This window comes from Nicrophorus vespilloides, unplaced genomic scaffold, assembly GCF_001412225.1.
Source record: "Nicrophorus vespilloides isolate i.1.1-1 unplaced genomic scaffold, Nicve_v1.0, whole genome shotgun sequence".
Lineage (NCBI taxonomy): Eukaryota > Metazoa > Arthropoda > Insecta > Coleoptera > Silphidae > Nicrophorus > Nicrophorus vespilloides.
This window is the reverse complement of record NW_017100093.1, coordinates 51,586-195,764: the sequence shown is the minus strand read 5'-3', so window position 1 is coordinate 195,764 and position 144,179 is coordinate 51,586. Positions and strand designations below refer to the sequence as shown.

General features: G+C 29.6%; 1 long non-coding RNA gene across 1 annotated transcript; it reads left to right on the top strand.

The window, feature by feature from the left end:
- The first annotated feature begins 30,917 nt into the window (after nucleotides 1–30,917).
- On the top strand, nucleotides 30,918–122,655 carry LOC108567648. The gene is made up of 3 exons (XR_001891253.1): nucleotides 30,918–30,971; nucleotides 74,008–74,052; nucleotides 122,598–122,655. It is a non-coding gene; the product is annotated as an uncharacterized LOC108567648 (long non-coding RNA).
- Nucleotides 122,656–144,179: the final 21,524 nt, after the last annotated feature.

Sequence of the window (144,179 nt, the reverse complement as noted above, 5' to 3'; positions counted from 1 at the left end):
AAATCAGCAATTTGTCTTCTTTCGATTTTTGCGAGTCTTTCCGTAATAGCCTGTAGAGTTTCCTGAACTTAATATAAAGTTTTTTGCTTGAATGTGATCTATTCATATCAATCTTCTATATAGGTACATACTCTAAGATATTAAAATTATACATATTACGTTTTGATTGAAATATGTTTTTAACTAACTAGAAATTACATTCTTTATTTAATGGCTGAGTTGATATCAATATTATTTTTGTCAAATTACTGCAATTTGGATTTATTAGGTCATTATGTATGAAATTTGCGATTTCGAACTGAAAGTTAGGTTTATTATATCTCAAGTAAGAAGCAGTATAATTAATCAAAGTATGTGCCTAAACTATCGATACAGTTGTGTCACCCTAAAACCTACCATTAAGTTGGAAAAACTATGCTGAAATGCAATACTATTCCAGAATTGTCTGCTTAATTTTGTATGTATTAAAATGATTAATGTTTTTACAATACATTTTTTCTTTTACAATTGCAAGTTTTGCCAATATCCATACTGTTAAAACCGGAATAAATACATCATTTATGTATAAAAATAATTTGATGTATTTTTTATTTATAATTTATTTTTAATTTGCTTAATTGAAATTTAGTTTGTTTCCAATTTTTTAAGCTATACTGCAGTGAATCCGGACAGAAGTAATCTCAAAAGTAATATTACTTTTCTATATAGTACAGTTTAATATCTGGGTGCGAACGTTTCTTTTGTGTGTGCATATTTGTTCTTATTTTTGAGTTGGAATTATTAATTTTATCACTAAAAACCTCAAGTATTTGTTGTAATTTTTTTACTTTAAGAATACTAATATAATTCTCATTATCTGTTTGTAATTAGGTCATCTTTGCTCATTTCATAATTACTGCTTTTGATCTTCAGCTGCATATTGTGTAGACTTTTTTATTTATCCTATGTAAAACAGAGGATTACAAATGGAAGGTAAAAAAAGATACGTGAGGTTGGCTTTTAAAATGCAAAAGCGCGACAGAGGTGAGTGAACGGAATGAAATATAATTTAAAAAAAAATGTGAGGAAGAGCAGAAAAGCATAAAGCGAGATGTGAAATTAAAATTCATGAAGCACACGCGCATGTTTCTGCATGCCGCGTTTTGTACACACTTTAATAATTTTCGGGAACCTCCGTCTCCAACAAATATTTTGCTCCTGTTTGTTATTCTTCAATTAAAATGCACGCCGCTTTCTAATTACACATTATTAAAGCGTACACCGAATGCGGAATATAAAAGAGAAAGAAATTGCATCTGACAACGCAAATATTGTCTTTCCTCGTTCTTCGCAATCAAATCCCGATTTAATAATGTTGTCAGTGGAAATGAAAAGTGCCGTTTCCAATGATGATGCCAAGGGGCAGTTCGATGCAGTTCGAAATTTAATACAAGGAATGAATATGCAGTGGAGTCGAAACGCTGATTGGGTTTTATGAGGGTTAATTTGCAATTTCGCGATTTTGATCAAGTAAATTCTTGGCCCCGTTCCATCGGCGAATGATTATTTCCTGTGCGCTGTTACAGCTAATTAGCAAGCCGTTTCTGTAAGCGAAGGGAGGAATCGAAAAGGGAAAATGAGAAAGTGAATAAAAAAAGAAGGAATAGTCAACTAACGAGACAATGTGTGACGGTAATGAGTGCGGATTGGACCCGGCGCGTCCACCCGGCCTTTACCGTCCAACTGTCTGCAATTTCAGACCTAATGGGGAGACATATGGATATAAATATAAATAAGGAGAATAAATATTCTATATTGAAATAACTAATAATAGAAAAACAGAAAAAATCAAGTTTATTTTTTAACATTTACAGTCTTTTAGGCAATCCCAATATAATAAGTGAACTTTATTTTTATTGACAAGTTAGTAGCGTATGTGTTTGTGTATTGACAACTATATTCACAATGGATAGATGATAGATTTTATGAAGTTTAACCTTACTTTTTTTAAAAGCTCAACTCGGTCTGTATTCTTTGAATTTTGGCTTCTTCCTTGCATGTATCAATAATGATGTTGTTGATCGTGAGTGGTATGTGTATTCGTTCTATATGTCCAAACAGTGTGATACTTTCTCCGACAATTCTGACATTTTGGCGCCAGTTAGTGGTGTATGTGTACTCATAAAAAAATTGTTGGTTTTTGAACTCAGCTGTTGGGTAGTCTCAGTTGTAGTGGATAGAAGTAATGTTGGTTCTACTTAGCATTGTTGGGTAACTTATATAATCGAAGTAAATACCCAGATAGACCACTGATTTACAGTTTTCATAAATACAATTTGGGCTACTAATAGCCGAATGGTTAAGTCGCCCTACCCATGAGCTAGTGGGCGCAGGCTCAAATCCTGGTCAAGCCAGGCCCTTTGTGAGTGAAATGAATGAAGGTTTAGCATATGGACCTTCAGTCAAGTTGATGGACAATAATAGTGTTAAGGATAGCAGCAGATTCACAGTGAAAGGACATAGTTGAATCTCAGAGCATCAATATACTACTGAAGTTAACCAACAACACGACAGGTTAAATTAAAAAATCATCATAATGGTAACTATCCACCGGAAAAAGATTACCTACCTAATGTCAACCGCGATCTTAAATTTACTCAATGTTCACATTGACGAACAGATTGTGAATAAAATTACAGGACATAAAAAAAATACAATTTAAGTAAAAGTACTTTTTAATCTAGATTAGAGGTTAGAAACCCTGCAGATTCTGAGCCGATTGTGAATGAGTAATTAATTAATATCAATGAATTTAATTTTCAAATTAAAAAATGCTCGTCAAAAGTAAAAAAAAAATGGTTAAGGTTATACGTCATTTGAAAAATGATTTTACAAGATATTATGTTTGCTTTTACATTACAACCATTATTTTATTGATTTACATGCCTTCAAAATGGAATAACAAGTAGAAAAACTGAGCAAAGTTTCGTCACCTCATTTTGTTCGCGTTCTATCAAGGGAATATAGCCTCTAATCTGTTAGCGATATTTACGGTACAGTACCCGTGAAGATGACTACTGACAGACCATGAATAATAAAAATATTTGTTAACTGTAAGAAAGAACTATAAACTGACTGTACTCTTCAAATGCATTCATAGATGTTATGTTGGCTATTATATGGAGAAAATTTCCTGTACAGAAGTAAGAAGTTACGGTAGTATTCCAATCTTGGTGCCGGTAAAATGTTGGCATATATTAATTAATTTTCTTTTGAATTTGTCATTGTTGCTTTATAATTAAAAATATTGATTTCATACCTAACCTTCTACTGTTTCTCATCTATAGAATCAGTAATCCTCGTTATAGAATTTCTAACTGTTGAACCATATGATGCAGCTTTTGCATCCCGACGTATGTATTAAATGAGTGCGGATTGTACCCGGCGCCTGCACCAGACCGTTGCAGTCCAGCTGTCTGCAATTCCCGACCGAATGGGGAGACATACGGACATAAATATAAATAAGAAGGAAAAGTATTGTATATTGAAATAATAAAGTCTCCCTAAATATAACTGGGCTCGTATAACGTGCGATCACGCGATCCGAACGGATTACGATATGAAATATTAAATCAAATATTGTAAAATCCGTTGCGTGTTGGATGGGAAAAAGGGTGTGAGAGAGAGAGAGAGATTGAGGGAAAAAGATAGAGAGAGAAATAGAAAATATGTATCGTCCCTCGTACATATCGCCATCGCCGTAGGAAATTTGACAAACGAATGCAAATATAATTACACGTTTTGCTTAATATATGCAAGCGATTCGTATCGCGGTTTTAACGCTCTAATCGATACATTTGCGAATGCAAAACTGATTTTTCCATTATTATTTTCCCTTCGCCACATCACGGAATGCTTTTTATCCTTCTTCCATTGGCAGCAGTTTTCATAAATTGTTTTACTCTTTTCCATATTTTTTTTTCATTGTGTTATTTTAATGAGTCACTTACAATAAATAGACCAAGGACGTTTTACTAAATATATATATACCGTGTGTGGGAGTCGCATTTTCTCGGAATATTTTATCATAAAAAATGAGTTTAATTAAGGAATTGTATTACAAGGTGTTGGTAGAAAATAACTCCCAGAAATATAAACATGTAATCTTGTTTTTGACGCATTGATGTTATTAGAACCATACATTACACATAAGATAAATAATCGTTATAAAAGTTGCAATCGTAATTCATCTAAAAACCAATGCTTAATCAAACTAATAATTTGGAATCGATATTCAATTCTCTGGTATTGTAGAGCGCAAGAAAGTAGTTGGTTATTTCAGTAATGTGAGTGGGCGCATGATCGTGATGTAAAAAGTAGCGACGAAGTTCCCCTTTTTTTCTGGATTCCCGACAATTTTTAGAAAACTTGTAGTAAGCAAGTTTCTGTGAATTACTTAGCAGTTATCGTCTGACCAGTTTTGCGTGAGATAGCAGCTACCACTTTTACCATGGTAAAATAAATCGACATCATCACATTTTGTTGTCTTGCTTTAACTGGAGGGATTTGCATCTTCTGCGCTCCATACCATAGACTGCTGCTTGGTTTCCAGGTCAAACATATAAAATTAAGATTAATCACATCTTACAATTTTACTAAAAACGGTAGAATCTCATATTCAATTTTTTTTAAGAAATATTGGTCAAAACGAAGACGTGCCTTTATTTGGTCGTCATTTAAAAATCGTGGAACCCATCGATCGAATTTCTTCGTGTAACCCAAGTGATATTCATCAACTACCATTTCCTGTGTCACTCTTGAATGTTTGTCAATTTTTTCCTTTACCAGGGATACATTTGTATCATCCGTTGAAGATTTCGTGCAACGAGGTTCGTCCCCCACAGAAAAATGTCCGGTCTGAAGTCTTTGAAACCACTTGTAAATACTCACAATGGATGATGCATTTACTCAATATGCATTTTGGTATTCCTGGAAAATTTGCATAGGCTTGAGTTGAAGTCGAAATCCGTAGGGAATGACAAAACAAATTTTTGCTGTGTTGGTGGTGGAATTTCTACCAACCTTACATCACAAATCTTGCATTTTATCCTATTCATTCTAAACGATCTTCTTGAAATTTGATATGAAATATTGTTAGCCTTTAATAAATTGAGAAACAACTTTTGTTTTTCAGAATGCCAACTTAGCGAATATATAATTATTTATTGAATTATACAATTTATTTTAATTGATAAAAAAAATATATTATGATATAATAAACATAATTTGTTATATATAAGCTCCTACATAGGTTTTTTTATTGAACAATTAATTGAAGAAATTATCCTTTAATTATATATTAAAGCATAGTTAGTTTAATTGTTGTATCGCGATTATAATGGTATAGTATGTTAGAATAAACAATTTGGATGTCTTCCAAAGCTAATGGAATTATTGTGTCTACGAAATAAAGCGGTTACATTTAATTCGTTTAATTAATATCGTAGTAATACTTAACTTTAAATATTAATTAAATAATATATATATATATATTAATAGATAATATAAATATTTACAATATCCTAGTTTCATTTTCTTAAAATAAAGTTACTCGGTGTTTTCATGGTCGACAACAATCGATCGCGTGGACCATTTTGTTCCATTGCTTTGAAATTCCTCTGAAAGGCAGGGATCGTTCCTTTCATCTATTTTTGGTACATTGCTTTTCTCATATAAACGGACGTCTGATGCGTTATGGAATGGGAGGATGGGGAAGAGCCGGATTATTTCAAAATCGCCAGTAAGCCTACAGTCATCATATATGTCCATTAAATGTGGAGATCAATATCCGATATTTAAACCGCATTATCCTCGAATATGGAAAAAGTCAATAACACAGACAGACCATTGTTTCTTCTAATATTCTAATACTAGCACAAGTTATCCGAAATATTGTTTTCATTTCAATTAACACTATTTCGGATTATACCAAATATTAATTAGTGTTAATTAGCAAATTTCAACTTTAAATTATTTATACTAAATTAGTAAACAAAGAAATATATCACAATATATGTTTTAATACAACAATTTATTAGATTTTGCAATCACATTTTATAAGAAGTATTTTAATTAATGAGATTTTATAATAATACTGATTTTCGATTAAAAATATTTATTTGTAATTATATCTTCGTTTTCGTTTTACTTACATATGCGATGCTTTTGATATATATTTACAACTTCTAACGGTATTTTTTATATGAAGTTGAAGTAATTACAACACGTTTCTATTTGTATATCGATTTTCCATCAAGTTAAAAAATACATGATAATTAGTAAGTTTTAATGGACATGATAAAGCTTCAACTGATGTTTTGGACACCAAACATCTATCATTAAAACTATACTTTTACTTACCTTAACCGCTCATATTTAATAATTCGTTTGATTTCGTTATGATTGTTTCCTTTCCATGATTACAGGCTATTTACCTGTATTTAACCTTTTATCGATCCTAGGAATCATATCCTGTCTGTAATTTAAATAACGATATAATATTTGTTTGAATCCACTTATTGTTTACAGTTAAATAGTACTTTTGTTTAGTTATTTTTTATTAGTTAGTTATGATCTAACCGAGCAACAGTACTAAACATTTAACGTTATGCGTACGCATATATAATTATATTATATAGGAGAAGCCTATGCGTCATTTAACTAAGAACATGACTAAGGAATAAGTATAATAAAATGTATAATAATAAATATAAATGTATGTTAAAAGCCATTTCATTTTCGTCATATTTTGAATATAATGTGAATGGCGACTCTAGTGATATTAAATAACAATTGACCAAGACAAGAAGTATATGATCATATTTCAATACACTTTACGACCTATCTGCTTAACAACCACTTGCACTTACGATCAATCGATTTTCGACTTGCATTATTAATACATTTCTATATATTTTCTATATACCTGACCTCGCTTATAGACCAATTGTTTAACGATGTAGTCGTTGGAAGGAGGATTATCTGTATTTTATTTTCTTAACCTCAAACTTTATTTACATCCAACTCCTGTCATTTATAATATTGGCTAGAATAAATATGTGCTTCGACGTAGCTTCTATACTTGTATTATGGTTGCATCACGGCACTATTCCTTTTAATAATGATTTTTTCATATTTCATATTTCTGCTGACTTCACATGTAAATTTCCATTTAAATATTTATTCATTAAATTCTTATATATTCTGATACCAAATTAGTTTCATTATAAAGTAATAAGAAGTTGTAAGAAAGATGATGATCCATAAAATTATCCCTTTTTGATTATATATTCTATACTTTAAAATTAAGTTCAAATTCAATGAGTTCAATTTGCAACTTATTGTATTTTATCATAATTTTCCATAAGAGTAATATTTAAAATGATACATAATTATCTGTAAAATAACCATTGATAGAAGATTGTAACAGATGTAGGTCAATAACATAATTGCTTATTACAATTTAAGCACTTGACGGTGAAGATAATAATCAATCAATATTGGAATGAAGAACAATCTAGCTATTAGATCTACGACAAAGCATTTAAATTATTATTGAACGTAAACGCCCAGCCTTATGAATTGTGAATGATGGGGTGTAATTAAATATAGGGGAATATGATTTGATGTTGGTTATTTAATAAAGTATAGACTTCGATGAAATTTAATATGATATATTGATGGAACAATTTCGGTGTTTAACGGTGTAACGAGGGGGAGTTGAGGACGGGGAGGGAGGTGTGGTTGGTCTGTAGTTCGGGATCAGTGATGTCGAAGTAGATCAACTGTGTGTGCAGGATAGGGCAGAGCAGTGCAGAGCGTTTGAATAGTTGAAGTGATGGAGTACTTCGAGTCGGGTCCTCATTAAATCAGCAATCACCAAATCGTTATTAATCCCACATAATGTTGACGATTCAGGGTATCGCAACTTATGGCCCCAATAATATGTCATGCTTTGATGTACAGCGCGCAGGAATTGTTGTAATAATGCTGTCGGATGGGTGGGAAATTCAATAACTTTATCTGCATACAATTTACATTATTTTATTGCATAATATATTCATCGTGAAGCGCGTTTGATACATATAATACTTCTATCGTACATGCATGTAATCAAATATACCCATTTTTTTTTCAGTTTTTGTTGTAAACTGTGCAAATGTGATTTGCATACACATTTGGAAAACGAAACGATATTATTCGTTACATTTAAACCATGTAAATTATTGTTGTTTCGGCATATTCACGCATAGAATACAAATTAATAATATTTGCAAATCTGGTACTATACTATTATTCTAATAAATAAGATGTTTCAATGATTTGTACTTTATACGATAACTTTCACATGTAAATTATTCTTGTAGAAATGATGTCAACACATTCGAAGACTAGAATTTCTTGTTATAAATATTTAACTCTACTTTATTATTTACATTAATTATATGTAGATTTTTTTCCTCCTTCTTATTTAATATGAACGTGGAAAGTACTTTTTTTTATTGATGTATGTTTTTGTGATGTCTAAAAATAAAATTATTTTCTCAGTGATTTCAAATTAAATGTTTTAATTTAATGAATGAACAAATTTGAATATTTGGAGCCTAAAAATAAGTAAAAAATCATAGAGTTCTAAACACCAAATCCAAAATGGATGTTTGAGTTTGACATTAAGAATGTCGTGGGTCCTAGACTCCTGATGACGGGATTTTAAGAGTACAGTATACATTTTAAGATTTTAGCATTTGTTTATTTCTTATTTGGAAAAACCCGATTTTCGAATTAGATAACTTTAAAAAAAAAATGGGTTTTAAAAACAGATAAATCTTAGTTAAAAGTATTTTGAAAGAATATTAATAGATCCTTACATTTTCTCACAATAAATAGTGATGAAATGTTAATAATCAATGATATTATGAATAATTATGATCTATAAACTAGTGTAGAGATATCTCTGAGATTGTGAATTAAGGATGATAATTTTCCAGTAATACAATCATATCGAGCATTCCAAGATGTATAAATTATTTGAGATATCTGAATAGTTGGAGGATGCAGGAATTAATTGCACAGATGTGTCAGTATGCATAATACCTAACGTCTGTATTGTATCCACCATTAAATTAAGTGTTAAATATTTAATAATTATATTAATTTATTTATGAAAACATTATTTTCACTTTTAATAATTAAAATTATTCTAATTATAATTTATTTAAAAACCAATGAAATTAGTTCTACATATTACTAAAAAAAACACTAATATATAATATATTCTCATGTATTTTATATGTAAATATATTAGGTAAACCATGTAATTACTGTATGAGGATACGTACTATTATTATAGAATAACTTAGCTCCTAGTTACCTAATCCATGTAATAGTTGAATTAGTCAATGTTGATCTTATAAACTTGTTGCTGGTGTTTGTTATGTGCTTTGAGTAGATACATTATAGGTTTCTATTTTATAGTAGACGTTTTGCTTTTTGGTAAACTGGTTTTTACCATTATATTCTTAATATAAGACCAATCAGCCTCCTGCCGGTCCTGTAAAAACTGTTCGAGAAGCTGTTGCTGCGAAGATTGAAGCCATGGCTGTTGGATAGTCATCTCATCCCGGAACATCAGTTCGGATTTCGTGAGAGACATGGCACTGTGGAACAGGTGCATTATATGGTGGATGTGATTAGCAAAAGACTTGAGGAGAAGAGGTACTGCTCTAACATTCTCGACATCTCACAGGCGTTCGACCTAGTATGGCATGGAGGATTGCTATATAAAATTAAAAAGTGTCTCCCACATGAATATTACGTCATATTCAAATCGTACTTGACTGGGAGTCACTTCCAGGTCAAGCACAAGGACAAAGTGACCTTGCTACGCCTAATCTTCTCTGGTGTTCCTCAGGGAAGTGTTTCTGGACCCTTACTCTATTTGATCTTCACGACTGATCTACCAACTTCTCAGAACAGCAACACTACAGATACACCAAGGAAGTCTGATTTAACCTACAGGACCTCCCTAATCGCTTTTAAGTTAGTGTTAGTGATGCCTAAATTGACAATAACACTTATTTGCGTGTATCTGTTCGTTAGTTTTTCTTTTATAAGCATTCTGTGGAGTTTGGTCGCTGGATCAATCTCTAAGATATATTTTTATTTTTTCATTAATTAATTCTGAACTAGAGTTTGTTTAATGTTTTTCTTGTTTTTATGCTTGTAGATAGATTGCTAAATGTTATTATATTATCCTCATATGATATGTATTTTTTTTAGAATTTTTAGGTTAATATATTTTTCTACTCTTGAATGAAATAAAATAAGTCATACATATAAAATTATAATTTTGTATATGCATATTTATGCTCTAATATATATTAATTATTAACATATATATGAGTACAATAGTAAAAATTAATGTCCGCTAACAAATTAAGCTAGTTTAATTTGAGTTACGCCTGTATACATGGTTTCATATAATGCAAATGCTTTTATAATTATTCATAAAGTCGAGGTATCGTAGTTGCTTTGAAATTAGTTACATGGATTTCATTCAACTAGACTAAATTGAAATTGAAATAGTTTTCGTTGTTCCGTTCGCGTTTCTCTGGATTAATGAGAGGAAGAAACCTTTGGAAAATAGCTGCGCACATAGGAAAACGTATTTAATATTCATACCATGTAAAATTTAATTAGTTATTTGATCCGGTTTTGTTTTTGTTCTCATATAAAACGAATGTTGGAGCTTTAGTTGAAATCCATTTCCTTTAGAACGTTTTTTTAAAAGTTCGCTGTACATGAAAGCTGTTTTTCAGAATTTCAGCCTCATTCATACTTTTCACTTCTGATCTAGTGGATATGCGGGCGTACATCCTTATTATATATGATTATCCTCGGAATGGATCTGCGACGCGTCTGCATGCATGGAAGTAATGTATGTGAGAGGATAAATAAGTTAAGAGTCTGAGGCAAGGTGCATCGCAATTTAACATTCTGCTCCCGTTTCGCTGATTCGGCTCAAGATTTCTACCATGTATTCTCTTATCCGTGCTCTTCTTCTTTACGTTTTTCCCTCCTCTTCTTGTTCACTCTGAAGTGCGGAACATGTGGCTGTCGTCTGCCTCCTATGTTCCTGCTGTTGCTGCTCTCTCGATGCGTGCCGATGTTTCAACTTATTTCAGAGACGCTACGACCCTCATAAAGACCTGGATTTCAGTCCGCCAAATCCCAACCCCTTAATAAAATAAACATTGCCATGTATTGTGTTCTCATCTGACGTTCTTTCGATTGAACTGCATGAATCTTAATGCAGCCAACGGTATAAATAGAAGATACAACTGGAATAAATACACACCTACAATACCTTAGCTTTGATATCACTTAAATAGTAGAAAGCAACATTAAACATACTAATTTAAAATAGTTGTATCCAAATTTCTCATAATATTATTCCGTATAAAAAATATAATAATAATAATATAATATTTTACTTGAGAATATATTTTTCTGATATTTTTTGAAAGAAATGAAGAACATTTGTAACAAAACAACAATTCAGTATTGTAATATTCATTTGTTATAAACTATATATTGAATATTTGTGAATGAGTATGAGCCTATTTCAATAGATACTAAATAATTGTTCAACGTCATATTGATGGCATTTTCAGGAAATTAAAAGTAGCAATTATGATATAAAAGAGATTTATAAACTCTATAGTTATAAAATATAGTACTTCTAGTATCTAAAGATTTTTATCAGTAGTTCCCAACATTAGTGTGTGCTAAGCTCTAACAAGTCTTTCTAAAATTCTTATTCCTCCTATATAACATACACTTAAAACGCCATACGGTTAAACTTTAGACGTGTCCATTTTTGAATTTCCCCCTTAACAATCAACCCTAACATGAGTATCACGTTGGGAAACACTGATATATATATATCGTTATTTACAATGAGTAAGATGTTGATGTCTTGACTTAAAGTTATTGGAAATGATGAAGTTGCGGAGTATCTAGTATATAGTATTTGTACAAACAAACTAGTAAAATATTATACAGCAATATACAGTAGATTCACTATAGTCCGGATTGAAAATTTAAAAACAAACAAAGTCCTCAATTAGTCCGGTTTCAGTGTGTAATATTAGCGGAACCAATAACGCATTTTGTGAGGTAGTTGATTATATTATATAGGATTAGGTAATTGGTTCTAAGATACTAAAGATCATTCATGATATCACTGATAATAAGTATCATTAGATTACGTATTCTAAATTATTTATAGAATATTATATTATGTATAGTTAAAAAAAATCAAATAATAATATAGTAATATATAATAACAAGGCATCGTCAAAACAAAATCTGTAAAATTTGTTCCATATAATTTAATAAAATAAGCTAGAAAGCGTATCGATCGCCAGCATTATGAATGAACACCCTCCGATTTTTTCCACTACTATCGCTTACAAATTGCGAAATTATTTCATCCCCTTCGATTCAGGAGAGGCACGAGAAAAAGAGGAGAAGAAAAAATAGAAGTGGAGAAACGGAAAGCCGAGCCGAATTCTGATCATTCCCCGAAAATATCCTCGAGGGAGGACTGCTGTAATAGCTCATATATAATATCGATCGTGCGCTTTACGATTAGTCAAAAGGTTTATTCTATTTTTTTCGTTTGTTTATATTTCCTACAAAAGAGAATATTCCCATTATATCAGCAAAAAATATAAGAGTATTTTGATCTTCTTTTAGTACCTCTTCAAATAGATATAAATGTTGTATGTTTAAATTAGGAATTGTGTATGGATGAAATATATTGTATCATTTAATTACCAGATATTGTATATATTTCAGCAATACTTTAATATTGTAACTTTCAGTTAAATTGTATAGCTAAAATCACTATCAAATACTTTTTGAGCAATTTTGATTTAATTTAAAAAAAGTAATGTTTTCTTTTTCTCTATTAAAATCAGCATTATGATACATTTGTTTTAATATTATAATGAAATGTTACGTTATTCCTTAAAATGATTATATTAGTTTGTTGATTATATAAATATATAACTTTAGTTTACATCGTTATACATTTTTGTACAGTAATACTTCGTATAGTGCGGATAATCCGTTTTGCCGGACTGTTTGATACCGGTCTAAAAATGTACGGCTCAAAAAGAGATATGACTACATAAAATCATTCGTTTATGTATAGAAAAACAATTTTGTTCAGTATTATTTTATATTTTATTTCTAATAAATATGTTTATTGCATCAGTCGTACAAAAAAAAACATATACAGAAAAAAAAGAACAGAATAAATATATATAATTTCAAAAAAAGTCAACTGATACAAAGGGCTATTGACCATAGGTCTTTCTGTCCCATTTTATTTGTATTATGCTTAATTTAGTTTGTTTTTAAATTTTCAAACCGGATTATAATTAATCTATAGTGGTTGAATCAAAGTATTGTAATTAAAAAACAAGATATTATACAATACTATTTGGAAAGTTATTGTTCATTTTTTAATTGGAAACGTATATAAGCAATGAGACCAATATGTTTGCGATGAATCATTTATTCATTACTGAATAAAAAAGCTTACTACAAAACCAAAAGCTCAATCAGAACAGAAGGGCATTTGCAGCAATTATTCCTGCAGTACGCAAAGCTTTAGATTTTTCGTCGATTTTGCTCTTTGCTTCTATTTTTTTGTCGTTTTCCAGTCTTGATGCAACAAATGAATTGGCAAAACCGGAGCCACCGTTTGTCGATTAACTCTTGTTGAGTGCAGTCGGCTTCCTAATTGCAACTAGTTTATAGCCGTCCAAATGCCCTTTGGCCATACAAATGGCTATGGCCGGTTTTTAATCACAACCCTTTATGTGCTCTCTTTTTTTCACAGTGCAATACAATGCAACCTTATTTTTGCAAAGCTTTTATTAGATTTTACGGTTTTTGGTAACAAAAAAATGTAGTATTAATAAACGATTCCATGTAATATTGAAGAGAAAAAGAGGAAATGTTAAATAAATAAATTGTATAAAACGATGTCAATAAAGGTTGATGTATTAAAAAATGCAATTACATTGAGGTCGCTTGGGTATAGAAAATGGTGTAAATTATTCGTACATAATATTTTTTTTCCAGAAACGTGTCTGGCGTTTGTTTGTATTTTAGTGACGGTTTAATCCCCCGGACGATTGTTCATTACACGTTTTCGTTGCTATTACATTGTTTCTGCATGGAAAGAAAAAGTCCAACGAGAATCGAACGCATTTGAAAATTGTCAGCAACTTTTAGTTACCAAGAATTGACATGCATGTAAACTGTAATGTGTATCGTTGCTGTTGAATAATTTAGTTCATTTGTGACGTGAGACGTTTCAAGAAAATTAAACATAATTTAAATTGATATATCGATTCGTAACGTTTGTTACCAAGAGTATTTCAAATAGATGAGTATGTAAACATTATTGATTATAAATGATTTGCAACATATATTACTCAAAAATAATAACATTGTATATAATATGAATGATATATTTATTGGTCAATTTATAGTCAATCATAATATGTAACATTTTCGTAAATGCCAAGGTTTCATGTGACACGATAATACAGTATATGAACACGTTTTGATTTACACAGATGGCATTAATAGTAATAGACAATTATTAGCCCCATAGCATGCGATTAAGTTACGTGACTTTGGAATTATTAAATGTGATTTACTCATACTGATAATAGTTGGTTTATGAAATTTGTTATATAATAATTGTTTAAAATTATAATATCATTTCATGTACACTTCATTCATTTGGTTGCATAATATACATTTATTTCAATACATTTCTTAAATTGGCAGAACCATCTTTCAAAAAATTCTTCAAAATCGAGCTTTTGGAGGCTTTCAAGTTCAACATTGACTGTATTAATGATCTTCTCATTGGAACTGAAGACTCTTCTCCTCAATTCTTTGTTTCGGAAACAGTCAAAAATCAAAAAGGTTACATGTCTTTTGTCGTCATTTAAAATTTGTGAAACTCATCGAGTGTATTTCTTCGTGTAGTGATGACACAGCTATGGCTTTCAAGCTCAATTCATCACCTACCATTTCCTGTGTCGTTATTAGATTTTAGTCAGGGCTACATTTATAACGTCGGTCGAAGATTTCGGGGGATCTTCAAGAGGTTCATCCTCCACAGAAAAATATCCGATCTGAAATCATTGAAACCACTTGGAAATGGTCACAAGGGATGGTGCATTCACTCCAAATTCATTTTGGCATTCATGGTATGAATTTTTGTGTAAATACCTATTATTAATTCAGAAATAATTCAAAATATAGTTTTTCAAATATTTTAATCAATTTGAAAAATATTCCAATTTATATAATTGAGTATTTCGATGATATATAAAATTAGAGTTATTTCATTTATTGCTTTTATTTTTACGCAATTTGAAAATAACAGTTTTTCCTCTGGTGATGAAACTGCTGCTAAACAAAATATTGTAGATGGTTTATTTGACAATATAGATCATTTGAAATTTGCTAGTTGAGCAACCTTTTGAGGATGATAATACAGGTTGTTTGTATCCCTGATCTGCTGGAAGAAAATCATACAGATGATGACAATTCGCTTACTGCAAGTTTCATTTAGTCAGCGATTTTCTTAAACATTATCCTCTTGTTGAAAAAGTGAAAATGGTCATTCTTTTTAATGTCCAGAACCAATCTTCTGATTTTTCAAATACTTAATTAAACTATTAATTTTCAATATTGAAAATACTGTTTTGTAGCATTTCCCGAGTTTAAATTGTTTGCAAAACAATGAAAACTTGTTTAAACAAAGCTTCTGCGCTGTATGAAATTTGCATAAGAAGCTTAAATAGGACCAAACTTCCGGACCAAAGGCGAATGACGATTAAATTTTAATTAATATTAATTATAATAAAACTCGTGCGATACGAAAGTGAAACTCAGGCGGATTCGTGTTTTTCAGGTGGGCCTCTTTTCGTTTCACGAAAGAAGCAAATAAATCAAGCGCACGTCGCGCTCGTTCCCAACTTATTTATTTTTATTTTCATTTTTATCAGGACCAACATTACATTTCAGTATTGTTTTCTACGCGTTCCTTTATATTTATCCTTATATCCAACCAAAAAAAAACACCCCACTCGCCCACCCTTAATTTTACGGGGGCTCGGCCACGTGATTTGTTACACACTATGACCGTAATAGAATAAATAATGCCCACGGTATAGGCTTCTTCACCTGACCCGCATCGATCCGTCACGACACGCTCTCGTGTTACGTAATTTCGGTCCGGCGTTCGAATTGTTGCTGGATTTACCGCAATAACAATAAATAATTGTGTTTGGGGTAAATTTTCGTAGTTTGCCAAATGTGGCCCAAGTATTATTACAATTACTGTTGACTTCTCCCTAATTCCACACATATGTATTCAAAGTTGTATTATATCGGACGTCGAGGCCGCACAGACATGCACAAACTGAAACGAAAACTTTAGACATTATAACGTGTTTCTCTTGAGTATGGGCTGCTGTGTATGTCGTTGTTGCAACAATTCATCTTGGAATGTCTGTTATTCACTCAAGAACTTCTTTGTACACGGCACGACGGGTAAGCTTCCTTTTCCGTACCCCTCACCGCCAAGCTCATTCTATCCACTTCAATACCACTTTAATTACATCTATATTTCATGCTTCCTATTCGCAAAATACTGTTGTGATTAAAACTATAGAATAACGCAAACCTCTGTCTTTGTACAGGATTCTTTTTAAACCAAAATTAATATCATTAAAGACATTTCACAACATAATATTCATCTTAATATATGTAATATATGTAAAATTGTGTATCTTAAGTAATTATTACATATAAAATAAACGATTTATAAGATCAAGATTAAAAATGCTCGTAATTAGAAGTACTTAATACAAAAACCGCAAGAATTTTAAGGGCCTACGAGAATTTTTAGGCCCACGGATTTTTTTTTGTTCAGTTTTAATGCATTTTGAAGGTAAGATTTCTGATGCCTAGGGTGCAGGGACTAAGGGTGGTTTTGTGCCTAGGATCTATGACAACCTTAATTAGACTCTAATAGATAATAACTTTGAATGAGGATTAATAGTTAAGATAATAATTTAAGAAATATTAATAATATGTACGAGTCTATGTAATTCTGATAAACTTTAAAAATATTCTTGTATTTTATGTATAAATTATTTTATTTTAATACTATAATTATAATTTCAATCTTTGAAAAATTATATTCATAATCCAACTAACTTGTTTACAATTATTAATATTATTATATTTGTATATAATTGAAAATGTAGATCAGTATGTTTTTCTCCTATGAAATGGATTATTGGTTACTATTTATTATTGAAATGCTTTAATATTAAATTAATACATTTATTATAGCAGAACATTATAGAACTTCCATGATTAATTTGTAAAGAAATATAACATTATTAAATTTGAATAAGATTTTTGCCTTAACGTAATATAAAAAAAAACGATTAATCGCGTAATTTAAAATGCACCCTCCCATTTCCATAATGATAAGAAGTAAAATATTCACTACCATGTGTATCTGACAATGAAACATCGCTCAGTATTCGTCTAATACAATTTCATTTCATTTATAATGTTCTCCGCTTTAACATTAACAAAGAATAAATGATTTATTTACATAAAGTAATATATTTACCACATCAAAATTTTTAACACAACACATAATTAATTAAATGAGAAGAATGAAATTTATGCATATTAAAAAAGTACTGAATATTTGAGAAATATACAAATAATAACAATAAAATTAGATTAGATAACAGTAAAATATAACATAAATTCATTTTAATAATTATGTTCAGTAATCAGTGGGTAAAAATAAGAATTTTATACGTTGAAATGTATCTATATTAATAAAAAAGCAAAAAACAATTAAATAGAATTCAATACTATTCGACAATACCTCATATAGTGCGGCTTCGATCAGTTTATATTCTACAATAGTTCAGTTTCAATATTTTAAAACAAAATAAATTAGTTGTGACATCCAAAAAAAATTTACATCACTTAAAATCTTCGTTGATCAAAAAGATGAAAATCGGAGTAAATTCTGATTTGAGTCCGCAGGCATTCTCCCGATTTACCCGTGGTAACGACGCTACTGCTGGTCAATATCAAATAAAGAATAAAAATCCATATTCAGTACTTATAAAAGCATACTCAAGGGACAATGTATAAAGTCTACCATTTCCAATCATGTTGATGTACACAAAGGAAATGCACTTGAACCAAACCTGCAAACAGTTTTAAACGACGTCAAACTTTGTCTCGAAGAATGACTTCTTATATGCAAGCAAAAAAGCCGAATCGATTCATGTAACCTTTATCATCACAACAAAATATGTTACATAGTAATTTTAATGTGTATGAAATAATTATGTAATATATGAAAAATAATTTAATTTTTTCAAAACATGTTACGTAAAATATAAATTCAAGTACCCGTAAAATATATATATATATATATATATACGTTTTCAGAGACATCTTTTTGCAGTTTTCATGCGGAGATTTATGGTTCTTTGCATAATTTCTATTTTATTTTTCTCTTTCTCTTCCTTTACATTTATCGCTCCTTCTTCCTCTTTTCCAGAGAGTGCATCTCTTAGAAATAATGTAGGAAGTAACTATAGCTGTGTGTGTTATTTGCATCGTCGACTGTTATTAAATGGAGGAGTGGGCGTGCGCGTTTTTAAAGTTATGGTGGCAGTAATTAATTTCGTTGTTTCGCATGTCGCATCTGGCGCAGACTCATAATTTATTCAAGGAAATTAGTAAGGAATCAATTCGGTTTCGTGAGTGCGTGCGAAAGAATATAATATCAGGATTTGTATATGGGCATAAATAAATAGTCATTTTCCATGAACCCACTTAATTATCCACCTTAAGTACCCCCGGCCTCTCTTCCTGGCCGCCTCCTCTTCTAACACTCCCAACCCGATCCGACACCCCTTTGGCCATACTGCGGTCGCACCGGCACTACTCCATTATCGACCGCTAAATTTCATGTACTTATTTAAAACGATTTTCCGATTTGATATTTCCTGAAGCCCAGCTAGCAACAGGAACATTATAATCCCAATGTTTGTTTTTATTATACGTATATCCATTGCGAATATTATATTAACATAATTATTTGTATCTATTTACAATATCTAAATTTATAATTCTATATATATTTTATTTATTCTGGAGCGAATACGTGATACCATAATAATCTAAAATAATGTTAATAGATACTTTAATAATTGGATATAAAAATATAAATTAACTATGTTATCATTAATTCTTTATTTATAGTTATGAGGGTGACCTGACAAAAGCGCACAGTAACAATAGCGCGAAAGTACGGTTATGGTATGGTTTTGGATATATTTTAAAAATACACATAATATGTGTACACAAGTTTTAAAAATGTTATAGCAGGTTCACAATCAGGGACTTCTCTTCTCATGGTCAATCGTTATGCGAAACGTCGCTTGTCAATTTTCTTACAATTAATTCCACTTTTCCACTGTAAATAATTTCACGAATATGTATTTCCATATACACTTTAGTTCCGTAGATCAGTGGTTCTTAACCTATTAGTAGTCGCGTCCTCCTTAAAATCCTAAAATATATTCGTGGCTCCTTTTATATTTTAAAATATTTTTGCGGCTAACACAACCAACAACACCAATAATTTTTCTTTATTAGATTATTATGAAATTTTAAATCACCTTGATATTACAAATTTTTGAATCCAGAATTATGAGTATAATTCTGTCCCTTTTTTCACTTTCAACAAGTTTAATATACTCAATATTAATTCATTTATAAATATAATATTTGTTAGAAAGATTTGATTGGTAATTTGTCTTTTTTCTCAATAAGAGGTATTTTTGAACATACATTAAAATAGGAAATTAGTATAAAACATATTGATTATTTTAAAATTAAAAACATACAAGTAAATTCGAAACAAATAATACATTATTGTAACTATCACAAAATCTGGAATTTCATTAAATTACTCATATATATATATATATTAGACACAATTGAATATACGTGTTTTTCAACATTAAATTAAATTTAAAGTTAAATTGTTGTGATTCGTCTTCATAACAACGGTTCCTTCTATATAAAGTTATATACTCATCTAAGGAATCAGAGGGTGAAGAATAATAACCATCTATGGTATATGGGATAAATATATCCCGACTATACCAGTTTAGAAATTATATAAAAAAACAGCATGTCTTGGCGCTGTAGCAAAAGCGCGCAGGACAAAAGAGCGCAGTAACAAATGCGAAAAATAAAAGTCGCCCTACCCACGACCTAGTGGACACAGGTTCAAATCCTGGTCAAGCCAGGCCCTTTGTGAGCCCTCTCGGTGCTTGCAGCAATAGGGCCACAGATGGAAAGTGAAATGAATTAAATTTACTCAATGTTCACATTGATGAACAGATTGTAAATAAAATTATAATAAAAAAGCAGAAATTATAGATAATTATTAATATTTTTATTTAAATATAATTTATATACATTTATATACAAGACAAACCATGCAAATTACTTGTAATTATGCATCCACAAATTTTACAAATTTTATTTTCTTGAATTTGGTTGAAAATGTTCCTCAGATATGATCTTACGTTTCCTGTTATACATTGTTGTAATTTTTCCTCTTGCTTTACTTCAAACCCAATATTTTTACTTTACATCATCCGTTTTTTCGGCACTTGAAATTCCGCATCCATACCCATTTCTTCTGGTTTGTTTTTCAGTACGATTTTACGTTTTCTATTTTCATCCGCTTCCTGTTTCCATCCATTGTTAATGTCATTTTCCACTTGTTTTACTCCGCATCCAATATTTGCCTTTTCTATTTCTTTTATAGTATTTAATATATTTTTAATATTTTCAACATTCATTATTGGCATTAAACTCCTGTTTGATGAATTTTGCATTGGTTCTTCGTTGGTTTCTATCTCCATTTTTTTCACCGAACAAGGAATATCCTTCATTTCCTTCACTGATATATCTTGTCTTTTTCGGTCTGCTTTCGCCTTCCTTTTACAATCTTCCAATTGTTTTTTATTTAATAAAATTTGTCTATTAATTTCTTCAATAGACTTTTGCAGCTCTTCACTTGATGCAGTCCCAAAATTTGAAATATTTCTTTTTAAAACTAAATCATCCACTTCCTCTTTACTTATTCCTGGGTGCAGACTTTTCATACTCGAATTGTATGCTTGGAGACTCTGTCTCGCAATTGCTATTTGACTATTAACCTCTTTTAGCGATTTCTCAATATCTTCAGAGTTCATAGTGTTTTTGAAACCTTTACTATCCATAATCTTGCTGGTATCTTGTCGTCGTGAATTCACTACTTGAAATGTAACTAAATTCCATCAAGAGTGACTATTTATACTATATTCAGGTATGAGGGTTTTATTACACCCCCACCCCTTCCGATCACCAAATTTTCCAAGAATTCAATATATTATATATTCTTAGAATAAACATTTCGTTACGTTTTTGAGGTAATAAAAATATGCAAAAAGGGCTATGGACAATTTCTCTTTGTAGTATTTTACTTTTTGTTTCATTACTAATATTCTATGGAAATGTTAAATTATGTTTTTTTTTCTGCAGAGGTCATAACATTTAAAAAGAAATTGTATACCCTTATAAAGTTTTATTGACCACTATAGTGTCTATTACCAAAATTGAAGATATTTCTTTGAAATAATTAAATGTATTTGTATAATTCTGCTGAATTACTGTATGTATTTAGAGGTACCGAAATGTTTCTTCTAAGAATATATAATATATTGAATTCTTGGAAAATTTGGTGATCGGAAGGGGTGGGGGTGTAATAAAACCCTGATATTGACAATTAAATATTGTATGAAAATTTTAATATTCTTTTGAATAAACAATGAAAATTTTTCTATTTATTTAATTGCATGAAAAATTATCTAGTAGAATTGCTTCGTTGTGCTTTCGAATTGAAAATGATAAATGAGAATATTTTTGATGTATATTTGTATAAGATGCTGATATATAATAGTAAAGAATGAGTACAGATTAAGCAATATTATTATTGCAATCTTTAAGCTCTATCAGAATGTAGTATCTATATGTATATTAGGATTCTAGTAGAGCGGAATGCTATGCATTTTGCATAGTTTCGAACTTTAAATTGTAATGCGGTTCGGAATGGTTGCTCTTGTATTTTTGCATTGGCATTGATTTAAATTAATTGATTGATTTATTGAATAAAATTGTAAAAATCCAACCGATGAAAAAAATAAAAAAATAAACTTCTAATTCTGCATCTACACAAATTTTATTTTCCTTACCCACTTCTTCATGTCTGTTTGTATGTACGATCTTACGTTTCCTATTCTCATCCGATTCCTGTTTTACATTGTTGTTGTTATTTTCCGCTTGTTTAATATTTTCAATATCCATTATCGGCATTAAACTCCTGTATGATGATTTTTGCGCTACTTTGGTGGTTTCTGTCTCTAATTTTATCACCGAACTAGGAATATAATTAATTTCTTTTCTTTTCGGTCTGATTTCGCCTTCCTTAAGAGAGATACTTAAAAATAATATCTAACAAAAAGTATATTTATATTTTTAGCAGTATTAAATGGTTTTATGAAATGTAATCTTTACAGAAATATAATAATACCGAAATACCCTATTTTTTGCACCTTAATTTTTAGACCTTAATTCTTTATAAGAAAAATTACTATGACCATATTTTTTCTATTTAATTGTAAAATAAAAAAATGAAATACTGGCCAAATGGATGATATTTACTTGAAATAAAGTAGTTAAAATTCATTTAATATATTGAAAACGTATATAGATTTTCATAATCAATGTTATTTATCAATAGTTTTTATTTTGCGATATTCCATATCTTTGAATACTAATTTCTGTAACAATATTATCATAAATTCACATAGCAATTAACAGTAAAGCTTACATGCCATTTTTAAAACTATTTAAAGAATGAATTCTAAAAGCGCACTCTTTTACATATTAAAAACCGTTCGTGACTGTAATTTAACGACAGATGAATAACTTTTATTATATTAATAAAACAATTCCCATACGAGTTACTATACAAAGTGCATGCATGTTTATGCAATTCCACTTTGAGCCAATTTCTTATGCGCGACTTAATCCACTTGCAAATTAAGATGCACTATTGTTTCAGTTTGAACTTTAAGCAAATCTCTTTGTAACAATTATTTGTCTTCTGAAATTCACTATGATCAATAATGTGTCAAACATTTCTGAAGATATTTCGATAATTGTACTAAAAATAGTTATTTTACTTTTGTTTTTAGGAATTTCGGTAATAGATTCATATATAACTCATTTATGAAAGAAAATTAACTTTAAGAAAAAAAAATATGTCTTTTAAATAATCGTGTTCATATGCATTAAGAAAATTCAGTATTCAATCAATAATATTGTGTAATGTTTAAATTTTTTCACAGGAAACTATAACAATCTATATATCATATTTATTAGTTCACATTATAAGCCTTCGACCGAAATCTTTACGCACGGAGGATAATAATATATTATGTTAGTTTATGCATTTGTAATATAAAAAGCTGACACTATTAAGTAAGTATTTTAACTTAATATCATAATATTTTATATATACGTCGGCAGGAAAAGGAAAGTACTGATATCTAAAAAGTTATGAACAGGAAATATGAAAATGCTTCGGATGAGAAAAGCACATCATATGTCTTGGACTTCCCGTCGCGTCCTTTGATGAGACTCTCAGTGGGATGGCTAACGAATAACCTATATATTTTTTTCTTTTTAGTGTGTATCTCACTTCCTTTTAATATTATACCGAATACATCAAATGGCAGTCGTTCTGTGTTACGGAAATGAATTGTGCAAAATCAGAATATTTTTCTAAAGAAATGCCGAATGTAACTATTCTATTGATAAAAGAAAAACTTAAAGATCAGCGATTCCTTTGAAAATATAGTATTTAAGAAAATTATTACCATACGTAACGTCAATACTTAAAGTTACGTAAAAATATTATTTTGTAGGAAAAAACCTTTATTTCACTTAATAAAATTGTATTGAAATGTATGTGTTTCTTCCAATTTTATTGAAAATATTATAAAGAGAAATAAAATATATCTACATGAATACCTCGTATAGTGCCAATATTGTTTGAAACTGGACTAATGGAGGATTTTAAAACTGCAAATAAACAATACCATTTTTGTTTTATAAAATAACTACTAATTTGCTTAATTAAAAATTAGTTTGTTTTGAAACTTTCACTGATCGAAGTGCAATATGCAAGAGATTGCTGTTTTTTTTCTTTACAAAATTAATGTAATTGTTAGTATTTTATTAATTTCAGTAAAAATAAAAACATCACAAAATGATAAAATAATTATTTGTTATCAAATCAAATAAATAATAATAACATTTATTGAATCAACTTACCAACAACAAACTCAACAAAATAATATAATAAGAAAATTAAACCAAAATTGATTTGTTACACCATAGACCATAAGTCTTTCTACCCCAAACGTCAATCATTTAACAATATTTGTTTAATACTTCTAGTCTTTTAATTGAATAAACGTAAATCTATTTATTTCGCTTTAAATGTGAATATATGTTTTTACTATTTTACACGAAATATGAACTTTATGTTACAGAATGTACTTGTAAGAAGTATAGTAAGAAGTGAGTAAAAAATTAAGTTAACACGTTAAGGACGACACAAATCGGTTTGCCTGTATAAGGTTTGTATAAGAAATGTATTGGCGTTTACTCTTTGTAATTGACGTAAGATATATTAGTCAAAATCAGTGCATAGCGACAAAACTATTATACATAATGTATGACCCACCGGTGGGCCATGCTGTCGTCAACTTGTTAAGGTGACTTGATTATAACGTTCCTGTTATTTTGGAATATCGTTGACAGTATAATTTATTTTATATTATATTAAAATATATACCAATGAAGTTTTCCGAATATAATTGCCTTGTCACTCACAATTTATAAATAGAATATTGATAGAAATGTTATAACCATAAGTCCAGGTCTTTTCATGACATTGATTGAATAATAATCAGATAGTTAATGAATGTTTATTTTAAATTTTATAATAATTTATAAAAATAAAATTAAAAAAAACTGTTTATCAAAATGTTACCACTAAATGTTGATATCAGCGGTTTTTAATCTTTCGTATTTCCCCTTTTTTACTTGAATAATTATGTGCCCCCTGTATAATATAAGATACCTACCGGCTTGTCGCTAGAAGAAGACGTAGATTAGAAAATTAATTTTTTTTTTATTAAGTCTTTAACGAATGTTTGGTCACTTATAATAGCAAATAGCAAATATATAGCAATAGTGGAAAAGGTATCTTTCCACTTCTTACAATTGCGAAATTGATATTTCTGTTGTAGTCTAAATATAGAAACTTCAAAACAGGCACATATTATTCATTAGATCTATGGCCTAGAAATGTTTTATATCTCTAATGCCTTGATTCTTAAATGCAGCAATACCTTGCATAGTGCGGTTTTAACCAGTACGAATTCATTACCACGCAAGGTTTCAAAATTGAGTGATATAAATAATTAAAATAGTTTGCAACATTATTTTTATACATAAACGATAGATACATTTTTTCAAGCTCAAGTTTATTTCTGTGCTCTTTATTTTTATACGGTTTTAATGTCCACGATTAGTTCTGTTTCAAACAGTATTGGCGGAACTGATTTCCTACACTATTAGATCTTATTTTTCATTGTGTTATTTATTGATTTTAAATTATTAAATTAAAATTTAAATAAATATTTTCGATGTTTATGAATGTGTAACAATTGTTAGATTATAATAATGAGGCAATATATACTTACTAAAATCATTTGTCAATTAGAACAACAGCCCTGTTTGTTTGGTACTAATTAAATTTAATAATTTAATAATAATTAGACATAGTGTATATTTCATTAGTTTCAAATATCTGTTTGTAAATTAAAAAAAAAAAAGATCATATTTATTGCGCAAACATCATCAAATTATAAACTCAATACAATAATATAATAACAAAAATAAAATAAAACTGCTGCAAAGGGCTATTGACCATAGGTATTTCTGCCATTTTTAAATAAATTAAAAATGTTTCAATAAATAATAAAAAATCAATAAAAAAATCAAACTTTAATTATTTTAGAGTTTGAAGGAAATTAAATATTATATTGATTATATTTAGATGTAAAATGATAATACAGTAAGACCTCATTTAGCGCTTTAGATGCGTTCCTGAAGACAGATTACTGAACCAAACAACATTAAAAGAGGTTTTAACATATAGAAAATAGAAAAACGGGAACAAGCGACAAATAAATAAACAAATTTTACTATAATTTGCATTATAATATATGTTTTATGTAATACAAACATTTGCACACAGAAATATTAAGTTTATTTTTGTGATGTCTATCTCTTCTGATATTTTTTACTTTCCGATAAAATCGTCTAGAAATTTGTCGTATTTTGTCACAAATGTTGGTAGCAGGCGATCGCACCCAATACTCTTCTTGCTTTTGCACTTCTGGCAATTTGGATCATTCGCTACAATTTGATCAACGATTTCGGTTATCATTTCTAAAATTTTTCTAAGAAAATCTGTACCAAGTTATTTTGGTTGATCGCCTTCAGAAACAGTATTTTCGCATTCTTCAATTTCTTGTTCTGCCAGTTCTTGAAGGTCGTCATTGGCTCTCACCAGAAACACTCAAACAAGCATAGATTCTGGGGAAGCAGCGCTACGCGTTTGGGAATAATCGTATTATATTTGAATCAATGCCGCCATAATTTGAATCCGGATTTTGAGCTTTTTTAAGGTTTATAGTAAATTAGCGTTAATCGAGGCAGCGCTAAGCGAGTTCTTACTGTATTTTGGATTTTCGTTTTTGATCTGTGTCGGTTGTTTTTCATGGATGTTATCCTCGTATTATTATTTTTTTTTCTTTGTTGAGATCACACTCAGAGTTTGGTTGGAATTTTAAATGCGGAAGCATAAGCAAGTTCCTCTCATTTATCACCCAACTTCCGGTTTATGCCGCCGCCCTCATTCCCATCCTCTTCTTCTCTTCTCTCTGCGGAAATTCGTTGGTGTGCTCACTTTATATTTATTTGGAAGATTTCTTTGGAACTACTTTCACGCGGACTGGCAGCAGGAGGCAGGCCTCGATCCTCGTAGCTCGCGCTGTCCTTATTTATCGTTCTCTCTTAAGAAAATAGAATCCTGCGCAAAAAAAACGAATAGAACAGAATAGACAGATGTTGAAGAGTCTGCGAAATAAAGGTGATCGCTTAGAAGAAAATAATTGGTCTTAAGTTCACCATCGAAACATTTCGACAATTAACGAAATTAATAATTAAATTTTATCGAGAAAGCCACAGGAGACGGACGCTCGTTAATGAGAGCTTGTGAAATTCCACCCGTTATTATTTATCATTAACTAAAGTATCATTAAATTCAGAACGATTTTATGCGAAACGTAATTAAAATAATTGCCACGGGAATATAGCACATAGACACACACATGTACACGCAATCATTGTTGTTGCTGCTGCTGTTGCTGTTGCCGTTGTTCCCGCATCCGAGGTTTCCTTTAATGAATATTTGTCCAATTAAATCATAACATAAATTACAAGCTAATCTGGTTGTATTAAGCCATAATTAATTTATTATTATTTACTAATACGTTCGATGCTGCTCGCAAAATCTGCGAAACATAACCAAATGGTGTAGTAGATGAATACATGAAGAACAATAACGCATTTAAAAAAGGAAAACTTTTTTAACTTCATTTTTAATATATTTGCATTCAATATTGGAGATGCTAATGCTAATGCTAATTTATCCTTTACGTGGATTTGTGGATCGTTCAACTTCGCTGTTTGCAGAGTGGAAACTATTCTCTCTCAGAAACAAATTTAAACTTATTCCATCAATAAAAAGTAAACAAAAGCGACTGGGACAGATGACACTATTTGGATAAAATATTGCGGAAATAATATGAAAAAATAAATATAAATATAGGTACAGTTTTGTAAACAGTTTGATTTATATCATTGTTAGCTGAATTATAAACTTCTCCTATCCCGGAAAGTAATTTTATGAAATACCTAATACTTTAAACTATTATGTAACACATAAGGTACCAAAGTTTAAAATTCATGAAAATAAATAGTTTTAATATGTTAGGAAACAAAGATTTAAGTTGTAAGTAATCTGATTAAAATATTCATAATGCTTAATTTATGCTAAGTTGATGAAGAAATATATTGTGTTTATTGAGATTATACTTTAAGAAGAAAGATTTTTAGCGAATATCGAAGGATGATGAAAAATAGATAATTTAGAGTAACTTCTAAAATGGCTCCGAAGAAAGCGATATGAAGCACTTCCAAAGCCGATCTTTATCCGTAGAAAGTCATTTTCTGTGTCTGGTGGGATTGGCAGGAAATTCCATATTATGAGCAGTTAGGAAATAACCAGAAAGTAAATTCACGTATCTACTGTTGCTGACTGTATAAATTTTAAGCAGAATCGCTTATTTTTACATACAAACAAAATAAATGTATCAATTATTAGATTATTTACTACGATTCCAGTCATACCTTAAGAAATAAGAGGCATTCCACTAAATTTCTTCGTTAAGCGAAACTTCGTTTAAAAAGGGAAAGATGCTATGGCGAGAATGAAAATACGTTCTTTTACAAACAAAATGAAAAGCTTTGAAAACAAGGAAAGTTTCTCTTTCAATTGCCTAAACTGAGTTATTGCATTTAACACTGATTGCTTATCAATAAATGTTCTTCGTAAATCACGATAATTTTCACCATAAAATTAAAACTAGTACTTTAACTTTGTCTTCATTTTATTTGTAATCGTTACTAAAAAGCTTTTCAATTTTTTTTCTGAAAATCCATGTAACACGTCTGCGTGACGATCGTGCACTAATACTAGCAACAAAAAAATCTCCAACTTCCTGCTGGACTTTAGGTCCTTGACGTGGGAAGGTTCTGGGTTCTGGGCGCCACTTCCTTTTGCGGAGACGAAGAACACCTTACTTTCTGCTTTTCTCATAGCACTACGTTTCTTATGCTCTCCTCATAGCATCTCGTTTCTTCTCATTTCTCTCTGAGGCAACAACCGTCTTTCTTCACGGTTGGCTTTCAACTCTACCGGAACTCACATTGTATGGAGGAGCGTAGTTTTTATATTTAATGAACTTTGCAACGTTACAACCATCATTTTGTACATTCGATAAGTTTCTAATATAATAACGTTTTTCATGGTTAATTAATGAGTCACAATTGTTAGACAGTAACAATAAGGTTATAGATAAAATAAAGCCGTATACCAATTAGGAACAAAGGGCTGTTGACCTAATTATAGTACAATAATCCTATTTGTTGGTGAATATAATGTTCAATCACTTCTCCAGGCAGACTGAATATTCATTTTTTTTTAAATAAATATATATAAAATTTACGTATATTGATGAGTACTACTAATCCTTTGGGTAGCAACGTTCTTTAATTATATGGGCACACTACAGACAAATTTATGTAATTCTAAAACGATTTCGTAATGAAATGAGTCTTAATACAATACATATTAAGAAATTGTTTAAAGCTGAAAATCCTGATTATTGGATCTAAATCATAATATATAATGAATATAATACTAATATTATGAAATTGTTTTACAATATACTTTTGAATGTTAATATTGTTAAGTGTTTCGAAAAACAAAGAATTATTTGATAATGTAAGTGCATTGGCTACGCATTGAGCAGGTTGTTTACATAATAAAATATTAATAACGTTCGGTTCTTACATTAAAGAAACACTCGATATTCACTTTACTGTTCTGAATTAATAAGAGACAACTAAATATATTATTTATTACTTGAAAAGAGCATTTTCAGGCAACAAATACTTCTATATTAAATACAGCACAATAGTATTACATATTTATGTTATTATTATATTAGATTGAGTTTTTAGGAATACAAACTTAATTAATTTTTGATATGATTTTCTAAATGCAGTTTGCAACGTATTTTTTGAAAAAAAGTTAATAAATTTGCATTATTAATTTTTAAAAGCAGTTTCAAATAATAAATCATAATTAAATTTACTATTCATACATTCTTCTTAATAATTTAATAAACAATTGTTAATATCAATAGTAAAGGCTCCAAAAAATGACTTTTGGTTGTTGCCCAATTAATTAATAAACCTAAATAATTTAATTTAACGTAAAATTGGACTAGATTTTTTTATATTACAAATACAATTTGAAGGTTTTTGTATATTTGCGAATTACACTTCCATTTTGTATTTGCTATACAAACTGAATCACTTTGTTCTGTGTGATGTATTCTTTTAGGTCATCCAAATGGATGTTCGCTTAACGAGAAAGCCAAATTACAGAGAAACCTAGTTTCACTCTGTGTGGGTGTGCCTCGAGTAGATTGAATAAATCTGTACAGTAACCGCAATCCTTAGTTATTATACAGCTCAAAATAGATAATATGCAAAACATGAATTGAATATACCCTTGCTTTCTATTTTGTTAATTTTGTATATTATTGTTAATTCGATGATCCGCATAAAATAGCTTTCATGCTTGTATATTAATTTAATTTTTGTTTTTTTTTTGCAGATTGTGTCATTCATCGATTATATAATAAGCTTATAATCCTAGCTTTATTTTGGTGAGTCATACATATATAATATATAATATATAATTTAATATTTTATTTTTAATGGATTTAATCGCTATTAAATTGTTAATGGTATAATCTGCTACTTAATATAAAGTTTTAGGTAATGATATTAACTATTATTGATTATAGTTATATAATTTAGAAGTAATAATATTAAATCAACTATTACAATGGTGCTTTAATTAAATTTGTTTGCAATATATATAACAATTTGTTTTTGTCGTACACATTGATATATTCTATCTTGAGTTGAAACTTTATGAGAGGTTTCAGGAAATGATTTTATAATTTATTTTTAACTTATGTTGATGATATTTACATTTACAAGTAAATTAGGCGTAAACTATTGAAATTGTGCTGTATTCAATCTAAGATTTTCTTAAGATATTACATATATATTACATAAGTTTTTTATTTGTTTTGTACGTGCTGAAATAAGCTAAAACTTAGTTCGTTAGTTTGTGCGCTGGCCAATCTAAACACTATGAGAATAGTTATTTTATATGTGGTGAATCTAAGTGTGTTGTTGGAAGATTGGACGAAATTTTCATTCTGTCAGTGTGTATGAGAAGAGGGGGTAAGTTATAGAAGTTATCTTTGTGAGTGGAAAATGTTTATTTTTGTATTATACGTGAAAATGTATTGCGATCCATTAGTCCGGAGTCAAGAGTGTTGTTGGAGGGAAGGCCTTTTCCACCCCAGCGAAAGTCTGGACGGTCATATAAAAGCTCGGACCTAACATAAATCGCCGGAGCTAAATAAAAACAAAAGGCTCTCCACAATAATAATGTTACGTCTCCCATCCGGTAAGAAAATGGCAAAGAGCGGCGGGAATGGATCCCTCAGACTTGGCCCGGAAAAGGCATTTGTTTGGAAATTTAATAACAAGGCATCTTTCAAAAACTGGAAGACTCTTGCAGCCCGATCCATGTAGGTTGTGTGCTATGTTGTGTCTTCTGGTAGCGCATGAACTTGGATTCCCCTGGCGGTTGGCTTGAAATAAAGCTTATTTATAAAAATGGGGAAACCGGTACGATTGTAAATATTGTTTCCATTATGGGAGGGAATTGGAACGCATCGCATTGCCGCTTTATGTAAACGCATGTTATCATGTTCTGTCGGAGATTCAAGTTTGATTGCCAATCCCATATATATATATACATATGCCCATTCAAAAAATCATCCCCCTTGCGTATTGTAGCAATGCAATACAAAATCATACCAACTAAATATCATTGCGTTAGATATACGTATCCAATATGTATGTGATATATTGCATTTACTAATTATTATGTAATAAATATAATCAAACAATCAGCACATTTATTCATTATTCAGAATTAAGTTTTAATTGAGCCTAAATAACTTTTATATCTCAGCAATACTTCCCATATTGCGGTTTCGATCTGTCCGGATTTACTATAACAGTATAATATTTTTTGTATCTGACATAATACGGTTTTAAAGTATCAAAACAAACTAAATTTTAATTGAGTGGTAATAAAAATAAATACTATAAAAATTGTACACAATATTATAAACAATTAACGAAGTATTCCTGTAAATACATAAATAATAATAAAACTTACTCATATTCATTGTTTTGTCGTTAAGATTAAAGACAAATATACGGACAGAAAATTGCGGTTTCAATTTTCTTGATGATTCTTACTGTAACCTCGCTCAAAACAAATTGTTTTCCTACGTTGGACCTTTTTCGCCTGTTGCAAGGAAATTTATAACAAGCATTTTAGTATCCAGTGCCTATAGTGAAAGTTATTATCCTTTCAACTTCATTGAACAATAATTTAATTATATATATTTTAAAATTTGCGACACACCTAGGTCTGTCATACTGATTGAAAATCACTGCTTTAAGATATAGTAATTATGTTATAAAGTAACTTATGTGTAGAATTTATTTAAACATTTTTAATATTTCTTATAATAAATAATTATTATAAATTATCATATGATTATTATGAAAACATATTTTAATTTAAGTTTTTTTTCTTTTCATAATAAAATATTCAAATGCACTTCTTATTAGTATGCCGAGCGCGTCTTTGATAATTAAAAATGTAATTAGCGAATGTTGCATAATAATAAGTAGGCTGTATGGATGTTTTGGTTTCGGAGGATGCGGACGAGAAAGTTGGATATCATATTTAATATTAAATATGATTTAAATTCACTTTTGCATCAAGCTCGTTTGGGTCGGAGAACATTAAAAGCTTATAAACATCAAAACTTAATCTACCAGTAATCTGGAGCCAAGTTTTGCATGTAAATGTGGCACATGAAATGCCGCTAAAGATGTGTAACGGGATAAGAAATTATAGAGAAATATATCAGCACATACACTTAAATGCATATATACACACAAACACACAAATACTTTGAGCGAGTCTCTGTTGCGTTTCTAACTTTGAATCATATAATTGTAACACACTGTTACTAGAAAAAAATATATCAAGTGAGATATTATTATGTGTTTTTGCGGTTTCCTTTTATATGTAAATTAGAATTACATAAATGTATTTTTTTTTAATGAATCAATATAAAGTATAGTGAAAATATTTTCTCCATATACACTAATGTAATATACGATAATGCGTTTCATTTTGCGAGTAATTTTTCTTACAATTTATTTTGCTCATTAAGCGAGGTTCCACAGCACTTTTTAAATTTCTATAAGTATTTAAACATTATTTTTATTTAAGTATATTGAAGAGAAGTATTTACTAGAGTTATTCCTTCGTTAAGTAATACTTCGTTTTCAGAGGTAAATATACTAAGTCCAGAATGGGGATTCGTTTCTTCGTAATATTTTTAAATAAAGTTTTATTCAATAAACAGTCAACTTACACGCAAAGTTAAATTACATTTTAAAAGTATTAACACTAATCGATTAACAATAAAACTTCTTCTGAAATCAGGATCGTTTTTACCAAAAAATTAAAACGTTTTTATTGTCATTTAAGCACCTTTTTAAATCTTTGGTTATTAATATTTTTCTTTTATGTTAATTTCTTCGTTTAGTACAACTTCTGAAAACTGTGGAACCTCGCTTAACGAGCACCTCGTATAACGAGCATTTCGCTTAACGAAATGAATTGTAAGAAAAATGACTCGCTTAACGAACGAAGTTTCGCATAACGAGTGACGATGAGATTTGGATTGCGCGCCTGCTACAGATAATATGTGTATTTTTGAATATGTTTCACTGTACGAGTAAAAATCCGCAAATTTTGGAACGGATTAAAGTCGTTATAAAGGTTCCACTGTATATAAGTTTCACAGATAATTGTCGGTCACTGCTCTTAAAATGTAATATTTTTTAAATAAAATATAACTTGATAAATAAATCTATGCAAATAATGTTTTACAAAAACAGAGAAATAAAATCTCTTTGTTTGGTAATTTTAAATTACATTTAAATTTGCAGTAAACACGGTACATAGAGTTTCCAAATTGCAGAGCGTTTGTTTTAAAACTCTTTCTGTACCCAGTTTGTGTTAATTGGCTAAAACCCGCAAATTTTAAAGAGAACCTGGGAACATTGTAAATTAAAGTTGGAAAGCAGAGCTGCCTTTTTTAGAGATCTTTAATGTATTCAATCAAAGGCGAACGAACAAATTGAACTGAAATAGTCTTTATAATAGTCGAACTATATTTAATTATTGCATCTCTCTATTTTTATATTGAGAATTGTTGTATAATATTTTTGTAAAAATGAATATCAATATAAATGAATCGAGTTTCGTCGTTTTATAAAACAGTATTGTTCGCTTTATAAATTAATTAATTTAGCTCCAATAATTTCAAATATATACATTTTAAAATATTCATACATATAATAGCTTTTATAAAATAAGTATTTTTTTTATACATTTGGTTATATTTGCAATAAGTGAGATTCGTATTAATAAATATGTATAATGAAAATATACATCTTTTTTCAATTCTATAACCGTACAATATCAAATATAATTCGTGTACAATACTTTAGCTTGTATGTAATCATTACAATTTAAATATAAAACCAGGTGTGTTTAACATTTGTAGGTTTTATAATATTTTTGCACAAAAATGATTGTTTTCTTTTTGCTCCTCTTCGATTAGTCCGGTTTAAAAAAGCCAAGATATTGGCGGAAACGCATGCGAAATATTGCTGTATTGATAATAAGGGTATTTTTAGGGTATTTTATTACACATAATTTTATGGTAGTTGTTAATAATAAAGAAACATTCAGTAGATGTATTATCTGTAGTGTTTTGTAATGTTACATTTATAGGACTATAAACAAAGAAAGTACACGAAGCATGCATAAAGTAACAAAGAGCATCTAGCTTTTGTAACTGAAATGTATAACAAACTGCGAAACTTGTTATGGCTACAACCAATTGACCGTGATGCAAAGTTACCAGATTTATGACATTTTACCACACCCGCTGTTGAGCACTCTTGAACTAACTTTGTAGAAAATATTTCTCTAAAGTTTTATCAAAGGATTGATTAATTATTTATATAACTATTCGAAAATTAATATTGATTTTTAACACATATTTATTATAAATTATGTATTTTGTCATACATTTGTTATATTTGAAATAAATAAAAAAATATACTAAAATTTTAAAAATATTTATCATCTATTAAAAAATACTAAGAATAATTTTATATTTTTATTTAATTATCAATGTACAGAAATACCTTACATAGTCCGGATTCACAATAGTCCGGTTTGTAAATTTCAGAAAAAAAACTAAAGTTTAATTAAGTAAAATAAAAATAAATTCTAATAAAATATTACAGTAAATTAGTATTTGTATACTTATTCTACTGAAATTGTCCGGTTTTAAACAGTTTTAAACACAATGCACGGTATTGAATTTAAGTTTGATTTTTTTTTTAGAAAATTCTAATTATCAGAAATATGAATGAATTTGTCTTTCCTGTTACTACCAATTGCGTTTATACAAAACCATTCTTAAACCAAAATTTATCTCTGTAAAGAATTAAATCTGTTTTTTTTTCCGTTCTGGAGTATTTGCTTTTATTCTAATCCGTTTGTGCGTATCTCGAGTTTCCTTGATTTAATTCCGTGAATTAAGCTGGCGCGGTCTGGAGTCGATATTTCGAAAACAATTTTCCAAATTAAGTGTATCCTAATCTGCGGGTAGTCGGTGGAAACCGGAAAGGATGGATCTTCTACGATAGGCGAGATTACGTAACGACTCTAAACTTGGCTGATAACAATCAGCAATCAGGGTTACTGCGCGGACGTGTAATTTGTTGATAACGGCGGATAACTGCAATACTGCCTAGTTTTCAGTGTGAAAAAAGGAAGACGGAAGTGCGAACAGCGAACAGGGCGTGGCTAGGATACAGGATGTTGTTAGATTTAGGTGACTAGTTTCATTTCAAGGGTCGGTTTGGGCACAACCTGGGCTTCGCAAAATAGAGAAAACCTTCATGTGTACATAGAGGTTAATCAAACGATTAATGCAAAAGGCCACTGGACTAGAGCAGACGTGCCCTTCGTTCCTTTTGGGGTTTCGACAAAGCAAATGGAACGTTAGTCCGCAAAGCATTATCGACTTTAAATCTATTTCATTTAAGCTTAGTTTTAATATTAAATTCATCAATTTCTCATTTTCACTATTTACAAACGATTTCATTGTATAATCAATATGACCATATTATATTATTATATATTAAAAAAACATTGTCTTTCATAATTTTAAAGTTTGAATAAACAAAGTATTGGTTCTTGCTCTATCTTATTACTTTTATTTTAGCATTTCTAATATATTAGAATTTGACTTCTTTGTCACTATATTAATTGTAATTAATTGATATAGTTTTCGAAGTTAACAAGTAAAAATGTTCACTACAGTTAATTGAGTTGGTATTAGCGAAATTGGAATGGAATTGAATGAGCCAATTGAATATAAAAATAAAATTGCAGCAAAGCTTAATATGAAATTAGAGGTGTTAAGCGAACGGCGCTTACTGCAGAAGTGTTCCTCCGTTCATTGTAACTGCATTAGAACAGTTTATCACATTCCTCTGCAATAGGTCCTGCAATTGAACGAAATGACTTTGTATTTAAGGAAATTGATAAGATACGTGGATGAACTTAAACAGTGAGAACAAACGGCTTCCAATAAGCGCAGGGTGATTGGATGCAATTGTTGCCCGTATTGATTTCGCTTCATTTGTGTTACACACAATGGAACGGTTTTAATTAAGAAATCCGAGGATTGATTCTTTCCTTGCTCAATTCTTTTACTGTTCATTCGCATTATTTTATATTCCCAAAGGCGGAGATCAATAACGAAACTTGCTCTATTCTTGCTACATTCATTAAGATACTTTTTTTTAAAAATTATTTCTTTAGTAATTTCAGTTGAAAATTGAAATATACGAATCTTATATTGTATAAAATATATGTTCAATCTATTTAATTTGAATAAATAATTAATACTCTATTCTAGTAAATTTAATTTAATAATTTTGAAACTTGTTTTATTCATTAGAGCATTTTCATATATTAAAATATTTTTTTTTGTTGAATAAAAATAAATCGAAATTATTAAAGTGACGTATATTTTCAATTTCATGTATTTAACAATTAATTAGTTTCTTATTAATTAGTTGTTTAAAATTTAAATTTAAAAAAAATGTTTCATGAAAAATTAACTTTTCTAAATAGAAATTTGAATATTGTTTTCAAATAAATTATTTAAATAATGTCATCTTTTGAATTCGGTAATTTCAAGCATTTACTCATTCAGTATTGAAGCTTTTGTTAAGTTAAATGTGAATTACGATTACCTCATCGACGGTTTAAACTAAAAGTTCCTGTTGAAGTTTCTTGTTCGGAATATACAGAAGTGCGCCTGCAACCTTTCCAACAAGTTTGGTTTGAAATCGATTAATTGTTTCCTTATTATTCTTAAAGTTTAGTTTTAAACGACTAAAAATAGTAATATCATTCATTTACAAATAAATTATAATTTGAATTTTCCTATTTAGTTTTCTAAATTTATTGATTAGATATAATTAAAAAATAAAAAAACATTTGGCAAAAATAGAAAACTTAATATTTGAATATATTATTGCTTAATAAATAATTTACATGGAATTTCAAAATACAATTGATGTTTCATCTGCTAATATTTCTCATTTATTCCAATTCTAATGGTAAACACACAAAATATTAGCATATCGGTAGTTTTGACTAACATTTGTTATAAAATCTTCAAAAAAAAATCTATTCAGTTTCATACTGTTCAATTTGACTGACAACGACAGTGATTGATTTTGATTGAAAATTTCTGAATGATTTCGTATACAGATGATTCCGCTTAATTGGGACACGTACATTTTAGTACATTTTATCCGAAGTTCCACATACATTACTGAATTAGTGTTATTTAATATTTAATTTAATAAATTTCACAAAATAAAACAAGTCACAAAAATATACGTATCCATATTGCATAATAGAAAATGATATACATTTTCAAACAATAAATATGTATTTAATAAATTTTGATAGAAAAATTGAATTGTTCATACTTAAATTAAATTATGTATTCTGGATAAAATTGTCCAAAGTGGTTAGCGAGATTGTAGTTGTACAAAATTTGTACTCTTATACATAATGATATCAAATATCCACTCCAGCGCTAAATATTCACGTGCGAATCCAAAGCGCTACGGGAATACACACATTATTAATAATTAATGCCCCAATTAAACGGAATATTGTTCCGAAAAAGCGTAGTAATTCTTTGTTATTTCTTCGGTTTTGTTTTCGTTCTTTAAGATTTGTCCCTAATAACCGGTTGTCACAATTAAGAGGAATCGACTGTATTTGTTTCTGTTATACTATACTAATTAATTGATAATTATCAATTAGCTATAATTATGGTAAGATTTCTTATGAGTATTGAGGATTTAATATAATCATTCATTGAAAAATATACTAAATATTTAATACCTAATATTTTATCTGCAAGAATGTAATAAAAAAACTTTACTTCTTTTTCTTTCAAGTGAAAAATGTAGTCTACATAATGTCTATGAACATAACTTGATGAAAAATAGTGATGCAATTTAAATATGTAGTATCATTTTGTAGAGTGTACTTTATAGGGCCAGATATTCACTGTCAAAGACGTGTACGACTAAGCCTGTCAAATTTGTATGCAAAAAGAGCAGACCGGAGCGGAAAATATCGTGAGGGTCACACATACAGAGTGCGGTTTGTGTGTTTGACTCAAGGGGCTTCATATTGGGGGGCGGTTTTACACAATGCCTGGTCCCACCACCAAGCTTTTTTTATGCGTTTCTCCTTGAAAATGGTCACGCATGCCGTAAACAAGATTTATTAAAGCGCTATTCGGTGTGCGGCACGGACACAACCGAGACTATTGCCACGCAAAGTGCATAACAAAAATTTACACACACAGACCTTTTGCTCGGCCTGAAAACTTGAACTTTTTAAATGACATCCACTCTAATCATTAATGAAACGCTTCTTCATTCCTTTTTATTAAATCTTTGAAGAACTCTTAAGTTTATTGTTCATCCAATTACATTCATTTATAAATTAAAGTTTTATGGTTATAATTTTCCGTTAAAATTTGTAGAAATGTTCGTGTTTTATTATGTAAATAATATATGACGTAATCTGATGATATAACCAATTTTGTCTTTATATTAATTATATTACAGAGAGCAGTAATAAATAATTATGATATTTTATTATAACGAGTATATTATTCTAATTGAAAGAGTATAACTGAATTCGGCAAGGAGCACTCACTTAGCGTACGTAAATCAGATTTCTATATACATTAATATTTTTATATAACTTTTTTTGGTACACACATTCGCATGAACATACTTGATAATTATACAAACGTACATTTTTTCCCGACATCTTAGTAATTGTGCAATTTAGCATTTGTATGGAATCTATATTTCAATTTTTGGCTCAGACAGATTCTGAACATTTTTTTATGCGTTTATTAAAATACTAATTTTAACGGTAGTTATGCTCAAGAAATTCAACTGAAAGTTCTGAAATTACAGTACAATCTATGTGTAAACTAGTAAAATCACCAGCAGTGATTTTTCTTCAAAAAATTGTGGAATAATTGAATTGAGAAAATCCAAAGATAAAACCATTTATTGGAAACTTTTAAACGTTTGATTTTTAGAAGATTACTATCAAATTCTACTCTTCTTTACGCATTTAAGCAAGTATGATGAATGATATCTATTTCGCAATGATAGTAAAATAACAAAAATAGATATGCTGATAATTAGGATAATTATTTCATCTAAGGAATTAAAATTTTAAATAAATATTGTCTTATACTTTAAAAAGAAATCAAATTGAAAAATTATTATTAACACCCAACACTCCGTTTTTTGCAAATTAAGAGGATAAGAGGAAACAACAACAGAAAATTACAACAAATACTTAATACATTACTGACTCATACTGATTCATAAATTAAGTTTTCCGTGAAAATTTCAGGATTTACGAAGTGTTCCGTTGCAAGAAAAGTTCATATAATAATGCAGGGTATTATATGATAGTAATATAATCCATATTTTGTACCATTATCATTATCAATACAGTTTCTTTCTACCAGTTAAATATATAGGTCAGTAATTCTGTTCAAGACCACGTATATGTATAGCTTGCGAAGTTTAGCAATCGTCGAGCGGGAATTAACCATTAAAAGTGCAATGTTCCATGCGCATTGCTATATTGCGGACATTTTCATTGGTCTGAAAACTGCACAAAGCTCTTACAATTTCAGCAAAAGAACGACGATAGAGTGAGTGAAATGAACGTATGTCCGTAAAAGCATTGATTCCCATTGCTCAATTCAAGAGTAATTATAGATTTACCAAGTTTAAAGCCCAAACGCCGGATTATATGCAATCTAATAAAATTACAAATCCGGGATTTATATCCAAAAATTGAATCCAGCAATTTCCAGTAGCCCCGCAATCCGAACTTTCCCGAGATAAGTAATTATACAGTTTCCGTGGAGAAAAATGAGCAAAGCAATCGCAGAACCAATCTCGGCTCCAAATCTATGTATCTATGTTTCTGGATTTAATTCTGGATGCTTTTCACAGTGTGCGAGCGAGTGTGTATTTTTAATTGCGTTCCGTGGATCCTCGAGTGCCGCAAACTTTGGTAGCGGTAAATTTAGATTGCTAATTAACTTAAAGCTTAAATCGCGGTAATATGTAATTATGTTGTAAACTTAGTTCGCTAGTTGTGTTTGTTAAACACTGAGTCGATAATTTGGATTTCCCATAACGCACGCCCGATCGACGCCACTAATTATCAGTAAATGTATATTAATGACTCATTATTTTTGTGCTTCTTTTGTTGTTTCGCCACAACGTATACTTTGGCCTTTCATTTATTTATTAGACTCTTATTTGATTCGTTAATTTTTAATTGCATATTTCCAATTAACTAATGAATGGAATAGTTAATTACATTTCAAAATAATGTTTTAAAAGAAGAAGTTAATTATAATTAAAATGAAGGAGCGTAATTTACATTAATTCTTATCAATATTTCTATATAAAAAATATTTCGAAGCTATTAATGTTAAATTTGCAAAAATATTAATACAATTAGGTATTTTATTATTGGGTTTTCCGCAAAGTTTGTCACGATTTTCGATGTCTGAATATATCAGAATTATTAAAATAATTGACTTATACATATTTTTTTTCATTTTTGAATTTTAGACTAAGACAACTCAATTAGTGTTTATCAAGTATTATGTTCTGAAGATTATATTTGTCAATTACTAGTAAAATTTAATTAACTAAGCCAGGATTGTAGTTAACAAGATTAGATTTAATTAATATACTCTATTGACACCTTATGATAGATCTTTGTATTACGCAGTATAATGTTTTACTATTTATTTTAACCATTGAAATTTAAACATGTAGTGGTCATAGCTATAATATATCATTTACTACACGTTTTTTTTACATTTTGTATCAATTATTATGTAGTTTCTACATTGTATAGAAATTGAATCGATTTGTTGAATTATCTCTTTAAATTTAATGATCAATATTTTTTTTTAATTTTTATGGTAATTTTTACATTTCATATTTTTATAGTACTCAATATTTTTTTAAAATTATAAGTTATTTTCTAACATTCTTTCAATACAGATCTCTATTGGATTGTAGAAATACAGTTATACCTCGATTAGCGAATAGTATACAAAACCGACTTGTAAATAGCAACAACTATTCCAGTTCAGTCCAAAATCAAAGCCTAATTAACTAAAATTAATTGTATCGTGGGTTTGCTGGTATATTTAGATTGAAACAATGTAAATTGTTCACGAACAAACCCAAAGCCAGAAACAATCAGAGGGTACCACGACATCACGTACAGCAGGAATCGTTGAGTGCACTGCTTTAGTTATGTAACAGGGATCGTTGCAGCCTCAGCTGCAGATTTATTACAATGACTTCACCGTTCCAACCATCAGGGGCTTTTAGCAAATGCGAAATAATACATAATAGCTATTTATACTGGAATCTCTTATTGTATATACGCATTCGGTGATACAAGAAAAAAATGATAAATTATTAATAGGTAACAAGAACCGAATGAATAGATTTGATATATTTATTATTAAATATTTGGATTTGCGAATGGTTGGATTCCAGTCTTACGTTTGGGTATCATTGTTAGCAATTTGTAATGCCGCAGTGGACACGGAGCTGGATATATATCCCAGTTTAAATATAATCGCTATTATCTTGTAGTCGGAATGGAATGGCAAAGGGGCAGTTTGGTTTTGATTAATGGTTCTGCTGTCCGCGGAACGCATTGCAACATTAAAAGAGCGCATAAACCATACACCCTTAGTTCTTGATGATTAATCGTAGAAAAATTTGCTGGGTCTTTTGCGCTTCGCAAGAATCAATTACAACATTTCGGACGACAGGACTCGAAAACAATGTAAATTCTCTTACTCTGCGACCCTAAAACATTAACTATTGTTACAAGCTTAGTGAAAAGAAAACAAGATAAAGGTGCACGCAAATAATAAGAAAATTGACAACTTAGGTAATAATATTTGTTTATGCTTAAACTAGAACTGTATATACATGGTACTTTTTATAAAAACTCGTTATTACACTTACATAAAAAAGCATCAATTCACCGAGCCTCAAATTTCGACAGAATTGAATGAAATATTGCAGCGAATATCAGCAAATTTATGAAAACTTAGTATAAGAAAATATTGATAAAAAATCAAGCAATGAAGATGATGAGTTTGTGGCAATTATAAAGAAAATGTTGTTTGTTTTAAGTGACACGCGTTAAAAAAATACACGTGGAACCATGTACATTCAGTATGTTTTGGCCAATAAATTATTATATTTTCATTATAAATTTATTTACTTTATTTTATTTATAATAAATTTAAAATGAACCGTATAGTATATATTTTAGTATTCTCTATATTTTATTAAATTAAATTGGTATTCATATGCAATAATTTTCACTATGATTTTATTGAGTATATTCAATTAATCACATTATTATATAATTTATTATTTCAAAATAATTAATTTGTTAATAAACAAAAGCGGTCGATGTATGAAAATTGGTTCAAGTCTCTTGAGTATTTAAAAAAATATATGTAAAAATTCATAAAATAATAATAGAATTTAATTAAATTCAGTAAATTAATTAATTAATAACGGAAAAATGATTTTTTTATCAGTACGAGGGGTCTAACAAAAGTTAACTAAGTAGGCGTTAATTCATTTGTTTCTGAAAAAACAAAAGTTGTTTATCAATTTATGAAAGTCCAACGATATTTCATGTCAAATTTCAAGAAGATTTTTGCAATACAAGATTAGTGATGTAAGGTTGATAGAAATTCCACCTTCAACAGAGAATTTTTTTATTGTCAATCTCTAAGGATTTCCACGTCAACTTAAGCTTATGCAAATTTTTCAGGAATGCCAAAATGCATATGGAGTGAATGCATATGGAGTGAATGCATCATCCCTTGTGACTATTTCTAAGTGGTTACAAATATTTCAGATCGGACATTTTTCTGTAGAGAACAAACCTTGTTAGATCAGTATTTTTGCAATTATTTCTAATTATTCTTATTATTAAATATAATAAAATATTCATTTTACTGTTCATTAATTCATGAAATTAAATCCAGGAAACATTATTTAAAAAGTTAATTTTTAAAATATGATTTTATTGTATTTTTTTAATTATTATAAAAAAAAATTGAAAATGCTATTAACATTTTTAAGTATGTAATTATTTTAATTATTATAATTTATGCCATTAATTATTTTTCAAGTAGATACAGAATTGGGATAATTTTAATGCATAATTATAAATTATAAATAAAAATGTATTGACAATTTTGAATGTAATATGAATATATAATTATTTCCTACCTATCTAATCAAGTATACTTAATTAATAAATTTAAAGTGTACTAAATAAATGCAAATAAATATAACAATAGTGCAATATTTTTAAACAATCTCTTTTTATTGTAAACTTATAATGTATAATTTTTGTAATTACATAATGAAAGTTTTGATCATGATTTTTTTTTGTGTCAAATTAAAATTAAATAAACATAAAAAATAAAATTATAATATTAACATAATAAATATTACTTCCTGAATTTAATTATTATAATTATTTTTAAACATATTTAATTCATATATGTTTATTACAAAAAAAAAACAAAGGTTCTTGGAAGCACTGATTATCAAACATTTCGCTTCAAACCACAAAACAAAATAAGATTCGGTTTCCGAACAGAAATTCTTTAGTATGTAGCAATAGTATACACATAATATGTAAAATGAAAATAATATATGTATATCAATTTGAAAGAAAACAATCTATTTTTAACACTATTTTCAATAATCACTTATTTTTATCAGTTTCTTAAAAAATCTTTATTTTCTAATGGATTCTTGTATTTTACAATAAGAAAAGATTTGTTTTGGAATTACTTATGTTTGACAACCTATCTCGGTATAAATCTTTTAACTTTAGTTTGAGCCTAAGAATATTTTATAGTTTATTACCTTTCAATATGTAATGCAGAGTTTCCTAAATAATATTAAGTAAAAACTTATGCGAATAAATGCGATAAAATAATTACTAAATAAATAATGAATGTTTCTTTCTCAAAGTTTTATTGATACATCAAGAGATGTACGTTTATTTGTGCACTTTTATTTTTTGTTTCTATAATATAAAGCTCCCAATTGTCAGAATGGAGCTTAGTGGTAACAATAAGCGGTATTCATAATGATGCGGCGATAGACGATGGAAATGTCGAAGTTCGTGCAAAAGGATGGTTAGTTGCTATGGTATTCCGTGTTGCTTCGGAGATCAACCAATCGCATCAATCATGTCAAAGGGCGAAAGAAGAAATCTGCACACATACATTTTCATTTTGGGGCATCGTTTATGGAGCTGTTATCTTTCCTTTTGGATATATCTGCGAGCTGGAGGCACAAATCGGCTTATCGATTTCGTACCGAACGTCATTCACCGTAAATAACTTTACAACCCCAGGAAATGCTGGATAACTATATATATTTTTTGTTTGTCCTTTCGCTTTTACCGTTTAAAGTTGAAACTCGGATGATATTTAGTAACTCATTTTCCGATTTATATTTGAGGTTAATGATTTGCAAAAAAACTTACGTTTCACGTTCAAATTTCGTGTATTTTCATACTTTTATGAAAATGGAATTGTACTTTGTGTATTTAAATATACCAATATTTGAACAACTCAAATAGAAAACGATTTGAATTGTCTTCAAACTTAAGCTTTATAGGCTATAAAAATCGCCATTTATACCTGAGGTCGGGTACTTCTGGGACTGCCCTCGCATAAGCTAATATTATTCTTATACATTGTAAAAATAAAAATATTTACTATCGTGTATAAATGTGTTATTCTAGAAAGGAAAGGCTGCTGTATATGACAATACATTTATTTGTAAAAATATCAATTTCAACTTTGAAATGTAGACATTGTTACTAATATTGTAATAATTTAATATAATAGCATGTTTTCATAAACTCTTGCAACTTTTTTGTAAAAATACTTTTGATATTACAGTAAATCGCTTATTATCTATATTAATTCGGGAACGCCAATGCACGGATAATTGAAAAACACGGTTAATACAAACATTGCATTTATTTGCTGTATAAACTTAATATTTATGTCCTGATATACAAAAATACATTATACAAACTAACGTAAACTGTATTATTTTATTGTTTTCCTTGTAAAATTATTAATAGAATGTTTATTAAATAAATAGATGTACGACTTAAAGCCGTAAGACTAGACATCAAAATAATATTTATCTTCATTTACTAAATATCAGATTTGCAGAGATAATTTTATTGTTTAGTTTATAAAATACATTGAGTCCCGGACAATCGCAGTTTTGGCCTAAATTTCTGCTCGGTAGTTTAGTTAAATTTAGTAAAATTAATAGTTTAAATAAAACACACTTTTTTTTAAGAAAATACTTTAATTTCGATTTAATCGTAAAATGAATAGTGGAAGTTTTATATGAAACATTTGATAAATGCCCTTATCGGCTTTGTTTGTACAACACCGTTTTCTTGACGAAATTTGCAATTTATGTTTTCATAGGTATAGTTTTAATTTTAATTACAATTTCTTTAGTAGTTTGTTTAATGATTATATTGCAATAATGTTTTATAATTATCGAGGTTTAAGTGTAGATTATTACTTAAAGGAAAACTAAATTGAATTTGGTAAAAAATAAGTGGGAAATAAATAAAAAGTTTTTAAGGTGTTATGTCAGAAGATTGCACCTAGATGTATATAATTATTTAGTTTAAATAGTTGTAATTTCATTGAAATTTAAAATTTTAGGTACTTTGCATATTTATAGGATGGAGAAATAATAAATTATTATATTAGTTGAATAAATTAGGTTTATAAGTACGATTATTAGGTATATTTATATCTTTAGCACAATTATTTTTTGAGCTTTGATGGCACAAGTGAACGGTTAGTTTTTCAACAAAATGACGCTACAGTTCGTTCGTTTTGTTGGAAAATATAAGTTTTTTGTGTCTCAAATGGATGCTATGGATCTCGAAGATATGTGGTTCCAACAGGACGGGGCGACTTACAATATATCATGTGAAAAAACATTGACATTATTGCACTAGACAATACCTGGTGGATCAGAATTTTCTGTTAGGATCATAGGATTTAACGCTTTGATCTTCTTTCTCTATGCTTTATTGAAGTCAAAAGTTTATATCAACAAACCCATGATCCAAGCTTTGAAGGAGAAGATTAGATGCTGTATCGCTGAAATTTAGTTCCACTCATGCCAAAACGTGATTGCAAATTTCGTAAAAAAAAAACAATGTTGTACCAGCAAAGCCGATAAGGGCAATTATCAAATGTGTTGTTTCATATGTAACTTCCACTGTTTAGTGAACGATTAAATCAAAATTAAGGTATTGTCTTAAAAAAAAGTGTATTTTACTTAAACTTTATAATATTATTAATAAATTAAAAAAAGTAATATGAAAGAATGAAAATTCATTGTCATATCATTGTTTCAATATATATATAGATTGATGGCAATGACAAAATTAGAGCGACCCCGCAAAAGCACAAAAAATCCTTTCATCTAAACATTAACACATGCGAAACATATATATGACATTTTGTTCCGTTTGAAAGGGGGTGGGGGGAAATCCCGTCTATCGGGCACTATTGCTTTGACATTGCCTGTCGTTCTCTCCCATATTTTTTTTAATATTGCGACCCACCACCATGTTGTGATAAATTACATGCGCTTGTCGACATTTATTTACGACGAAAATATGATTTATATCTACTTTTATGTGATGGCAGTGAGTGAGGCCTGGTCGACTAATATTTTCCATTGTGCAGTTTATATTGAGGATTTCGCGGAATTTCCAGTTTGCAGCAATATTATATTTTCTCACCGTAAGCCGACCACAAACGTGTTTTTCGCAATAATTATGAATTCGTTTGCACGGCAGGACCCTTTCCTCTATACTTTTTTTTTCATCCGACTTTAAATCCGCTTACGCAACTGTTTTTGTTTTGTTTGTTTGTTTATTTTTTTAATTTAATTTGTACTTTGCTGTTCGTTTGGGGTTTTCCATTTTCCACTCTGCGGCTTCAAATAATTCCAATATAAATATAGAAAAAAATGTTTTTGACTATGATAATTAGGCAAAAATTATACATCTGTTTACATAATCTTTTAAATTTTGAGTCTAGACTTAAAACATAAAAATGATTCTATAGATTCTAGAGTATAGAAGATGATTGTGATGATGAAACATGTCGAAGGAGAAAATTAAGGCATAGCTTTAAGAACTGTATGAAGTGATTTCATAAAATTTCTATTTGTTTATTTAATGCTTCAAAGTTGATTAAACGAAGACCAGATAGTGTTTTTCTATAATTGTGAGATCCATTTCAGTGTTTCCCAAACTTTCAACATATGTGAATCCTTTCTATAATTTTGACATTGTTTATGTTGAGACGACAGATCATAATTTCGTTCCTGGTTATTAATTTTAATCTGAGATGCGGTTCAAAATCAACATCCAAAAGCCTGTTCTCTTTTTTTGACTTAATGTTAATACTAAAAAAGCAACTTCACAGATATAAAGTTAGAAAAAAGCATTGATGTGTTTCATAACTTTCTCTGTTAAAACTGGATATACATATTGCATTTGCAATTAGAATGATGTTAAAGTACACCCCTTATGTTTATTTTTCAAGTATCCGTCTGAAGCTAACTCAACTATTATTCTTCTTTCGTGTGCAATAATCCTTCTGGATAATGGATGTTGTATTAATGTTGACCGAATCTCTTATCCATTTAATTTTTTTGTTTAAATCAGAAAAAATAGTTTTTCAGGCCCACTTGTAAATTCTCTAAATGATGCGTTTTTGTTGGTTGATTTTAATTTGCTACATTTTGAAATTTTAAGTTTTAATAAAAATTTGAAAACTAATTATTATAAAATGAAACAATCACTAATATAATAATTTCAATAAAAAATAATATCATATATTTTATAGTAAATTGAACATAACTATATATTAATTAAAAACGCTGTATATAAATGCAATTATACAATTAAACGAACTTCAAACTGTCGTAATCATTGGACAAATTGACATATGATCGTTTTACATGCGCATCAACTCAACGAGTTAACATATTGACGGAACACACACGAAAAATGTTGCTGCGCGAATTAAACCGATAAATATTAAATGCCGTGTTTTTCAGTTGTACTTTCAGCGGTCGGAAATTGCTCGTTTTAATAGTGACTTGTTTATCGGTCCCGGCGTATCCACCATAAATTATTATACAAGTGTCCGATTCTCATTTTTGTTTGTGTTTTCGTGCTTCCATTTTTTTATTACAATTTGGAACGTACTGTCCACTATCGGTGTCATTATGCATATATATTTTCATATATTTTATTAGTTTATAATACAGTGGATTAATTGTATCATGTGAAAAATTTGATATGTTATAAACAGAATTACATAGAATTTCACGTTTCTGACTAAAATTGTGGTTTATATATATTATTTCACAATAATATAGATTTCAAAACAATTTGCAATTATTATTTTTCATATCCTGTTTTTTTTTATAAATTGACGTTAAAACTCCTTTGATTAAAACAAGTTAGGTAACATTCTTTTTACAAATATTTGAAAATAATATTTTCTATAACATTTTCTTTAAATTTATTAAAGTAATATTCTCTAAGCAACATAATTTCAAATATTAAATACAATTAATCTAAACTTAATTAAATCCAGACTTTAATTGTACAAAATTACTTTGATGATTACTTCGGTTTTAGAGGTAAACATAATATGATTAGAATGAAATTTTTATCTTTCATAAAAACTTGTTTTCAAAGAAACTAAAGTTAATCAGGTTTAGTTTTACAAAGATAAAACATATTCAATGTCAAATAACATCTTAAATCTTTAGTTGTTAACAGTTTTTAGCAGTAACTTCTTTAATTTAAAGTTTTTTTTTGTATCTGTTGCTAATCAATATTTCTAATTATTCTGGATAACTTTTTAATTCTTTTGATGACATTTTTTTTCTTTTAGTAAAACTTCTGGACATATTTGGTCAAATAATTCCCGGGCTTTTGTCTTAAATATTAATTTTTAATATTATTTAAAAGATTATCGTCTTATACTTGTGGCAATACGGTATATTTTGTTTATATTTTTTTACAGTTGTATAATTTTACGCATATATTTAATTCTATTCCTTAATTTTTATATATTATTGTTATATAGATTAATGATAATTTTATTTTATTTGAATTATGACATAATAAATTGAATTATGAGAAAAGCAATAGAAATCATTAGAATTAGTGGGTCATCCGAGGTGCAAAATCACCATTCATATGCATGAAGATACTTCGACAATGAGCTTTAAAGTTGGCGGAAGCGGAGTGCATATAGTCAGAGAAACTGCACGTTAAGTTGGAGAACATATTTATTGTCTATTAAACCGTAATTACATTGTTGGAGTTTGATGCACCTCAACTCTGCTCTATAATCATCTTACGTAAAGGCAAAGAGCAAGCACACTAGACTAGACGGCCGAAACTTTTGTTGCATCCATTTGAATAACCACTTTGGAAACAAAAATTGCCAAAACTTTGCTGACGTGTCGCTTTTTAGTTTCGGTTAGATATTTTTTTTTATACACTCGCCAACGGAAAATTATTTAAACAACATCATAAATTTAAAATTGAATTGACTCCGCCAATGGAGAAAAAGCTTTGCGTCATCTCAAGGCGATACCATTTCAGGTCACCGCGTTCCCGTTCATCTTAAAGTCAACAAATTTAAATATTAGATAGACATTTCGCCTTAGGGATATGCGTTTGATGGTAAACATATCTCTCGTTGATTTCCTTCTTTTTATCATCGTACCAACTTTCTCTCTAGATATAGGTGCATGGTTGGATGCAAGGAATAATCGATCAGGACGAATTGTACGAATTGTGCCTCCCCACTGCTGGTTCAAAGGAAATATTAAATCGACATTACGCCATGTTTAAATATGTATATTCACATGTAGAAAGAGCGAATGCTTATATACCTAGATTATGTACCTAGCCTACCCTAGTATGTAGGTAGCATTAAAATCATATTTGCATTTACTTGGGAAAGTTTACATAAGGCAATACCGCGCTATATGAACGCACGATATGAATTTTTCCGTATACATAAATCTTTGGCTTAGCTCTCACCCCGACTCTTTCTCTCCGAGAACCCATGCTATATTATATCGATCATAACATCACTCCTTTCCTCCTCTCTACCCAATCAACTTCCTCCAACATCCAATGTTTGTTTTTACAAAATATCTTTCCGGATTATAACCACAGACCATCACACACAAAAAACACATTTTGCGGTGAATTTGCAACTGAAATTTCTGAAGTACGATTATTACCGTCCCTTGAAAATATTTTCTTTCGAAACAAACCTGTGTTTTTTTAGAGACTTCTAAATATTTCTCTCACATAAATTTCGCTACGACACGACTTCACCATTTGCATTTGTGCGTATACGAAATGTTCATATACTTGCGGTGTTTGTTGACTCTAAAGATTTTCCGTTTCGTGTTTCAGGATTGTACAGATACTTAGGATAATCTGTTGAATACCTAAAATCACAATGGAACGGATGTTCACATAGGTTGATATATAAATAATTTATTTAACTATCACTTAAATAATCATTTTTAAATTACCACTAAAATTATGAAATATTCATTAATCCATTAATAACATTTATTATCTTCATTAAATGCAGTTCATCAGTAATTACATATTATTGAAATGTGTTCTACTATAATAATAATCATCTTCTAATTATTTTCTTAAATATGTTGCCACGTTGATAATAATAATCTTATACATAATGAAAATTTTTATTTACAAAAAACATGAAACATTTCGGAGATTCCATAACTTTAATTACAATTTTGTAGGTCATTATTTTCTATTTGTATAGTTTTGCTTATAAAACCATTAAAATTTATTGTTCCTCAATACGAAATATATTATAACTTCTACAATGTATTTTACTAATTCGTAACTAATATTACAATTCTGAATTTCTTTATGTCATTAAATCATTATAAATTTGCTGTATTTTATTCTTCCAATTGTAACCAATATTCGTTGATTCAAAGTTTGAAGAAATTGAATAATATAAAAAAGAACAATTTAATTTATTCCATTAAGAAATGTAGAGAAAAGGCTAATGTTGGGTTTGACAGATTTATCACAATGTTGACTTATTATTATATTAGGTGTACTATATACCAGAGTTTCTTAACTTCAATAGGTCGTGTAAAATGTTTAAAGGGTCGCGAAGTGACAACTGTCATAGTGTTGAGCTGGTGACACTTAGCAATTGGGTTGCTGGATAACTACAAACAAATATATTGTGTAACGCGCCAAAATGTTGTGAATAATTAATAAACTTGACATAATAACAAAAACAAAGCTAAACTGTTTTGTTGCAAGTATGTATGCTTTATTAATACTTTATGAGCGACAAATCACCTCATATTACATTTATATTGATATAATATGTAACCTTGATTAATTTTGAAATTAAATATTCATTATTATACCATTTTATAGATTATATGACGTTAATAAGTGTTTTTTTTTCATTTGTATATTATAATCTATGAAATAGCAGGTACAGAAAGTAATAAATATTCTTCTGATAAAAAAAACAGCGATTTGAATCGAAATGGATGTGCATATGTATCTTCATCACCGTGCGATGTATATTTATTCTTATTTTGCCTGCTTTCTTTCCATCTCCGTTCCTTCTTTATTTCTTATTTATGACTGTTCATATGCCATTTTGTGGATGGATGTGTTCGACGGAAATACGCATCGACAGGTTTTGATAACAACAATATGTGGAACACATTGGGAGAGGTGGCTTCGTCGAATGGTGGATGAAAAGTGACGACTGCACAGAACATTCCAGATGGCAGGCTACAATAAAAGTAATCTATAACAGGAATCGAATAGAATATGAGGAAGTCCCAATTCGCGACACGTAACATCATCTTCCATTCCAAACCACCTTTAATGTACTGTCATCAAAACTGAACATGATTTACTTGCCTATCCTTTACTCTTTAATAATAAATCTAAATAGAAAGCAGTCGCTAATCTTTTTCGCATCACCAACTCAAAATATGTAATGCCACAGAATACTACCATGATTATTTTCCATAAAAATAAGATTAGAAATAAGATCTAAGATAAATCTATCCTATCTTAGAATGTTAGTCTTTTTTCAATATGTTACCAACTACTAATGGTTACATCGCCAAAGCAAGGGTGTTCGGATAGGGGTGACGGCTCCAAGCGCAACAATTGTAAGGAAACTAATGGCGTATTATATCATTTTGAGGCAGGGGTGCAAATTAGATATTTAGATTCACTTGCTGTAGCCCTGATTGATTATCATAATTTTAAAATAAGTTATTTTTCATTATAATTAAATTAATAAATAATCAGTTTTCCTATTTATGTGCAATTTTTCAATTGATTATCGACGTTTGTAATTTTGATATTGTTTACTCTCCAAAATATTATATAAAATTAATTTGCCTATATTCAAATATCCGGAATGAAACAATTTATTGGAATTGTCATTGAAATGCAATATTCTATGTTACTATTTATATTGAATAAAAAGAGATAACAATAAACAAAATCAATAACCTGTCATTTTTCTGCAACAATGCTTTTGAATTTTTATATTATTGTTTATTGGTTTTCATCAAGTAAAATCTCTCTACCTGTCGTGATGATCTTCGTGATTTTGTTTTCCATCTAAATGCACGTGCATAGTGTTGCAGAGTAGGTACAGTTATTCACAGCGTGCTATCCGAAATCTTAATTGCTTTTTGCAGCGGATTTATAGCCTCGAGGCAATGTATGAATGCCCGTTTTATTTCTGCACTTGTTTTGCGACCGCATTGTGGTTGTTTATTATTGTTATATTCTGTGGTCACTTGCAAATACTAAGCACGTTCCACAACAAAACATTAACCACATTTGGCGGAGTAGCTAGTTAGTATTTGTGTATGTATGGTCATGCGTGCGTTCGAGTGTGTGCGAAAGAGGAGTGCTGCAAACTAGGAATGTATTTCGCCTGCCATCATCTGATCGCGGTATAAATTCGACTTTAAAGATTTCCCCAGACCATCGAAAGAAGAAAGGAGTCTCCGAACAGCGCCTCTAATGAAGTGTAAATAGAACCCCATTGTTAATCCCTTTGACTCTAATTAGGAGAGAGGCAGAACCTTCTCAAAAGACCATTTTTTTTTCCTCTCTTTTTCTCTCTCATCCCCGAGCAAATCAATTCTCAAATATCAAATGATCGCAAAACCCCTTTTAGCTAGCTGCCTGCCATGGAGCTCGCTGTTAATTAAAGGGATCATTTTGAAAGGACAACACTCCAATTAATTATTGTTTGTAAATAATAGAGATATATACGTAGATGGAAGTATATAACGTATTCATTAATCATCAACGGTTTATAAGTATTGCTAACGTTGATGGATCAAGTTATATGGGGAAAGAAATACGTGAATGGCAGTAATAATTGGTTCTATTATAAATATGAGAGTGGTACAAGTACAATAATATATGAACATTTTTCAAAGTCATGTGTTCTTCATCTTTTCTTGTTTTTCATTTATATAACCTAGACACAAGCTTATTACCAAAACTATTTAGTAGTGCCACCTACCCTATTAACATTTTTACCCAAAAATGTTAACATTAGAAAATAAACAGTGATATAATAATTATATGAGTATATGATAATTTTGTGACCTAACATTTTTACACTTAAAATATCTATAATATAAGGAAAATTAAAATAATTATGATTAAATTTTATATTTATTTTTATATTTGAAAGCAATTTATTATATTCAATAAATTCCCACTAAAACCACAATTTAATATAAATTGCAATCGACGGATGCATTTCTAAAAAGTAGAACGTTAAATGAATATTCATAAAAGTGCAACTTTTTTTCGTCGCAGATTCAATTAGCTCGTGGATGAGTTAAGAAAATCTATAATTATTAAAGAAACTCTCTAGAGTGTCGTCCATAAAATATCCCCGTTGGGCATTTCCGAGTCTATTGATGAAGTTTAAGGGATTACACATTCCGTGCAGGAACACGTACATCTATATTTTTTTCGTGCTGTTTCCTTTGTCGTATTCTTCGTTTTTTATTTTTTGGAGCACATTTTTTTCTTTATTTCTAGTGAAGAGGCAGTGATTCAATTTCATATGTTTGTTGGAATACAAATGGGATTAAGGGCGTTGGAGGGTTCGAGTCGTGCGGCCATGGCGTAAAAATAGGTGTAAACTAGATAGTAATTGAATAGCAGTATAGGGTTTCGAGCAAACTCAATAAAAAGGGTTAAAGGAAAGTGGACAAAGGTTTAGGCTTTCCTTCCTCGCTTTTTTTTTCTTCTTTATGCGAGTCCCTGCGTTTGGAGGTGGCGGATGTGTATGTGGGTGGGTGTGTTTCCATTCTTCCTCATCCTTTCGTCTACCGTTTGGGAAACCGGGGCACGGGAGATGAATGGTAGTTGTTATGTCCCTCAATATGTCAGTCCCGTCTAGTGTGAAACGAGAATTTGTCCGGTCTCATTTCCGGAATAACGGAAGCCAAGAACATCGTAAGTCCACTTTGATGTCACCGGCCTTGTGCCTTGTCCGACACGTACGCAGCCAGCAACTTTGAAGTATTTGTACGGTTTTGTCTTCACTCCTCGAGCGCATTATTTAAATACCTTTCATTTCGAGCTGGCTCGAGTTCCTTCTCGCTTCTTCGCTTTTTCACGTCGCCTCATCCCATTATCGCCCACAAACAAGAAAACTACTCCGACAGAAACAATGTTTTTAATTGTTCTTTGAAATAAAGAAACGAAGAAAAGAAAAAAGCAAGGGAACTTTTCAAAGCATCTTATTTCTATGGAGAACGTACAAGGTAGTGGAAATAGTTTAAGGGTCCAAAGAAACACATATTATATTTCTCACCAAACTATATTCTCATCATATAACATGCACTTAATCAGTTACTAACAATAATAAAATTATTTAAAAATAACTATAAAATACATTTTTACTTAATAAAATAAAAAATAGTAAAATATATAATAATAAGTAGTGTTATATTAAATGAATGTAAGTTACTAAAAAAGAAACATTATCTAATTGTAAATTTACTATTTTTTTAATTTTTACTATATTATTTCATTATTAATTAATTTTAATTGTTCCTCTAAATTCAAATAATTTTATCGAATCAAAGCGAAAATTTTCCATTAGGTAATTGTGCCGATTTTATAAGTACTTTTATTTTATTGTTCTCATGCAAATCGATTATGGAATTGAGGCTTTATTGTTCTCAACGGAAAGTCGATTAATGCCAACTGATTCCAGATAAGTAACCTGAATTTTATAGCAGCGAACAAAAAAATTAATGGTTAATAAAGGACTGTAAAAAGGCGGTCATCAATTTTAAGTAATTAAAGATAATTCCTTTTATTTTTCCGTCTCAAATGAGTCCAATTCCTTTCGAATAAGATATTAGCTTTTTTTTAACTCGTACAATTTATAGGACAATTTATTTAATTTTTTAAATATTATTATTTTCTTATAATTTTAATGTATAATAAACATAAATAAAGATAAAACTGCTATTATATGTAGATATGCATACATACCATTTGCTTATAAATGCAAAATTTTATTAATATATTGGTGAGAGTCTAACCGTTAAGCAGACATTAAGAAATTAGTTTTAACTGGAAAATACTTTAAAAAATAATCAAAATAAAATTTGAATTTTAAATTACAAGATAAAGTATAATCAAACTCAAGTGAACTAATAGTTAATGCAGGATATTTGTAAATATTTTTAAAAAGATTTATTTTTATTTTCACTAAAAATAATAAACTAATGAATCCTACAGTATTTTATCTAATTAAGAACTGAGTGAGCTTTATGTTAGCAATTAAGAAATATAAACTGTTAGGCCGTTTTCGCCGTGGAGCTAATAACTGCTCGAAACGTGATCTAAATTCGAATGGGCACATTTGATCCTTCTCCCTCGCTAGAATCCAACATTTCGGATCCAAGTTCACCCCATTAACGCTAGTTTTCTATAACATTAACGCATTACGAAAACCGTAAATCTTATTTGCACAAATTCAAAGGAAAAGGCGTAAACGTGGAAACAAACAAATATATATACAGGCACAATGACTTTCTGTATCTTAAACATCACGGTTTTCCTATATTCCATATTTATATGGAAAACTATTCACATACTATTTTCGGTTTGTATTTTCGTTTGTTTAGCTTCGAGACATGTGATTTATATATTATTGATTTTTTCCCCTTTTTTCCTCCGACCCCGCTCTATTTACGATAAATTCGTATCGTTTTGTGGATTTGCCTTTGGCTTACGCGTCTTATTGTATTAGATTTGTTTCATCTTCTTTTCTTCCGTTTTTTTCATCCTGCATTTGTTTCTTTTGTGTATTTAAGGAATTTTAAATTATAAGAGCTACAATGGCCGTGTTGTCTTTTGCTCAGCGTAAACGTAAAGAGGCTTATACCAGGATTCGAGTTCAGAACCGGAGATTATCTTCTATAAATATAACAAATTTTCATGTAACTTCGGTTTAGTGGTATGAATTTATAAGTGTTATTCCAGCAATAACCACTTCTGCAGCTGGTGATTCCTGTAATAACCACGAAAACAACAGTTAATATTTAATTTTATACTATCCGAACTTTTACATTATTCACATTAATAGCATCCACATTAAAGTCGATTAAGTTTATGTCCTATGTTGTTATATATCATGTATATGTATTATATATAAAGCTAATAATAATATTTACTAGAACATATAATTAACATATCTCTCCATATTATTAGCTGTATTTTACAATGTTGTAAAACATAAAATTCCGAAAATTACATTCAAGCAATTCATATCATGCTCATCTGTACCGGAATTTAAAAGTGAATCACCCAGTGTTGGGATTATAAAAAGTAGCTAATTCTCCAGATTTCCCGGGAGTGAAATCTTGGAAAGGACTTATTAATATACCTTTTATTTCGAAGTTGTAAAAGATTAAATCTCACATATTTATACACTGTTCAAATACAGTTAACACGTTGATAATGATAAGTTATATGCATAACATTTAATCTTCTTGATTAAATGTTATGCATATAAGAAAATAAATATACTTTTAATATATTTGATAATCTAGGAAACTTGGATTTTATTTTGAACATATTATTTCATGATACTCTATATGTTTCCTAATTAAAGTTTACTTTTGACTAGTTGTGAATACATTTACTTTAGAAATGTTTCAGTAGACAACGTTTCTACTGAAACATATATAGTAGTGATTCTGAGTTGCAATAAATAATAATCTTTATTGAGAAATTCATTTTGTCCATTAAGTGGATAACTATGATTTTGTAAATGGTATTTGTTAGTTCAATGCACTTACCAGTAATTTCGATATTATTTAATAGATTATTCACGTATGACTTCTTTTTTCGATCGGTCCTGGATGATCGCATTTATTGGTTGTAAAACGAATCCCATGTATTATATAAGTGAACGGCGTATCCATGATAAATCAAAATCACAGCGAGCGGGCGCACACCATTAACCAGTGGCCCACAGTGTGCATAAGAGTGAGAGAGAACGAGTGAGAAAGGAAAATATTGATGTTAGTTGTAGGCCAGACATTCATACTTCCATAATACAATGGTTCATTTCACATTTCGTTCCAATATGATTTCTTCCTGTTTTATTTTTGTTTAGGTTGTTATGGCTATGCCTTTTCCACGACAAAATACATTTTTGTTTCTTCAGTCATCGCAAGATTACAAGGTATAAATAACATAACAAATATTTTTTAAGTGATATTTTTTTTTATTTGGTCTTGAAATTGATGCATTGTTGCTGTTGTTATTAATTAGCCAGCAAATGTATTAGTAAGTTACATAATTGCTTGGTTATGTAAACCTACTATATGTATTTACTTCTGCATATTTTATATTTTATCAGTTAATTTTGTATTGAACCTCTTATAATAAATTATATTTCTTTTCAATTCAAGAATATATTTAAAAGCAACGACCAACAAAATTCAAATGGTAAAGAGTCTCCTAAAAGTTCAATTGTGGAGATTGTCGCTAGAACTGCCGCCGTCACTACCTTTGTTCTTAAACCCACTTTGAATATAGATAGAAAAATGAAACAAATTATTAATAAATATTTTTGTTAATATAATTTGATGATACTTGGTATTACATGACGATTTCTAAACTAAAAGCTAACCTAAAAACAAACTACATCTACGGCATGATTTTCTAGAGTATTATGTCTTTGCAATCCCTACCATGTGAACTTTTAATCTCTAAACACGCGTTTCATATCGTAGTATTTGCTTTAAAATTCTCTTTGATTCAGCTTCATCTGACATTACGTCCAAAAACCTTTTACAGACCATCCGCAGTTTTTGCTTTTGTAATTAATGTTGATTCTCTTTCAAATATAAATCCAGGTCTTTAGTTTAGAAGACACTCATTTTTATTTGTTATCAAAGTATAATATTATTAAATTATTTTAGAATATTTAAAAAGTACTTCCTATAAATCAATACATAATAATAACAATATTGACAACCAAATAATAACAATTATGAACAACAGAGAAAAGAAAAAAAAAATTAAATTAAAAATAATCAATGCTGGTCAAAGGGCTATCGACCGAGGTCTTTACATATAGCAAAATAATGAGAGGAGAAAAAAAGTATTGGAACAGGGATAATGTGGGATATTTAAATTTGGGAAGGATATTTGGGTTTCGAGAGGCACAGAACTTAGAGAGGGAGGTGATGTTGGACTGTTTGAATTTAAATTTCATGGAGAGGGGAAGGTATCGGTCAAGGGGAGGAACTATTTTGGTTTTGGAGTAATATATTTTCTATTTTTCTTAACTTATTAAAAAAGAAATAAAAAGAATTATATATTATATACTTTAAAATAGAATTCAAGATAATGTGTATGTGCATTTAATGGTAAAGTGAAAATCATTATAGAAATGATCATATTCCATCAGAAAGAAATAGATTGGTGATGGAAAGTTTAAGAATTAAACAGTAAGATGAGCCTCAATTACAATGAAATTATGTGCAAAGATATTTGCTCGATAGCTTCGTATGAATTGGTTATCAGAAATGTATAGTTTTGTAGAAAGCTGCGAGTTCCATGCACATTCAGACATTCGTACTTTCACACCACAATGGAGGAGTGAGTGCTTAGTTTCGAATTTCATGGCAATATGAATTTTCTTTCAGCGAGAAAATTACTGAATCGATTCAGGATTATAATTTTGGACGGTACGAGCCCGTCTCTCGTTCGCAGATAAACACCCCCAGTTTTAAGTTCGCGCAAGTGTGACAGCCAATTGTTTCGGAAAATTCTCATAATGGAAATGGTTTTTATGCGATCTATATAGATGTGTAGCCAACTCTGGGACCCATTGAAATACTAATTCGCTGTTCTTTGTCGATAACGTTCAATCCGTCTATTGTGTTCGCCACTCCGTGGGATTTCTACCCGCTTGATAGAAACTATATACAATAATGCACAATTTCGTTTCCATTTTTGGCTCCGAGACGAACTGCATGACGGGAAAATGGAGCATGGGGAAGGAGAGCGGAGAACATGGCGGATAAAAGAGGAGGAGGAGGAAGAAGAAAAGAAAGAAAAGAAAAATGAATGATCGTGGACACAAAGAGGACGGAAAATGCGAGACGGGAGTTGCTTGAAAAACGAGGAATGCACATGCATGGAAAGTTTGCCAGGAAACCCATTCCGAGATTATATTCGATGAAATGTATGTGTATTGAGAAAATGTGAAATAATCCATCGAATTAACTTTACATTTTATATTGAATCTTGGAAAACGCATTGTGGTTGCATGCTTGAAATATAAAAGCAAATTCGAAAAAGAATTGTTATATAGTAGAGCAAGTTTCCTTTACGTTCAATATATCAATAACTTGTATTGTATACACAATTTTCTTTTTGTATTCTATAAAAATGTAAACTTTGCATAAGCAGAAAAATATTTTCAATCCATCAAATGCATCTAAAGGATAATGGTATTTTTGCAAGGAAAAAATAAATTGTACATTTTTATTTATATTATAATATGAATTATAATTTATATTATAATATGAAACATTATTTCAACTTTTGAATTATTAACTGTTTCAATTAAATTATATAAAAATAAAAATATTTTTATTTTCTGTTGCAAGATTTAGTCAAAATATAGGAGATAAATCAGTCATAATTTAAGCAAATAGACAATCAAGTTATTTTTTATTCTTATACAATTATTAAACTTAACTTGCGATGATCAAAAATTTTATATATTCAAAACACGAAAGATGCATATATTAAGTTGGGAAGACTTAAATCGTCTATATTACCATATTTTTCGAACGATATGACGATTCGGACGCAGCTTAAATATTTTACTAAAGCATTGTATCTTATAAGACAATAAGCTACATATTTGATATATTTTTTTAATCAACGATATATTATTATATAAAAAATAAAACGTAGATGCAAGATAAGAGTAATAATTTACGTTTCAAGTTAATTTATTATGTATTACGGAATACAATTGTGGGGTGTCAGCAGCAAGTCTAATACTGCGACCATAGAAAGATTCCGGTCGAAGAGTCTAAGAAGGATCATTGATTCTCAATGGTATATTACGAAAAGGAGAATTCATGAGGATGAGGAATCAATTATTGTCAACCGGTAGATCATTTACTGAAAAATGTTCTTATAAAATAGATTGTAAATAAAAATGATTTAAAAAAAAATAAATAATTATATAATGATAAAGTGTATTTTTAAACTGAATAAACTAATCTTAATATTAAATGCTCATGTATAATTTTCAGTGAAAAGGACTATGATTTATTAAGTCATTAATTATAAGCAATTCAGCCTAAATAGTACACATGGGATACAATCAATGTAGAATTTATTCATTGTTGTTCCTTATATAGCACACATTACTGTATTTCGCAGAAATTTCCCTCCGAAAACATGATCGTTATCACATTTTACACGAAGCAAATAATGTTACATGTTTTACAAAACAATTTTCGTTATTGAAAATATTCAACGTTTTGGAAAATTTACATTGCTCTTTTAATTAACTCCAATATTTCATTAAAATGTTCATGATTTTCATATCTGTAAATTATCTATTGATTTCTTAATTAATAATAATATACAAAGCAAATACAGTGGAACCTCGTTTAAATATGTGTTTTGTATAATTATGCACAAAAAGATAAAATTTGATAACATTGTTTAGTAATTTAATTAATTAGATAAAGTTTTTTCAAATATTAAAAAATTTAATCATTTATTATCTTCGTATAATTGCATAAAATTTACTTTTAATCCTTAGTGTAAATAAAATTAAGCTGATAAAATGCATTAACGTATTATAAATGTATATTAATTAGCATGAAACAAAGACTAGAATCATTATGCATAGAAATGGTAAAGCCTTTCAAAACCGGGTATAGAGCCCGAAGTAAGGTTTTAAAACTTTACAGACTGATACGTGAGAGGTCACAAAGTAAATCCGAACTGAAATAAAGTTGTATATTGAAGCATGTGAATTGAAAGCGGTTTTCCAAAGAGTTTGTACAAATGCGATTTGAAGAACGATTTGAATATTTATATAAACTTAGTTTTAAAATTAATTACGGCAATACTCATCTCATAGTTCGACTAATTAGTTACGTCAATATCCCGAATTGTTTTAAACCGAACTTTCAAATATTCAAACCGGACTATAGTGAATTCGGACTAATCGAAGCCGGCAAGTATACATTTATATCAATAGAAATACTTTTAAGGAGATGGCTTAAATTATAGAGGATATTTATTTGAAATGTTTGGAAAATTTATAAATATTTCACTTTTGTAAAGTTTTTTTTTTTTCAAAGTTACATGAGTGAACTAGAAGCGGATGGAAACTTAAATTCTATGATTCGAATATTAATTGAAAAGGTTTAAAATTGATTTAAACGTGAATAACCAATAATTGAAAAGCTTATGTATTCTAGGTTTGAATGGATTAATTTACTTCCATCAAATAAATTGGACAGATATTGTTCAAATAATTGTATATTTAGCATCAAATCCATAACATTGCATTAATGCACAAATTTAACAATTTATGAACTGCAAATGTATTGAATTTATTATCACTAGGAATTACTGTACTTTGCTAGGAATTACTGTATTTAGCACAAATTCTATCACATTTCATTGTTACAGAAATATTGCATTTTAAGAACTACAAATGAGAGTATTTAATATATCTCCATATCGATGTAATTAGTTCAATTTTTCTTGTATCTTCTCCGCTCCGACACGTATGCACACACGAACTACAATTCCAAACCTTCAAACGGAAATTCCCGTTTCCACCAAAATCGATACGCGGCGAACCGCTATTAAAGTTTTTAATGTCAAGCAACGCACGGAACGATAATTCGAACCGACATTTCACATACTACTACTACTACTACTATACTATATTTAGTGCTTTTCATTACACAAATCTAACCTTACCGCATATGTGGATTAGTTGTGGTCGATTGATTCCAAATCTCTATTGTGTTAATTAGATTGGATTTTCACATATGTATGGGTGCGTGCAAACGCATTAGGTTAATTATAATTAGTTAATTAGTACGACGTATCGGTTGATATTTTCATATTGAAGTATGAAATTGCAAACATCTGATGATAAACAAAATACATGGATCAATCTATTGTGCATTTTCATTACATTGAATGTGGATATCACTAAACGAAAACAATGAAATAAATAAACAAACAAACTTTTGTTATTTTTCTATGACTATTGTAAAAAGGAGGAAAAATCAATAACGCTGTATGACGATGATACAAAGCTTCAATAATATATCATAAAAAAACAACGGTATTCCAATTTTCGTTTAGGCACCTTTTTACAATCCATTATAATCCTCTTTTGCCATGCTTTCCATGTACAACGATTACATGTGTAACTAGTGTTTCCATATTATATCCTTTTTCATACTACCACCATATTTCATATATGAAAATCATTATAGTGATTTTACTACTTTCCATGTAAAAGTATAGTAATAATTATTATTTATTAATAATCAAAATTGTGATTTTTGTGATACAATTAAGTTATATCCATTGTATTGTATATTGATTTTATGAAGATATAATCAAAATAATCTTATATATAAATTTTTAATTAAAATTTTAAAACTAAGTTACATCTTGAATAATCTGGATTCGAATGTAAATGTTCATCAAAATTAAAATAAACTAAAAAAAATATTTACTTTACGCGGTGTACTTTTATGCGGTGTTTAAGTCCTTGATTAGTTCAAAATCGATGACCTGTACTATTCAAGTTATTACTGAATTTTCATTTTTAAGAGAATTAAGAATTTATTTTATGTCATTTTTATTATAGTTTTACAACTGGATATTATTAATTTTTAAATGAAGGCATGAACACAAGTAAAATATTTACTTTGTTTTAGCGTGTTTTATTTTTATTAAAAATTCAATATTGCAAAAGCGTTTATTCTGTTAATAATTGTCTATTTTTACCCCTATATTTATTCGCATATTAAAATGTTCCATTATGCAACATATTCATTTAATAAAAGTGGCTGACATGTGTGGGTTTAGTATGCTAATGCACTTTATGGATTATTGGTTAAACGTTGTCGCAAATTAGATTTTCGTTTGAGCAAATGGCGGTTAATATTTGAAACGCCTACAGCCATGATTTCGATCCGCATTTCGAACGCCATCAAAACCAATGTAATTAACACATTTTCTACGAGGATTTCGCACTGGAAATTGTAATAAAAAAAATCACAAAATCCTCAATGGAAAAAAGTTAATATATGAAAAACTGAGAAAAAATAGAAATACAGTAGCACATAGAGTATATATATACATACTGACATTGTGGTAATATTTAATGCTGCCGGCCGCAACTCTACTCTGGCTAGTGCTAATACACAAATGCCATGAATATTTTTCGTATCTCATACATTTTATATACGATTACTGGTTACATTATGTATGGAATATTTCTATATTTCATAAAGGCCAAATCTTGATACGAACAGTGCATTCGGGAAAAATTTATGGACGGATTTCATTTTGGGTTCAATCAACCCTGAATAATCATCAAATATTTAGCTACAAGTATATTCAATTTCCGTAGAGTTTCATGAATATTTTAGTCGCGATATTGCATCCTACAAAAATATGTACATGTATATCGTTCAACAATGCACAAAAAGATTTAAAGGATAAATACAGAAAATTCAATTACAATTTTTTTATACAAAAATATCATATTATTTTTTTACATAAATGCATGTTCGTTTCAATTTATAATCATTTATTTTGGCGGAGTGTGATTTTTAACTTAATAGGATTTGCATTAATTAATGTGGTTATTTATTTCACACATTTTTGTATTTATTTTAGTGTAATTATTAACTTATTGCAACCAATATTGTTTTTATAAATTGTCGTGTCATAGGGATGAATAATAGTGACGATGTGGAATGTTAACGTGTGTTGTTTTATGTGAAGTTACATGTGTTAGGAAATATATTAATCCAGCTGGTTTAAAATATCTTTTATTCTTATTTTGGTGATTCTCCAGTTAACGTTATAACTAAAACAATACGGTTCTTTTAACTCTTTAAGGGGCGATGGGACACGCATGGTCCCACCTTTTGTACATGCCTAGTGCGGCGTTATTATAATTTTCTAGAAGATGTCGATGAAAGAGGAATTATCCTTGAATTTGGTTGGTATGTCAAAGTATGAATCTTAATTGGCCATACCATCCGATGTTGATTCAGTTGACTAGCTGTCTGATTCAATTGTTTAGAAATTTGTTTCGTCTAGAAATTTAGGAATTTGTGTTATATTGGGTTAGACTTGTTAGAATGGGATTTTTTTATCTTATTCCATCTCCGGCTAATTAATTAATATAATAAAGGTATTGTAATATGTTCAGTGCTTCCATCGGTATTCACTTCTTATGGTCGGATACAATAAAATAGTTTGTTTTTACAACTCCATTTTAAATGATATAAAATCTCTATTTTCGTGTAAATTTAAAGTAGGAAGTTTAAATTTGATATTCTATTAAAAACTAATACATGTATCCCCGACTTACGAACTGGTTCCGTTGCAAAAGGTTGTTCGTAAGTCGAATTTGTTTTGAATTTTAAAAAGTTCATAGTATGCTTAACTTACCACACTTTATCATGGTTTTCTCTTTTTATATGTTAAATTCCGTATTACTGACTGCATAAATTTTAAAAAATAGATTAAAATAAATAAATAACGACAAAAGAAAAAAATGCAACAATACAGATAGTACATTTTCCAGAAATATTATATTTTATTAAAGAAATTATGAATTTTTGTTTGGACAGTTAATTTTTGTATCACTATATATCTCCTTGTAACAAGTTAGACTTTTTAGAATTTTGTTCGTAAGTCCGAGAGTTCGTAAGTCGGGGGATACCTGTATATGATTTGGGATAAGATCGTATTACTGGAAAGCTTTTAAAGAATGGATACGGTATTTTTTCAATTACTGATAGGAGATATAGCTGATGAAATCAACAGTATCTCAAATTGTAGTATTTCAAAATCATGATAGATATATATATATATTTTTCTAATTTTTGTTATTACAACTTTTAGTTGGGTAAGCGAGTTTTTTTAAAACATTAATTCAATCACCCGACGCAATCATCTTGAATAAACCTAACATAAGCCCAATAGATAAATCAAGTATACAAGTATACAAAGAACGGTGTGATTACACACACAAATTACAGTATAATAAACAATTATGTATTGAATGAAAACTAAAAGAAAGCATAGTTTACTTTAATTGCTTAAGAGTTTCATTAACGTGAAATTGTTAAATTATCTATAGCTTACAACTTTTACTATAACGGAACACTTCGTATATCCTGAAATTGTCACGGAACAACTTCTTTATTTTACAATAAAATTAAAAAAAAAGAGAAAAAGTTTAATTATTTATTTAGTAATTATTTCATTCCAGGTTTTCATGGAACACCCATTAATTAATTAAAAAGTATTAATTATAAATAAAAATGATATATGTAAAAATAGTTATATATCGCTTCGCTTTAAAAAGGTAGATACGTAAGGATTAAATTTCTAAATATTTAGATAATATCTGACATAATGAGACTGTTTTATGAAATAATTGTTTGTAATTAATTGAAAATTCTAGTAGATGATGGAAAATAAAGTATGTAAGTTTTCTTTTAAATTAAAAGATAGATTGAGCAGATACTTGAAGAAATTCAATGATTATATCTAAAGTATTCAGTGGATGTTTCTCGTTTACCTAAAATGAGTTTCTTTGAAATTTGGGGAAAGGAAGAGCTATATAATTTAAAGAGAGCAACAGAAAAAAAAAACAGAGTACACGTTTGAGATAAAAAGGTTTAAAGTGAATTGACACAGTATATCCTAAAGGTCGTTTAGTAGTTAAGTTGGATGCTAAAAGGAGTCTGGTCTAGTTTTATTAAATAAAAACTGCGACACGAAGTGGGAATGGATTTAACCGCTCAAGAGACAAGTAATTAGTTTTGAATCAAGCCCTGAATAATTGCATTCGCTAAACTGTAACAGGACGATGCACCATTTTATCGTCGATCGTTTTTCACGCAGACGCTCGATCGTCCGTCCTTCATCCTCCGAACGCAGACTTCTTTTCTAGAACAAGAATGAAAAGAAAAACTTAGTGTTTATTTTCAGGGCTAGGAAAGACCGCCAGATAAAATTACATGCTTCAAGCAGCTTCAAGCTTTCCCCTTTTTGTGATTAAGGACTTTATATAATTAAAAATTAATTCTTCCATTTAACTTCTTAATGGAACAATTTTCTTCGCGTCTAATAATTTATTATATGCTCACGGCTCCAACGAAAGTTTTCCTCTCGACTTTTCCTTACCACAGGCAATATGTTTGTTCCCATTACTTTCTCGAATTTCTCATCATCAATGCCATAATGAAAATGCGCTTCAGTTTTATTTTTCTTTTAAACACATTTTAAACAATAATATTCATTTGAAACGCATTCTCGAATATAAATATATAAATGATTGTTTTTGTGTGTGTGTGTTTGTCGCGTTTGCTTTGTAAAATTACAAGCATGGTTTAACGTAATTAAAGCTGACAGAGAAAATAATTCAGTTATGAATATGCTGAGGGAAAATATAAAATGTATATAAAAATAATTGGATTTTTCACTTAGGAAATTTTAATGTTTGCTGTTACAATTGAATTCTTTCCTTTTCCTTCATCGTTGCGCTTCTTTATTTTCGTAGCTTGTCGTCAAGAGGATTCGAACATTAAGATAAAACTAAAGAGAGTAGGAACGGAACGAGGGAGGAGGTGGTCTATAAATTTTCAAGTACATTATGCGAATACATAAAGTAGGGAGTTTCTGTACTTCTCCACCGCCGTGTCGTTCGTTCTGTTTTTTATGATCATAATTTATTCTTGTATATTTTATGCTGCTTGTTGTTTGCCCCAGAAAATCTGGAACTCGGCGACATTTGTTGTACGCAAATGCTGAATTTTACACAGCACATTATTGTTCACGAGCTCTGGAACGGCATACTACTTATTCTCATTTGTTTTGTGGACTTGCTATATAAAAAAAGGTAATTACTTACCAAATTAATAGTTTTTTTTATCATTAATTCAATTTACTAAAAATGACACATATGTTCATAGACGTTTTATAGACATTCATAAACCAAAATTAAAAAAAAAATAGTAAGCAAAAGAGAGGTAATGGCAGTTACATAGAAGTTACTTATAGGTTGTGTTTGAGCGCAATAGTGGTTGTGAAAGGTGACAATAATGTACACCATGAAGTTGGCGAGAAAAGCTTAGCTTTGAAGAGTTAAACATGGAGAAGCATTAAACATTATTAGAAGGGTATTAATTGAGAATAGTTCTAGTATAGAAGTGTCAGATATGTAAGATGTAGTAAATGTTTGGTCAACTAAAGAATATTAAAATATTCAACAAAAATATAAACCAATAAAAATGACAATAAAATCTGGTAAAAGTGCATAAGTTCAATTATCTAGAAATCTAATAAATAATAAATCATCCAACTTAAACCTACGAGAAAAAAAACCTTGTATCACATGTCTCATGTCTCGCATATTATGAATATAGAATACTTTAGAAAGTAATTTTTAATTTAAAATTAAAGTTTAAATTTTATATAATTTTGTGTGGTAGTATAACAAAATCACTTAGCTTACATAATTTAATAGCAGAGGAAAACTTGCAATGGCACGGCAAATAAAAAAGTAAACGTTGTATATGAAATGGAACAAGGGTAATAAAAAGTGTATGTGATATAGATCGAGGCAATAAATTGATTTACCGTATGCTTTTATGTCCCCCATGATTCCCGTTCTCAATCTTATAGGAAACCTTAAAACCAATCTACGATATTCCTTATCCGATTACTCCTATATTATTCTCTATAGCGAAGATCCCTGATTTCGTGATTTTTTTTTTATCTTAACAACCTTGCGTTTTCGAAAATATTATCCCAATTTAATAGATTGCGTTTAGAAATTGGGCAACAATCAATCATAATGTAATCGTCTGTAATCAATGTATAAAGAGGTATAATTTGTAGATCGTATCAGTTGTATACAAACATTGGTTACGCTTATATAATCACAGGCAGTGTTAATATGTTTTTGCTTTTCATCCAATTATTCAATGGTAATGGATAATCAATCATGAATTATAAATAATACAAATTTGTTTATTTACTGCGAGAGTTGGATTAAACAATCGTTATTACATGTAAAAAAAAAAATTCATAATCTAGTGTTAGTGTGGGTAATTGCTTTGTTTGAAACCGGACTAATCGAGGTATTTAAAAACGCATTAAAAATAAACAGCACGGAAAGAAACTTTCCTATACGCAGGAAAATAAACCGATACTGAATAAAAATTTAATTTTTTAACCGGACTATAGTGAATCTGGACTAATTGAAAACTAAATTATACGAAATTTCAATCAAACTTATGTAACACGATGGCGCTTCATATACAAAAATACACAATATACAAATCTTCAAAGCCGTCTTGGGTGTGAGTCTGTGACGTGGGAAGGTCCAGTGCGCCACTTCTTTTTATTGAGAGGAAGAACTTTTATAACTGCTTTCTCAGATCAGTACACTTTTTCTCCAACGGTGGGCCTTAGCTCCTAGAGCACCAACACATTCGGTCTCCCCGAATTTTGGAAGCATAGTTGCACCGTGGAGCGTAGTTGCAGCGTTGTCTATTTTACCACGTTACATATAAAACGAGCAATTGTATACAACTTATAAAATTATAAAATATTGTATTAATGCCTTAAAATGCTTTGTCCAACAATAATTTATCTATAATGAGTTTCATGAAAACAGAAAATACATTTAAAGAAAATACATATTTAATATGAAGAAATGAAAGTTATTTTATTGTTATTATGTAAATCCTTGCAAAATGTATAATAGTCGTTATATTTTTATTGTTTGTCAAAATGTTGTATATACGGTGGAACTTCGCTTATCGAGCAGTTCCCTTGTCTTCAACACTCGTTATACGAAACATCGCTCGTTAAGCGAGTCACTTTTCTTACAATTTATTTTGTTCATTAAGCAAAATGCTCGTTATGTTAAGTGCTCGTTAAGCGAGATTCCACTGTATATTAACATGTATTAACTTCACATGTATTATATGTACATTTGTACATTTTACAATAGATTAGTTTTTTAGGAAATTGACACATTGGCCTTTTGTCTAAATTATGCTTGAATTTGGAAGTAATAACTAAAAAATAACATAACTTATTTTACTGACAGATACAATTACATATGTTCAATATAAGTACGTTTTTTAAATGTATACGTTCAACTGTTTCAATAAATATTAATAAATAATAAATTTTTATATCTATACTTTATTGTTTATAAAATATTATACTTTCTTAAATTCTACAGCACGCATATAAAATGCACTATTCTGATAAATAGAGCCACGCGTGCATTCTTTTAACAGAGTTAAGATATTTCCTACATATTATGAATCAGATTCCAGATTCCTAAATTGATTTGATTAAAGTTGAAAAAAAAAATAGTAATCCGCAAGAGCTACGAATTAAATTTTGAATTGCTTGAAAAGTAAAGATGAGATTATATCAACTCATAGAGTTTAATAAAGGCAATCAAGATGAAATAAAAATATGATCCAATCGGAAGCGCCTTGAAGAAAAATTGGAAGAATCGAAGGATTGATCATCTTGTGTAATCATATTTTTTTGCGTATAATGGAACGGCAAATGGATAAAAGAGATTGAGATGTAGTAGCATCTTGGATGAGATGGAGGGTCGGACGACGAATGAATTACACGACTTTTCTTTCAGCGTTCGTACGCCGTTCCTCGCAAATTCGAATAATTTAAACTAAATAAATTATTTTAATAGAGAAAGGGGGAATTTATGGCTGCAATAAAATATCTCGGAATGCTCATGTAGCCAAGATCCCTTGCGTCGAGATGGAGCTTGGAGAGGCGTCGCGACGCCGGTTGCCGGATGGACGCCCCCGATCCGACAGAATTGAGCGATTGTTCGTTTTAACGCGGTCAAATTCGATATAGTATAGTTATTCAAAAGAGGACATTATAAAATATAAGTTGCAAGAAGTGTTTGACATCCTCACGCAAGAACTTAACAACAACGTCAGAAGAACCTTAAATATTAATTCGATCTTAATTAAACTGATCGAAGATAATATTTTTATATATATAAATGTTGGATAGATTTGATTTATTAGAAAAGTTTTGGAAATCTGTCTTGTATTTATATTATTTTTAATTTATGTCGAAAAAGTTTGTATTTTCAAGGAATGATATAAATCCTTTAGTTTGAATAAGATTTAATTGAAAATAATAAATCGTCCGTCCGGATGGGTCTTAATAATTTCCCCGTGTTTATTTTAATAAATGGCTCTCATCCCCATCCCGCGTATCTCTTGGGATTCTACTAAGGGCGGTCACCGATTTAGCGCCAGCCGCGTTTCCGGTCACAACAGGATTATCTCGGGGCGAATTGTTTAATTAATCGGATTGCAAGAAATTGGAAGTAATGGTCTAGGCAAACTGGCCTTCTCTCCCCTTCCCCTTTCTTCTCATTTTCCTTTGCCCAGTATAATATGGATTCTCCGTAAGCCAAACAAACCACCTCCATCCAAATATTTACTCAATCCGAATCGAAGGAGAGTGTACGTGTGAAGGAGAATAAAAAACATTTTCCATAAAGATTTCCATCATCTCGGTACAATGAAGAGTTAAGCGTTATCACGTGCCTTTATTTTCGTTCTGTCGTTATTTTTTTCTCCTCCACTGTACATTAAGCAAATCTCTGCCAACATTAATCTAACTAAATGGAGCCCCGTGCCAGTTAATGTCTTCATATGATGATGCACAAAGCGCTTCGTCGTGCCATAAATCACCCTTTGTGCAGCAACTTTTCACAAAGCTTCGATATAATTGAATCAATGTTTTTTCTCTTTTTTCGCACCATTGTAATAAATGTTTTGCTAAAACTGTTTGCGGACAATCTGAAAATCTCATGATTCACGACAGTTGCTTATGCATAATATAGTGTGTTTACTCCAAGCTTCTTAGATTCACTTATATTTCATTGATATTAATGTATGCATCTTTGTAATTTTTCAATTCAATTACTATTTTTTAAATATACTTACTAACTAATGTATTTTCATGAAGTTCTACTTGTTACATCTTAGTCTAATAATGACAAATTCTTGACAAGATGCACTTTGATTTACGTTGATAAATCAACTTAGAATATTTATTGTATGCATGAAAATTTGTTCTCATTTATGTCTTATCGTGCATAAAATGCATAAAAAATCGATAAATAAATAGATAAAAATTATGACGACAGTAATTATCATTAGAATTTCCAATAAATAAAGCAGAAAAAAAAACAGTGAATTGTGTAATTACAAGAATAATTACCATGGCTAGACATAACTAGCAATAATACTTTTATTATTCAAAACATTATATTCGAGCTTTATTGACGACAGATATGATCTCTTAAGTATTCATACACAAAGCTATAGCAAGGGGGAAACGGAGTGAGCGACGGTCCTAGGCGTATCTATCATTAGGCGCAAGTAATTTGTAATAGTATTATTTTTTTGATGTAAGTGTGGCGCAAATTGAAATAAAAAGATGTTGCCCTCAATCGCAAGATTTTCTTCGTGCGTTCATACAGAATGCATAAATAGTTATACTATGTTATCATCAATAATTAACTTACTTCATCAACTTAGTTTCATTATTTCATTAGAGAGAACTAAATTGAAAAGACATCATTCTTTTAATTGCGATTATATGAGATGATATAAGTGGAATTAAAGTTTTAAATTTTTATTTTTCTTTATTTTCAGCTGTGCTTCTGAATCATCAAGACCATATTCGAATGCTAGTAAAAGGTAAGCAATCACATTTAATAATAGTACATATTACAATTTTATGGTATTGCGCCAAAGATACCGTAATAACCAGACATCATTATTATACAGTCATGTAATAGTTACGTATATCTGTTAAAGTCTTGTTTTATAAATTCTGAAAATTCTATAATTGATTTCTTAAATAAATTATTTAATAAGCTTTTAAAATGGCCCGTTTCGTCATATTTCGTCATATTTTGTTATTTAATGATTTTTTTATGAATAAGATCTTTTCTACCTTAATAATATGACTTCATTTTTATGCTATATAAATGCTGAACTTAAATTGATTGTTGGGCTTTTACAATGTATCTCGTAATAAAGCTGGTTTTTTTAGAGTTTCAACCTCCATTTGCCTTACAGTTGCTTCTTAAGTTAATGGCCGTCTAGAAGGGTTCCAAATTAGATTAGTACATAATGGATATAAGTTAGTTATTTATCTACAAAAAACGATTCGCTCAGTTTTTTAAAGCGCCGTTGTTGCGTACGGGATAAACCAACAAGAATTTATTACATTCTAAGAGTTTGTGAGATATTATTAATATAAAGTAGAGTTTGGAGAATTTGAGATGTGAGAAGTGAAATGTGGATTCGGGTCGAGCAGTGGTAGAAGAGGAAGTAAGTGGTTCGAAAGGAACGACCAGAAATCTTTGCTTAATGTTGTTGTTTTATCTAATATGTTAGTCTGTCGACGAGCTAAAGAAGTCTCCACCTCCGTACAAAAGGGGGGAAAGCTGGCTTAAATAGAGATACAAACCTTTCGCAAACAATCCGAACGTAGGAATTGCGTGCTGAATAAAAGATTTAAGGATAGAACGTCAGTTGGGGGAAACATTAAACAAGCATTGAACTGAGTCTGAGCCAGGACGAAAGCTGCTCAAGAGTACAGGATGTCTCCTCCTCAACTACGTTTTCATTCTGCCGCAAGGCCTCTTGATTGTTCCCTAAATACCTATTTCAATCGAATTATCCTTCGCATTTGGAAACGTTTAAGTGGCCATTTGCCACTCCTTTAAATTCGCGACAATTTCGTGTCGGGAACAAAAAATAAAGGAAAACAACGTTTGCCATTTCAATTTGCATGTGCCTACATTTTAGACAATTGTTTTTTAATACCATTTTTTTAAATGTTCATGCATTATTTACGGAATATAAAGATTTTAATCAAGTGAGTGCATCACTCCGTGACTCTGAGCACAACACTCCACCCGTACGCAAAATTCAATCCCATACAATTCCTGGGAAAATATATCTCGCGCTGGATTTCATCTCAATAGGTTCACATTTAGTGGAACAGAATAATCTCAGTAATAATCTGGATGATTGTGCACGTGTGCACGCGTGTACATATATACTCGATATTGTGTGTGTCCGCAAACATGAACATAAAATGTTTACGTACATTTTAATCGATTTTTCTTTTATTAAATTCAGCTTTTTTGTTGATTAAAAATCAAATAAATTCTAGTAAAATATTTTGAACTAAAAAGAGAATAACCAAAAAACTAATAATTAATTGCTAGTAGTAAAACAACGCCAATTGGTCTCTAATCATGTGATTAAACGCCTTTACTCTTTTTTATTTGAGGTTATCTTCAAGACAATGTTAATGCCAATCATTTTTCTTGTTGTACTTACTTTACTTTATTTACGCGATTTCTATTCGCGTAAAAAAAATCTACGTGGAACGTAAAATTAGTATTATTCGAAAATTTGTAAAGTAAATATTGCATGTACATTAAAATTATTTTATTGGAAGTATATGGATTTGAAATGAAAGCTGTTTACTTAGCTTGTACACTAAAATCCACTGAAATGTATATAATATAATGTTTTGAAACAAACAAGAAACGTGCTCTAAGGGTTACACGAGCTAAGGAACGTTAGATATATTTATTAATAATAGTCCAAGATTGGTCAGGCATATGATTTTTTTTGTACTTTTCTTTTATGAACTGTGAGGACTTGATTAAGGTCACTGTCAGCACCCCAATGTAATAGTTTGTGAGATAGGGTGGATGAAAAAAGTCGACCTATAGTATTTTTTATCACCATATATAACATATAGTTATGTTTATGAGATTGTTCTTTCTCTATCACTATGATTTTACAAAAGCACTAGAGTCTGCAAGAAACTTTTCTTTTGTAGAATTATCGTATATAAAATTGTTCTAAACAGTTGAAACATAAACAGATTCCAATAGTTCAATCTGTTTCTTGAAATTCACTGAGTCAAACAAATTTTGACATATATTTATATTTTGTTATATTAACAAAATTAGCCCAACCTTATTGTTTTATATTATTTATTACACAATTTTTCGAATAATTGTAACAAAGAAGTGAAATTCCAATTGTTATACAATACAGTAGTATCTCCCATTGTCCGGATAATAGGTTTCGCCAATACTCCGGACTGTTATAAACCGAAATAACGAAGAACTAAATACATACAAAATAAATCTCACAATAAAACACTTGACTCTCAAACTCTTCAAGTTTCTGTACTGTTTTTTAAATTTATTATCAATTAAAATTTTATTTGTGAATCAGCAGAGTTAATTGAAGCTATACTATGCTGTGTTTATATTCGGGTGTTTAAACCTTTATTTAATAATTATTTATAAAGGAATTTGTTGATCTAATTTAATTTATAAATACTTATTTTATTTATTTTTGTTTTTTACTTTTTGTGTAATAACACAAAAATTAATAAATAATTAAATAAAATCAAATTAAATCCTTGAAATAATAGGCTAATTGTATAAAAATTGTGATCAATCATATATAAATAAATCCCTGAAAATGAAATTTGTATCAAATATGTTCCGCCCCATAATTTCATTTCGTCGGTTTAATAAAGTGGAAATACATTTTCAAGATGAAATTTGCTCAATCCTTCCTGCTTTTCGTTTTCATTCAATGTTTTAATACATTTAATGGAGTCCCACAAATTAAAAGGTCCTTCAATATATATTTTTTTTAAACATGTAAAAAACGCTTTTAGAAATCGTTTCAAGTGTTCTGCTTGTATCAAATTACAAATTTAATGATCACTTTTCCACTTCAATGAATTACCATTTTATAAATGAATATCACTATTATAAAATCTAACAAAGATTAAAATATTTAATGTAACTAAAAATGATTTTAATAAATATCTCTATTTTAATATATATAAATAATAAGATACATTTTCATTTATTACAAGAACTTTAAAATTGTATAAATATAGATAATGAATTTAAAACTCATAAATTAGAGAGTGCGCACATTCAGATTTTTATAGTATTTGTACTACTACGAATTTAATGAAACTGAGTTCAATCTTGAGAATATTTAACTAATATTCTCTAATTTATTAATTATTGTTTAAAATAACAGAAAAACTGCATATATTTTAATTAGATTTTGGTTTATTTGTATGTTTATTCTTATTATGTCAACTACAAATGTTCCAATATAAATTATTTTGAAAATTTTATTTGATATTAGTGTTTGATATATTCTTATCAAAAATGAAGTTTTTTTTTTTCGCACGTTTTGTTATGAATCTTTAACTGAAATTTTTAGATATTATATCTTTTGACTGGTTATTATTTCTTACACAATTATATTGGATTACGTCAATTTAGGTCAAATGAAAAGACGTAATTGTATGTATTAAAAAATAAAATAAGTAATGCACTCTTTTTTTCGATAACTTTTTCTCTATTTTTATTCAATCACAGAATATATATTTACCATTGAGATGCCAAAGTGTCCAAACCTACCCAAAATCATTATACAGAAATTCAATAGGTTTCAATATCCCAGACTATTTGAAACCTGACTAAGGAAATATGTACATATCAAAAATATGCCGCACAAAAGGATATATAATTAAAAAGAAAAGAATATTTATGCAAAAAATAATATTTTGTATGCAAATTTTTGGGAACTTATTATCCCAATTGAAATTTAGTTAGATGCGAGGTATTGCTGTGTTGTCATTGAATGATATAATAATTGAATCATAAAATTAGTAGTACAAAAATAAACTTTGGATATTAGTTTGGATTTAGTTTGTTTATATTTCTACACTGTTTGTCGTTTTGTCGACGGATTTAAATTAGTACAAATATTAAATAAGCTCCAATTTCAGCAAGATTAAATATATTTGAGTTACAGAATTAATGCGAACATTGTATTCGATTGTAGAATGAGATTATTGTCTTTGTTAAGATACCTGTGCGGAACAAATAAGGCTTGGAATTAGTTTAGGGAAAATGGAAATATACAGTATGGTGGACCAGGATTGTTAGTGAAAAGGTGGGCCACGATCTACCCCATCTGCAGAGGTGGAGTAGTATAGGGCAGAAACGTGCCCGTGTTCCAAACACAAAGGTAAACACGTTAAGTTTGCTTGGCCATTCAGCGATTACCAGCATTTGGTTTCGCGTTGCAGTTGGTCCACTGCAGATCCGAAGCATTAGAAATCTCAGATAAATCCTTGTGTACTTTGGTAATCTATTCAATTAACACATTTCCCATTCACAGGATTTTCGAATTAACAATGGCATGATTTTCAGATCGGCCTGGATCGCTTATGCATGAGATTACCTATACCTCTCTCACTCTTTATGTGTTGGATGCGTGTATGTGTATAATTTTTCAGCGGTCACTTTATTTATGGCCATATAATATAGAATTAATGGCGCAACTGTCGGATCACGTAATGGAAATTAGTAAAACCGAATATTCTGTCTGTGCGCTGTGTGCGACCTGAAATGGAAATCATTACTCCGGTTATATAATGGTTCGGCGACTTGTTAAAAGTGGATTCGACCGGATATGTAAACATAATAATTATCGCGCTATCTATACGAGTATTAAATATATAGACTGTGTTGCTTATGTTAACACGCTGTCAATTCGATAATTTATGGCTTCGGCTCGGGCTTGAATATTTCATCGTTTTGTATACTACTATTGCCGACGAATTCAATACCGATGCATGTTTATTGTATTAACGATCCGCTCGATTGCCAATGGAAATGCATTCCACTTTGAAACTTTCCAATTAAAAAGTCTTGTATTTTATTTCTGTAAAAGTTCGAATATCTGCTTGGAGCAAGAGAAAGAAAGAAATGGTGTTTGAAATAAAACGATCGCAGAGCGGTATTCAGGGCGAAGGCTTAGGCCTGCATCTGATGGTCGGACTAAGTGAAATAACTTCCATTACGAAGATTATTAACACAATAAGCTTTGGAAAGCCAGGAGATGAAACTGCTTCCGCACGCTGCGCAACGGTCTCTAATTGGAATCATCAAACTCTTCGTTTTTGTGTTTTTGTGTGTGTGTTGTTGCTACATGTCCGAATTGTCTAAAGCAGATGTTCCTAGCAAGAATATCCAATAAATAAAATCGGTTAAAAACTGTATATTAATATCATAAATAGTCTTTGTTAACTAATATAGATGAATAATGTTAAGTTTTTCATATATAAGACAATTGTACCATCAACAAATGTTCTTAATATATTTTTGTGATAGATAATAAACATCACAGAAGTTATAAAACAAATGAAAATAGTTTAAGTTATTAATAATAACTAGGCAATCTGTAGAATATCGCATTATGTTATTTGTCAATTATATAATGTATAATAAGACAAACTATTTTTCTCAGAAACGCAATTACGTAGATTTTCACAGTAAATTATTCTAATAAAATTTATTATTGTGATGCAATTAGGTAAAAATGTGTAAATTTTGTTTTATTGAAATTAAAAATATAATAATCATTATAAAAATCAACATAATATACCTCGGGCACCATTTAGCTACAGTGTTTCTTTCATTTGGCATATTAAGACCAACCAATTAGTATTCGTTTAACACGTTACTTAACTTTCAAAAGATGTAAAAAATATGTACCCTTAAACGTCATTCTCTGTATTTGTATTACATGTAGTTACATCAATTAACTAAGTAAGGAAACTATCTGTATTATCATGAGCTTAGAATAACACTAGGCTCCTAGTTACTTGGCTCAACAATTGCACCTACATCAATATATGAGATTCACTTAGATTGAATAACAATAGGCGTGAATTAATTGGATATAGTTTTGTACAAATGATTTACCGCCGGGGGCGAATAAAATAAATTGTTAATTGTAGGTAAACTCTTATATAATATATAATGTATTTTAATAAGAAATTTTAATTAATAATAAATAACTGCACTGGAACCTCGCTTAATCCGTTCCAAAATTTCCGGATTTTTACTCGTATAGCTAAACTTATTCAAAAATAAACATAATAATTGTACACAAGTCTTAAAAATGTCACTCGTTATGCGAAACGTCGCTCATTAAGCGAGTCATTTTTCTTGCAATTCATTTTGCTCGTTAATCGAAATGGTCGTTATTCAAGGTGCTCGTTAAGCGAGGTTCCATTCTATATTGAAATAAAAAATTGTATATTAAATGAATGATAATAATAGAAAATTTAAAACAAAAATTTAACAAATGATTAAATATAACATATATTATTTTTTGTAAGAAATGCTTTCTTTTCAAGTTAATCTAATTTTTATTAATACGTATTTTTACTTCCAATTTAGTTGTACCAAAATCCCGGACTGTTTGAAACCGGACTAATCGAGAAAATGTATAAAGGAAAAAACGATAATATATATACAAAAATAATTGTGGGTACTCATAATTATAGAATTTAGTTTTATTTTGCTCTATTAAAATTAAAAGGACTATTGTGAATCCGGACTATGTGAGGCTTTTGCATTAAGTTCATGCAATTGAATGTACCGGATTCCATATCAATATGTAATATGACTATAAAATTATTTATTAATATTATTTTAATTGAAAAGATATTTAATTATAATTGTAAAGAAACTATTTATAATGTTAGTGTATTCAAATTGAATTTCATATTGTCATATCCTTTCTAAATCTATCAATCTCCAGTAATACTCAGCTTATTCAAACTCATCTGTTGTCAGAAATAAGTAAGTAAAAAAGTAAGACTTACATAAAATGACTTGTATATTTTTTTACATTAACAATTTAATAATATCGATATTTAAAGATGCATGTGAAAGGAAACATAAATGTTTAAAAGAAACACGGTTTCTTTATATTCGACTGTAAAACCGGTAATTGAAATCATCAAATGGAGATCATACATATTTTGTTTCTTTATGCGACGGTACTTTGAGCTAAATACGGTTGTTTCCATATTTCCATCATCTTTTTTTTGTTAGGAAGGGAGGAAGTTTTGATGTTTTAAATAATTTGGAAACCGAAATGTACAAGGATCGACGCTATCGGTAAAAGGATATGGGCTATATAAATAAACGACCGCCAGGAGGGGAAAGTAGTCCCCTTTTATATCAGCTGAACGAAAAAGATGGTGGATGGAGAAAAAAAGGATCTCATCGATCGGGATTGTTTATATTTAAGTGGGTCTATAATATGCATGTATAGTATAGGGATATGGCTGTGAGTGAGGGAAAATTGATGCGGCGTTTAATATTTTACACCCATCACTTTTCGCCTCGCTGATTTTTAACACGAGTTCCAATTATTGAAGCTACGTTTATTGTCAGGCCCATATCATATCAAGCCGCACACTCACACACATCCTGGTAATTGAACGCTTCCTTGATTGGATCCTGTAAAACTTCCAACTTTTCCGAACTACGTGTTTTACTTATTTCCACACGAGCCATCTATATAAAAATCCGGCACATGCTCTCTCTCCTCCATCCCTCACTAACAACTTTGAGATATCACCTAATCGAAACTTAGTTTCCGCACAAACTCCGCATGTCATATAACGTTCGCCTGGGTATGTTTGGACATAATTAATTTCTTCCCCTGAAAATTACTTTCCAAGTTTACATTATACTTTCAATACGTATTTCAGCCGAATCTCGACGGGGGAGACCATCTAAATCTCAGCTCTCCATTTGTTTCCAGTTTATATTTCTTCCATACTTTTTTTTATTATTATTATTTCTTACCTCTGCTTCAAACCGTGTCATTAAGTTTAATGGATAAAGAGCTTTCTCTGCTTCATTTCATATTATATCATTTCAATATTAATTTTGATAATGCCTATTCACTCTAAATGAATTTATATATAGGTTGAGAGATAAAGCACCCATTACGGATTTAGTAAATTAATTTCGCCTCTTTTACCTCTTTCATAATTATCACGTAGAGTCCGAGGGTTACGAAACAGAGAGTGTTAATGGAGTATTGGCAGTCAGCAGCCGTATTTAATTACCCATAATTGCCACCTTTTTCAATTGAATTTAATGAAAACTTAAAACGCATTGATTTCCTTTGAGAAGGGATTTCAGTGAGCATAAAAAACGACCTTGAAATAATCGGTTTAAGAATTTCAGTATTTCTAAAAAAATGTTTCAAACGGTTTTCTTTCTTGTGCCAAGGAAGATTTCAATTCAAAATTTTAATTTATAACAGTTAATTAATGTTTCCTTTGCTATAATTATATGCATATTTTTTATTTTTTTCTATATGTATAATTAATTTGCACATGTTAGTTCTTGCATAATTTAATTTAATTTAAAAAAATATGTTTTAGTATTGTGCAAGTATATTCCAATACTGTTTTTAAATATTCTAATGGTAAAGTTGTGGTTACTGCTGTTAGTTATTTTATTTTAACGGAAAACTAGTCGTGACATTTATAAATAATTTATGTGTTCCCTTCAGAATGAAATTTCGTGGCTTATGAATCACGAGCTTTTGACATGTATTCGCATTCATGTAAACAAATTTTGGTTACTCATTCTCGGAAAACTTTCATGCCGTGCAATAGTATGTATATTGATGAACGACTATTTTGGATGAGGCTATGCTCTAGATTCCGCAACACATGAACTGCATACAAGTTTGAGGTGTGCAGCACACGTTCGTAATAATAAGGGTTGATGGTTTTGGTGTGGCAGGGGGTGGAGGCAAGTGCGTGTCACCATTCGTGACAGGCCACTAACACGGGTAATACCTTCGGTCTTCAATACAGACATTCCGGACGATCCTGTGAAACAGCCGTGTAACACTTTAGCACGTTACACATCTTAGACCTTTAGCCGTAATAATTGGGGTTACCACCCTGTATCGATTATGCGGTTCGCATACTTCGCATTGCCCGTTTGGTTATTGAAGTAAATACCAAGTTTGCTCCGACTTCCTGGCTCAATTTGATATTTTTCTATGATCGCATCGAGCGTCGAATTACGCTATCATATTTTTATCCTCCAATTTGAAACTTTACCTACAGAACTTATCCATATTTAAATTGTAAGATGAAAAGTTTTATTGAATACATTTATCAAGTTATATTTTATTGAAAACCATATATAAAGACATAAAAATATATTTACTGAAACTAAACAACACTTTGTATTTTTTTATTAACTTAATTTACATTAAATAACATCCATACATCGTATAGTCTTGCTAATTGGTCATACGAATTAAATTTTTATTCATAGCGAAAATATTTTTTTAAATTAAATTTTAGATAAAACTTATTTTATATTCGATACTAAATGATTTTGTGGGTATAATTTTCAATTGATACAACAATCTTACCATGAGATGAAAATCCAGCAATAGCATCAGAATATCTACAGGAAAATGTATATAAATTACAGGAATGGCTCAACGAAATGAAATCTGTGCATATCACATTCAAACTAAAGAAAGACACCTGCCCAACCGTAAGACTTAATGGACAAGATCAGCTCAAATCAATAAAAGTCAAATATCTAGGCATGTATCTCGACAAAATACTCATCTGGAAAGATCACATTCAGGTTAAGAGGGAGCAATTACAAATAAACTCTATTGGCTTCTATGGAAAATGTCGGAATTATCAGTGGAAAATAAATTACTTATAACAAAGAAACACTGAAACCAGCATGGACGTGCAATTGTGGGGGTGCAGCCAATAAATCGAACATACAAATTATACAAATCAAAATGTCTGAGAAATATGGTTCGTCAAGAATAAACAAATACGGATATCTCCATATAGATATAGTCGAGGATATAATGTCAAGATAGACTGGAGACACATACCAATGTTCTGGCTATTGGCCTACTCGAAAACAATGAAACAATAAATAGGCTGAGGCGTTGCAAACTACTAGATTTGGTATATATATTTAAGTAATTAATTATGTTCAACATAACATCATAATGGTAAATATCCACCGATTCTAAATAAAATTATTACGGCATAAAAAAAATGTTTTTCAATTACAATTATTTAAGAAAAAAGATGATTTATTTTTTTATTTAATACTTAAAAGTTTTCAATTCTTTACTGAAATATATCTTATATATGAAAGTACATTACGTTGTTTATATCGGAAACGTAGCATGTATGCATTTACGAGAAATCTCGATGCTTCAGAATTGCTTGGTGCATGTGCGTGTATGAAACTTTATAATAACTTGTTGAAAACTCTTCGAAATTTGTACAATTTAAGGAACTATTGATATCATCAAAATATATATTGATGGATTTTGTCTTTATTCTACTTTATAACTTTTCATAATTCTGCAATTAGTTTTCACATTATAAAGTAAAGTAAAAAATATTGGTAGCAACATGAAACTAATGGCTTCTATTTGTGTGTGACATATTTCCTAGTATATATAGATGGAGATTGGATTAAGGCGCTTTTTGCTACCTACTATTTCAACTAAAAGCTAAATGCACAAAAACATTACTTTTTCTATATTTGCTAGCAAAATCTACAGTATAATATTATTGATTATATTGGAAACAAATTGTATTATCATAAACGTTTCTTTCTATATTCTATATTTTTTACATATTTTAACACACTTATAATTAAAAATATTGATCATTTATTACAACATATGTAAATTTAAATTATTTTCATTGGACACAAAAAAATATATTATTATTAAATATTTGTTAATTATTTAATGTAAGGTGAAAGATATTTTTAACTATTATATAAAAAAAATGTATACATAAGAATAGACAAACTGATGCATTGATAAATTATAGGCGTTGGTCTATGATCAATCTCGATTATCATGCGAGAAAAATAGTTTCCGAAATGGAATATGCGGATGCTTTGTTCGATATATAATGCGAAATTCGAAGTAATACGTTACATTAATTTCAGTTTATAAAGGAAAGTCATTAACGGAAGGGATGTTGCGAACAGTTTTCATCGGCTTTTGTATCTTGATATGCCGTTTGAAGTTTGATTTCCGTTTGCTCGGTATATCTAAGATTACCATATATTTCGCGAAAATAGATCCAGTTTCAAATACGATATTCTCCTGCAGCTGGCGCTTTATCTTCAAATAGAAATACATTCTGTTTCTGTAGATTGCACGAAATTACATTATACAAACAGAAATTGGATATTTATTACTAGTATTGTAGATGCATTAAGAACATAGTTACTTCAATTATAACTTCGAGAAATGAACTATGGTTTAGTTTAAATTCATTTATAAAAGAAACTATTCAAAATATAGTTAAGTGTATGCTTATAATTAAAAAGACATTAAAACAAGTAGTCCCTTTGCAATACGAAAAGTTGAGATTTATACTTATTAATGTATGTAGTTTAATTTTATTATATTACCGATATAATATATAAATTATATAATAAATAAATATATAAGTAAATAGTAATTTTATAAGGCTAGCTTGACATTTAAAGATCAATAAATATGATTTTTTTTTGGTTTGGTTTGAAATTTTCAAAACAAACTAAATTTTAATTCAACATAATATTAACTAATTGTAGAAAATTAATACACAAACTTATTCTTTTATACATACATTATTATTTTTTCTTTATTCAGGCAAGTAATTTTTGTGCTGTTGTCGATCGATTAGTAGGTTTCTAAACCCAGTACATTATAGTTCAAACTGATTAATTAGAAATATTTAAAGGTTCAATTAAAAGAAAATTATTTTATGAAAAGTATATTTTTAAGCTTGATTTTAAATGTGAACTATGTCAATAAACAAGACGATAATAAACAAGAGATTTCAAATTAAATGATGTTCCCGTAAAACATGAATATATTGAAAAATTTGGTATTTGTTGCTAGAACGAGAAACAGGAAACCTGTGTAGTCAAAACTGCACGTAATGCAAATACGAGTCGAATGCGAAATAGAACCTACCCGCATTCGACCAAATATTTACAATCTAGCCAATATTGAAATGCGAATGCGTTTGTGAAAACTGATAAACAATCGAATATCTAACTGTATCTAACTCTTGTCAAAGTATGCACTATATGATATTTAATTTATCACATAATTTGTGTTAGCAATTAGTAAACAATATAAATCCTAATTAAACTATAATATTTAGTGAATTAGCTTGTATATTTTATGTAAAAAACCGTTCATTTATTAAGGAATTTGTTAAGAAATATAAAATAAGATATCAAAAATGTAATTAAAAAAATAAAATAATTGTTATTTGTTTTTACTGTTGGCAAAGAGTATTTTTAATATTAAATTTGGAATTACATAAATTAGGAAACAAGACATCCATGGATAAGGATAAGAGCACTGGACCGGTTAATATAAAGGACTTAGTCTAACGCTGAATAGAAGATTAATGGTTAAAAAAAGATATGCATAAAGATAGAATGGATCGTCTTTTCGTATTGAATGTTGAGAGAGGAACATAAACATGAAAGAAGTGTCTCGATAACAGGGCATAATTTATTATTCTATTTATTTTGTTTTTTTTTTTTTATTTCAAAGAGTATTATCAGATTATTTTTCTGTGAGAAAGTTAGAAATATATTTAGTATTCATTGGTTGGAGATTTAAAATAATAGAACATCTTGTGCATGTAATGGTGGAAGGAATTTCAAATAATAGAAGCCACGTGACGTATAGATGAATAGAAGTAAATAAAAAACTGAACGTGGAATGAATTATTTGTAAAAGTTGAAATCAATATGAAATAAAAAATATTTGCATGAAAAAAATGTTATTATATAAATAACATAAAAATTGTCTGAATCAATGAAAGAAGAAAATTATTAATATAACCATTTCTCTCTACAATTTGAAGAGAATGTAAAGTCTGCAATCTAATATTGTATTAGAAAAATTGGGTATTAGATAGATTATACAGAAAAAATACAGCAAAATTGGCAACTAATTGCTATATAAACGAATCACTAATAAATATATTATGATTCTTGTATCGTAAGTATTACTTCAACGATATACTCAAAGTGGTCTTAAATATTGATGAAGAAAATACAATAGCAAATAAAAAGTACTGGCAAAAAAAGTATAGCCTAGACACGGTAATGTAATGGTGGAAGGAATTGCTAATAATAAAAGTTGGGAAAAGGAACAGTTGTTTCCCGTTATAATTCAAGGTGCGGCCCTGTGTTTTTTCCCTTCGTCTGGACGTCCCGCTGTTTCTTTTATTTTATAATTCCTTCCTTTCATGCGCCTCCCTTCTGGCCGCGTTAGTTGGGTGGACTTCGTAAGCAAGAAACGACGAAGTAAGTTGGAGATTCGAATGGTAATGATATTCATAAACTGTTTTACACGCCATCAAAATTGGAAGTGGAGAGAATGACACGCACGCACACGTATATAACGTTTTATGAAGTTTACGGCATTCGAGCGCACCGCCCCCATTAGCATATTAACCGTGGCTGCCTGTAAAATTCGCTCCATGAACAAGAGATGTGGAGTTGCTTGCTTCAGGCAGTAGCAACAGCAGCGAAAGACCTGGTATATCCGAAACTAGATGCGAGATCGCAATATGCAGATCGATTCGCCGCTTACGTAATGCGAAGGCATCCGCCGCGGGCCTCGTTGACACTTGCGGGATCTTCGGAATTTGCAAATTTTCTAATAAGGTCAGCGAGAAGGCGTCGAAGGATGCGAGGTCTTACCCTGGGAAGGCGGGCAGGAGGAGGATGAGGTCCTTCAGGCAAACAACGGATCCTTGCACACCGCACCGAGCAAACATAGGCATTGTTGGGGCCCAGAAGCCTTCGACTAATTATATGGCGTCTAATTAGGGCCGAGGCGCTAAGATGCGAGAGACGAGAAATGATGTATTACAGAATACCCGCACATCTTCACCCACCCCTTATATACATATACATACACAAACACATCATAGATACGAGAAGACGTGTACATCAACATCGCGTGTCGCGGTTGATGCATATGAAGCACGACCAAGGAAGATGGGGCGACGTGAGCCGGATGCTGCAGGAGAACGAGATCAGTTTCTATTTAGTAACACACGTATCTATTGTGGAGGCGGCCGGAATAGAAATAAACAAACGTTGAATTTATAGTTTATCTCCGCTCCGCATCCTCTTCTCGCGATGTGCAATAGGGGCGGGCGGAGGGCATTTTAATCTCGACCAAACAAAGACGGCACCCGCCACACCGCACAGCACAATTGCGAAAACCGCCCCCGCTCTCAAACTGATTTATGCACCGTCGACTTGCACAAACCACTTTGCACTGCTAATGTCGGCCGACGTCGGACCCATCTTTACGGGCGCAAAACGTTATTATGCATCGACCATCTAATATTCAGGAATTCCTCTTTAAATGCGCCCCGCAATTTCGCTTAGTTTTTCGTTAATTGGCGTGCATTCAAACGAAACTAATGTAAATGTGCACTAGATCGAGAATGGGGAATTATTTCATGTTGGAAGAGCGCATAAGCTAAAACTGTAAAATAATAAGACACAAAATTTCAATTAAAAATACATTATTTTATTATATATTTTTAAAGTAATATGAGTTACACAAACTAGTTTTATTAGAAACGTTGCAATGCGTTTATTTCAGGTGTTCGTTCTTTGTGATAGATATTATTTCAAATCTCTATTCTCTTAGTAGATTCATAAGAACTAGTGGTTTAAATGTTCTTTAATATTGAATTTAATTCAATTTGTCTTTCTTAAAGGTTTTTAAGTGTGTCAAGGTTAAATTTAAATGGAGTACAATAAAACTGACATTCTTTGTTCCCGGGAAACAGGAAATTTAAGATTAATTTTAAAAACAATAAAAAGTGTAATTACATTTATTTATTCATAAAGCTAGTAACTTTAATATTTATTTAAAAAAAAAACTTAATTACATTACTGCAACAACTTTGTTGTTGTTGATTCCCTTGAAAACGGGAAATACAAATACTAAAAAATAATTTAGATTTCCCGACCAAAATCTTTTAATAAATTATAAAATTAATGTTGTTCTTCTTCATAAAATTGAAATCTTTGTTTGGAGAAAGCTACACTAACTCCAATTGATATCAAACATATATCAAACAGTTGGGATTTACTTTAATGTTTTACTTATAGCGTATAGAATAGTTTTACACAATCTTATTTTAATGTTTGATGCTTTAAAATTATAAAAAAAAGTGTTGAAAAATCTTCTGTTTTAAAGTTGATTTGATTTGTGCAGTCTTATTTTTTGTATTTAAAGCTTTTTTGCCTTTAATTTTAAGGTTATTTTAATGAATGAATAAGAAAATATTATGAATTAAATAATCCATCCCTAGATTAGATAATCTATTTTGGTCAGATGTGCAATGTTATTGCAGTTTAACACGTTGTTGTTATTCAATTTCTCGGTCTGTTATAACAGCAAACAGTGCGCATCTGAATCTGTCAATAGCAATTCAATATGTTAATCAATTGACATCAAGGGAGTTCAATCGGTGCCCCAGTTAATTTTGTTGAAAATGTTTATTCGATAAGTTCTGTAAGCAGAATAAAGACATTGGAAGAAGTAAACCATTGTTTGCTTGCAATAATTACCACAAATATAAATACAAAATTAATTAAGTACGTATAATTTTTAGTAATTTTTTGGTTGAAGACTTATGTAGTTACATTTTCTATCTTTGATTCAAATGAAGAAATTCAATTACATTATATTATAATATTTATTGCAAAAATGAATAACCAAATATTATAATGTAATAATAAAAAATAAATTAAACTGCTAAGGTTACAGTATATAGTTTTTGTTATTTCACTTCTCGATTATCCTATTACTATATATTTTTCTTACAAACTCAATAATGAACGACTTGCATAAATAAAAATAAAAATGGAGACGGCCGGGTCTTTCATCATGAAGGATGGATAGTCCGGACGAATTTAGCATTCTTCAGCCGAATGATGCTTTAGAATATATTATTTGTTTCATTTCAAGAATACTTACTTTTATTTGGTTTATTTATAATTTCATATTTTTTATATATACTCATATATGTACATTTCACGTTTTTCAGAACGCCATTTTTTGTGACAATTTATATTTTATTGTGTCTCTGGGCGGAAAGACATAGGTCAATAGTCCTTTGGTTGCAATTGTGACTACTAAAGATTGTTATTGTTATTAAATAAAAATACATATAAATGTTATATTTGATTAGATTAAAATTCTATCGTGGAATATTAAAGAAAATTCCATTCGAGAGGCATAAAATGTTTGGGTATAAAAATATCGCAAATAAGTAAATAGCATTCTTTCCACGTCTCGAACCGTTCTCCGCGTTGGCTATGCTCCAATGATATTTAAACTGCTATCGCCCAAGTAAAAAAGGAAACATCAACGACGCGAAGAGCTATAGAGAAGTAGGAAATATTGTAAAAAAAAATATATGACTACCTCGATGTCGCATTTTTATAACACCAACAACCTTTCAAGTGAAATCCCATAAAATAGTATTTTTCTTCTGCTTTTTATTCAACTATTGAAATTTACATCAACTAATGTGAATGTTTAAATATGTAATTTACTTTCCGAATGTGCTGTTGCGGATTCTCATTCTGGATATTCCTAGGATAATATTCTCTGTGCGGGAAATGTTTATTGTTCAAAGTGTATTGTTGGTCTTGCAGGTGTAGTATTCCACTGGGAATACTTCTCAAGTTTTATTTTATATTCTATGCAAAATGGACAAAGTCTGGCATTTTAATAGATCAGCACGGTACAGTTCGTTTTATATACATTTTCTGAATTAAATATGTAACAATTTTAATGTTTTATCACGTATATATTATTTCTGAAGCTGTAATATCTATTAATAAAAGTTAAAACGAAAATAGTAAACTATTCTATAATTTATCTAGTTATTCTATATAATATCAGACATATCGGCTCTATGTTGTGATATCAATAGTGAATTGTGTAATGTGAATTCGTCATACAGTCATACCTAGATTAACGAATAGTATGCATTCCTCAAAATTACTTCATTAAGCCAAACTTCATTTTCTGATATATTTAGAAACTAGCACGTGTTTTCGTAAAAAAATGTCATTTAAGCACTTTTATAAATGTTTGGTACATTTTTTGGCAGGAACTTCTTTCATTTCGTCTTTATTTTCTTTGTCTTCGTTGTTTACAAATTCTTCTAAATATTCTAAACCATCATCTTCTCTATTCAATAGAGATATTTATTTTTAATATCGATTGTTGTGTTCAACCACTAAAGATGCATACCATCGAGGGCATGATTCCGCAAAGGAACAGTGACCTGAGCTACTTATAAAAACCATGCCTTACTCCTCAAACTGCCACCCCCTAGTTGCATCGTAATTTTATACATAGAATAAGTATTTGTAATTAGTCTTAGTAATAACAACTACATAGTCTTAGAAGTATCGTTGAGGGAATAACTACATATTGTTAGTTGAGATAATAAAAAAAACACTTTAAAGAATATTTAAGAATAAACCACAAGTAAAAACACGTTTTATTGTTTATTTACAACAATTAGAATCCACAGCAGACAACAGAAGATAACATTCCACATTAACTCAATTCCATACCTGAGACATAACATCATCCATCTGCATAACTTAATTTCTAACTTTATATTGCGGAGTTTGTTTCAGCGAAGCTTCGTTATTAGAGGATACATATGAAAACATTTTTATGTTACTAAACGCTTCTTGGAACAAAGTTTATATTAGTGTACATTACTCACTATAATTTGTTTCTGCTTTCTGAATTATCAAAGTAAATTGTCCGATGTTAATGAATGTCATTAATAATTATTATCTATAGGATTAAAAGGTCTGCGATTAAACTTCGAGAATGCAGTAAATTGATTTATCATGTAAAAAAAAGAAAGCACACGGAAAGTAATTTAAATGAACCGGAGGGGAGAAAAGACAGAACGAAAAAAAAAGTAGATGCCGTTGGAAGTTTCTTCGTAAATTCACCGTGAAGTCTGCTGCATAAAGATTCAGTTTCCTAAACACGAAACAATCACGAAACGTTTACAAGCCGAAACGGATAAATAATGGTTGTATTTTGTACGAAATTCATTTCAACTTTTATTATTATTCCGTTCCCCGTTCATTTTCCATTTCTATTCTATATTTCGAATGATAAATAGACGCAGTTTCTATTCGCGACAGGAATGAAAAACTTTACTTATTTAATCAATTATGTGATATTCTGTATTTAATATTGTTTACGAAAATAGGTTGTTTTCGTGGATATGAAATCCAATTACAACATCAACGCGTGTCATTTATTTTTGGTGTCAATACCATACATTTCGTTGAAAGCTGAAAAACGAACAAACAGATGGTCAAGGTGAACAAAGTCAATTAATCGTGTAAAAACAATGTACAGTAAATAGCTTAATCACTTATTCTCAAATGGTGGATTATGTCGGACTTTGAAGATGGAATTATAACTATGCAGGATGCAGCAATTTGGCTTCAGACTTTGCCCTATAGATTGCACTATTACCGTAATTAGGATTTAGCCTAAACCATGCGATAAAGATATTTATTATGTCTCATGTGCATTTGCATTAATGTAACCCAGTTGGATCTATTAAATATTTAGCTGTCGATAAATCTTCTATTAATATTTTATATAACCAAATATTGTTAATAATGTCATACATTTTATATTTAATAAATATTTCATTTTTTTATAGATGAATATATTTTATAATAATAAAATCAATAACTAAAACAAAACACAATTTGATAAATCACCAATATTTTTATTCCAAGTCATATGGAAATAATAGATAGAGAGAAAATTAAACATAAAATTTTGATCTTTGAGAAATGCCAAAGCGACATATAAATGAACTTACAAAAAAATATAAAATTATTTACAAAATATTGATATACAAGAATACCTCGTATAGTGCGGTTAATTAGTTCCTGGACTAATTGAGGACTTTAGAACCTCATAAAATTAAACAGCAAGAAATTTGAAAAAATAATTTAGTGTACACATTTTTAGAATTATTTTAAATTTTGTTTAAATTAAGTTTATTTTGACATTTTTATACACTATAGTTAGCTCGAAGCTGCAGTATTCGTAGGAATACGTAGATGGTTTTTAATATTTAACATTTTCATATTTGAAAGGGATATTTTCATGAAGAAATATGAATATTGATTATTTTGAAGTGTATCTGACGATGTATGAATGTGGTGCATGGAGTTATTTATGTATTAACGGTTATATATGTAAGTATTAAGAGAATATTAAAATGTAGTTTGGTGCAGCGAGAGGAGTTTTAAACGTTAAGAGCATCTAGTGGGAATAATGTATATTCGAGTATGTCCAATAACTTAAGTGTATTCATGGGGTTATAAAAATGGTTGCTGTTTACTTCACCTCTGGGAGGTCATGTGCGTTTGTGGGTTGTATACTGCATCTGACGTAGCGAACTGAATGTGGTAGTAGGACGAATCCACAGCCCGTATTAATCTGATCCATCGGTTTCTAGGAATACTTGGTTTAGTTCCGATAGCGTCTCGAAGCCGTTTAATGAATCAAGTGAGCACCTGCAATCTCGCAACGGCGACTCTACTTCAAAGGGCGTCAGTCGTGTCGCTGAAGATTCGGTGGAGGCGCCGGGTGGTTTTCTTCCCTACCAATCGTAATTTTATTAGGATCTACTTGGACGCGTCCTCAAAGGCTGTCATTTATGTGCGCGAAATTCTTGTACGAACTCCCAGCAGTGGCCCATCCTTGTGTTTACTAGATTATGGCCAGGTCCCACATGGACTGCGGTATCATTAGTAATCAACTCTATGTAGTGCACTTCATAACTCAATTGTGCCAATTAGAACCGTTTAATTTGACATCTCCCGATGGAGGTTATTTGCATATCATTGTAGACCAAACCTGACGAGACATAACATCCGCAGATAATTAACAAATTCATGCCAGACGTATATTGTTCTATTTAAACAAAAGATTATTGTATTCAAACGTCGATTATCCGCGATATGATTGATCCCTAATCGCAACTTGGATAATTACAAATCAAATAATAGTAAATGCATTAATCTCATTAAAAATAAAACAAATTCACTCAGTATTTAAATTAAAAAAAAAACTTTTATTTGCGATACAAAACGGACTGTTTGAAAGCGGACTGTTCGAGAAACAGTATAAATAAGCCGCACATCAATAAAGAAGCAAAATGAAAAAAAAAACTAATTTTTGTAGAATTTATTTTTATATTATACATAAAATTTAGTTTGTTTTGAAATTTTCAATTTCAACTTTAGTGCATGAAACTTAATATGTTTATTTATTGAGGATTTACAAAAAAGCTATTAATCCAAGTTTGTTAATAAAAATAATTGAGTTTAAAATTGAAAAGAATACAATTTTATACTTGTGTATGATACAAAATGCACAATATGAATATTATTGCAAAATATCGAACAAAGTATTATGGGATTTGCAAAAATAAAAATAAATTCAGTATTATAAAATGTCAAATACTATTCACATTTGTTTTTTTTTCGAACATGCTACAAATTCAATGCATAACGGAATACATTTTTTGATACATAATTTGAGTTAAACTAGTAGAATGTGCGCTTTTTTTTGCGCGTCAGTTTCTTTGTTATGTACGACTCAGAATTATAATAGAAATCCTATTTTAGACGCCCCATTGTACGACTGGGATTAAACGCGAAGAGCAAAATTGCATTTTCAGTTCCAAACAAGAGTTGAACTGGATACAATGTAGCCATGTTTATTCATGACTAAAATTTCCGCACCTCGGTGACATATCAATGTGTAACTAAATATTTCTTACTTTCTATTATCAAATAATAATTTGTATACACGCAAAGTTAAAATTAGTTTACTTTGCACTTTATTATAATTATAAACCGGCTCTGATATTTTTGTGTGACAATTATAGGTGTATTTTTTATTTAATACGGTCATACTTCGGTAAACATTGCCTCCGATGACGAAGTTTTAAGTTCCATATAACATATTAAATATTTCAATGCTCAACAGAAGATGACCAGATGCTGTACTTTAAGGAGGAAATAAGAAATGAAGTTATACAGATAACTCAATCAATAGATCTCAACAATGTCGAGATTATAGAAGTTTATTGAATGCAGAAGATGGTGGTTTTTATATGTTTTAGATAACATTTATTTAGTAACAATATTATTTCATGTATTTTTGCTATACACTTTGAATATAATAATAAATTACCAACAAGTATTTAGGTCTGTTTCACGTCTCTTTATAATATAAAATATATATTACCTTAAAACTGAATACAGTTTAATATACTTGATAGTGAATATAATGTTCTAAATTATAAACAATATTGTTTTGCACTAAAATATAAAAAATGGAATAGAAAGGAATATATTATACATGTTTACAACATTGTACACATTGTCAAATGTATGGTATTTGCAGTTTAAATATTTAACATATGCTGAAAAGCTGTATTCCAACTTTAGAGGCTCTTGGAGCTATCCGACAAAACATTTTAATGTAAAATGCCCAGCATCCCTTTCTGGGTTGGTACGGCCGCTTACCGACCGCTGCTTTTATTTATTTACTTTTTTTACTATTTATGTTTGTGTGCATTTGGAAATTCCGTATGCAGAATTTAAAGAGGCGAGTAAATGGAATGATCAAAGGTGTAATATGCATGAGTAATGTGAATATTCCTTGTGCGCGTCCTGTTTATTTTCAACTTTTTACAATCCTTTCTCTCTTTTTCGCCGCTAGCTGGTTTTTGGGCCTGTATTTTGCTGTAAGCAAGTGCAGTTGCGATGTTGAATTTCCGGGGATGAAAATAAAAGAAATCCACCACTTTCGAATGGTATTCATTTATCATGGGGCAAAATAAGCGTACTCATAGTCGTGCATTGTGGTCAGGGTCAGGACTGGGTTGCGGTGTCTGGTATATAGTGTAAGGGTGGGCGGCGTGATTCTCATTTCCTGCAGGGGATGAATAATAGGAGAGTCGTGTTAAACTAATAGGGCTATCAGAATACGCGACTAAAGTTACAATCGCGTCTCGTATCCACCCGAAGCCACCACCACCTCCACCCTCAACTGAACAGCATCTTGAATGTATACTTTTATTTTTCATCTTTCTTAAGTATTTTCATCCTTACATTTTCTCTTCTCTTACACCAAACAAGATAGAAAATGTATTTATGGGAAATATCATATCACATTATCTTAATTTTAATACAATGATAATATATATTTTTATAGTTATATATAAATAAAGAAAAATGAATAAATCAAATCAAATTGAAACAGAAAATAATTAACTCTTCATTTTAATTATTCACAATATGTTATGCATAATAAGCAGTTAATTATTTAATTTTTATTATATAAACACATTTTATTTAGGTAAATTTAACTTTTTAATACATATTAATATTATAAGAATTTATGTAGAAATGTACGTTCGCATGAACATTAAGTAAGTTCGAGCGTACATAAAACGTACTTAAAAAAAAAGAGTAAATGAAAATCTATCATTCCAATAACATACTTTCATATAACATAAGGCAATTTATGTACGTATTATGAATAATGTGAATGTATTAACTAAGGTGTATGCAAATGTTTATATTTCCATATAAACTTCTTAACAATATCCATCAAATAGCTTAATTTTATTTATTTATTTTTAAATATTCAATGATCAATCTTAATTTATTTAATCCGAACTACAATTCATATATTTTTTAAGATAGACGTATTGGTTATTGTCCATAAAAAATGTAAGTATTTACCAAGTATTCGTTTAATATTTGAAAGTTTTTAACGTAATTAAACATAAATATCAAATTCTACCTTTTTGCTTTGTATGTGGACTTTTCATGTTAATATTTTATTTAAATGTGTTTCCAGATAATTCGCTTTATTTGAAAATGGTATTATTTTATTCTAAGGATAAACCTTTGTTGTGTGTCTAACCCTTTAGCATTGTAATAAACATGTAATTGTTCAAATTGTACGAATTTATACGTTTATTCATTTGTGAAAATGAAGAACATTATTTTATTTAAATAATTAATATTGTATTTAAAGCTTGTATAATTATTACATATCATGTAAAACAGTTGCCAATTTAATTTAAATTGAATTTATTTATGATATTTCCAAACAAATTTTTTGATTTAATTTATTAGATAAGATTATTTAGTATCTATTTTATCAATTAAATTATAGTTTATTCTATTCAAATAATCACATTGTCGCTTTTTGTTAATTATGAAGAACAATTTAATTAATATAAAGTATATGTGAGCTTCAAACCAGATGAATCGAGTAAATAAATACATATAAATGAAAGTTTGTTTCGAAATTTTAAAACCGTGTTATAGTGAATCCGGACTAATTGAAGCCGCACTATGCGAGGTATTTATGTTCACTAAAATTAACAGTTAATTCAAGAAATCTGAAAATATTAAAAATTTTTGAATAATTGAATAAACCATGTTTAATTTAAATATACCTATGATTAAATGTATTTCCAGTTAAATAAACTAATGATTCAGCTCTCAAAGCAATTTTGTTTCTCTACATAAATAATTAAAATTCAATAAATATTTAATTATGTTTTTGAAATAATTAATTTGGTACAATAAAATTTCTTAAATATAATGGAAAAATCGATGTTGTTTTATTATTAGATCGAATTGGAGAAATCTTTTTAGAAAGGTTTAAATCGAGTGTTTTCTTTCACATTTTTCGGAGATACTCGAACTACTCACTGGACTGTGTAACGTCAGTCTGAAAATAAAATCAATCAACTCAAGATATACCTCGAATAAAAGGTAGTTGTTTTCTAATAAATTTGTATCTTAAACTTTTTGATGATAATACGGAAGATCATTATCTAAAGCAATCTATTATTAGTTTTTTTTTTGTTATTATTATGTCGTATAATTTTATTCACAATCTGTTCATCAATGTGAAAATTGAGTAAATTTAAGATTGTGGTTGACATTAATGGATAATCTTTCCCGGTGAATAGTTATCATTATGATGATTTGATTTTTTGATTTGATGGTTGGCTGTCGTCTTGTATGTTAACTTCACTAGTATATTGATGCTCTGCGGTTCCACTATTTCCTTGATTGTGAATCTGCTGCTATCCTTAACACTGTCATTGTCCATCCACTTGATTGAAGGTCCATATGTTGAACCTCATTCATTTAACTGTCCATCTGTGATGAACGATGGCCCTATTGCTGCAAGTACGGAGAGGACTCACAAAGGGCCTGGCTTGACCAGGATTCGAACCGGCGGCATACCCGTCGAAATCGTGGGTAGGGCGATTTAATCATTCGGCTATTAGTTGCCCTATATAATTAGTATATAAAAAAATGGATGGAAAGAGTGCGGTCAATTGCACTATGCAATAGATCACAGTAGGACCTGTTTTTGTGTGGTTCTTTTTATGCGATTTTATTTTTGTGCGATTTGAGTATATGAAATCTAACCTATTCCAACGACGTTAGCACCATTGTAATGTTTTCTATCAGTGTGCATATGTACAGCCTGCACAAACGATTCTGTTAGTCGATTTTGAATCAATTCATCACAAGAAGATGCGCGTTTTGGATTAACATGAGTAGCAGTGAATTATGTACTAGCATTTTGAAGGTTTCAGTAATATATTACACAAAATTATTTGTTATATGTAAGAATTTATGAAATTTACAGTTTTTACTGTATATGCAATTAATATTGATTATATCATTTATAATAATGATTATATTTATTACCACTCATAGTAGTTTTCAATATGTTTGAAATAAACTGAAATAAACGAAAAGATCCTCGTAAAAATGTATACCTTACTTAAGTTTTGAAGTAAATAGTTTACAATAAACAAAATGATAAATTGATGGAAACTATATACAATGAAAAGCAAAATAGAAGCAGACCTGTCTACGCCCATGCTGACGAGAGAAAAATATTTGTTTGCCGTCGAATGTCGAATTGATAATCAATTATAAAACTCGCCAAATAATTTTCGCTGCATGAAAATTGTATGTTGCTTGCTACTGCCGTCTGTTGTTGTTGTTGTTGGAACTGTATATTTTTTCAGTGCAAACTGTTTGTTGTTTGTTTTACGTTGTGTCTGTTAAACGGAGCCATCCGTGTGTATGTGTGTCTGTATCCGATGATATAAAAATGAACGCGAAAAAACTTTTTTTTTACATGTTGGCGCCTACATGAAGCGGCGCTGAAAGTGGCTGAACAAACCTCGAGGGTGGAGTAAAAGGGCTGAAAAAAATATATATTCACAAAGCAAAAGGGGGAGCTCGAGTTAGAAAAAAAAAGAAAGCAGGCAACAACCACACAGAACTGCTGGTGATGCTGCCGTCTCTGCCTCTGCAGATGAATACATGTAGAAGGGTTTTTGGGTTTTCGCGCTTATCTCGGAATACCTCTACTAGATATACTTTAAATCCTTGCATGCTGCGGAGATAGAAAGAAATAAAGGCTCGGAACTGGGCGAAAGAAAGACAGTAAAAGATGTAGAAGGAGAAAATGAAACCCGCGTCCAAATTGAATATTATATTTCCCAGCTTCCGGTTGCTGCGGTTGGTATCCAGATTAAGATCTGGATAGAAAGTGTTAAGCCGATTTCGGGTATACTTAGGTGCATGCTGCTTAAGTTCCAGAGGGACTTATTTAGCCAAGTAAGGAACTAATTTGTTTTTAAATTATTTAAGCCTCTCTCGAAGGATGTTTGCCGCTCTACCCTTTTTCTTCCGGTCACAGAAATCAATTCTTATTAATTATTACCGGAGAAAATTAACATCTTAAGGGGAATAACGGTTTGCGCATTCCTTAATTACACGGAAAATTGCATAAAATATGAGGGCACGGCATTTGTTCGCGCTGTAAACATTGCATATATCCGGAAAATTTTAAATTAACTCTTTCTATAATCTGATGCATATCATTATTAAAACATTTACCTACGTAATTTTCTCTCTAAACAATTAAATATACCTTCAATCATTAAATTTTTAAGCCATTTAATGTATGTATCACATTTATTATTTAGGTTATAAAGGTTGTTGTTTTCTTCATGATTTAATAAAATGGGTATATTTTAGAAATCCCTCAATGATTAATTAATTAATCTTTCTTTTTTAAATTTGATGATCATAATTTGGTGTTGAATAGATTTTATAGTGCGAAGCAATACTTAGGAGAATACTTCCAAGATTGAAATATTAAAAATTAGATTACAATAAACAAAAATTACCAAAAACTGTTAAGATTATACCTATCTTATCAAAAAGACTAATAATCGCAGAAATTATAGAAATAATAACTCATCATACCAATTACTTGATAAATTTCTACATAAACATGACACATTTTTTAACTGAAGCTGAAAATTATTAGAACTCCTTTAATCATACAAAATTAAATCGCTTTAGGAAGTTTTCTTTTATTAAAGTTTTTTTTTTAATCTTTATTAATTAGCATTGTTTTGATTATTTGTCTTTTTATGGTAATTCTATAATTTTATTTATTAAATTAAATTATAACAAGAAAATTTATTATTTACCTTCACAGGTTTATACGCAATCAAACGGTTGTTTTTATCAAAAAATCTCAAATTTATTTGAAAACGCAATTGAATGAATTATAATTCACTTAAAATATGTTATTTTTGCAGCACATATGAAATTGTCAATTTAACTTAATACAAACAAAATGTATTATCATAAAACCTAAGGACAAACTGTTTTTTCTTATTATTGCCCACCTCTATATTACAGCGTGGGGAGCAGTGTTTTGTCTGAAAGCATCAGTCTCAACTTGGAAACTGTTTATATAACGTTTTATTATGTCTGAAAAAATCACGTCCTACTTTTGCAGAAAGCAGAGACGAGTGAGGCTTTTAAAAGTTGAAATTTAAAATTAGGAACATGACATTTACGACATTCTTTCCCCTTCTTCAAGTGAGCTTTGGTTTATTGATTTTTTTTTGTTAAAAAACGATTTACATTTTCATTAATTAAATAAAACTAGAGTTGAAACTCAGTTTCATAGAAAATTATTTTGTAATAAAATAAAATGTATGTTATTTTAGAGTTGAGAATAAATATTATTATAATTACCTTTCATTTATTTCATTAATAATAAAAATATCCAAAAAATAATTAACAAATTGAATAAACAGTAATGTTTAATAGTTATCGTTTTATTTTTTTTACGAATATACACAATACTTTATTTCAGTCTGTCTGTACTGTATATAATTATTTACATAATTACTGTAACAATAGTTTACACAAACAATAAGTATTTTTAGAAAAGCCAAAAATAAATATTTTTAATTATGTGTGGAATAATAATTTATTCGAAAATATCAGCCCGAATATGTATTACAGACTGCATAAATTTGAATAAATAGATTAAAATATTTTCTTACTAATTCTGTTCAATTACTAAGTTCAATTAGATCAACAAAATTGTACATCTTCCAAAAAGATTATATTTTATTCAAGAAATTATCAATTTTTGTTTAGACAGTTAATTTTTTATCATTATATCTCCTTGTAACAAGTTAGAGCTTTTAGAATTTTGTTCGCAAGTCCAGGAGTTCGTATGTCGGGGGATACTTTTGAAATACAAGACACAAAAATTAATACATTTTTATATATATTTTTCAAAAATAAACTTTTATTTAAATTAAATTGTTAAATATAATACTTATATTTCTGACCACAAAACTATTATTATTTAATTCTATGGATTCAAGAATTGTCATAATGATTGATAAATTTTAACTAATTGATTTTTTTGTATTGAAACAATCTTCAAAATTTAGGATCTCGTTTTCTTCTTTTCGAAGTTTATTTTTCTTCCAGAATTGGCCTGAAGCGACGGTATTTAGAGGGGCACCCTAATTGAAAAAGCTGGTGCTTTTTTTTTTTTGAGAAAATAATTGTTCATTTGATTGCATTTTAAATTTAAGTAGCTTTTATACATAGCCTGATTTTGTTAACGTATTTCCATTAATTATTTTCTTAATTATTCAAAAATAAAAGAAAATCTGTGATATGCGTTAAATTGCTAAATAAAATGTTAATATTTATTGAATTTCATATTTGTTTAAGCATCTTTTATCATTTCACTAAAGTCAATATTAGTTGCTTATTAATTAAAAAATATGTCAAACATTACTAAAGTCAACGTCATAAAATATTGGAGAATACAACAATATCTCTCATAGTGCGACTTTGATGAGTATGAATTTACTATTGAACGATTTAAAAATGTCAATTTTTTTTATGTCGTATAATTTTATTCACAATCTGTTCATCAATGTGAACATTTAGTAAATTTAAGATCGCGGTTAATATTTGATTTTTTAATTTGGTAGTTGTCTGTCGTCTTGTAGGTTAACTTCAGTAGTATATTGATGCTCTACGATTCTACTATTTCTTTTGACTGTGAATCTGTTGCTATCCTTAACACTGTCATTGTCCATCGACTTGGCTGAAGGTCCATATGCCGAACCTCATTCATTTAACTGTCCATCTGTGATGAACGATGGCCCTATTGTTGCAAGCACCGATGGCTGACAAAGGGCTTGGCTTGACCAGGATTCGAACCGGCGCCCACGAAATCATGGATAGGGCGACTTAATCAGGCTATTAGTTGCCCCTTAAATGTCGAAATGAACTAAATTTTAATTGATAAAACACGATAAATTAAAAAAAATAATACAACAAATTATTTATTTATACTTGAATGATTGTTTTTCACTTTATGCAAACAAGTCTGTTTTGTGTATTTGATTTTTATATAAGTTCTCAATTAATCCGTGGCAAATTAATAATGAAAATAACTATGAAGAATGTATCCTGTCTTAATAGAATAATCCACATTAATGTCTCAAGTTACTCAATATGTGGATACAATATAGAACAGGGTGTCTCAAAGTTTTCCTGCAACGTAACACTTCATAAATCCAGCAACACCGGAACTCCTTTTTATTTTATAATGTAGGTAAAATCACACAATAAATAAAATTAAAAAAAAAAGAGAAAAAACAATAATTATTTATTTTGAAATTATTTCATTTCAAGTTTTCATGAAACACCAGTGAAACAAAGTTTGGGAAACCATAATATACAAAATCAAAAAAAAGTTAAATAAATTTTGCATACTTTCATTAAAAAATGTAATTTATTTTAACCAGGTTATTGCAATCTCACCTTCATGCTAGTGTAAGTAGTTTTTTGCGCTTGGATAGAGATTGCCGTAGGGATGATTGGATTCTCGAAAAATAAATATTTGCGATAGAATCCGTGTAATTGTAGGATATATGTGATATAACAATATATATGTGGAGAAATGGTGGAGCTCAGCGAGGAGTAAATGAAACAGGGACCGGATGTAACGAACAGGTGTTTCGGTTCAATAGTTCATGTAAACTTATTAAGTAAACTGTGAGGGGGTGGTACATGTACGGGTAAGGGTATGGCCGGCCTAGCCTAGATATTTAGTGATTATTAACGAGTATCCCAGCCTTATCGAAGTCTGACCGGAAGCTGACCCTGCCATAATTATAGCAAACTAATATATAAAGTCCACACCGGACATTGTTTCCCTTCCCTACGAGACATTTTTGATGAAATTTACGATACGCAAAAACAAACAACCTCGATATACGTTGTAATTACTTACACTATCCCCGTTTTACGTTATTTTGACACCCGAATTTCAACTTCGATTTCCGTATTAATTATTCGTCCACGAGTTTTATCACCATATTAAATATAATTAGGCACATTATTTCCGCGCTTCGCCTAATTGCGACTCTCGCCTTTTCCCTTCCGGAATCTTTTCGCCATTAAAAAACAGCCCCTGCGCCATCATTAAATAAACTTCTTTCCGGAAATGTATATATAAAGTTTGTTTTTTTCTCCCCTCCTTCTACTTCTTCATCTTCCTCTTCCTCCAGTGGAAACGACCTCGGAAGAATGATATTATTAAGGGAAAAGATTAGGTTGTTTCTCGTAATTACTTCATCAAGTCCTTCAACGAGGGCACGGAATATTTCTCCCTTATTGTGTTTCGCGTAATTCCATCAATGCTAATCCAATTTTCTCGACTCCGGAGTCACCCGATCCGGATACCTGATGCGAATCTATTATGCAATTATTATTACTCCCACATGTGTATAATATAAAGGCGAATCACCTGAGTAGAATTCGAATTTATGTAGCTTCAATCCCGTCCCCGATAGAAGCATTGCGTGTTAGAGTATTAACAATTTAACAAACTTATTGGGATGGAATTAGATAAATTCCCCATCAGAGGAATTGAAGCTAATAATTTTGGGTTTCTGCTCTTGAATTCCGGTCACACCTCGACGTCCACCATGCTTCCAGCTGCCACATTTTCCCCATGTTTTCCCGATTGGGACAAAGCAATAAAACTTATCCAAGGTCAGAATATTTCCCAAACGGCTTTCCACCATCCCTCTCCGTACGTTAAAGGCGTCACGACGAAAAACTATCGGCACTAAATTTTCCTTAGTTAAACTTCACGCTCCTTCTTTTATATATTTTTTGTTCACTCTCTCTCTCTTCTTCTCTTCTCACACTATTTTACTCTCGTAGTAGGGAGACAAATTTATTTAGCCCTCCGAGATTTATTAAAGGTAGGCACATAAATAAAATGAAAGGCCCTGAGGAACAGAGTAGAAGCCAAAGCGACATTCTCGCCGTTTAAAGGGAAGCCTTCTCTAATATCTTAAGTGTTATATTAAACTGCATTGTCGTTAATTAAATGCACACTCAAATTATCCACGACAGAAAATTCAATAGTAATCTTATTTTATATAAGCCATGTGCATCCATATTCTACATGACATAATACAAAAATAAAACAAAAAAAAATTGGTTGATATAATCAAATGATTATTTATAACAACATTAACGGCCATTCGTTGAACCATTGGGAGATATTACAGCAGTTAAATGATTACTTCTGGAAGCGAAAAATGCGTAGTAACGGTGAATATTTTAGAAAGTGTTAAATAATCTGCGTCCATGTCCATTATTATGAGGGTGTACTTTGTATATTATATTTGTATCATGGGGACACCGTACATATTATAAATAACGTATGCAAATAGTAATTTCAAATTAACTATTAAATTATTAATGATTAACATGGTATAGTAATTGATGTATTATTAATATTTGCAATAAACAAATTATTTTCTGCGATAAATTCTAACCAATCATTTAAACATTTGTAAAGGCTGTTCGAAAATGAATTTGTTCGACAACCAAAACCATTCTCCTTCTCTAAATTTCAGAACCCTATTTTGATTTTGTTTTGTGTTCAGCAACCGTGGCATTTTTGAGCAAAAATAATAACATAATTATTTTTAGGACGAAGAAAAATTACCATTAATGTCACAATAATCACATTATTGCAAAAGTATTTTTTGGCCTTTTTTTTCACCACATTATCATATTATCTAATAAAGATTTCAGATGATAACCTTTTGGTCCAAATAAATAATTTGTTTCTGTACTTTTTTTTTATTATTAAAATATTGTTTTACATATTTATTACAATCTATAATCTGTATTGAAATATATATTGTAATCCATTTCGTGTATGTGAATATACATCATTCTGATAAAGTAAATATTGGATTTCATTATCTATTTATAAAATAATTAAAATTGCTGGAATAAGCGAACAGGACACAATATTTACTCAATATTTAATATATAATGTACGATTCGAAATAAATTCTAATGGCATGATGCGCAAATCGAATGGCCAAATTAGTTTTCATATTCTACATGTGCTACTTTTTTTTTACATTGTTGCAATATTGAATTTATTTATTTCCAAGTTATCAATGTTAATTTAAAATTGTAATTATTTTATATAATGTATGTTATTTTTATGGCATTGCATAATTTTATAAAAAATAACTATTTGTTGTATATTTTATATTTTATTACTTTAATTAAAAGTGTTTTTAAGGTCAGTAGAGTATATATGAGAAATACAAAATGAAATACAAATATTATAATGAGGTATGGAATATTTCCTATGACATAAAATTAGATTAGTCTGCAACTAACCTTCTAATGTTACATGAAACAAGTAAAAACATGCAAACATATATAAGACTAATATGAGGTAATAATAACCAAAATATGTATTAATAATATCCACATATAGACATTACTGCATATGAACCTCATTATTGATAATATCAACAAAAGTTTATATGTCATATTTGGCGTATGTCTGATGCATATCATGTCCTTGATTACACGAGTATACTTTTTTTGGACGTTATATCTTTCACATAGAATAACAACATCTTTATTCTATTTGGCTTCTCTCCAAGTAGTGTTTGCCAAATTTTGCTGAACTATATTGATTAGTTTTTAAAGAACACAGGCCATGAATATATTTTCAGATTTTTACAGAATTGCACGCAATGTCTCCAATATTATATAAAAACCAACAAATTTCATATAAAATAACACTGAAGTAACTTTTGATCAATAGTTAGTTAATATATACTCTTGATACAATTTATATTCATTTATTACAATATTTATATAAGATTGACGAAAGTATTATTTCCTATTCCATTTGGAATTTAAACTCATGAAATTTATTAATAATAGCAACAATATTTATTATAATAACCTTAGGTTATTTTTTAATAGTCCTAGATCATTCCGCCAACATTTATATTGATTTCAAACTGAACAATTAAAGTACTTAACAATAATTTTCTTATTTTTTAGTAATGATTAGTTAAAATCACTTATATATTACGATTTGTTGTTTATAACTTTGTATTTATGTCACATGTCACGTATAGTAGGGATGCATCTTTTATTAGAGTTACGTTATCCTTCAATAAGTTTGTGATACCCAGCTTTAGAGTATCCATATAGCGGATAATTATTTAACAGTCCTTGTTTCCATGTCTTCCAGATGCATACGTAATTCGTAACGTAGTGACCTTAATTAGTACTACAACGACATGACCTCTAGTAAACCACTCTGCTCTTGTCCATGTCCTCGGACTTCCGCTGGGATTGTAGCCGAAACCTTTAATATGGTTGATCAGTGTTAGTCGCTTGATGAGTTTATACTAAATTGAAATATTAGCAAACATGTTAATAAGTAAAGATAAATGAAGATTTTGCAATCAATTAGAGTTTAGTAGTTTTCTTTGAGAATTATATTATTATTTTTTGTCAAATTGAATTTGTGTTGTATATACCACTCTGTTTGAAATCGGACTAATCGAGGTGTTTATAACTTCAAAAATAATAGCACAAAGGGAAATATGGTATATAAAGGGAAAAATAGATAATTTCTTTATGAACAAAATAATTTTGTATACTAATTTGTAAGATCGAAGCCTAGTTAGGAAGAGTATTATAACTTGACTTGTATAAGGAAGTTGCGTTACATGTTAAATAAATTTACATAAATTACATCATTATGAATACATAAATAATAATATGTTCCTGTACATTCTCATATTAAGAAGGTTTATATTTGGAAAGTTTCTGTTATGTGTAGCTAATTTACCAATAACAATCAAATATATACTGATTGATTATTTTTTTAGTTTATGTAGGAAACATAAATCCACAAGAGTAATAACTCGAAATTATTGTGATATAATGTTCAGATTCTGTAAGAAAACAAATTTTTTCTTTATCTTAAGATTTCAGCATTGAAAGCTCTGATTCTTATGAAATTCGATATAACGTTAATGTATTATTTTGCAAGTTGCAATTGGAATTACTTTTCCCTTCCCTAATTTACTTTCATTTCCGCAAAGAAAGTGATTCTTTTTATCGAGAAAGTTTAATTATATTCCACATAAAGAGATTCAACTTTTCCCATTCAAAGGAATTTGTAGCACCAATAATGTAGAACTTCGTTTTTTCTCTACTTCTTCTCGCTACTGACTTATCATTTGGTAGCAACAGCAGGCAGAAAAAAGAAGCAAATGCGTGGAAGAGAAATTGTATAGAGAGAGAAAAAAAAGCGAATAGTATGAAATGAAAAATAAATATAAATGTCGCTTTCCGGTGTCGCATTTAGCTCGGACATAAAAGCTCCCCTTGCAAAATGTAAATCGCCGTTGTGATATTCCGGGTTATCTCGTGTGTAATAAGATGTGATGCGGCAACAACGTTGCATCATTTCGTTTCGCGTTCAAAAAAACCGGAAACACCGACGACGAAAATAATAACGGAAATTAATAATCGCCGAAATGCGTGTGACACGATGTGCGGGGCTTGCGATAAATTTTTATTTCACACCCCTGCACTTGGTATTTTATCACCGCTGGATATGTTTTTTTGTTTGATTTTTGTTGATTATTTGCAGCGAAACGGCAATAAATATTTTAGGATGAACGACGGAAAGTTTTATTGTTGCGCCACTTTGGATTTTTGATAAATGCCTCGTGCTCCTCCTCTTCCACCACCCTTGGACACATTTGTCTCCACTCTTATCCGTTAACATTTGCATTTAGTTTTGTTTTTATCCCTGTTTATGGGCAGTTACAAAAATCTAGAGCAGAAGCTTTCAAATGGAAACTGCAATATTTAAACTGAGCATTCAGTGGATGAGGTAACATTCAATGGAACTGTTTAGAAGTTACACAGTGGCTACGTAATCGGCTCGTATGGAATTATCGATTCGTATTTCAGGTATAACGCAGACTAAATATATTGAGATTGCGTAACGCTACGCCCGAGTCCTTCGGTTTTGTGAAATCACATCATAATAATATATAATAGCGGCCATCCGATGACATTTATTTCGTAACGTAATTTAAGTTAATGAGGGTGGTGGATTGTATATTCACGTGCCCTGTATTCAGCCGCGAATCGTAATAGGTTTTCGTGTAATGGATATACATATCATATATGACTCAATTATCCGCTTTACGATATCCCGTCGTAAAAAGAAGGAAGTTTTAAGTTTACGATTCTCGAGCATACATCGACTTCTTCATATTCATGTATGCATTATATTAAACTTCTAACTGGATTAATCTCCTTGTTCTGCAAATATTAATATATAAAATTACGGAAATTCATAACTTTTCTGTTTTTTCCACTGAATAATTAATTTATTTAATAACAATCTCTGTACTTTTCGCTTAACGAGCACATAAATTGTAAGAAATATGACTCGCTAACGCGCGAGCATAATGAGTGACGATGAGAACAGAAGTCCCGGTTTCACTATACGAGTAAAAATCCGGAAATTTTGGACTTCATTAAACACGTTAAGCGAGGTTCCACTGTATTCCAATTGTTAGATGATGTACTAATATATACATACTGAAACATTACCACTTTCTTTGCTGGATTTTTCTCCTACCTCGTTATCTATCACGTCGACCATAGAACATGCCGCAGTCTATTATATCTTAATGATAGTAATATTTCTTGCAATAGCCATACATAATACAAAAAAAAAACAAAAATAGAAGACTATTGTTCTTTCAACTAAAAACAACTTATTTTATAAGAAAATTTCTTATTTATTTCTAAAATATATTTTAGTCGCATTGACTATTATATCAATTATTATATTGGTGTTAGATGACATTGAAACTGACTGTATTAGATCACTGTTAGTGTACAAATTTAATATATTTATATCCTTGTTTCTACTTTTTTCAGTAATTTTTTGAAGTATATATATTGTAATATAAGCTTGAGATTGAAATAAATTTAATATATAAAAATTACATAACATTCTTGATTTTTGTCTTTAAATTTAAATACTAAATTAGTTTAATTAGATTAATTTATAATAGAATTAATTGATTTAAAAGACTTTAAATGTAGAATTTTTAGGCAGCCATTTGTAATTGGTAAACTTTAGATAGATTTATATGATGTGTGTATTATGTATAAATCATTATACAGGGTGACCCAATAACATTTATAAACAGTTAGAATGATTAAAACTTCATTTAAATTACAATAAAATGTATAACTTTTCCTCCTACCGTAGATATTCAAAATTATTACAGTTCAGTCCAATATGCTGTTGATATCGGTTGATAACTATATAACTATTGATTAACAAACATTTTATTTTATGTTCTGGTGCATTCTTGCCCAATTACGGCTTTTAATTCTTCCAGTGTCGTAGATTTTCTGGCGTTGAATTTACATTTTTCCAAGTACCATTTGCAAAATTGTTGTCTTTAGTGCGGATCATCTCTATTGGTAGATCATGTACCATTGTTGAAATGTAACTTTTTCATTTAAAATAGACACTTGATTTGTTGATGCTGAACATTTCTGTTCATTTCAAATTTGTCTTTTATCCCACTAATTGTAATACGTGATTGGATCTATCTGAAACTTCCTGCGATATTCCCCTTGTACTTCTAATATACAATCTTATTCCTGCGAACATTAATTAAATCTAATGGCAGATGACAATTGTTTTTTGGTAAACTTCCCAATGAAAGTTTTTACCATTATATTCTTCTATCATTTATTGGTTGGCTGCCTTCTTGTAGGTTAACTTCAGTATATTGATGCTCTGCGATTCCACTATTCCCTTTGTATGTGTATCTGCTGCTATTCTTAACACTGTCATTGTCTATTGACTTGGCTGAAAGTCCATATGCTGTACCTCATTCATTTGACTGTCCATCTGTGATGAACGATGGCCCTATTGCTCCCACTAGATCGTGGGTAGGGCGACTTAAGTATTCGGCTATTAGTTGCCTTTTATAGTATATTTAAATACATTTTCTGTTTTAAAAAATTTCGGTGTACTCATTATTTCCGTTTCAGGAGAACCTGTGACCTGTTAAACATTGTATATTTTTTTTGGGACATCCTGTATTATACATTGAATTTGCTATTGAAACTGTTGTCTTTCTGCTTAATTAAGCTATAGTAGGTGAATGATTTTTGCGTGGCTGGTCTTGGAAATGCTTCAATATTATCAGTGTTGTATGTGGGTTGGTGTTCGGAATGTATTGTATGGGATTAGAGCGGCTGTTTTCGCAATGCAATGCTTCCGCAATGTTGATTTATAAACATGACCATTACCATTATTATCGCAAGCCATTTTCCAATTAATCTTGCAATGCCAGCGTTCGCCGTCGCTGGTGCTGCCATTGCTGGTATACTGGTATACTAGCATAGGCAAAGCCCGGCGCTTCCACCGTACTGCAAATTTATTTTAATATCGTGATGAACTGCATATCACATAAGCTCGAAGTATTTGATGTTTTTATGAACAATTATCCTGCACTGCGCTTTGCCTCTGCCTAATGCGTTCGCTTCATGCATATTTCAGCGTAATTGAATATTATTTAATGATTTTAGTTAACACCTAACTGTGCCCAGGTTGACGGAAGCCGACCTTTATTACCTCACGCTCTAATTAAAATACCCCTTGCCAACAATAGACCACGTACAGCAACATCAACCATATATACACACACGCACACGATAACAGGTTGCAGTTAGTTTGTATAGTTTAATGAACCCATTTTTCGGCAGCGATGAAACAATATGTCTGGAATACTGGAGGTGGAAATTAAATATGATAGATTACTAATAAATAGAACATGACAAAATTTCAACTACCTCACTATTTTTTGATGTTATTGATCTTTGTCCACCATCAATATATGAATGTACGCATATACAATAATAATTAATATATATTGCGTCCGAAGTCATGATAAAAGTTTTTATTTTAATTTAATATTTGGGCATTTCCGTAATAACAATTTTTATCCTGCATTTAAAACACACATTTTCACAAGTACAATCGAAATTATATTTTCAATTGCTAAATATACCCTATTTCCATTCGTTTGATTAATTTTCAGCTTTGTGTAGGTTGATATGTTGATTGTTTATGTCATGCTATAATATAGCTGTCATAAAGTTTAATTCATTTGCAATAATAAAAATAAAGTACTTTATTATAAATACTAATTTATTGGCCAAATTAAAACGAATTGCAATATACAAAAACGAAAAAAACAAATTCTAATTAACATCTTGTCAAAAGGTTATGAAAGTGACATAGATTGTTCTATTTAAATTTGATTTACGCCATGATCATTGTAATAGGGAGACTAATAGCCGAATGGTTAAGTAGCTCTACCCACGATTTCGTGGGCGCTGGTTCGAATCCTGGTCAAGGCCCTTTGTGAGCCCTCTCGGTGCTTGCACAAATAGGGCCATCGTTCATCACAGATGGACAGTCAAATGAATGAGGTTTAGCTTCAGCCAAGTTGAGGATAGCAGCAGATCCACAGTCAAAGGAAATAGTTAAATCGTAGAGCATCAATATACTACTGAAGTTAACCTACAAGACGACAGGCAATCAACAAATTTATAAATCAAATCATAATGGTAACTATACACCGTAACTATATATCCATTTAATGTCAATCGCGATCTTAAATTTACTCAATTGTCACATTGATGAGCAGATTGTGAATAAAATTATACGAAAAAAAGAAGATTATTGTAATTGTACTAAGCAGTATTGTTCATTATTGAAATGTGATTACAATTTACCTGATATCTATTGAAACAATTGTGTCTTTATTATTAGCACGTTCGAAATGATCAGTTTTTTTTTAAATAATCGCGATCGACCAATCAAACTGTTATTATGAAACTACAGAATATAACACAAGCAAGCAATAGTGATACTTTACATTAAATCAATTATTATATAATTAATAATAATGGATTTCTCTATTATAAATCTAAGTTTATTAAAACAATAGAAACTAATTAATATTCAGAAATGAATATTTGCTCAAGAAATTATATAATGTTGAAATAAAGGAAATATTATGTTGTTGCAAAAGCTTTATAATTTTAGTAATGGGATTTTACTTTACTCGGGAAATTTAAAATGAAAGTACCGAGATTTCCCGGTATATTATAAAAAGTTAGATTAATGGATTAAAGATTTCAGTTCAATTTAATTTCTATATCAGTACTAAGATATATAATATAGAAATCCAGTATATATAATTTATATAAATAATAATATACATGATTAAATATGGAAATAAATGTTAATGAAGATTGAAATTTTGATAACTTAAGAATCTTGACTAAGTTTCATTTTATTTAGATTTATAACGAAATAACGGTATAAAAAGATATTTTAATAAATTTGTTATATAAAATAGTTTTTTATCTATACGGATATGCAGTTAACCAATGGATGGAGCAAATTAGAAGTGGAGTTATCGCCCTCATCTGGTAGAAAATAAATTTATTGGCATCGCGTAATAAAAACCGTTTCTTGTTGACTGCGGAGTTTTCTTACGCGACGCGATAAAGGAATTTATTTATCCAACGAGACGCTTGGAACAACTACACTGTATAAAGAATTTGTAATCGGGGTCTCGGAAAGTTTTTTTTTATACTTTCTTCCTTCTATTTTTATTTTGCTGCCGTAATTTATAACAGAATTTCCGATGCGATGCAGCTATAAAAATAAAACTGAAGTAAATTGGATCTAAAATAAATCCTGTAATTTGTAATCGTTCTGAAAACTGCAACTAAGCTGCACTTTGTTAGTTTATTTTATATTTTGCTGGCATCATCATTATTTTATTTATAATATTATTATATAAGATAATACAATATATAACAGTGTTTTTAACCTATGGCCCAATTTTTAAGATTTGGTCATTTTTTTGTTTTATATATTTAGCATTATCATTGTTTAGCATTATCATTATCATTAGTTTCTACTTGTACCCGGATTGAAAACCGAATCCCGAGTAACGGGATTATAAAAATTTACCGGGAAATCCCGGGAAGCACCAAATACTTGCAGTACGCTACGTCGCGTAGCAAAAAGGTTAAGAATTGCTATATAATACTGTTTGGATCATAATGTATATTGGAAAATGATTAATTCATGTTTAAAAAAAATAATACAATTTACTATTGCACAAAGGAAATTTACTGTTTAACATCGAATATCGCCAACAACATACTACAATTGTGAGAAAGTATACATGACTGTAAGAATAATTTATTTAGTAAGGTAAAAAAATAAACCTAAATAATATATTACTAAATAATAAAACGAGGAAAGTGTTTTAGACTTATTGCAATTTATTTCTGTAGAAACACTTTCATGTGTTCAACTACGTTCGTTATTTGTCAGACTTAACGAGTTCGAAAATAATTTGAAATTAATGAACTACATTCGTGGTATCGACAACATATGAAGGAAGGAAGTGTATGTGATTAATGATTTTTCTGTTTGACACTCAAATATTTATTTTCTCAGCAAATTGCGTACGAAGGTATAATAACAAGAAGGAACATAATTATGTAAAATATTATACTAGACTCAACAACTTAGAAAACAAAGATTTTTATGTTCGGATAACGAACAATTTTCCGAACACGGTGTAGTGGTGATATGAAGTTTAAGTCGCTTCTTAAACCTATTAATCTTTAACCGATAACCCATTGTATATGTAATTATATTAAAATTAAAGAAAATAAATTTCCAAATATTTAATAAATGTTGTATGTTACCAAATAGGAAATTTAAATAGTTTATAAATATATACAGGATGATCAAAACATTTAATTCATACATATTCCAATATAAATAAATAATGCAGTAAATATAGTTAATTTAATATATTGAATCAATATTTGCAATATCTATTTTAAACGCAATTAAATCGTCATTTTTTTAAACTAATCATTAGTAGTTATTAAAACAACACAAATTACATCAAGATATCAATTTGGTAGGATTACAAAGGTGTTGTGTATTTTAAGCTGCATCCAATGAACCAAACGATCAATGAGTTTGTTTACTGTCAACAGCTAATGAAACAAGAGGAAGCAATCAAAGAAATATGGCTAGAATTGGTTAATCGTATTCCAGCAAAACACTAGCAATTTTCACACATATTTGGTAACTTGTAAAAAAAATGAAGTTCAGTTGGGAAATAATGTTGCATTCTCCATATAACCCTGACCTTTCACCATTAAATTACCATTTATTTTGAAGTTTCCAAAACTCTTTGAATGGTAAAACTTTCACTAAATATTATGACCTGAAATCGCAGTTTTTTGCTGATAAGAACCAAAAGTTCTATGAGCGCCGAATCTAGAAATATGTCAAAAGGTCAGCGGACAAAATGGAAATAAAAAATTGATTTAAGTTCATTTTTTGTATATAAACAATGAATTTTATCCAATATACCACCATCATGTATTACTAATATTCGGAAAAGCGTATTTAAATTATACAAACTAAAAGAAATATTATTTTTAATTATTAGCAGAACGCTTGAAACTCCGGAATTGGTATTTTTATTTAATTCTTTGTTATTTTACATTTTTTTTATATAAGTGACATTTAACGCTATTGATTTATACATTTACATTTGTTATTATAAACGATGGAAGCCCTTCTACAAATAACGAGTGATAATTTTAATTATCGTCGAGTTAGCTTTAAAATAAAATATATAAACATTTGTTATAATACAACATAATTAATTTTCACCAAGCCCAAGCCCTTTGACAAGAAATTATATTTTTGTTTATGTCGATTTTTATTTATTTATTTTGAGAAATAATGAATATTTTGTTATTTATTTATATATAGAGTCGCTTCTGTATTTTTTTTACATATTTTTATTTGTTTTTGATGTAATTTCTGTTTATTTATCTGGCCAATGATCTTAAAGTATAATAATGTTTGCTAGCAGTAAATATTATGTAACAATATTATTTGAATCGGAAATGATTTACGGCCGAAGCATCTAATTTCCGAAGCTTTGGTATATGAGCCTTTAAAACTGGTAACATAAAATTTTACTTTTATTGACTTTTTCTTTGCGTAAAAGCACACGAATAAAAGTTTATTATATTTTTTTAACGTTGATTTTATAAGATTTTATGAGGCTGTATTCTAATGTTTTGCCAGCCTGACGTGATTTTATATTAGAAGTTGCGTAATTATAATTTTATTACGTAAGTATTCATTTTCTTCAAATTGAATATAAAATATATGTATGAGGTTGCATCATATTTAGTAAGATTTAGTCTAAATAATAATAGTAGATATAGTAAAGATCGTCATATCAATATTATTGAAAATTTATAAAATGCTCTGAAAGTTTTAAGTAAATAATAGAAAAAATTGAATCCCATTTGCTAACTAAATATAATTCCAAGAAAAATAACTATTACACTAATCAGATAGTCAGAATTATTTTCATTTGAAAAATTACAGCAATACCTCGCATTTTTCGGACAATTGGTTTCGTCTGAAACCGGACTAATCGATGAACTTTGTATATAGAAAAGATAACTATTAATTTATGTATGTAAAAAATATTTTGTGCACTAACTTTTTTAAATTTATTTTTTATAATTTTTGTTTTGAAATTTCGGACTATAAATAAATCGTGAATTCGTAATCGAAAAAGCTCACTGTTTGGTATTGATGTACATTTAATAAAAATGAGTAATATAGTAATAAATGTACCAAATTTTCACTTTATAGAATTATTCAAGTATATATTGATTAGTTTTTTTTACTAAAGATAAAACAATTTGTTAACAGAGTGAAATCACTACAACAGTGCGAATGATAGCAGCAGGTTTTTGTAAATGAGATTGCATGAAGATTTAGGGCGTACAACCAATAAATTTAACATTGTTGACTGTTCATTGATAATCAGAGACATAAATTCACAACGATAAAATCGAAATGCTCTACATGTGTGACTTAGATAGTGTCAAGCAGTTTGTAATTACATTTGTCACTTTTCCAACCGAAGCAGAACTTCACAAGGTGATTAATACAATTTATCTTCCATAACCTTAACAATTGGGAGGTCCGCTACTACCTAGGAAAACGATATGTGAACATGTATAAATTGCAAGCCAGACAAGACAAACAACAACCTTAACAATTTTCCGTTACATATTTCAACTATATGAAATAACTTATTCATTTTAAGTAAATTATATATTTTTTAAATATTCAATATATAATATTTGATGAAAATATTACGAAAAAAGTATATTTAATTATTAAATATTTTGGTTGAAATTAAGAGTATTTATTTCACACAATTAATATGTTTGCTTCTATTTAAATACATAATCTATATTTAAGTATAAATTAGTACAGTGCTCGAAATCAGAATTTCTTGGATACCGAACATAATACTTTCCGTACATTTTATGTTCTTAAACCGAGGCATTTGATGTATTATTTTGATTTTTTAGATATTATATATTAGAGTCATAATATAAATATTTGTTATAAGTTTTTACTTAAAGTTGGTCAAATTTCATCGTATCTTTTTTAAAATCATCTAATTCATGTTAGAATATGATCCTAATTTGTTCCGACTTAAAAAAGTGTATTGAATTTTCTATTCAGGTAATATTAGTTATAATCGGTTTTTATCTCCAGTGTTAACTTTGATGTTGTAAAACTGTATATTCCATAAATGTAAAGTCATTAAATAAGTTATAACCTTTTCTTCTTCAGAATAAGTGCCTACTATGAATCATTCATCTAGATATACTATAAACGTAAATTCAATGCATTTTACATTGTACATGCATTTTATTGTAGTAAGAGTTCAAGTGAATCCAACATTTCCAATCTTATCTTCCTGCTCATACACATATTCCCTTATGTGCTTACAATCTAAAATCCATTATGTTCTATAATAGCATTTCGACGCCACTTAGAAAAGCATCCATGCACTAAATCAATACAGCACTTTTCATACTTTACTTTCTCGATGTTTTGTTGTGGAGAAAATGCTGTGTTGAAATAGGTTAATGATTGAATTATTTTTGAGGACATATTTGGTTACCACTTCACTCAAGGGTTTTAAGATGCGGCTAATCAGTTAATAGAATTTGCTGTGCATCTAAAGTAAATAGATTTGCCGCCTATAAATTGCCGACGGAAGGCTATTTATGTTGCAAGAAGTAATTGAATTTGCGATGAAGAGGAAGCACAGCAAAAACTAAATTTCCGGTGTACTTAAGGTGCGTTTCTGCATCTGGAATTAAGGACGCTGCAAATGGATTTTCTATAGGGAGACTCTGGGTCATTTATTATACATATAGACACATCCCTTTTGTTCTAATAATATTAAATAATTCAGGGCGCGTACTTTCGACGGCACAAAGGCTACATATAGCCGTTGGGGTCCGTGACTATTGTGTTGGACCTGCAGAAGTACAGGACGTCATCTCATCTATTATTGAACGGCTCTCTCTGATGAAGTATTCATCACTTGTTAAGTCAAGCTAATTGGAAAAGAGAGTGAAATATAAATTCGCTGTTGTTCCGCTACAATTCCCTGTCGATTTATGGGCTTAATCTAAACTAATGCAACGGGGATAAACCAAGTCTCATCTTCTCACCTCTTGATGTGTTTCAACGCTTAAGTCTACTAATAATGTTTACGACAAATCTATTGGATTATAGAAGGACCATAAGTCTATTTGTTGGTATTTTGTATTCTATCTAACGATTCTTGTTCTTAAAACAACGTCCTGAAAGACGGATGGTGATCACCATTATATAATCTAATTGTTTCCAACTTTGTACATTTCAGTGAGTTCGTGTCTTATTGTGTCACTGCATACACTTATATTGCCGAATTCTCTAGCAAATAGCGAACAGCAAATATTCCTGGTATTTTCCTTACTACCAATATTAAAGTTTAACTTGAAAATAAAATATTTAAAACTCCAATAGTTGTGTTACCATATATAAACTTAACAAAAAAAAAATAAAAACAATCTCTATTTATTCTCTTCTATAAAATGAAGCAATTATTCGGAAAAATTAACAGATATTGGAAAGAGGTCACTAGGAAATGCTTATATTGAGTTTGATATTAAATATTGCCAGAAATTATACCTTCAAAGTATGGCCAAAAATTCAAATGAATCAAATTTAGAAATTTATTGAATTTAGAACACGAATTCATTATAAGTTTTAATAAACATTTTAGCATCGAATACAAAAAAATTGAAAACAAAAACGACAGAAAACGTTGATGAACACATGCTATTCCTTAATAGAAGTATGACTATTTTGTATCCTCATATAATATTAGCTATTAAGTGTAATTAATAATCAAACTTGTAGTTTGAGGTTCTATCGCTGGATACATATTATCTCGTAGATCTACGGATATTTTGCAATAAATAAAGATACATGAGTTTATTGGCAATATTTTTAAGTACATTTTAAATAATTGCGTTCATATTTTTTTTTAGAAATAAAACTCCTTTTTAACATTTACTGTAAGAAAACTCATTATTTATTTTTATACTATTCTCTATTCTTATAAATAGTTTATACATTGGGGAATATGGAAAATAATATCTTGCTTCAATTAGAGTTAAAAATTCAACTGAAAATATTAAGTTTAACTTAAATATAAAATATTTAATACTTTAACAGATTGTTTAGTCCACATAAAGTTAACAAGAAATTACGGGCTGAAATTTAAAAAAAAGTTTTTACAAGAAAATCCCAGATAAAATATTTAACACGCTGCACCATATATATAACATGAATTACAACTCTAAAACCACTGCAGTTGTATGGCATTTAGTTTTTCTCCCTTCAATTTTCCCTATTCCGGTTTTCCGTCGTTTTTTCCGTCATTTGTAATTCAAATAGACTTACATGCCCGCAAATTTCGCAAAATTAGTCCATGGTAATAGTATTTCAAATATTCAACAAGGCAATTGACATAATAACACTTTACGAACTTAACGCGACTCGACTAGAGAATGCACAAAAAAAAACACATGATTCAATGAAAGTTTAATTCATTAAAAGTTGTTTAGCGGCGGTTTCACGACAACTGTTTCGTTCACTTTTTTTTGTATGATTCTGTTTTTCCTTTCATTTCATCTCGGCTGGTTTTTAGCCAGCTCGGATTATGGTCTTATTCAAATATGTACTTGAATGTCATCCTTAATCCCAGATTAATAATGAGCTCTCTCCGAGGGGGCTGGAATGCGGGGGGTTGGAAATTTTCAATTTAGGGCATGAATTTCCTTTTATTGTCTTTCCAAAAACCGGTGCACGCCTTATTAATATCCCATCGCCTCTCGCTTTTCCCTGTTAAAGGTCTCTCCCATAACACAATAATATCTTGTTACAACGCAAATTACGAAATTCTTAAGCCAATTCATTTATCTGCGGCGTCTTATTACATTTTCATACCATGAAATTGTGGTATTTTCCTCGTTATTTGAATCACATTGTTGATTCAAACAATTTTCATTTAAAAAAATGAAATATTTTATTTAATACAGCAGTAAAGTAAATATTTTGATTAAGGGGAGACTAATAGCCAAATGGTTAATTTCGTTAATTCGTTAATTTCGTGGGTGCCGGTTCGGATCCTGGTCCTGCCAGGCCCTTTGTGAGCCCTCTCGGTGCTTGCAGCAATAGTGCCACCGTTCATCACAGATGAACAGTCAAATGAATGAGGTTCAACATATGGACCTTCAGCCAAGTCGATGGACAATGACAGTGTTAAGGATAGCAGCAGATTCATAGTGAAAGGAAATAGTGGTATCGCAGAGCATCAATATACTACTGAAGTTAACCTACAAGACGACAGCCACCACCGGGAAAGATTATCCAACCACGATCTTAAATTTATTCAATGTTCAAATTGATGAACGGATTGTGAATAAAATTATACGAAATAATTTTTTTTAATTAAAGAATAGGAATACTGTCTGCAAAATTACTTCGTTAAACAAATATTTTATTGGATGATTGTCGGACGATGACTGAATATGTTTTATGTTAAATAGGGCTTCAATTTGCGGTCTTCGTTTTATCGAAGCTTTGTTATTAGAGGTATTACTAAATATATTTTTGTATATTTCAAACTGTTGTACTTACTAAACTAAGTTTATATAATAAATATGCTTCAATGTTTCATGCATTTTGATTAGTAAACATAAAAAGTTAGTTTGAGAAAAAAATATTAAAATATTATTATTTGACTATTAGTTACAATTAATTAAATTAATTAAAGTGATTACGTATGCAGAAACAATAACAACAGTATAATACAAATATTAATACAAATTCTAATTGAACAATGTAAACGTTTCTATATTTACATATAATTTATATGTATATCAAATATTGCTGCAAAATTTAATCCCGTATAGCTGTTACATATATTAATATTGAATAGGTGTCTGGCAAATCTTGCAAAATCTTACTAACAAGAGATTATATTTCATGGATAGGTCGATTTCATCCCCTATTTCGCGATGTACAGCAAATTTATAATCGATACGTGATCAGATGTTGCTACAAGATATATAATTTAATTTATTTTCCATATAAATATAAAATATATATGTAAAATTATTTTTCAAATCATGAAGTGAAATATCCTATGAACTTTAATAAAATATATAATAAAAATGTATTATTAATTGAAATTACATATAAACATACACGATTAATTTTGATTTTATAATATAAAAATTTCATTGTACAGTAATATAGTGCGGGTAATCGGTTCTGCCAATATCTCACACTGTTAGAAACCGGAGTAATTGAGGGCTTTAAAAATAAATAGGACAAAAAGAGATTTGATGTATAGACAAAAAAAAACATAATTTTGTGTACTAATTTATTTTTTGTGTTCAATTAAAATTTAAATATTTTAACCAAACTATAGTGTACGTATTCACTACTATACGAAGTATTGCTCTATTTCTAAAGTATTATTGATGAAATTAAGTTAAAATTAATTAAAATCCACTGGAATATATTTAAATTTTACGTAAATATGAAATGAAAGAATACATAATTTGTAATTGTGTAGAATAAAATGAATTGATCTGCAAACTGCAACAGAAAGTAAATAACAATCGATATAATGTGAAACATTATTATTGCACTGTAATTAATAATTGATTGCATTCCGTAGTTACCATGTGTAATATAATTGAAAACTAATAGAAATGTTTCATGCCGTAATTACATTTTATTGTATGTTTCAGGTTTGCTGCGTGGTGCGGATTCTGCAAATTGTGCTAAATATTAATACGTAAGTAAATTCATACGATTTTTAATAAATTTATATAAATTAATATATTGCTAAAATAACACGTACGTTTATTGTGTAATTTAAACGAAAGATAATATTTACCTTTTATTTCCTAATAATTAATTAATTACCGTATTATGGTAGACACAAATATTGGATATTTGGTAATAATTGTTACACAATGAAAATCATATAATTTGTATATAAATATTTTCAATTGTATCTATTTATTTTATACTAATGTGTGGTTTAACCATTTCTGATACACTTAGGTTGTTTTAGTGTGTTACATGAACAAACTATAGTGGAACCTCGTTTAACGAGCATAATCCGTTCCAACAATTTTTCCCATATAAAGTCATATAATATACTAATAATGCTAATAATACTGATAATGCGTTCCATTTTGTGAGTCATTTTTCTTACAATTGATTTTGCTCGTTAAGCGAAATGGTCGTTAAGAGAGGTTCCATTGTATATATATATACTTTTTTTTAAACCTTTTTAGGTATAAAAGTAGATTTTCAAACTAAAAATTAAAATATTCTGTTTTGAAGTATTTCACATTTTTTTGTTTTCTTTTTGAACTATTGAACTACTTAATTAATCAAAACCTAATAAATTTAATATATATATATATTGAATATGAATATATGAATTATCAACAGATAATAATATACAGTGGAACCTCGAATAACAAGGATTTCGCTTAACGAGGAAAATGAATTGTAAGAAAATTGTCTCGCTTAACGAGCAACGTTTCGTATAACGATTGACGATGAGAAGAGAAGTCCCGGATTGCGCGACTGCTTAATCATTTTTAAAACTTCTGTGCACATATTATGTGTAGTTTTAAATATGTTTCACTATACGAGTAAAAATCCGGAAATTTTGGAACGGATTAAACTCATTAAGCGACGTTTCACTGTATTAGTATTTATTTTAAGTATTCATGATTTTTGCAATAAGCTTCAAAATTTGAAGAAATAAATTTTATGCTTTCGAAAATCAGTGTCTTCACGTTTTAGTTAAAATTATTAAAGAATAAAAAATCAATACATAATTAAAATATATATAGCTATAAATCGTTTTTCTCCTTAAATAAAACATTTTTTGTCACTATTGCAGATTTTCAGTTATATTCATTTTTATTTGATATCTAACTAAATAAAATATGGCTTTATGTTTATATAAACTTAAGAATAATTATAATAGTTTCTTATTATTGTTTTGATAATGCAAATTAAGTGCCGTAACTTTATATACTTTATATGTTCACATTCCGTTGCTTTTGGGGTAATAATAATGTCTTTATCCACGAATTAGAGACGTTGTGCAATATAAGCCCCTTGGCTTTTCCATCTATGCAACTAACTTTGAAAAGCTTTACATGGACAAATGCCTTATAATCATCAATCTTTGTTACTTTGAATTATTATTATCAAGTAAATTACAATATGTAAACGATATTTTAACCTAGATTAGTTGTAATCCTTCTTGAATTATCTAAAATTTCTAACATAATTTCTCATTGCTCAATATTTTAGTGTTAAATTTTACTTTATTAACAAATCCAGTTATGATTGAATATTTACTATTTATCTTCAATACGATAATTATACTTATTGCAATGTAGTACAGCAATACCTCGCATGGTCCTGCTTCGGTCAGTCCGGATTCAGTATAATCAGGTTTGAAAATTTCAAAACAAACTAAAATTTCAGTGGACAAAATATAAATAAATTTAAAAAAAAATATTACATAAAATTATTTTTGTATGCAGTTTTGTGCGGTTTATTTTTTGTATGTGTTTAATTTTTGATTAGTCCGGTTTCAATGAGTTCGAGTTATTAAAGGAAACGATATTTAATAATAAATTTGTATAATTTCATTCATATAAATAATTTGGTTGGAAATACTGACTGTTACAATGTTTCATGCGGTTATTTATTTCATACTTTATTTATATAATTTTATGTTATTCTTATATTTATAAATAATTGATTTTGAAAGAAAATTCCATTAAATTTTAAAATAAAATTTATTAATATGGAACATTTGGTTATAGTGTAAACTTCGACACTATTACTAATGGGATATTTGAATGGTGTGTGAATATAATGCTGATCTATAACAAAGCTCTTCGCATTATTGGACTATAGTTCAGCAAATGTCACATATGCAGAACATTTAACTTGTAACGGTCTAACCACGACAACGTGCATTCAATGTACGTCTGACTAACTTCGAAATTAATCATAAATCTTGTAATGTGACGCATTAATTTTGTCAGGTCACCGAAGAATAGAACGCGAAATGAAAACGTAGTAAATCCATTCACACATATTGAAAAGGAACGAATATTGCGCAGAGTACGAAATGAATCTCGTCAAATATTGAACTGCATTATTTTTATTATGACTTCGAGGTGGATGGAGGTCGTAAATTGCGTTAGTTATGAACATGAACGGGGTTTGAAAAGAAAGTACAAAAAAGAATATGAACGAGGAAGAAGGAAACGAAATCGACGGCAAGAGTAAACCTTTCATTCCGGACAATAAATCTTTGCACATATTTTTCTTTGCCACTTCGATGTTGGATGTGCGGTAGGAGGGTAAAGGATGTCTGAAGGAAAAAGGATGAGGAAGTAGTAGTAAAAAAAAGCGATCTGTCCAATAAATATTTTTGCAATGTCGTTGACAAATGATTTTATTTTTCAATTTTACAATCGTCGACTGTATTATTTATGTTACTACCAAAAATTTATGATCGATCTTACCAATCACATTAGACATTCATAACATATAATTTATTTAGAATATTATCAATTTTACTAGGATACACATGCAAATAATTACATATACAAAAGTAACAAACATAAGTCATTGAATCTCTATAGTATTTTTGCCTTTATATTATAAATATTGTATTTTTACAATTATTCTCATAAGTATAACAGTACCATAGTCCTGGTTCTTCAATTATTCGGGACTTTTTGAAACCTGACTAATCTTAAAGTTCTCGAAGAATTTGTCTGCATTAACTAAAAAAAACGGTCATTTATAATAATTTAGTGAGTGATCGAAGGCAAACTATGCGAGTTATTTTATAAAGTACATTAATTTCTCTTCAATTTTAATTAATAATAACAATAATAAATATAAATCACAGAATTCATTTTTTATTATATTTTTCCTGCAGTTAAATATTTACGAACTATATTAATTATAAACGCAGAACAACTAACAATTCATGTCATTAGAATTGATAAATTTGTAATAAAATTGAGAGGTCATTTATGCTGAAAACAGTGCTCCAATGCAACAGCAATTTTCAGCAAATAAAAAATAAGTTCGAATATAGTGGTCTACATACCAGAACGCACGAACAAATTTAAATTGGATTTCAAATATAAACTGATATGAAAACTGAAGGACAATCGAATTTGCTGTTGTAAAAAAGCAACATTTTTATTACAGTTATGAACTTTTTTTTTGCAATAATCAAGTTTAAAATAAACTTTCCAAACTAGTTATGTACTCTAATATTAAATACTGAAAATTTATTTAATACAATTGGAATCAATGACCCAAAAAGTATGTTAGTTAAATTAATTTTTAGTCATAGCATGATTCTTTATTTTTTTTTATTAAATACATCATTTTGCCGAAAAATGATAATACTTAATTTGTTGTTAGCTATAGTATGTTGATTTTGCTTCAAACGTCTAATTCAAACAAATAATAGCGCGCAGTACAAAATCGCACTACATAAGCGCGTAAGACAAAAGCGCACAGTAAAACAACTACGTCAAATCCAAGTACTGCATTCAATTTATTGCATTAGATTCGGGGAGTTTGGTTTTGGATATATTTTAAAAATAATAAATTTAAATCATTGCACAAATATCTATTTCCATCCCCCCGGATGTATGGCATGCAACTCCGAGGATTGCTTCCAAATGTCCGAAGAGGTCAACAAAACCCATACCGGGTATACCTAACATCAAAGTAAAGTTACTTAATAAAAAGACGTGTGATCTGTCTAAAGACCTTTATAACAATATAATTCACAGGCCACATAGTTTACATTTATATGAACAAAATAAACTCGCCAAAAAATGCAGAGAATCGCTCAGAGTTTCTGCAGCGCTTAAGAAGTCGATTTATTGACAACTTTAATGTTGAAACACACATCTGCTTTTCGGGACATCATGCTTATGTTCTAATGGACTTAGGTCGATAGCCCTTTGGTTACAATTGTGACTAATAAAAATTATTATTATTATTCTATTTCCATATACACTCTAGTACCTTAGGTTACTAACAGTTGGGTAGGGTTTGTTTTTTTTTTTAATACATATTCTCGTACATTAGACATGGTTGTTTTACTGCGCGATTTTGTCCTGTTCATTTTTGTTACGTCGCCTAATTTGTATTATAAAATGTTATCAAATGAATGACCACTACTAGAGCTTTCTGTTCAGAATCGGACCAGTTTTCTCAATTATTTAAATTAATCGTCGAATTGAGGTTTTAGATCATCAATTCGACAAAAAAATTCACGAAGTTTGTGAGCTGCAAAACTTTACCTATTTTAAATTGAGATTCAATATTTACGGAAGATTATCAGAAGATAATGCCAATGTTATTAAAAAAAAATGGTGCCAAATTTAAATCAGGCGCTCTTAATGGGACATAATACAAGATTTTCGTTACATAATTATTATGTAAATATTAATTTAATTCATATTCTTCAGTAAATATTAATAAGCTGTTATAAAGATTTTCTATAAGCACATTTAAATTGTGAATGCGGAGGACTTAATTTTCGCCAATCCTGGTGCGAATTTTCGATGCTGTCCGCGCTTTAAAGGATTATAAACATCATCCCCGATATTCTGCTTTGTAGACATAATCGTGACCAGGGTCCAATCGGAAATTATGAAGATCGTGTCGAAAGTAGAACGTGGAATGGTAATTCCGACCATCGTGGAACTTAATTCAGTTGCTGAATATGAAATTCTGTTTTGCAAATAAATTAATTAAAGAAGAATTTCGGTGTGCGATGCAGGGATCCGCCCGCCTTGAAATAATTTAGCAACCGTTAAAATTCTGAGGTGAATAAATAATTCGGAGGCGGCTGGAGGGGAAAGGAATATTTGGCATTAATGAAATCCTGCTGTTTAAATAATTCGCGTACTAGTTTAAGAATTATACGTCGGCGACGCGACGTCTCTGCAGCAAGGAATATTAAGTTTTCCCGCGTTCGCCCGGTATTCCGTTTTCGGAAAATTATTTTAATTGCTGTATGTAAATTAATGTGAGCAGGAGAATTTTCTTATTTGTTCCCCAGTTTTCAGTAGCAGCAGCAGCAGGTGCGGCGAAATATTAATATCGCGGTCAGACCGCTCGAGATTTCTACTCAGACTCTCTCCTTCCTCTTCATATTTATTTTTTTTGTTACTTTTTTATTTGCCGGAAGACTGCAAGGATTCATTTTGTCCCGGTTTTAATAATATATGAGGTTTAGGTGGGTAAGATATAAATTGACTTCCGGCTTCGGTTTCCCACAGGAATCCGCCCTTACTCCACTGGGATGATAAAATATCTTTAAATGAACTGGCTAAAAGTTATATTTCTTGAGTAATTATTTATGTTGTTATTTGCTTTACGAGGATGCACTTTTTCTTATTTAGTTTCATAATACAATAACAATCCCAATGGATACATAGCTTTAAATATTTGGACACGTTATGATTCTTAATAAATTTACTGTCATAAATACTGAAGTTGGATCCCAGTAAAAAAACGTACCTTATATTAACTAAAATAAATTTATTTATTATTTATTAAATTTTATATAACTATATCTTATTTGATATAGATATAAAGTTAGTTAACACTCCAGTACTCGAACTTTCATTTATTGCGTCAGAGGTGGCGTGACATACATTTGTATCCCGCGGGATACAAGTGTATCCCAAGGTACTTTAAAGTGTTTTTGCTCGTGTATCTGCAAACATACTTGGACCAGACTGCCTGTAATCTTAGTTCATAATGTGTTTGTTGTCACAGTAGACACTTCAGATTTAATCGATTCCAACGCAACTAAGAAAAACTAGAAGAAATGTAAGGTATCATATTTATCCTAGAAAATATGACAGAAGTACAAGAAAGTTTTGTACAGTACGTAATAAGTTGGTCTGCAATAATAACCAGAAGAATAACCAATTATTAGTATCAGATACAATATGTATAATACATATGTATCGCGACCGCCGACGTAACAAATTTAAGCGTAAATACTGAAGCGTTAAAAACTTAAACTCTCTAGTTATAGATTTATCATGGTGCAAAATGTGTCATGAATTCTGTCGATATTGAGGGTATTCTCACATACACTTACTTTTGTATTATTTTCATATTATCTTTATACTGAGTAAAGAAGAAAGGACACGAATGAATTACCAATTAAAAAAATAATACTTGGGTTTATATAACAAATTCTAATATCAAGGTGAAGCAAATAATATTAATTTAAATTAAATTTATCAACAATTAAAGTATTTTATAATGATCTGTAATATATGATTCAATGATATTATTATTACACTAATTTTGTTAATATATAATAATTTAATTAATTTATTGACAAATATTAAATATTTATATTAAACATATGGTCAATAGCCCTTTGCTTAAGTTGACATTTTTGGAAATTATATATATTTATTTTGTTATATTTATTTCTCTATATGTTTTTTTTGTACATTTTTATTATTATTTATTTATATTAATATGTGTTTCCAATATATTTGTCAAATTAATGAATATGAACATCTTTATGATTTTTTAATGAATCACTTTGTGTTTCTGTAATTATAAAAAAGTAGACGTGAATATGTATTTTAAAGTATATCACAGAATTTGATCCTGCTGCAGTCCTCTTTGCGGAAGTTTCCCTCAGGGGTTATATACATATATCTCATTACCGATCTACGATTCCCATATATTTTTTCCCTGATATGATTCCCCTTTGAAGTAACTGGGTTATGAACGCTCTATATTGGAAGACTTAAATGTATAGACGTTTCGATTTCCTGCTGTTTTCTTTTGTTGGCCATTTAAGCGACATTGGCTTACATTTATTGCCTATGCGTCTCCTTCTCTCTTTCACTCACTCACTCTCATGTATTTTGTTATTTTTTTTCTTTGATCGTCTCAAACCATGTATTATTTTCAATTTCAGAGGCCATTACGACATGGCGCCGTTATGCAAGTAATGTTCTTTAATTAAAGCGACGTGCGGTTTCGGTCTGTATTCCATCCATTAAGACCCGCCCGGTCCCAAGATTAAATCTGCTAAACATTTTATTTTAATCCAATCCGAGAGAAGTTATAATGAGACGGACTGTACAAGGGATATTGCGGTGACGGAAAATTAGTTGAGCAGTTTGATTGGTTGCGGGTGGAGGAGTTCTTGGCACAATTCGAGTAAAAGATATATACATATATACTACAGTCGTATATACTACAAGTATTTGGGTCATACTGAATCGGTTCGAAAGGGATTTGCATTTCAAACGATCATCGAGACAAGCCCGGCCACCTAATAAGGAAACGTTTAAGTGCAATTTCTATTAAACGAAGTCTCAGTCCCCCTTCAACCTAACTAGAAAACTAGTTCTGACTTACCTAACACGGAAACGACGTTTAAGTGTCACAGGCTTCGTTATCGAATTTACATATGTCTAGTTTTTTTTAGATTGAAATTGAAAGAAATATTTAAAATTTTTAAGCCATGATCAAAAAAATTATAACTGACAATGATATTTATATAGAGTGACACGTATTGATTTTATGCGCCCCTTTGTTGGATCGCATAATTGTAAATGGAATCGTCATTATTGAAGGAAAATATAATTGAGATGGAAAATATTGCACGTAAAAAGCGCGATTGGAAACGATATAAAAGAGAAAATAAGAATTGATAAAACAGTTCACGGTGTTCTTCTGAGCACACATAATACCCAATTAAAATTTAAATTAATAATTATTGAAATTTTTACTTTATTAGCACATCAACGCTGAACATTCTAATTCAAAGAAATTATTTCTTCATTTTATGACCTGATTAATTTTTCTTATTTTTTAATTATTGTTCCAGAGAGTAAAACAAAACAATAATATTGAAAAACTACAATATTGAAAATTCTTATGAAAACATTGATAGTTCTTGAAAAAAAAAAAGTTACTTGAAAATGCTTAAATAGAGTTTGGCGCAAAATATGAGCAGAAACTGTACTAAAAGATCAAATTATCACACAGCAACAAAGACAAATCAAATTAGGACGAAATAGAAGATCCTCCAAAAAATAATTACAATTTATACAGGTATTTAAATAATAGTTAAAACATTTTCAATTATTTTAGTATTCCTTAAATTATTGTAGTTTTATTATTAAATGATCAGTATTAAATATTGGTTTATTGTAAAAGAAAGTTTTATTTGTTCGAAATAAATCTGTATTTTTAATACAAATTTCACTTAGCGAATTCATCTTGTGGAACGCATCCTATTCGTTAATCGAAATATGTCTGTATACTATTTAATTATATATACTGAATATAAAATTATAGTCCTGAATATAAATGTATAGTCCTAGAAATTATAACTACTATATAGTTCATTGTCTCTGTTGTGATAACTAATAGCAGTTGATACACCTGGTAAATGTTTGTGTCATGTCTATTATACACAGTGTGAATACAGCATATACTTTATGCCATAGAGTGACACTGATGTATTATAAGCATTTTACAGGGAATATGCATGCATATCTATATTTATATAAAATATTTTTAAAAAGCTATTACAAATGAAAAATTATAATTTACTTTTAAATTTCAATAAAAAAAATATTACGACAACAATACCTCGTACCTTTTCATAGGTTCAGCAAATATCCCGGACTGTTTGAAACAGGACTTATCGAAGAACTAATTACATACAAACAATACATAAGCAGCACAAAAAGAGACGTTACCAATTAAAATCTATTTTGTTTTGAAATTTTCTAACCTGTCTTACTTATTGCCAGACTTATTGAAACTGCACTATGTGAGGTATTGGTGTATAGTACATTCATTTAACATGTTTTATATTTTATGTTCATATATTTATATTTTATTGTAAGTAGCTCAATAAATATGAAAAAGCAAAATAACTAGTTTTGATAAATTCTGGTTTATCCAAAACTAGTTAAAAAATTGTGCAGGTATTTTAGATTTATGTAAATTCAAAGTTTTGATAATTTGTTTTGGAGTTTTATATTTATAAGACAATAAATAGTTATATATAATTCCATGTAAAAATGCTAGTGAAAAAAAAAATAAATTGAATAAAGTATAGAATGTTACTTAAATATTATAAACACGTTAAATGGGATAACAGGTTGTAAAGGAGAATTGAGAAATCTCTTAATGCGAAGAGAAAAGAGCAGGGGTTGTAGATGAAAAGCCTAATTAATTTTGCTTAGTTCTAAATACATTTTGGTGGGTAAACTTTTTGCGGGGATTTAACTTTAACGAAACCGTGTTGGTAAAGCCTCGCCAGTAAATATTGATTAGAAAATATTTGTATAAAAATATTAATACTACCTAATGATCCTACCGCACATTAAAAAGAAATTTCATTATTATACGTTTTTAAGGAAATATTAAAGTTACAGAACGACTTTAATTTTGTTATTTCTATATTTGATAACTTTACATATTTGAATAGCATAATATAATAATATTTATTGAAATATTTATATATAGTATATTCCGTTCTAAATCTAAATTACAAACATATATACAATTAAAATAAAAATTATACTTGAATTGAATAACTTTAATTAGCAGAAGATTAACAAGTATAATAATTATCAATGTACATTTGAACAATTAATCCCTTCCTGAATGATTATTAGATTATTCCTGAAATTACTAATAATCATAATTATTAATGGATTACATAATAGTATGAAATGGGTGGAATATCTGCGGATAGACTAACGAAGTTAGTTAATAAATTACTCTTGTTTATACTACACTTTTATTTATAAAATCAAATTTGATTAGGAATTTCTTTATGAAGATTTTTTGCTATTACATTAATCTAACTTTTCAAAAGTTAGCACTAAATTAATATTGATTGCAATAAAGTTGTAGGAATAAAATTGAAATATAGCTCTCCGAGATTCTCTCCGAGGGGACGAAAACAAGTAAAAAAAAAAGAGAGAAGTAATTAATTTCGTTAAAGCGATTTCGGATACGTTTGAGGCGAACAACGGTCGGAACACTAATTTTGGTTAACTTTTTTGGGTGGATGCTTCGACCAAAATATATTGGGTTGTTTCAGATTTATCACCTCTTCTGTCGCTTTTTTGTGTGTGTATTTCTGTTGTGTGTTGTTGTTGTCTCCTTGTATTAGCAGCCTTTTTGGTAATATTGTTGCGTGCTGCGGCTAGCCAATCACTTGGGCGAATCCTTTCCGTCCATGAAATATACCGAAATCCCGTCGGGGATCGAGCAAGGACGTGTCCAAAACTTCCACTATCTCACTTAGTCTACAGCCAGGTGCATACACCTAAACGTGCCAATGCAATATTGATAAAGCAATTCCAGCGATAGGAAGGAAGTTCTTCTCCAACGTCGTACCCATTTTACGATTATCTTCATGGTTATTGTCTTCATCCTTTTTTATTCACTCTATTCCCTTTTTTGTTTCTCCTTCCTCTTCCTCATTTCATCTTTTTATTCTGTTTGTTTTCTAATGGTAGGGAAATGTGAAAAGATAACGGAGTGTGGGTTGATTCCTATTGATTCTCGCGCGGTTGAACTCGCATTTTCATCGGAGGGGCCTGGGGGGTCATGTGCTTGCGGTCTGTGGGGGTCCTTTGGTAAATAAACCCGCAAACGGAGAGAGGTGGAGGGTGAAAAATTAGTGCCAGTTAAGCGACCACGGCCTAGGCTATGTATGGTTCAGCCCCTTTGCTGATCCACGACCTTCCTAGTTTAAATTCAGCACTTTCTTGAGCTATCTGTTACACGGCTCGCAAGATTAACACCAAGAAATGCACCATCTCTCGCCAGATTTATTCGCAACGAACAAGCAAAACACCGTGTAAGTGGTTGCGTGCCGCGAATAAAAACAGCCTACTTTGTATACTGTACCTACCGTTAATTTTAATTACCTACAATGGACTGTAAAAGAACGAAAAATCCCTTTATATACAAAAAAAATCTCTTCTGCGTAACTTTTGGTTGTTACTATAAAGTATGCTTGTTTTTTATTTTTATCTTCATCTAAACATGTTTTTTTTTAATACACAAGAAAAATAATGTTTTTACATTTCTTATTTAAATGCAAAATAAAATTTTATTAATTACAGAAAATTTTAATAAGTATTATAAATATTAAAGTTTTTACTTAATACTTAAATTCCAAAATATATCTTTGAGAAATTATTTTATTGTTCTCATGAAAATATATTTTTATTACTTAAATATTATTCTTTTAATTATATACCAATTTTAGTTGGCCCATTTTTTATTTCACATTATTATTTTACATCTAATCATCTCACAATGATTTTTTAAGCTCTAAGATTTTCATTTATAACATAAAACATTAACCCAAAAACTAAGTTTACTTACAGCTTGCTATGGTTTTTGATTTTGAAAAGTAAACACAACAATATTTTTTTAAATATACCTTTAATAATTTTTTTTTTTTGTATAAAATGTACAATTATGCTTTAAATAAAATAATAATAGGTACAAATTTATTAATGTAAAAAAAAAGCTACATCATCATTGACATGTGGTAGGATATGGTCTAGTTGTAATATACATCTATCAAGTCAAACCTTCAGAGATTATCTGCGTTATTGATTATCTCGCTTACTAAGCATATATCTCAATCCTTAGCACAGTATTCCACTTGAGGACCAGTCCTACTGGCATTGATGCCATATGCCTACATCCGAAGAATACATTGATCGAAGACCCTTGACTTCAGAGAATATATGGCTCCCAAGCGGTTAGCATCCCAAATTGTATTCTCCTGTAAATCTCTTTAGCATAGTTCTGTTTTCCAAATTGTATTATCTTTACAAAGAATATTCTACCGTTTCCCTTAAACATATCTATTGTTAAGAACAATAGCGCATTGACTACAAAAGTAGTTTTCATTTTAGCAATTATGAAGATTTTTATTTATTCATTTTTATATTCCGGATTTATACTTTTTGTAGAAGTTTTGTTCAATCATACTTACAGGTACCATTTTTGAGCAACTGTTCAATCTGATTTAATCTTTGCAAATATAGCAACAGTTATTTTATTTGATGTTGGGAGATCCGATATGAAAGTGAGTTAAAGAATAGGTCCCAGAATACTTCCCTGCGGTACCCCAGATTTGTAATAGGTTGGAGTTTGCTTCATATCTATTTATATCTTCTTATCTATTTTACCGATGATAACTGTTATACATTTTATAAAAAAAAGTTTCTGAAATTTGTATTAGCAGTATGTAAAATAGTAAAAAGGAATAAATTAGAGTTGACACAATTTTTTTTGACACAAAAAGTTTTTAGAAGCATGCAATAATTGCGAGGAAGGACAAAAATAAATCAAAACGAATGTTGAAAAGTTAAAAAACATTAATCGTGAAACACGCGTCCGCTATTGCATTTCTATACGTTACGCAATAAATTCAAGTGCCAGATGGAATCTGTTTTGAACTACTTTATGATGAAGAGACATATTTATTTCCGTGTTTATTGTTCCTGTAAACACAGTACAACGAGAACCTGAGACAAGGACAAGGAACTGCAAATGCCAAATTTGCTCTTTCGCTTTGCGCAGCGGAAGCGTACCATGTAACTGAATAAATAATTCTCATCACACACAGCAACGAAAATAGGGGATGTTTAGGTAGTTATTTGTAATGTTAATTAATTAATTGCTGGAGCGAAACCTTGTTTAAGGATAATAAAATGGTGCATTGTCTGAAGGCATGTAGTCTGTCGGGGTGTGTTGTAAATGTCTGTAAAGAGTATTGAGTGCATTAGAATTGGAACGGAATGACAGGAAGAACGATGAACAGAGAACCCCGTTTTCTTAGCGCATTTCATCCCCATCCCCACTCTCGCAGCGCGATTGTTTAAAATGTAAATTTCTCGGGAGCGCGAATACACACAAAAGGGGTTGCATTTAACATGCGGGACCTAATTAAATTAAATGGGAAAAGTTCGCGGTGTTATTATTATGTTTTATATGCGAGTGCTCCGTGTCATAGAGCAACATTATTTATTCACTGCATCCCCGGAATGCGACAACATTTTTTGTTGTTGTTGTTGGAAATTATCACCTGCAGCGAAATCGCTTCTCTTTTCGTATTTGCATTTATGAAAATTGTTTGTTGAAATGTTTTTAATTATATTATCCTATATGTGATATTATAATAATAATATTTTGCAACAGTTTTTATTTGTTATAAAGTGTTCACAAAGTTAAAATAAGATTTCGTCAACTAGTTGAAAACTATTGATTACTCGCTATAGAAAACTAGCAGAAAGATCAAATAACCGTTTCTACTTGACTGAACAATTCTTAAAGAAAACGGAACTTGTGCACATTATAGCACAAGAAAACATTGCTTATTGCTTATTACTATGATATTTATTAATTATACTTTTTTCATATCGACAATCAATCTTCTGATTTTTCATAAACACTGTATATCGCGTCGTTACAAAAGCGTGCCGACAAAATCACGTGTTCTTCAGGAACCAATTTACCGTGAAAAGCAGGTTTGCTATAAGGATTTGGAAGTTTAACGATTCAAGGTCAAAATTTTTGTTGACTTTTGAAATCTTAGGCTGTATCCTGTATATATTGTAATTGAATATTAAACAATAATTCTTTCATATGTGATAAAACATAGGCTATTATCCGTTCCTTAAGATATAAATATAATTGTTTATTAATTGTATGTTTTGTTATAAACAATTAATTTGTCAAGTATTTAACATCTACATTTAATTCAATTAAGATTGTAATTAAGTTACATTAAATACTATTGTAATTGTAGTAAGACTGGCACATAATTAAGCTAGAGCTCTTGGTTCAAGGCAAATATATGCAACATTGGAGGGATTACCGTGTATTGCTTATACGCAAGTGCAGAATCAAGTTTCTCCTTTCATCCCATTCGCCCTTCTGTAATTACTCGCAAAAAGAATATCCAAGATTAAGTCACTTGTTGCTCTACAATGTAAATTCCCAATTACAATACGTTTCAATTTTCCCCTTCATTCTTCCCTATCGTCATTTCGTCATCCTGTCGCGTTTAGATCGCTGCATAATACTCTCAACGCCTTGCCTATAATTAAGGGCCATTAATTATACGAAAATCATTATGGAATATTACTGTTAATAACACCGTGTTTTCCGTCAAAGTCGTTAGCGGAGGCAACTTATCAAAGTCTATCGCATATGATTTCCCAGTAATAACCCACTTGGGTCGGTACTTTTCACCGTGGCAACTAAATGAAATTAATTAATTTCGAGAAAATGCAACGAAAACTCGCCGATGTCTGCCCTTTTGTTATGCAAGAACGACGTCGGGCTCCGTTTTCCACGAAAGCGCACGCGATGCGATAACACTTTTCGCGATCTGCGAAACAAATTAAATCGCTTATCAAATATTCTATTTAGCGAGCTTCTGTATACAAATTACGCAACAAAAGGCCCATTGTAGGCGGCCACTGGAAAACGCAGTTCTCTCTGCTATTTACATAACAACCGAAAGAAAATTATGGCCACGCAATTCGGAATCATAACACTTCAAATATAAATCTCAATTCCCCTTTCGCTCATTGAACGATATATTTGCTTACAACTTGAACGAAACAAATATTTACAGAAACCTCTTGTTTTGGCATAAAACCAGAATTTTCAAATTATTTTCCACGATATTCTTTGTTTTACAATAATATTAAAAAACAAAAATAATGTGGACCATTGTGTATAACTTTGCATGTATTCAATTATTAACCATTTGCGGTCGAGCGGCGGATTTATCCACCTATACAGCAGTATGTGTTACCATTATGAAGGCAGTCTTTTCTATTAGCTAGGCGTCTTCTTTAGACAGAGCCGTCATTACTAAACTTTGACGTTATTATAGTGGCATTATTAAATCTACTCCGTTCTCAAAGCGTTAATATTCATAATTAATGATAAAATGAAATAAATAGCACAATTGATCAATTTTGTAATTTTTTATAACATAATTATTATCAATGGATTGAGAATTCCATTGGTATAAAACAATAAACTTAATTGTGTTATATAACAAAAAATTCATATCAAAATATTTATAAATGCAATGTTCTTTAAAATAATGTTAATATTTTCAAAAAATAATTGAATAACGTCTTGATGGTTTTCCAATTTTGTTTTAATTTAAATAATTATACAACGCATATCATTATTATTATAGTATTTATTTTATTCTACAATTTACAATTTGTTTGTTCATAGTTAATAATTTAATAAATTTATATTAGTAAAAAAAGGCTGTGTGATGAATTAATTTTGCTCCTAATCTCCTGATTTTTCATATTTTTCCATTGATCACACATAATTCTAGACAGTAAATTATATTTTTGTGCTGTTTATGATTGTTTATTATTATTATGAGAGTCCTCTATTATTACAATTCAAACTGTGTCGGATATCGGCGTAATCAATTACACACAATATGCGAGGTATAGTTGTGCTTAATATATAAATACCAAATCCTGCTTCCAAGGCTTTTCTCAATAGCTTATCAGTATTGTAAATATAATAGCCACAGAAAGCTTCTTACAAAGTTGTCTAGCAACATTAAATTTATCAGAATCGAAGTAAAAACTTGCGACTTGGTCGCGTATAAAACGTACAACCATTATGTGGCCTGTAAATTCAGAGCACAATTGATTGCATTTCTTTGAGTGTAATCCCGCGAGAATAGCAGTCCAAACGCCAGATAACAACGTTACCTAGCTATACCACACAGATAAATTCGTGAATTGCTCCATTTAGAACTAAATTGTAATAACGGTGACCCAGATTGTCCGAGATGCTCCGGCGACGTAAAAAAAATGGGACGTCATTTTTTCTCACGCCTGACAGAAGGAAGGAGGCTACCAAAATATACGCAATAAATATCCTTTCCATTATTGCCTAACAGCTTCAAAATATATTTTCATCTTAAGCAATTCCACAACATATTCTACACAGTAAAAGCTTGAAATGCTTTGTCATTCGTGACTGACCAGCTTTAACCCTCTCTAAATATATTATTTGACCCTCTGACCTCTAGACAGACGCATTTATAGCCATAAAACTAAAATTACATTGTGGTATTTAAGATGAAATGTAGGGATTCAAATGTTCTTCCAACAGAATGTAACTTGATTACAGGAATGCATTGAAGGGCTTTTCTTATAGTCTTAAGTTTAACATGAAATCTATTGACAAGTGCTTCAATTGTTTACATGGATTTATATACAGCAATGCCTAGCATTGTGCGGCTTCTATCAGTCATGATTGAAAATTAAAAATGGAATTTTATTTATTCCCTCGAATCCAGTTTTAAACAGCACTTTGAATATATTTTGGTGTGGCTCAAATGTTTGCTACCGATCAATGTATTTGCTACTTCGTCAATAAATTTTATAATTGACGCCCAAGATTCAATTTTATATAATATATATATAAATATATTTATATATAATGTATTCGATCATTAAACTTTTATCATTGTCATATTCGAAATGAAAGAAAGTTGACAATGTTTTTATGCATATTCATAAAAAAAAAGTTATTGAATGTTTATATAAAATTTCGTTCCACCAGAAGAAAAGCTTTTAGCGTCGACAGTTTCGTCGGAATTTAAATTCTGATCGACACTAAGGTGTGTTCAGCAGGAGCCAAATCTCTTCGACAATGCGCTGCAAATTGGAGACGATGCTTCTATTGTCGCATCTACATCAATTCCCTTTTCTCCGCCCACGTTACTTCTATATTTACTTCTACGTCCATACATACACAAACATACATATATGTACACATACACACAAACATACTAACACGTGCAACACGCAAACCCTCAACTCAATCTACTTTCCTTTGTCCAGCTTCACAAACAGATTGCAACCCAATATGTCTATCCCCGCATACTTTCCTCATCTAAACAAAATTTTCAAATCATTTTTCTAGCAGATTTACCAATCCCAGTTCTGCAATGCAGACCGTCATATATTATTTGTATGTTATATTGTAAATACATACAAATGTAATATATATTTTTAAATTGTATGTATAATTAATTGTATTTTGACAAACAAATAATATAAAAGTAGTAGTACAGCAATATAGTGAGGCTTCGATCAGTCCGGATTCACTATATTCTGATTTGAAAATAAATAAATTTAATTCTGTAAAATAATTAAACCATTTTTTTATCATAAATTATCGCTTTAACCACTTTATACAGTTAAGTTCATGTGGTTTTAACGTCCTCGATTATTCAGGCTTCAAATAATTCAGAATATTGGCAGAACCGCGTTATTTGTTTTCATTTTTCTTCATAATGGTTCTCATTGTCTTTTTTTGCGAACGGAATTTAGCGAATTGGAATGTAGCCAATAGAAATGCAACTCGAAATCGGTAATTTAATCTTCCGTATAGTAAATCAAGCGAAGGCGCAGACATTTCGGTTAAATATTGATCCGGCAATCTGAGCTGGAGTCTAATGCTTTCGCATGTAGAACTAAGAGGTTGGCTGTGTAAGTGGTAATGATGCAGCAGATGTACGATGATTTAGAGCCCGAACACACAGGAAAATATTTCCACGGCTTTCGCTTCTAATTATATGAACTAGCAGCTAGCACCTCCATATACATTTTTTGTATCAACCCTCTCACTCTATTATTAGCATTTTTATTACACGCATTCGAAACCACCTAAGCGAATTATTTTGAAGCGAACTGAACTAGGTTGGATGTACGAGGTGGAAAGTAGAGACGGGGGAGCGCTTGCACTTGAGAACTTTACAAATAAGCAAGGCACTAATTAGATAATTTACGTTTTCGGCCCGTGGAAAAACAATATCTCGTAAACCAAAAACTTTCCGCTCTCAGACGCTTTTTTTGTTCGCCAGTGAAATTACCTATATAGACTTCACAGCACACACCTACGTCGCACAAAGGCAATCTTAAACCAAGTTGGGTTAACCTAGTTCGCTCCAATTATATTTGCTTCGGGGTACTCCAATTTTTCGATAAAACTTAAACTAATCAAACTTCGGTGCGAAGCACATTTATAATTTGAGAAATATTATCGGCTGCATGCACACACTTTGCAGAAGCCATTGATTAACGATCAGCTTCAAATAGAAAATTTATAAAATGGTAAGCACTTATCAGTTGGAATATACGTGAATTATATTTTAGTAGAAATTGCAAATGAATTTTAACTTAATAAATGAGCAAATTAATACGAGTATTATCTATACGCATTGTATATAAAGCGCAAAGGAACAGGCCAGGGTTGTAAGCATTCATTTCACCTGCTTGCTTTGATATACAAGCACGTTCCTGAAACGAATCATGGTCGAAAACCACGGTTATACTTTACAGACATGATTCCTCGTGTGTATTGACTAACAAAATGATATTAATATATGAACATATACAATATGCATTTCAGCTTATATTTCATTCCAAATGTAAATAGAATACACTAATGAAAATAGTGGTCAGCATCGAATCGTTAATATTGTGAAATTATTACACATTATTTTCAAATATTTTCAATGAAAGTTAGTTCCTGAATAATAAAAATTGAACCCTCATATAGCTAAAGTCTTTATTTTTATCATGTACTTTCTTTTATCTATATTTCTGACTATATATGTCATTTGTCTTTATTTGATAATAAAAGTACTAAAGCATCTTTTTTTCATTTACAACCCTATATTATTTGCAAAATACAGTCATACCTCGATGAACGAATAAGATGCAATTGTTATTTAGGATTTATAGCATTTAACATTGATTTCTTGTATTATACTTCTTATCGATAATTTTAATATTCATCACATATGAAAAATATTTATGAATCCAAGTGATACCTCATCCGAGGTATGTTCTAAATTTTGACCTATCCCAAAATGTTCACTGTCATAGACAAATTAAACTAATGTCTATTTAAAAACGTCTAATTTGAAAAAAAAAAAATGAGAATATTTTTTAGTGAGATTTCATTATTGCCGTGACTGTATTTGTTACAAATATTTAATAAACAAATCTAATACATAATGATATTTCAATGTAAATACTTTATCTCGGTAGTATCCATATATACATATATTGTGAATAATCTATTTTAACTATACATAATGGTTTATATAATAAAACATTATTTTAGTAGATTTAAATGCAAAATAAAAGATATAACATTTCATTATGGAATGTATATGCATTTATAATTAAATATACTACTGTATGCAATCATTGTGTATTTATTGACACCTAATAAGATATCTAAACTAATATTTTCTATTTATATATATAACAGAACTACATTGTTTTACCATTTTGTAACTAAAGCTTTGACAATGATTGACGAATGGTTGGACACACAGACATCATTCAATGAAGTTATATACTTGCAAAGCTCTATCCTCTTGGTCACGCAAAAGTCAATAATGTTGGGCGTTTCCATCTATTGAGTAGCCAATTTTCACCTGTTGACAAAGGTGTAAAATGATTTTTACAATCAGACACTTGCTTTGAAGTTATTGTTCCAACTATTATTCGATTTGTACGCGCTAAATGCACAATTTATTTTGTAAATCATTTTACAAAAGAAATTATGAAATATATCTTTATCACTTTGTATGCACATATATGTTTATGAAATCAAGTTGATGGATGACGTTCGTTTAAAGTTTAGTTATTATTAATATACATCATAACTTCCCATGTAATGTTATACCAACGGTATTTCACGTCAGGAAACAAATGTCTAGTTTTATTATAGAGCTTTCGTTCGATATTATTACACATGAAAACGCACATAAAGCATTTCAACATTTCTGCTTTTTAATCAATTCATAATCAAAGGCATTTTCATAATGTCGTTAAGTATTATTAAAAAAAAAATCTCCAATTCATTATAATTGAAAAGCTTTATAAAGTATGGTAATAAAATTGACCATAAAATTTGTACAAATTATTGGCCAATTGCATGCCTGGATCGAAAATAAAAATGGATTTAATATGCTAATTTCGATTTAATGAAACTAGTCAAGAGTATATTAAGTTTTTCCATTCAAAGTGCTCCAAACAATGGATATAAAAAATGGAAATTGAAAGGAAGCAGAGGTTCAGTCGATAAAATTCATTAAACATTACTTCGTTTTGGATTGAATTTTGTTTTACCAATTTATTATCTTTTTAAAGTGACAATCAGCAATTATTTATATATTATACTAATATTGAGTTAAATTTCTTTATATTAGATTGATATTTTGAAGATACTACTTAAAATGCTATATGTATAGTTATTCAACGATCGGAGAGGAATATTTAAGTTAAGTTTAAGAGCTTAGGAGAGTGGCTTTTTTGAAAAGCTAAAGGGATTTTCCAAAATCCTTTATATATCCTTGAAGATTTTTACATCGCATTTAAGCCTGACCCATGGGTATACAAAAAATATATACTCTAGAAAAAGATGTAGGAAGGAAAATATTTGCCTTTTTGTTGCTCTAATAACAGTACACTGTTCTTTACATGATTATTTTTACACGATTTTGAAATAATTAAATGGGATATTCTCTTAATCAAAGCAGAAATGGCATCTGCTGAACATGCTGCTATATTTACAACAACTTGCGAAATAATGGAGGTTGAAGGTGTTTCCGATCTGCAATAAAAATCATAGGCACAAAAAGTTTTTGTTAACTGTAAGTTTAATAAAAAACGAATTGCTGAAGGTACCGAATGCATTCAATATAAATTGACAACATACATAGATCCATTACTATTATTTTGATAAATCTTTATTTTAAACTTTTACACAAATTTTATATTACAAAAAACTTTTGTTATACTTATGACTTGTTCACATTTCACTCAATAACTAAGAATAGAATAATGGAAAAAACGAATTAAATTATTGTCTATAAAAATATTTTTTGTATTGGAATATATTTTTATTTTGCTGTATTCAAATTTTGTTTGTTTTGTTTTTTATTAGTTTTGAACAGATTTTAAGAAATAATTATGTTTCACAACCGAATTCCATCTCTATATTAAATATTATTTAGTTTAATTGCATTTAATACAACAAATCCTATAAAAATATTTTGGATGTTATTCTTGATTTTTTTTTACTAGTAATCAACATAGAAGTTAGGAAAAACATTA